Consider the following 107449-nt stretch of genomic DNA (forward strand, 5'->3'; position numbering starts at 1 on the left):
AACTCTAAACTCCTTTATCAGGCAAAAATCTTAGAACTGGGTAAATGGTATTATTTTATGTAGTTTTATGTTTACTTTGAGTGTGACTATAAGCTTATCTGTTCCACCTATCTGGGTTCTCCTTTAGAGGTAATAAAACTTCCTCAACACATCTCAAAAGAGAAAAAATTTCTAAGAAAAAAAGAGCAAAGTGTCAAGAATTATACTTGGACATCAGGCAAAATATCTCATAGAATCCTCATTACTGGAAGCAATCCATATTTCTGAGTTGCTTCCAGTACAGACCATTAAATATAACAACAAATATAAAGTTGCCAAATATCTTACCATATATGGTTTCTGAACATCAGAAAAGCCCAGTGGAATTCTTTCACCTTGAAGCAGCTATTGCAATTAACTGCCCTAAAATATTTAACTATTTGCAATCCTGGCACACTCACAGATCATCACTGAGCAGCTCCAGGAGCTGGACTGGTTTTCATTTGATCCCATCAACACTTGCTTAAGCTATCACCAGCTCATCATTTTGAGTTATTTAACATTTTAAGAGGTTTCATTTAACATCCAGAAAATCCCAAGCCTGCAAATGTGTAAAGTGCTTTCTGGTACTATATTTCCCCGTTTAACAAAGTCACAGTCCAGAAGTATTAATTTGTATATATAGTCCTTGCTTGTACTCAATAAGACTTCAGCACAAGTTTAAAACTTAAATGCTGTCCTAAATAATTAAGGACGTGGGCTCTATTTTAGGTAAGCATTTTGGCATATGGTTAAATACTTCATTTTAGGCACGTGTTAGTCTTCTTGGCCTCACTGGGACTGCTTCTGAGATGAAAGGTAATTGCTAGGGACATCGAGTGTGTGTGCGTGTACCTGCATATGTGTTTGCAAAATTTGGACTCCACTGAAATCAATGGAACTTGTACTGTTGAGTTCAAAGGGGCCCTGATTTTCCTCCAGGCATTTTGCTGCTTTAGCGACCTCTGTCTCCATGTCAGTATTAGCTATGTTAGTGGTATATTTTTTTAGCTGTTTTTGTTTTCTCTTGCAGAAAACTTCATGCAGTCTTAGGAATTCATTTACTTAACTGTATCTCCTTCCTTATTCTTACATACCTCATCTGTGTGCTTCTTCGACTTTCAATCAAGCAGGAAGGGATTAGATTTAAGACTGATATAGCGCTTCATCTCAGTAGAGAATGGGATGATATGTTCAGTTTCTTCCAGCTTTTATTACCTTGTTATACTGATGCATCAAAGCTTAGGGGGGCAGATTCTTAATTGTGAACCGCTCTTTCAACTGTATATGATCAGAAAATTGCTTTCTTAGGATTTGTTCAAATTTTAATGTAGCTGCTAAAATTTTGCTGTCAAGTTTTTTGCAGCTCTTCAGTACTAGTTTTCCGTTCTAGATCAGTAAGAAAGTGATGAATTAAAATGGTAGGTGCACATATATATATATATATATATATATATATATATGTTAGTTCCATAAGTATGGCTACCCTGATAATTTCTGTGTCCTGGCACTTGAGGTGTTTTGGGTGTTTCATATGTCCTCTGTTTTCCCAGGTTTTTGCTTGATTGCCTTACTCTTGTATTGTCCTGAAGAACACATTATTGAAGGCAATGTATCTACTCTGCTTTGTGTCCTGGCATCTTTCCCTCTTGTCATTCATGACAGCACTTTCAAACTCCAGTAGTATTTTTTCAGAGCAACACATGAACTTTTCATTGACTGAAGGTCAAAACTGACTTGGAGAACAGATGGAGCATGGAAAGATGAACTTTTGCCACCCGCTGAGCATTAACACCTGCTTATTTGTTGCATCTGCCCACTGCAGCTTAGAGGCTCCTGAAAATTTTACCCAAGTGATTTAGGACTTGCTACTGGACTGAGTGCTAATGTTTTTTGTGAAAGAGGTGTTGTTATTACCTTTTCACTCAGGCTGAACATTCTGTGGGCCTACGATGACAATTAACTCCACGTGCTTAAACTCTAGACGTGGGACTATGATTTCATTGGGATGCTACTGCAATAAAATGAAAAAAGAAGACCAACATCAAGATGGCACTTGTGTGAATGTTTCAAAAAGACAGATTTAGGACTTCAGTTCATACACCGGTGTGTTTCTTTCCCCATTGAGCTCAATTCACATAGCCAAGTTTTCTTTGGGGGTTCCAGAGAAGGTAGAAAAATCATAGTTTTTCTCCATCCCACCAACTTCAAGTGAAGACAACCACATAATCAACTGGGAAATTCATGATCCTTTCTGATCTGCCTTCTGCTTGTGCTCAGATAGCTGTGTTCTTGTTGTTCTGCAGTAGCTGTCTGAGAGGTGCTTACTGGGGAGGGATGTGATACTGAATCAGGAATTATTGTTGTGTTTTACAAGACTAGCCTCTGGATTTGGTTACTTGTATTTAGAGTATCTACCAACTGTATTTCCCTAGGAAAACTAGACAGTCATTCATTAAACTGCTCTAGATCAGAAAAATGTCATTATATAGCATGAAAAAAGCAGTGAATAAATAGGTGGCTTGCTTGTAATAGGTGAATCTTAGCAGAATATGCAATATATTTAACCTTGTTACTGTCTGTTTAAAATTAGAAGCATGCTTTTAACTTTATGGAACATAGTTTATTGGCCTGATCCAAGGCCTATTGGCATGGGGACTCCTGCTGACTTTCTTTGGCTTGTCTTGTACCATCAAGGATAAAACTCAAGAAGAGTAATTATGAGAACCATTATATTGAGGATATCATTCCTAAATACTGTGTAATGAATTTCTAAATGATTAAAATGGAAAACTGTGTGTTCACAATTTTTTTTTCTAAAGTTAAGTATGTACTGCATATCCTTGTTGAAATGCAGAAAGGCATACAAGTCAGAGGAGAGCTTGTCTGTTGGTCAGATACATGTTTCACATGTATCTTAAATTATTTTAAATGACTGACCCAAATATAAAAAGGTAGCAAGATCTGACCTAATGAGACATTTCTAGCTTTATTTCAGGTTGTGTGAGGTTATGACTCTCTGAGGGTATAACCAAACTTTCTTTCTGGTTTTCTGCAGGTTGAGAAACAGCAATTACAAAACCATGCATCGAAGGCACACAACCCTTCGGGAGAAGGGCCGGAGGCAGGCCATCCGGGGCCCAGCCTACATGTTCAATGAGAAAGGCACCAGCCTGACTGCAGAAGAGGAACGCTTTCTCGATTCTGCAGAATATGGCAACATTCCCGTGGTGCGAAAAATGCTGGAGGAATCCAAAACCTTGAACTTTAATTGTGTCGATTATATGGGACAAAATGCTTTACAGTTAGCTGTAGGGAATGAGCATCTGGAAGTGACGGAGCTCCTTCTCAAAAAGGAGAATCTCGCTCGAGTTGGAGATGCGCTTTTGTTAGCCATCAGCAAGGGATACGTGCGCATTGTAGAAGCAATATTGAACCATCCAGCCTTTGCACAGGGACAGCGTCTCACACTCAGCCCCCTCGAGCAGGAACTGAGAGATGATGATTTTTATGCCTACGATGAAGATGGAACTCGGTTCTCCCATGACATTACCCCTATCATACTTGCTGCCCACTGCCAGGAATATGAAATTGTTCACATCTTACTTCTAAAAGGCGCACGAATTGAAAGGCCACATGACTATTTTTGCAAATGCAATGAATGCATTGAGAAGCAGAGGAAAGATTCCTTTAGTCACTCTCGATCGAGAATGAATGCCTACAAAGGATTAGCCAGTGCTGCTTATTTGTCTCTTTCCAGTGAAGACCCTGTCCTTACCGCTCTAGAGCTAAGCAATGAACTGGCCAGACTAGCCAACATTGAAACTGAATTTAAGGTAATTCACCACTGTGCATTTTCATTGGGCTGAATGTGTTCAGGGTACTGTATTTTTTACATGTTTGATCAAGTCTTGGTTTGCCATTTCAGGGGGTGGGGGAGGAAACACGGGCTACAGAAACTGTCAGATATATTAACTACACGTAGACTCAGACCACTGTGCATTCTCCACTTAATAAATATTTGTAACTAAATATTGTGTATTATAGCAGACCCATCCTTACTCAGAGTTTCTGTGTTGCATACTGTGTTTGCTTAGATCTCTAGTTTGCAGTAGGAATAAAAATCAGATTATTACGAAAATGGGGATTCATTTCTTTTGTAAGAAAGGTAAGTCTTTTTATTTGAGCAATCTATTCCAGAGGCTGAGCTCTAGAGGCTGGTTTAATGACTTAAGAATCCAGTGCTTCTAGGTCTGTTACAGTGATAAAAACTACAAATTGAACAATTTTTGGTTCTCTGTTTAATGATTTAAATTGCATTGCATCTTAATGGTTTAGTACTGCATCTGTATATGATGAATTTCATGAAAAAGGAGATAAATGATCAAGAGATTTTTACAAAGTTCATCATCATGCCAAACAAAATATTGGAACTTGCAGAACTCTCTTACAAGTTATTCAAGATTTCTATTATCACAATGAGTTTGTAAGTGTCCAATGTCATTTGCATTATTTCTCTAAGTCATTCGCATGACATAAATAGCATTGTCTCCCTTTCTAAAATAAATTAGTCATGAAAAAACTCGTTTGCAGTGGCTCAGTTATCAACATAACACTGTTTTCTGACTTATGACTATTGTGCAGCCACAACCATGATCAGTGATTCTAGAGTAATAAAATCTATGTTATAAGTAAACTGGGGTAGGATGCCCACCAGGAATCCATTATTTTTAATTTAGAAAACTATTCAAGTGTTGAAGTATCTGTTTCAGGACTTGTAGCTATACTCTCTCCAATTTAAAAGCGACAAGAAAGCACATTCTCAAGTTGTTGCCTTTGAAACTCTGCAATAAGTCTCTTAACAAGGACAAAAATAGCCAAACCACTGACCACCTTTGGCAATAAATTTAGGGCAAAACCTTGCAAAATCTTTTTACCCATGTGAATCAGAATTGGAAGGACACAACAATTTAAAAGGGAGTTTTTATTTACATGGCATTCAGTCCTATTGAAGCAACCTCATTGGGTTCTATCAATCTCTTGCTCATTTGAGGGTTATTCTAGTGCAAGAGCACTGTGGGCTCACACCTACAATTAACAACATTAATGTCTCATTAATCTCCCAGCTTCTTTTCAGTAGAAAAATATATATTGTGTGCAGCATGAGCTGCCTCAGTATTGCATGCCTGTCAGTTCTGATAAGTGTCTTGCTGCAGAGAAGTGAATCTGTTTCTACCGGAATCCCTTCTTTTGTTCCTAGAGCTGCCAGCATGGTCTAGACTGGCACTGGCATGTACATGAATCCTCCAGGATCAAACAAGCAATCAAATGTTATATAACTTCATGGTGGTTATATCTCCCCAGCATTGGCAAATATATGCGTGTAAATCAATACTGGAAAAAATGTTAGAAACCCTTTGCCAAATAACTGTATTTCCAGGAAGGCTTTCCAATTTCATTGCCTTTTTGGAAGGTTCTGTGCAAATCACATTTACCTGTGTTAGTGAAGTACCTCAAAAGTACACATACCACTAGTTTACTTCAAATTTGTAACATTTGTTATATTAATGCTTGCAGAAATATGAAACATCTCAAGATTATAATGTATTCTTACTGTAGAAAAAAATGAGATGTATGTATAAATGCAAAAATATTTATTTTTATTAACATAATCAGTATGATGTAGAACAGGATATTAGTAAGAATAGGGTTGTTTCACAGAACATGACATTTTGAGAATGTATTTCTAGAAAAGAATGCAGTTGTTGAAAATGTATGTAAGTAATCCACAAATGATGAAAAATTATGAAATCAAACAGGCTTCACAGGACTTTTTTTGCTGACTTCAAATAATACTTTCCCAGACTTTAAAAATTTTTATTGCAAAAGTTCTGTAATTACAATTACTGCTCAACAGATTTACAAAATTATTACTTGGGGTTATATCAAAATAGTTATTTATATACAGTCTTAGCAGTACAGTTTTCAGAAGGTACAAAAGGTCCTTGAAATGGAAGGACACGAGTAATATTTTAATGATGTAGGTGGATGAAGAGTAATTGAGGGTTAGATAACCTACCTCTGAAGAAACTCCTAGCAAGAGCTAATTAAAATATAAATGTAGCGCCTCTCACCTGCTGCTTGCTGCCCTAAAACTTACGCAATAACACTGTTTGGCACCTGTGACTGAGAAGCCAGCACATGCACTATGTTTTTAGAGAATGTGAAAGTTTTTTAGGAGAGTTGCCTCTTTGTACAGATATGAAAGGTGAAACAAAACAGCCACATGAACCACTTTAGAGAAAAGTTGCATTAGCTGTGGTTAGCCATGGTTTGAGAGAGACTCCAATGATGATTAGTAGGTGAAAATAATTTTAGCAATTTTTTTTACAGCTGCAGAAGCTGAATAGATTGTTCTCACCCTAAATTGCTAAAATTCTGTCATACACTGTAGTTCTTATAAAATGCCTTTGCGCAAGCATTGCATGTTGCAATAGTATGCGATTGTTCTTAAGGTGAAGATGGGAGCCTGGACATATGTTTGATCACATTGCTGACCTTCAGCAGCCTTTTTGTTGACTGATCAATAGGTCTTTAATAGCAAGAGTAGATGTTCTGGCTGTCAGCCTTGAGTGGATATACTGCCTGGTTGAACTCCTTTCTTGATGTGTTGATTTTGGCTCAAAAGCAAGGTCAAGATAGTCAGCTAGTATATGGCTTCCCGCATGCTGAAAAGAATAATAACAGGGAGACTTGGAGCTGGAAGAAAGAGGGAAGCTGTCAGAGCCAATCAATGCCGACAGTTTTACTGGAGCAGATACTCCGTCGGGTGCTTTTTCACTAGAGCTTAGATGAGGCCACAGAATATGAGGATCTGTCCCAGTATTCAGAACAGATATATAGTGTGGAACAATGTTGCTGTGCCATGATTTCAAGTAAATGTGAGCTTTTGCAATGCTTATTGAAGAGGAAAAAAAAAAGTAGAATAATGTTACATTCACATAGAAATTATTTCATTTTTTTCACTTAAATTCTCTAGTGTCAACGTCTTGCAAAAAGAGTTTTCTTATTAATGGGAGAAAACAAATTGTTTTAAAAGATGTAGTCCATGAGTCTAGAATTAATCAGTCCTCCTTCCCCAAAATAAGATGAAAAATATTGAACTATTTGTTTCTACTGAAAATACTAGCAATGTGATTGCATTAAATGTTCTGGCAATCAGCCTAGAAATGGAGTGGATAGGAAACCCCTCAGAGGTAGATCTTTGAAATTTCAGAAAAGAAGTAAATGTCAGAGTCACTGTGCATGTTTGCAGGTCTTTATGCAATGATATTGTTCTGTGGTGGGGGCAGCCCAAGTTGAAAAAACAACCATGATTCGGTCCTTTGCTGTTTGAAAAATCAAAATTAAGAACCAGTTTATGACTTTCCTATTCTTTTCAGTTTTCATCTTGTGTTTAGAAAAAAGGGCAACACGGATTAGAGAAAGGGAAGTACAGATTGGGAGCCTAATTTAGTCCACTGGAGTGGCCCCTTGGTCTGTATGACCCTTGGAAAGAGAGGGGAACTCTCCTCCCTGTGTAGGCTAGAGAGATTCTAGTTCTGCTAGGCTGACATTATATGTTTTATTCCTCCAAACAGCTTCATATTTTAGTCACTGGCCTAATACTGTTTTCCACCCTTCATGAAAAACTACAAGGCACACTTACTTTGTCCTATATTTGTTTAAATTTTACTTTGGATTTTTAATAGAAATAAACTCATTTTCCGCAGAAGCATGGTCGCTAATGAAATGCCATCTTGGAATTTAAGGAAATTATAGCTTAATACCTCCCAATCAGTTTGTGTATAGAATCATATTCTGTTAAGATATTTTACAGCTTTTAAGAAGGATTGAGTGCTAAACACAGCTGACTATAGAAGGTGATATTAAGCATATGAAGCTGCTGCCCATGCTGTGCTTTTACTCAAGTTGAAAACATCTGTGTATGCTTCACTTTATTTCAAGGTTGGCAGACCTTGAGCCTGAGTCATAAGGCAAATAATCCTCTCATTTGCCAGTGTATTATGTGTGATTTGCTCATGCAAGTAAGCTTGAATTCACTTCCAGAGTGAATAACATGGGCAGGAATTGTTCACATGAAGAAGTCATCAACCTTGAGCCAGACCAATGAGAGCTGCCCTCCTGCTTTTGAGTGCAGGTGAGCATCATCTCCAGGCTCAGTTTACTGATGGGCCACAACTGGCTATTTGTGGGAAGTGATGGCTTGTGTGGAGATGCCTATAGAGATACGTCTGCTAGGAACTGCTGCTTGTTTCACTGGGGCTGCAGTAATGTAAAGCAGCTGATGCTCAAATCCGTAAATTCTCATGATGCTGAAAGAGTGGCAAAACAACCCTGGAGACTCCACGACTTCTGTTAGGGATGATCTGGCATTTCTGCAGTACAGCTCTTACTCCAGTAAGTCAGCTCCATCTTTTTCCTATTGTTAACTTCAGTTGTTAACTTCACAGGACATGCTTGCCCTAAACTTCTTAAGAGAAATGACCTTGTACATTTTCTCAATATTTCTAGCTTTATCTCTGTAAATAAGAAATTGGGACCAGATCCTACACTTTGAGGATGATGTTGTACTGCTCTTGCAAAGTAACAAGCACTGGCAGATCTGGTTATATCTTGCTGAGAAGCTGAAGCTTTTTAGAGTTTGTGGCTCTGCAGCATTGAAGATGATCTCCTAACCTCTTCATTTCTCAGGCCATCTGCAAACCATGGGTGTTGCTGAGGATAAATACATCAGAGATTCTGAACTGCTTACTTAACTCGTATTGACGGTTAAACTTGGTAAAATTTGATATAATGAATAAAGTATAACACTTTGAATACAAAATAAATGGGAGGAGGTATTTTAAAATATGTAAGAAAATAACAGGCGATGGTAATAAATATAGATGAAGATAGAAAATATATGTGAAGGTCTAAGAAAACTTGGAAAGATGAGACGACTGTGAAAGTTGAACTATCTGGGAAGGGGAAATATTTTGTGAGAATGGAGGAAAGCGGTGAACTTGGAAAGAGAAAACTCTTGAAAACTGTCAGGCTGTACACCAGTAAGGCTGCATTTAAAAACTCTGCTTCCTACTCAAATCGAACAAACTCTAGGACTTGTTTACTCTCAGGGCTGACTGATTGGAGACAGCCCCTGAAACTCTTCTTCCATTAAAAAAATAGTGTTGTGGGAACCTCCTTAATTAGTCTCAAGAACACTCTTGTAAATCAATCACTTAATTTTTCTTCTCTGACCTACTCTTCCTTGAGTGATCCTTTTATCCCTTCATAGTCTCTTGCCTCAACATCCTCTCTGGCAGACTTATTACTTCTGGTATGTATGGGAACACCTTTTATGAGCCATATTTATTATTTCAGCAAGATGCTCTTTGAGACTTCAGTGTTTTTATCTGGCCTTGCTTTAGATTTTCATTTAAATTCACAGATTTTCTGCTCTTTTCTGTTATTTTCTTCCAGACAGGACTTGTGCTTTTTTAAAAAAGTTGTCTTTTTGCTTGTACAACCTCCTTTTATTCTGCTGTTTCACTTTGCTGAATTTTAGGAAGAGAAGTCAGAAGCGAACTTCATAAATCTGGCCTGGTAGCAGAATATATTAGCTCCATTTTACTACTGTTTTTATTTTCTCCTACACATGTACCATCAGTCTTACCTAATTCCACTTCTGAAAACTAAGCCTCAGCATTATAGATACTTTTGAGTATATGGATGGTCACTATTTCCAAGTGATTGTCTCTCGTACCAGGATCTGTCCCCTGTTGTGAAGCAACTGCTTTTCCTTCTCCTGTGAGATTTTTTGACAATCACTGCAAAAAGCACCTGCTTGGGAGTGCAAACCACCTCTTCCCACTGCATCCCTTTCCCCTGCTACCTCCTGTGACCCCCACTGCTGAATTCCTAATAAAGAGAGCAGGCCAGTGGGTTACTCATATTTATTCCAAATCAATGCCTGATGACACTGGGCTTTGATATGGCTGGGCCAGAACATCCCTTTTGGACCTTTATGTGTTGCAGTCTATGTTCTGATTAGCTTATTTGCTTTTTCTCCTGCTGGCTCTATGCTACTCTGGTACATTTGGCTTCTCTAAGGGAAATCTTTGCTGCTTTTGAAGCCATGTTGAAACTCAAAGTCAAAAGAATGACTCACTTTACAATATGTAAAATTACAGATTTAATTAAATATGCATGATGCCTGAGAAAGAACAAAGATGTATACATTGCTAAATGCATTTACACTGTTAGTCCACAGCCAAAAGAGCTGTGCATTTATTTAGAACATGATGAAAACTAATATTTCTAAAAATATACTGTAATTAATAATATTTTTTTTCAGGTTTTTTTTGGATATGAACTTTCCAGGTCAGTCTTTAATGAGAACATTATTTTTTCTAATAGATGGTGTCAGTTATGTGGTTTAAGGTTTTTAGCCATAAAAAAAAGAACGCTTTGTTCTTTTTTTTAGCTCCCTCTTGACTGAATGTCAGTTTTCTCTACTGCCTTGAAAATGTGTGTTTAAAAAGCTTTTTTTTTCCTTTTTCTTTTTTAATTTTCACTTATGTGAAGCAAAGGCACAAGAAGGTACAATCAAATCTCCAACTCATAATACAGGAAAGAGTCAAGTACCAGTAAACCAAGAAAACAAATTTCTTATTATTAAAATTTTTACTTATTGTTGGAACAAATGCTGTGTTAAAATAGGAGAGGAAATTAAAAATTACCATAGAAATATCCTGGGAGAAGGAGAATATATTCAAACCTTGTAGTGAAATTTGTGTTTAGCTGAGTGAGACTCAGTCTGTACATGAGGAACTCATTCCCCATTGTTTTCTTTTTCAGAGACAAATCCACTAATATTAGATGCTACATTGGGTTTGCCTTATGAGTTAAATGAAATGCAGATATGTTTTGCATGGATATGTAGTAGAGACTGAAAAATGGATGTAGAGAACCCTTCCAATCTAAAAATAATCCCAACTTTGTGACTCTCGTATTGTTCTCTCTAATACTTAGAAATTAAGAAATATCCTCTATATTTTGATAGCTATTAATATTATTGCAAGTGCTCTTTCTATGCCTGTTCTGTGATTAAATCATTTTCTGCCTGGCACATTGCTCAAGAAAAATGGTTTTAAAATGTTACACAAGAAGAAAATCTCCAAAGCTTTTTAGAGTGGTTTAGAACTGATGCCAAAGCTGTGATCCCTGCAGCTGTATTGAAAATAATATATTTGTATCTATGAAGGTATGTTAACATCTGTCCATGTTTATTCAGAGTAAAGCAGAGTAGTAGATGCCGTGATTCATAGTGAAGGGTATAACTCAGCCACCTACAACCCACATCTGCACCTGGAAAAAATGAGACCATTATTCATGGAAGTTGTAACTCTAGTGACAGTACCAGCTGCCGAAGAGTCACATAAAACTGGATCCTGGGAACTGCCTACAAGGACATTTAACCTACTTTATGGATGATTGTGTGATATTGTTATTAAAATATCCCAACTAACTTTGGTTAAAAAAGAAAAAGAAAACTTCTTTAAAAGTTGCCTAAATACTTTCTGCAGGAAAATGTTCTCTTTGCTTTCCCAGAGGAACAAGCCCAAGTCTCTCTTTTGAAAGACTGGAGGGAAAAAAGGATTATTTCGACACATCAAAACAGAGACAACATGTCAATATAAGAAAATTTAATATTTTAATCAATGCCTCAATAGTTTTGCTCCCCTCAAAAATTGCTTGGAGGAAACTTTGGCATTTGGCATGGCAAGATAAAAGCAAACCTGGAAATATTTGGATGTCCCAGAGAGTGCAGCTGTGATACTTTTGCCTCCCTTGGTGCTACTGCAAATGAGGCTTTTGGCACTGCCTGTTTGCACACCATCAGTACAAGGTTTATTACCCTTTATAGCTCCTTGGGAAGTACTTTCTAGTCCTAATCAGTTAAGGATGAACAGCATTGCCACTGTGGCATTTACAGCTTGCTGCTTCCAGTTTGATTGCACATAAGAGCCCTAATACTAAAGCAGGATTCCGGTTTAGGAGAGCAACAGATATGATCATAAAAAAAAAAACAAATAACATGGAATCCCCTTAGAATCATTAGTGGGAGACACCAGGTTGACCCAGAATCTGGGAGGGAAAGGGAGAGTGATAGAAATGGTTCACATAACTAAGCAGCACAGCAGCTGCTCACCACTATCCAGCATTTCAGAAGCATTTTTGTGTCATTTTAAGATGAACAACGTGACATTTTAGCCAGGTAGAAAGATAACTGCAAAATCTGGAACCAGTTGGAATTATGTATATTTCAGTTGCTCTAAGGTCACTTTGCTCCTGGGATTTCAGTGTTTCCTTACAAATGAAGGAAGTGCACTCCAACAAGAGTGCATTTCTGTCAATTTGCAAAATGCTTATTAACGGACAGGTTTTTAAGGCACCTAAAGGGCAGGAGTGGTAAGGGTGGTGAGGAGAGTTAATTCCCTTATACATAAATAATCCTGGGAGGAATCTGTGGCAAAAGAGGGAAAACCCAAGTAATATTAATGTGTTTATTCCTCCCCTGCCAGAAACATCTGATATTAAATTTCTGAATCTGAAGATTCAACACTCCAGTAAATGGGTTGCACTTGGGCTGTCAGTCTGCATAAATGGCTGGTGATTCTTATTTTAATTCATCTTGCAGCCTGCTGTAGTGATTATATTAAGTTCAGACTTTTCATGTAGTTCTTAAACCCCAGATATGATGGAGGAATTGAGAAATTATTTTTTGTTATGTAAGGTGACTTTTAGAAATTATTCTGAACTGCCAAAGCCTATTGGCATCTAATATTACCAAGCCATGATTTTCAGGAAATATATGTGTGTGTGACAACTTACATAGAGTATCTTGGATAATATTTAGAAAAAAAAAAAGAGTTTACAATTGAGGGATCTCCTTTTCATCCTTCTTGAACCTCAACTTTTTATAGTGAATATAAGTGGATTTTTTTTTTTTGTCTTATAATTTACCTTTGATGCAAACAGTCTCTGGATATCTTGTAGTCAGGATAAAGCATAATAAAACTTGTAACATGTTAATCAGGAATGTGAGGTATCTTGACTAAGTAGAAGAAAAAACAACTGACATTTTGAGATAATTTGTTGCGTATGGAAGGGATTTGTATGAAAGCAAGGTTAAATACAGGGTTATATTAAGTTCAAGTTACTGTGATGTAAAAGCAAGTGAAATAAGATTACATTTAATTAATATTGTGCTCACATGTGTTGTGGAGTCATATACACCCCATATAGCTGAGAAAATGTCTGTAGTTAGCTGATGTGAAGATTTAAGTGATATTTAACTGCCATTTAACTGGCTTTTGGGAGCTCTTTCAGTGAAAGTGGTGCTGTGATACCTGTTCTTTACCCTGTTTCTGCTTTTAGGAATGAAGATGATTTGCCTGCATTGTGTTAGTCTTTTGTGTGCAAGCACTACTCCTCTACAACAGCTTTTTGAGTACAGATCCTCAGAAGGATGAACCTAACAGAGAGAATGACTGTCACAAACCCACCAGACAACAACAAATGGTTTAGAAATACTTTCAAAATGTAGCTAAACATAAACACTTCAGCTTTCACATTTTGTATTTTCTAGCAGCTTTAACATGGGAGAAAAGCCCCAGCAGACAGCAAAATCATGGCTCACTTGACCATCACATCACCTTCTGATTTGTTGAAACCATGATTTCATCCTCACCCCTTGAAAGAAATATGTACAGTGAAGCTGGTGGACTAACTAGTGGATCTGATCCGAGGCTCATCCCTGCTCATGGGTTCCTCTCTTTATACAAATGAAGGACAACTAATCAGATGTTGGATTAAGAGATCCATCACAGCAAACTAATCCATCAGCAGTTGTGTTGGTAGGCAGGATTTATGCTCTACCACAACCTTTCCCAACATTCTGACCAATCCCACAGAAATGTACCTTTGTCTCTGCAGCATCTAAGCAATAAAGAGGAGACAAACTCCTCTGTGCCACCTCTTGCTGTGCTGCCAATGTCCCAGCCCAGGTGACAGGAGACTTTTGGTGTGTGCGGGCAGACAGAGGCTGCTGCTGCAGAGCTGAACCACCTGGGGCTGGCCTCAGCCATGGTCCTCGCTGCCGCGCCAGAGAGAAGCAGCTCACGTTTCTCTGCCAGGTTTGCCGCCAGCTGCTGGGAGCACTGTGATAAATAGGGGAAGTGATCTGGCCAGTTGCCTGTGTTTAGCTAGCAGTGACAGTTTTCCTTTCTTATTCACTTAGCATGCAAGACAAAATGAGTTCAGGTATTCAGAGTGGTGCACCTCCTCGATGGGAAGGCAGAGAGGGCTCCTGCCACCTGCACCTGGCTGTTTTGGAAGGAAAGATGTGTTGGCCCTTTCCATCCTGGTCACTGGATTCTCTGCAAGTACAGAGCTTGTGTGACATTGAGCTTGCCCTTACTATCACACTCACCTTTCATCTTAGAGAGTTTTCTCAGAGTACTTAGTGATATAAAATTACACGGTAATATAATTATCAAGAGGGGGTATACGCTAGAGCACCAAAGATGAAGACTTTTTTCAGAAAGATGAAATAAAATTATTGGTGAGGAAAACAGATGGAAAATGATGCTATTGCAATATCAGTCAAATACAATATTGGTAAGCTTTGTGTTTAATTAGTAACACTAAGTGCCCAAGCACTCAGCTAATCCCAGCATTGTTTTTTAGGGAATAGTTAGGAGCGAGGCAGTTTATTAGGAGCAAGATGACTGGTTTCCAAAGACTGCTGCTCACTATTCACATTGGGCAAGGATATCTACTGGAACTATAAATGAGCATAATTAGGACTATTGCTCTGAATAGAAAAATAATACTAGATCAGCAGATGGGAGAATGGAATCAGGTACATTTATCCAAGGCACTGTAGGGAATTAATATCATAATAATGAATGTAAATGAAGTAATACATTCTGAGGAGCTCAAGTCCAACATTAAAAAGGATGCAGATGGGAAGTGATTTAGTTTATCCCTCATTGTGTTGTTAATTGTTGTTATTGTAGATAATTATAATGAACCCATCCTCACTGTGTCTAGGCAGACTATACACTGGATTGTGGATAAACAGGAATGAGTATACAAACAATTTTACATTGCCACAAAATGGTGCTAGGTGCTTTAGTGTCTCTAGTTTTTGGCATTTACATGGTAAAAAATGGCAATTTCCTGGAATATAATATGTTGCAGAGAACTTGATGTCAGTGTAGTATTGAAATTGCTCATTGCCAAGTGTGTCATCTCATTGTCAGTATCCAAGCCCCAGGACCTGGACTCATTTCAGAAGAGAGAAATGTAATGATACGGTTTTAATATTCATATTTCTGCTTAAGAAAGTGCTACAGTATCACTTCTAAGTCTGTTCTTAGAGAGAGGACGATGTCCATCTGATCTAGAGTGCTCAGTGCCAGGACTCTGCAAGTGGGATCACATTTTTCTGAAGTGCTCAGTTGCTGCTTGGGTGCTGTGGGGACAGGAATTTCATCACCTCTGGTGCTTGTGACTAGTATTCCAATGAGCTGTTTTTGCTGGACACTGAGAAGCTGGCTGTGGTAGTTGGCTATTTGAGATCTGGAAGATATATGGGCTTTTTCAGTTGTCAATGTAGTTGTATCATGGCTCTCAGTTAAACCAGCAGTCATTCGCAGGTTGGATTTAGAAGGAATCTTTCCTGATATACAGGTGCAGTTTGTAGCCAACAGAGACAGGACTCGTAGCGTCTTTGAACATATAAATGTCTTCCTCAGGCAAGCTGAAAGTGCCCAATTTAGTTCAGCTTTAGAGGGAAAATGTAGCTGTGTTAAGCAAACAATTGCCCTACATTTAAATCCATTATTTTCTCCCTGTTTTTCACATCTGGTTTTCAGGTTTCAAGCAGCTGAGCTGCTGAAAAAATCCACGCAGTTGAAGGACAGTAGTTAATGCATTTAGTGCAAGGAAACTATCTATTCAGCTGCAAATTGTGTAGGAAATGTGGCTCTTTCCCAGTGGAGCTTCTAACAGGTCAGGAGTATAATAAACATGGGAAAATGCCAGAGAAAAAAAAGTATGGATGACATGTAAAATGAAAAACTTGGCCCAGAGATGACTTCTGTGCTTTGATACATCTAGCACATCAGAGCTGCAGATTTGCTGTCCGTTGTCTTGTAAGTGCTCTATTGTAAACAGAATGGGTGACAAACAAAAAGAATTCACCCTAACATTGCATTTGCCTTGTAAAATGCATTTGGGGGTAAAAGAGGAATTCTTTCTGCATGACAGTAAAAGTAAGGTTGAAATAAAGGCTACTCTAATGCAAGGAGCATTTTCATTTTCAACAATAAGAAAAGCAGTTTCTCAGTGTCATGTTCCCACACAAGGAGCAAGCCAATATTTGAAAATAATCAAGAGAGAATTTGAAAATAATCAAGAGCTTTGCACTGCATCCACATGGGCTTGATTTTACTGCTGAAACTAACAGATCCTAAACTCTTCTTCATCAAGAGAATTACCAGAGTATTATTTTGATACGGGTAGTTTGTATTTTATAAAGAGAAGCTGTTGACTAGACACAGGGAGACAGACGTTCTCCTTCACTGAAGGTGTGTTCCCTGCATTTTGCATGCCAAAGCATTTAGTTAATACCTCTGTCCCTGTTAATACCTGTCCTGTTTATGTGACATCCAGGGACTTGACAATTTATCTTCTGAAAACAGGTGTTTCAGCATAAACATTCAAATGAGCTTGGGAAAATCTGCAAGAAGGCAAAAAAACACCTTTTAATTAGTTGAGGAATGAAAAGCATGTGGCTTATTTGTGACATGAGTTTGAAAACCAGCTGAGATTATATGAAAGAGAAGTACCTCAAGTATCAAACACCATCTTATGCTGAAAAGCTGCTATGCCAACCTTGATATTTAAATACCCTATTTTAAAAAACTTACTGTCAAACAACATAATTTCTGTTCTATGTACATTTAGATGACTTCAGAGACTTGGAATAAGGTGATAGTTATACATTGAATAGCACTGGTGTTCCTGCACACACATGTGCTACGCAGATGCTCAGTAATGGTACTTGTCAGGAAGAAGGTGACATTGTGGGAAAGGAGTAGAAGAGATGGAGATGTTCTTACAGCAACTTCTTAGACCCATATTTAGAAAAAGATTGTACTCTGTTCTGGGTGAGAACTTTAAATAAGTCAAGTGATCCGCTAATTTCGGTGTAGAGAGAATTCACATCTACAGGAAACTTTTTCAAAGTTTCAAAAAAAAAAAATCAATATATGTAATAAAATAATTGAGAGTGGACTGATTCTGAAGTTTCTTGTGCTATGGAATCTAAAACTTTGGATAAAGAGTCAGGAATGATGTTAAATCTCAGTCCCTAGCTTTCTCTTAGGATTATGTGAATGGATTCCTGGCTTAACTTCCCCAAATAATCCATCCATTAATTTTAGATCAAAAAAAAAAAACCCATCACATTTTAAAGAATTGTTTCCAGAGGATATCAAAGTGAAGCATTTTGTATTTTTCAAAGTTTTTATTGATGGAAAGTGTTTGCAAAACTTATTCTTTGGTTTTGGTCCCACAGAAGTTGTGTTTATCACAAAACCAAACAATTTCCCAGAAGCAATTATTGGTAGATACGTAACAACTAGAGTGCAAAAGAGTAGAAACAAAACAGGGAGGTGCAAGCCTATCCTTTCTGCTGCTTTTGACAGTTCCCACTTTAAAGCTCTTAGAACATTAGTACTGAAGGTTACACATATGCCTGGGCCTGTGAAGGATGCTATAAAAGTACAGCAACAAATGTTAACGGCTTTTCTAACTCCACCATAGATCATTAACACCATCTTGGCTAGCTTCTTTAATGATTTGATATATCTCCTAGAGAATAGATATAAGATGAGATCCAAAGTCAAGGGTTTGATTGATATCTTGCTGTTCTATCCTCTTGTTGAAGGATATGCTGTCTCAGAGATCAGCTTCTGCAGTGCATATGAATTGCAGCTAGAAAACTCAACCTATTGAACAGAAAAAAGGTACACAGAAAAATTCTTATGGTAAATTAGTCAGTGCAACTGCTATTGAAATCTCTGTAATGAGGCAAGGGATGTTATTTTCAGGGCTCATTGGAAGCCACACAATATTTGTTCTTCAGTCAAAACATATGGCTGTTTTCTGGACTTCTTTGGCCAAAAGTAATGTAAGCACAGGCGGTACTGTCTGCTTTGTCCTTGGGCTCTTTCATTGGATGCATCTCTTGGTGTCTCTGGAGAAAACACCCTTTGCCTGGAGGCATTGCTCCTCTGCACCACCACACTGCAGCCTGGCACTCTTCAGAGAGCAAACACTTGCCATGTTTATCCTGGCTTCATTTAGAAAGGTCCAAATTGCTTGAGAAGCAGGACAGACACACTTCTGAAATGTCAGACTCTTGTATTTTAACAAGTTGCTTATATTATGCTTGCTGGGAGTGAAAAAGTCAAGGTCTGGATCATTGAAAAAATGAACCAGCAGCATCTGTTGTGACCTCCAGACATACTTAGCAACATGCACCTGAGCATGGAAATGTTTTAAATGAGCACTTGGCTTTATTTCAGAGACATGCCCACTGAATATGACACAGTACACCTAGAGTTCCAAAAAAAATCGCTGATGTGCTGCCACTTAAGCAGCAAGAGAACATAAACTGAGTGGATGATGTGCTTTCTGGAAAATTAACTGTACAGGCTTGGCATACTCTATGCACGTAGGCATTTAGTCTGGAAACAATAGAAATGCACTCAGCTGTGTTCAAACTTGTCAGCAGTTATAGGCACAGTTGACAGAGCTCTTTGGAAGGGATGTTCAGTGCACTTCAGATGATAATGTGGTTACAAGACCAGGATCAGTGCAGGGCCCTTTCTCAGCATCTTCTCTCATTGTATTCACTCCCACAGGCCTTGTGTTTTTTGTCATTCCTAAACATATGGCCAGTCACAGACAGTGTAAATACCCAGAAGGAAATCTGTCCTACAACTTCAAAACTGGCTTGTGCAGATTTCATGTGAAATCTAATTGGTAAATATTTATAAGCACTTTGAATATTTGACATGATGGTTTATTTAAAAAATTAATTTCAAATCTAGTATGTAATATCACTGGCTTTCTGCCCCTCTCCTTTCTCTCACCTTTGTTTTCTTCCTACAAACATTTTTATTTGGGGAAGTTTTCATATTTATAAAATTACTTCTCTGTTTTCTTTCTTTTCTGCTGCTTCTCTTCAAATCATAAACTAATCTATGCAATATTTCTCTCCATGATATGGGTATGTGTGATGTAGAGTTGTATACAAAGAGCCAAGACCTTCAAGGAAACATAAAGGGGGGCTCTGTGCAACATGCCTGCAGCTTTCATTTGCACAGCAAATATAATGCTGCCCAGAAAAGCCAGATTTTCTGCTGAATACACAGCTCCTACATTACTCAGAGACAGGAGGTTGGATGCAGCAGATTGTGCTGTGCAGTTTATCTGTGAACGCTCTGAGAGCACACAGAGGCTTTCTGGTGCTGTGATAGCCCCACTCACAGATACAGGACATTCAGGTCCATTAGTTCCAGAAGTCTTGGATTGGTGTGGAAGCCCTCAAATTCCAGTGTAGCAGATTTATAAGACAATATATAATGGACAGAACTACTGAAAAATGGTGGCTTTAATACCTAGTTCAACCATCCCATTTCTGCTTCTCTTTTCCAAAATGTAAGTGTAGTGCTTGCATTTCAGAGCTAGGCTCCCATGGCTGACATTCCATTTAAATTCTTGACTCTGATTGTTTTTTGAATAGTTTCTTGCCTGTTTGGTTGGGTTTTTCTGTTTTCTTTCATTATCTAGCCAAGATAGGTTGCTGGTCTTACTTTTTCTCATTTCACTTCTTACTCAGACTGCATCCCTCTGACCTCAAACAGCTCTTTTCTGAAGAAATCTGGGTGGTTGTGAACAGATGTGGAGACATGACAGAGTTCATTTAGAACATAATCAACAGATAATAATAGGGTACTCAGAGAAATTGCAGTGAATGACAAGTACCATCAGCCTTTTCAAAACAGCAAAATTAGACATTTTTAACTCCATATGTGCAACAGTGTTAGAAGAAGCAGGAAATGGCTAATTTGGAATCCTTTTATTATGTTCTAGTTTTTAAAAAATGATATTGTAACATTCTCAAGCATTATCCTGATCCATCTCTACTTGCTGTCTCTAAAGGAAATAAAATACTGTTCCATGTGTTATTTGAAACAGACTAGCTCTCTTGTGTAATTAGTTGTATCCTTCATCTTCCTCCCTGAGGCCTAATGATGCTCAGCTTGTAAGGATGAGGCCCTGGCAACCCTCATGTATGATTTGCAGTTTTCATTACTGTAAAGATCCATCTGTTTTATGAAACTCATACTCCTCAGACTTGTGTAATGCAGTAGCTGATCAGAGCACTCAGGAACGTGTGGGTTACTGCCTGTGCCTATTCCTGTGACTCTGCTGAGAGGACTGAGCTGGATTTCATGTCTCCAGACATGAGTTTCTGGTGGGAGGCAGGACCTCTGCCTGGCCCACCTGTAGCCCACTGCCTGGCCAGGCTTGCAACCAGGATGGTTCCTCCAGGAACATGCTTAGACTGGGAAGGCCATTAAGTGCTTGGTTTAGAGGTGAAACCCAGCTGGCAAAGGCCATGGGGAATTGGGGCCTGGCCCTTTGCATCTTGATACACAGTGGCCAACTACGCCTGTCAGAGTTACCAGGAGTCTTCAGGGCGCTGATCTTCAAAAACTTTGACGTACCAAAAAATAACTGGAAATGTGTTCTGGCTCTTCACCTCTTCCTCCTGACTCTTCCACCTCTCAGTAACCCTTGCCCTGGGGCTGCAGCCTTCTGTCCTATGCAAGAACAAGCCCCGCCACTGTCACAGCGCTCCTTTCTGCAGGCTCTGCAGGGTCTCAGGTGCTTCAAAATGTGTGAAATCCAGGCAGTTTATACAATATTGGCACGTACACCAATATAGTTTGCATTCCACTTGCAAATCTTGGCTTCCTTGAGTGTTTTACTGTGCGTCATGACTCGCAATTCAGTATTTTACATGCAGGTAGATCATTTCTGCTTGCATCACCAAAGCTACGCGTTGCTAAGCCAGGGTCAGGAGAAGCGTGGCTGTCAGTATCCTGATAATCTCAGGTTTTAGTAAAGATGCTTTCAGTAACTTGTGCTCGCAAAGAGAGAGACACTGACATAAGGACAGTCAATGAGTGGCTGTATTCTCACCATCAGACTGAACACGATTATCTATGCTGAATATGAGCATTAAGTAAGACAGAAAAAAGATGATAAATGCTTTTGTAAAAGGGATCATCAGCAGATACAGCAGGTTCAGTGATCACTGATGCTTGTCTTAACACATGAGCAATATCTCCTGAGAGCAGTAAGTGGCTCTCCTGTCTGGATGAAGACTGGCTGGAACCTATTTTATTTATTTTATTTAATACAGCCTGTGTCTTGGGTAGATTGTGTTGCTCCTTGTGTCTACTTGAAAACTGGAGTAAATAATTTTGAACAGAAAAATCATTAATAGGCTTTGCAAATGTACAGAACCAGTAAAAACATTAGGCTTGAAGATGTGAATAAAGTTGGATCTTGAAGGAGTTTACCAGCTGGGAGCCTGCCATTTACATTTGCTTTAGAAGTACTTTCCGAGTTGCTAACTAAACTGCTTTCTTTGAAGAAAGTTGAAGAGAGAAAGTAGTCGGAGCTAATGTATACTAGTTGTTCAGATGATGTGGAAATGGTGATGAGAATCACCTAAAATGTGCTGGCTAAGAGATAAGCTTTCAAACTCTGCAAACTCTACATAGAGAATGGTATTAAAGCTTAACAGAGTTCTCATCCTTGTTTTTTTTTTGTGTGTGTGTGTGTGTGTTGTTGTTGGCTTTTTGTTGTTTTTTGTTGGTTGTTTTGTTTTGTTTATTTGTTTTTTAAACCTGCTGAGGTAATTAAGTGTCTCCATTACCTGTGGCAGATCAGCATTTCATTCCTAGCCTACATCTTTTTTCAGATCTATCTATATTTGCTTCACAGCTCCTGTAGTTACTTCCAGGCTATTTTTGTTTGGGCATCTATTCTCTCAGTGAACAGACAAGCTTTCTATTTATTGAAATTCTTCTTGGTACAGTGAAGATTGAAGCATAGAATTGATTAAAGAGGAGCACTTTAAACCTGTAAAATACAAACTCTCTTTCATTTACGTTTCAGACTACACTTCACCCCATATTTGATAACATTCACTCTACAAATCCTGTCTCCGCAAAGTACTTAGGTACTAGATTTAGATGCAGACGTATGATCATTTTCTGCCTGAACCTTGAGGACACCTTAAATCTCAGTGCACTAAATTGGCACATTTATAGAAGCTCCAGTTTCTGCAATGAAACTGGTGCCCCACTTTCTGCAATAGGGCATAAAACTGCTCCACCAGAGATAAACACCACTTTGCTATTATATTATATATTTTTATGAAGATTTTAATTTCTTGCTGACCTCTGCTCATGAACACCCCAATTAGAACATGAGGTCTGATTACAGCTCCTGAGGAAGATAAGGGAAACACAGATTTCAAACTTTTTTGGAAGATATAAGAGCGTGTAAACACAGAAACTTCACCTTAGAGAAGGTATCACCACTAAACGCAAGCTATTTTCCAGCTTTCCTCCTCAGCCCCTTCTCATGAACACCTACCAGAAATGGCATCTTCCCATTACTGTGAGAAGAGTCAATCTCAGCCCTGAAGGGCTTTCTGATTCCCTGTGACTATTGAATTTTTCTGTGCTCAGTGAAACAGCTCCTCATAGCTCTCAGCATGCAGGACAACACAGTAAGCAAAGTTGAGACACACACATATTAGAAGTAACCTCAAATCTGTGCCAAAGTCATTAAACCAACTTAATTAAAAAAAAAAAAAAAAGTAATTATCAAGAGCATCTCGGTTCTGAAGGGGAAAAACTGTCCAAAGTAATTCAGCCACCTCTAATACACTGTATTTTATACAGTGCTGTTCTGCCTAATTAATGAATGTTTGCACAATGCTTTGAGATCTTTGCCTAACAAGGAAGGCTAATATGTTGCTATGTGTAAATGTTAGAATTAATAATTTAGAAAATATAGGAGTAGAAAAACAGGTTGCTCTTATCATTTCATCAAAGCCAGGTTTAACCATCATCTTTTTTTGGCTGCTTGCTTAATTAGATAAGCTGCTGAATTTAATTAACTCATCAAACCTAATTTGAAAAGATCTCTCAAGTCAGTAAGAGCTTGTCTTATTATTTCTATTCGTTGCATTGAGTCTTTAATATCACCGTTTTATTAGGATATTAATGGTAGACTTAATTGTGTTCTAATTTACTGCATTTACTCAGTTGGTGGCATTTTCCTCATTTTTTTGTATCTGCATGTGAAAATCAATCAATTTAATTTAGGGCAGTAAAATCGCTCTTCTAGACCTCTATCAAGTCAGGTACATGCTATCTCTTTTCCCATAAGTGTAATTTGAGTTTGCAAGGTGAAATTATTTCATAGGAAATCATGTTGAGTTTCTGAAGTCCCATTTACTGAAAAAGTGTTATGACAAAAATTATCTTCTGGGTGCTCTTTTGGGACTGTTTAACCAAATTGTTAGGTAATAAATTTGAAACTGAAATTGGTATTGCAACTTTATAATTAATTTGAACACATCTGTGTGTGGTGCTCCAAACTGAAATTCCTTGAAAGTTACTAAAGAAGAAATTGCTAGCAAAGACTCTACATTGTAAAATTTGCTGTAAATTCTAAACCATTAGCAGGATCTTTTTTTGGCCATCTTTTCACATTCCTTGAAGATTTGTCATAGAGAGAGAAAAGGTCAAGCAATTGCTTAAAATTAAAATTTATCTGTAAATTATTATTCTTCTGTAAAATATGTTCTACTGTAAAATATGTTCTACTGTAATATTAACTATGTATCTGATAGGAAGATTACTATGAATTCTGGAGGAGTTAATGTCTATTTGTGAAAAGCTAGCTACATCCTTGGTGAAATCAAATGCTTTCTTACTACTTTAGCCGGTAGTTTTGCACCAGTAACCTTGCTCATGATTCTCTCTCTTGCTTTTTTTTTGTCTGTTCGAGATGTGCTTTCAAGTGCATAATTAAATAACTCATATTTCTCTGTTTTCCCTTAGAATGACTATCGGAAGCTATCTATGCAATGCAAGGACTTTGTCGTGGGTGTGCTGGACTTGTGCAGAGACACCGAAGAAGTAGAAGCAATTCTCAATGGAGATGTGAACATCCATCTGTGCCCTGAGCACCACCGGCCAAGTCTGAGCAGGATTAAACTTGCTATTAAATATGAGGTCAAAAAGGTAAGCTATTTTTTTTTGTTTCCTGGTGGATACATCTTCACATCTAAATTATGCTTCCTTGATGTCACCTGGAAAATAATCAACGAGAGATTTCAATGGGACCAGGACTATCGCTAGAATTTTAACATTTCATGGTCTGATTTACATTTTCTCACATACTTCAATGTGGAGAAGGATATTTGCAAAGGACATGTTACAGAAGGTGTGGCATTTATTTTGAAGTTACAGACTTGAATGTACAGATGGCCCAAGGAACTGCCCATAGTGCATGGTGCTTCTTGTGCAGGTCATGACTATGAATCTCTGAAAACTTCAGCAGGGGTGAAAAGTTGTTACTATACCAAACCGAGGGTCTTCCATCTTTCACTTATGATTCACATGAAGTTGAGGGATGAACCTAGCAGATACTGTGGTATCCTTGGCCACAAATTATAAAAGCAGATAATTCAGTCCAGATCTTCAGCATTCCCAGATCATCTGTCTTTCCTTCAAACTTTATTTCTGCTTAGGCTGAGAAAAGAGCTGGGTGCTGCAGCCTAAGCTGAAGTCAGCAGACTGAGTGTCCAGTATTACCTGTGTGCTCTCAAATGCTGCCTGACCACTTAGCTCAGACCACGTCTTGTGTTGGTCTTTGGAAACACTTGCAACCATCAAAAATGTTATATTTTCTGTAATGTTATAGAAATAACATATAAAAAGTAGCAATTCTATTGTAGCCAAGAGCTTTTACTGCAGTGCAATGGAAAGTGGAATTCAAAATTTAAAAAATAAAAAAAATCATTCAGAGTGAGATCAAGACCTCAAAAAATCAACTTCTGATAAACTTGGGATTTTTTTTATAGCATATGTAAACAGAAAAATATTGATAAATATGTTTATCCTACATTCCCATCTTCCAGTCTCCTAAAGCCCCAGATCAATTTTCTAAGAATTCAGATTTCTACCAAATCTATAAAACAGAAGGAATATACATATTTTAAGGAAAAACATGAAGACTGAATTACTTTTTTTCAGCTTTATGGAAGTATGTTCTGTGAATGGAAAATTTGATTCTGGCAAATCCTAGGCCTGGGTGGTCACAATTAATTGTTCCTACAATATGCATTGATGGAAACTGGGCTCATGTTACGAGATTTGAAGAGCGTTCTAAATTTTCAAGCTAACATCTGCTCTCTTTCCCCTCCCAATTCCACCACCTGCTTCAGTTTACCTCTTGACTGTGCTGCTGTGCTGGCCAGAGAAGGTCTTTTCCTGTTATGAAAGCCATTAATTAAATCAAATCTTAAAACTATTATATGAAATGAATTGCTTTCATGCAGCAGCACTTGGTACAGAGCCAAATATTTCCTCCTAGGATATCATGTCTCTGCATTGTTCTGTCACCAAAACTAAGGATAACATCTCAGTTTGCTCTTATTTAGATGCCTTTCAACAAGCTGGATCAAGTTTATTTATTGAAGCTATTTCTTTAGTAACAGGAGGCTGAACTTGCTGTGGTGCTCTTTCAGAAAATGAACTCCTCTAAAAGATACTGACAGCACATAATCAAGGAATAGTCCTCAATGACCCATGGTCTGAGAATTATCTTTAAGTTGGTCAGAACATCCAGCCTTTTTAATGTATGAAGCCTTCTGCACTATTTTGTGTGTTTATTCTTCTACATATTTCTGTCATCCTTTAGATACCAGGACCATTAACCAGAGCTGAATTGTTGTTATTGTGCTTTTTCAAGCTCATTCATCCTAGCTTAGTTGGTTGCAGAGGAAAATTTCCTCCATTTCTTATGTTTTATATATATTACTTCATAATGCATGAATGCTGACCTAAAGCATCTGTGGCAGATCATATACAGTTGATCTTTTTCTGTATAAATATCTTCCTGTGCCCAGAAAAGCTGAGTACCTTATCTGGAGCAATGTGTTGCTCACTGATGGTAACTGTTTAATTACAGAGCATAAACGTGAGCATTTGTCAGCCTCATGTTGACTCTCAGGTTAGCACTTTTCAGAATATTCTTTTCAGTAGACCATATATGTCTATGTGTAAGATGAGGATTTAACTGCTAACTGGAAAGTAAGATAGTTTCATTTGTGGGAGACAGAGATACATTCAGATAAATGGCTTTGGTTATTGGCAGTGACTTATGATAATAGACTGATATTTATCACAGTGGCTGAACAAAGAGATTGTGTTATGGTAACACAGTAATGATTTCCTTAAGAGGCAATAGATCTCAGGTACAAGGTTGTTTTTTTTTTAATCCAGATGAGAGGTGTTTAGGCTTGTTTATACAAACCCTGTGCTTCGAAATCAATGTTCATTTTAATAAAATACTATCATAGAGAGGGGTGAGATGGACGGTGAATTATTTTACATACTTAATAAGTCAATTCTTGGGCAGAATCTGTAAATTTCAAGGCACTTTTTCAAAGCTGGTGCAATGACTTGCAGGCATACACGAGATCACGTGTGGTGCTCCAAGTGTGAAAGGCAGACGAGGCAGGTGCCCAAAGTGACTTCCCACCCATGGCACCCAAAACCCCATCACTTGGTCTGACAGTGCTGTCTGCCCAGGCCAAGTCTGAGTGCTGAGACATGGAGGGCTCTAACTCACCCAGAAGCAGTTCCAATGATGTGGAGACCTTTGCAGCTTTTTAACTGCACTCTAGAACTGGAATAACACAGAAATAGTTGTGTTTGCCACTTCTTTTTGTCCTGGAAGTTTAGTTGGCAGGGTAGGACTAACGAAGGGACTATAGCTATGCCTTCCACCCCTGCTACCAGAACCTCCCCATCTTTATCATTAGCATCAGTGTTCAGATGTTTGATTTTGTATTATTGGCAAGCTCTAGATGAACCAAGAGCTCCTAAAGTATTTTATTCTTGTTCTTCCCCATGAACTGCAAGAAGAATCTTAGACAAGACAGCTTCAGGGACTTCATAATGGTCTGAGAAAAACAAAAACCAAAACAAAAGTGGTGTTAATTTTTATGTCATTTTGTTTTGGCTTTTAATTAAGTTAGTATTCAGATTAAATATTCACATTTGCACCTGATATTTTAGGAAATACTTGATTTTTTTTAAATATCAAGTTATATCATTAGCTGCTTAATACATTCTTCTGTATTAGTACTTTAAGTGCATATGGTAGGCTTTTTTGACAAAAATCTGCAGAGAACAATTTATACTGTGTTCTACACAGTAAATCTGCAACTGGTACCCACAACAGGATTTTTCCCAGACCCTAAATGATCTTTCTCTGCCTTTTTTCATTTGTGCTTCCCATTAGGATTCTCTGTTACCTTGTCCATTCGCTACTCCAAAAAAGCAGTTCAACTGAAAGGCCATTGCTTCGTTGATCGCTACCTTTTTTTCTAATTTACAAAATTTGAGATGAATCTTGGAAATTCATTCAAGAATGCATCCAAAATTGCAGACTTCACTTGCCTGTCTCTTTTTCCTTTTTTTTTTTTTTTTTTTTTTCTGCAAAGTGTGCTACCAGCACATATGAGATGCTGGTGAAAAAGCAAGTTTAAAGCTCTAACATAACTGAAGATTAGAGAAGGTCATAGAGAAGGTCACTGAAGAATTAAGAAACTGTTTGTACATATTTCACAGCAAGGAGAAAGCTAAAATTACAGTAGTTTACAAAGTGGTCTTTAAAAACACCTTATTACTATAATTCTCTATCATTCTTGAAAAAAATAAATAATCACTCTGTACCCTAGGATTCTTGGAAAACGGTACTCAAATGTCCTCCACTCAAGTTTTCCAGAGTAATTTCTCACCTCAAATTAACCATCTTAATGACTCACGTTTCCTCGAAAATTATTATAGTAGGAACAGTTTGTCAAAAGCAAAACAATTTGCAAACGTTTGAGCATTTACAAAGTCCTGGATGCCTTCCAAGAAATGGACTTTTAGCCCTTGTTATGGGATGGTTACAAACTTACTATTGTCTCCTGTGATATTATTTAGCTATGGTTCACACTTGCATATTCGAGTCAGGAACTGATTTCTCTCTTCTCCAGATGTGCAGAGTCTTGAGCAAAGGGAGGAGAAAGGTTGGGTGCAGGAAGAGCATCAGAGCACCCTGCTGATGCTGGAGCAAGGCTGTTCAGGGGGTTTCTTCAGAGACTATAGGAGAGTGCAGGGGAAATTTGCAGAATATTTTTTTTTCTTTTCTTGAAATATTTAAGTAATTTTGTTTTCTATCGGATACTGGAAATACAGGGGTAGTATAAGTTTTCCCTATGTGTGTACTCATTTCTAATTAAGCCAGGATGTGATTTCTAACTGTGACAGGCATAGGCACAGAGTCTGGGACAGCTCTGTCTTGGATTCTTCCTTTGGGCAACCAACAGTGAGAAAATGCAAGTTTTGATGTACCACAACAAAATGATTTACTGGTGTATATTTGCTTTGCATTTTTGTCTATACTGCTATGCTTCTTTATTGTCACTCTTTAATGCTGGCAGGGGATTTATATGTCAACATTAACCTTTAGATCTAAAGCTGTTGCTTCTCTGTGGGAGGTGACATTCATTCTCCTTCTTTCACAATATCAGAATTACAGTTGCTATACTCTTTTAATTGCAAATGTTGAGTGTCCACCTCTGTTTTCTCAGCAGCTCAGTTCATAGAGATCACAAAGGCACCTTTCTCCTTCACGAGTTTTAATTTAATTAACAGTAAAACACACAAATTGGGTTTGAAAAAAAAAAAATTAATAAGAATTAAACAGAACACCAGATGGCTGTGTAAATCCTATTTAATAGAGAGCTGGAACAGGAACTTTTCTCATAACTGTATTATTAATAATTAACATATGGAGGATGCTCCGGACAGAATACTCATGGCTGCATTAGATTAGAATTTTTCACTACATTGGCCACACGACTCAGGCACTCAAGGGCATGAGAAGTCCCAGCTCTCATCAACTGCTGCAACAACCTGTGCTCCCCATTCATTTGCTCAGAGGATGTGGTTTTACCCTGTACAATAGCTCATGCATGAAATGCCTTCCAGAGTGCTTCTCACCATTGAATGGGGCTCCAGCTGCAGCATTTCCACCCCTCACGGGAGCTAGAGAGGTTAGTCCCTGGATGGGCAAAAGCACCAGCCCTGCTCCTGTTGAGGAGACAGCTCTGCCCCTCAAAATGTGCAGTAGCAGACACTGCCCTGAACACAAGCTGGGGCAGAGCTCAGTTAACACACCTCTAGGAAGGCTAAGTGGAAAAGCTTGGTATTTGCAAGAGAAGCGTGAGAAAATAAGCTGGAGAACAGAGGGCAGGAGTAGATGACAAGAAGTTGTGAATTCCTCCCTTCGGAGAGCAAGGTGTATATTTGTGCCACATGCCATGTGGGTAGCTATGGCTCTGCAAGCTCGCCGTGTTCTCAGTTTGCTGGAATTTGCAGAATAACTGCAACGCCATGCCCTATGGAGGTACTGCTGCAGAGGTCTCACTGGGACACACCATCCACCGCCTCACACACAATCTGCACAGGAGCCTTTGCACAAATGGAAAACTGCATTTCAGTAACCCAAATGGAATGTTGGAGCTCCTCGGCTCTCAGAGATACCTAGGTCACAAAAAGTCTCTCTTGCGGCTGTTTGTCCTTCTTTGGAACAAAATTAAGTTTAGGAATTTCCCACAAACACTGACCTTTCTGTATCCCAGTGGTTGTAACATGCACAGATATGGTTTGAAGCAGAACAGGGTCATGTTTCACCATCTAAACACGAGGGCTCAAGGAGGTGAACACCTCAGGAAAAAAGGCTTTCAGGAAGTTGGCTTTTTGGTTTTGTTTCCATAATCCCTGGTTATTTTTTTTTTCTACTCTTTAGCTTCAGGAATATTTAACTGAGTTCTGGTCAAATCATTGATGGCTTGGACTGTGGTGGTGGGAAGAAAAGTGTCTCTTGTGTCCATCACTGGAGACCCAGTTGATACTGTACAAATGTAGCTAAATTTCTGTGTAAACAGTAGAAATTCTGTAGTCATTCTGGACTCTTAAGCTTACCCATGTAATTTTTCTTTTACATTTTTAATTGCATATACAGACATTTCGTCAGAGGTTGGAAAGGAAAGGAATTACTTCTCTTCCTCACAGAAAGTGTTCCTAAGTTTCTAAGTATTTCATTAGCAAGGTTCCTTCCTCCCACTAAAATCTGTGGTTCTGATGATTTCCTTCTGCTCAGATGTTTTAATTTATTTTCCAAGTTGAATCTAATTTTGCTATTTCCTGCCCATACCTCCATCCTCTCAAGACTTGAATGAATCATATCTCCATCCTGAGTGGTGTTTGTAATATTGCCAATTTACTGTAATAGGCAGACTTAATTATTTTCATTTGCAAAGTGCCACAGGGTCTTAGATGTCCATCAAGACACTGACAAGAGAGCACAGGAACATATCAAATCCATTGCATGCATGCCCATCACAGACGAAAGGACCTAAAATTACCTTTATTAATAATAAAATTCTCTTAGAAAGAGCAATTAATATGTCCTGCTATAAAACTGACCTTAGTTGCCTTCAGTTTTGGCTTCAGCCATTTTCCCCATAGGCACTTAACCTGCTAATGTGCAGTTTGGATGGAAAGTCAAATGGGGATTGGTACAATCCTTCAAAAAAAACCATAGTAAGATTCAGTATTTCAAGTTACTGGTGTTCAAATGTGGGTGTCTGCGTGGGTACTGATTCAGGGTGCAGCTCTCCTACATGGGGTTCTTATCAGACACCTGTAGATGTCTGTGTTTGAGTACATTTTTGGGACTCCATACCTCATGGTGAAAGTCTCATCCTATGAGGGAATATTTCTACCCACCAATTCTGCTGGCGGTGAAGCCATCTATAGAAGAGGGCTCTGAGTCTGAGCACCAGCCCAGCCTTTCCTCACCACACAGCCAAAGGGAAAATAGTCTACTGATTCTCCTGGGGGAGGAAGAGGCTATAGCATTTTCAATTTCTCCTCCTCTGTCCACTGTGGTTATTTTTTTATAGATATCAAAGGGAGCTTTCTATATGGTAGCTTTTTTGTGGTATATTTTCAGATGAATAATTAAATAAAAAGGACTTACACATGGTTCTGGTCATGGAATGTTAGAGGCTGGGACTTCCAATTCATTTGCTTTTTGTCAGATAAATAATTGAGTGATAAGATTTATTCATACATGTAAAAAGAGAAGAAGAAAAACATTAGCAACAAATCTCTTCAGAAACCATGCAGCTCACTGGAATATGAAACCGAAGTTTGCTCAAGAGCCAATCACCTCGTTTACTACACTATAGGAGAATGCTGAGCACAAAAAAGAGCCTCTGTCCTTGTCTCAGAGAAGTAAAATTATAAAGAAACTTTAGGCAGAACAAGATTTAAACTGAACCAATTTTAGAATTTGTGTGAACTCTACATTTTCTAATTATACACCTCCAATATATCAGATTTAATTTTACATAACATGAATTGAAAATGTAACAGAGCAACAAAAAAATCCCCATCCATTCCATCTACTACTAAGAGGATTATTAATTTTGTGTTTTTGCTCAGCAGTGGAGAGCATTTCTTCCAATAGGTGAATTGCATTTGAAATGGTCCTGGCAGTTTTATTCATCCCATTACTTTTGTTTTGTATTAGGCTAATTTGTTTTTATTTGGTTTTATTTTGAGCCTGTTCACCATTCTGGTGCCTGATTAAATTGTATTTCCATCCACGCTGCTTATTCTGATGGGACCACACCATCTCCTTACAGAGCTGTACCACACGGGTGGTTTGAGGCAATTACACAGGAATTGGGACACTGGGATGACCTTCACTGCCTTGGTTCTGTCTCCTCATCACTCTGCAAAGTGACACTTTGATCCTGTTAATGTTCTCACAGATTCTGCAGGGAGCAGAAGAACTATCCCAAACACCACACTTGCTTTTATAGGGCAGACTGAGTCACAGGAAAGAGATGTGGTTGTAAATTATAGCTATGATAAGGTTTTAAGTGTTCAAAATTAGATTTTAGATAACTCAGGCCAGCCAGCAAGTGGATCCAGATACTGGATTTCCATAAAATTGGGGAATATGTGAGTATCATTGGATCTGGTGCAAACATTTCCCCACTGCCAAATGGCTCTAATAGTAAGATATTTTAGTTTATAAATATGCACATGAAAGATTCTACTAAAGGTGTAATTTATTATTAAAACCATAATAAATACTTCTGGGTTTGTGCCTTAATAGTAAGTCAGTGACTGAGGTTGCACAATTTTGTTTAGTTTTGTTTTTTCTTCCCCTAATAATTACAGCTAATCTGGGCTCTACCTACAAATACAAACATTTTGCCTTTGCTACCAGGTTTATAAAGGCTGATGTTAGACTCCAGATATCAGGTCTGAATATTCACCATGACTGTCACAAAACTCATCTACAGGATGAGCAAGAACCTCATGAATATGTGTGTGATGCTATTAGACAGTCAAATGAGCCCCAGGGATGGGGAAAATCTGCAGAAATCCCCAGGGCAGGAATGTTTCCTTGATTCATGCTATCTGTGTGTGTCTGCAGCAACACAAATATCACGTAGTGTTTATTTTTATGTAATGGTCAGATAATATTGAAATGAGTCTTGAGCAGTCAAATTTTATTTCATCTAAGTTGAACGAGGTTCCATGAAATTACTTTTTTTTGCCTCTGGATGAAGGAATTTGGACCTGTTGATTTATTCTCCTTTGTAAGGTTACTCTGGTGCAAAATGTTTTAAAAACTGGGCTGTGGCCATGCATAGAATTTAACTATAATATACTGGGTCTATTTTGTGAAAAGGTCAGAGTCTCAAAACATGGATATTTGGATTGGAACTTCACTTATTATTTTTAATTCATAAATAGTAGGGCAAGTAGTTTTCTATTTCTTACTGAGACTTTCTACAGTTTTATGTGCATCCCTTATCAGGCACAACAGCAAACAGTGAGCTATGTTCAAGCTATATTTATTCTCTGACAACCTCATTTGTCATGCTTTAATGGCACAAGAACTTGTGAAAGGCAATTTTTTCCTCACTCCGGATCATGAAATAAATGTATTATATCCCATCTGCTTCTGTTAAGGTCTCTCAGAATAGTTTCTTCAAAAAAAGGGCCCTTTTTTCACTTGAAGGTTCACAGAATAGAGTACAAGGTGAAGATAAGAACAGTCATACGCATATATTGGTCTTTTCTTATACTTTGTATTTCCTAGCAAGCTTCAGTAATTTCCACTGAGCTTTGTCATCTCCTGCTCTGCATCAGGTGAAACAATTCTGTAGGTAGAAGGGTCTTTTATGGGATCAAAAAATTATTCTGATATATTTTTCAATTTTTTCACGTTTTTGTTTTGTTTTTCAAAAAAAAAAAAAAAGGTATGTTTTGGTTCAAGCAAATTATTTTATTTAGATTCTCTGTTTGGGTTTTGAGATTTTAAAATACTTAAAATATCGAAGGAATCTTCAAAAATAAGAAGTGGTTTGAAAGCAAAGTAGTTACGTTTCGGTTTAATATTTTCATTGCCTTTTTCTTCTGTCTTGTTCATGTGGGCATGTTTTTACCCTTTAATTCATCTGAACCTCTTTGGTGAAATGGCAGTATAGCTTTTACTCTTTCGGGGCACAGCAGTAATATCCCGCTTCCACATTTCCCTGCATTTCTTCCACCCCTGTCAATGCTGGCTGGTATTCCCAAAGCATCTTCAGCAACCCACTAAAAAAGGATAATTTCATATCTCCTTTGATGAGGATTTCACTGGCAGAAACACGACACTGGTTTTGCACAAGCGCAGCATCGCTGCTCAGCAAATTCCAGCCCACTTTCCCAGCCAGGGCTGACTTTGGTCCTGCTGGAAACACCCGTACAGAGAGCTCAGCTCTGCCTGTGTTTGTCCGTGAGGTGTGTCATGAAGTCTTCTTAATCATACTTAGGTACTTTAATCTTTTCAGAGGACAAATGTGTGATTCATATGCCACTATGTATGGCTCTTTACAGAAGCGCTGCTCATATGCTGCTTGGAGACATCCTTGGCAAAATGGGAAAAGCCACACATCCAATCCCTTTAACTCCCCACACATTTTCCCATGTAATTCAGCAGCATGGGGTGACAATTGACTCAAAAGTGTCATTAAAACAGTTTCAGCTTTTTCACTAGGATCTCCAGCATTTAAGGCATTATGCACCCAACCAGGGGTTCCTGTGAACAGGTGCTGCATCTTATTAATAGAATATGTTAATCAATATAGGCTTGCAGAAGCAATGAGCTACATCAAAAGACAAATGTTTAATAATGAACCCAGAAAGGATGTTCAAAGGGCACGAACACAGCTACATGATGGAAAGAAAGATGGCTCATCCCTGCCCCACCAGTGTGTCTTGACATTATCAATGTTTTCCTGAAAATTTATTTATGTAGCTCCTTTTCTAGCTCTCACTCACTGATTAAACACACTGCTGCTCATCTGAATTGCAGCTTTTGTTTGCTGAGGTTTGACAGTGTTATAAGGATTACAGTGAAGGGACAGGCTGGAAAGGACCCAATGGGAGTATCTCTGTGAAAGCAGGGAAGTTAAAGTCACAAGTTTGTGTTGTTAGTTCTGACATGCAAGTTTTCAAAGCGTTTTTCACTGGTTTACCGCTAAGTTTTTCCTTCCTACCTCAGCCTCTGGTTATTTTGTGTAGGTTGCATTAGCAAAGCAAGATGATCCTATCTGAGTGATTCTTTGCCTTGATGGTAGATTTCTGCACTCACAAGAGAATTAGAATTATTTCAGTAATAAAAAGCATACTGCTTTTTTCTGCATGATTAATTCCAGCCCTCCGAGGCTGACTTCGGCCTTTTACCTGTCTTGCAGTCAGTTTTCTTATTACTGCTGAGACCATTTTTCTGTCCAAGATAGATTTTTTTTTCTTTAATTTTTTTTCCTGCTTGATATCTTTGCACCATCTGATACTCTAAGGAATTTTCTGGATTTTTTGACCTGGCTATAGCTTATCTTTTATGTGCCACAGGATAAGAGAGATGCCCTTCAAATAGGGACCATGGGGTGTTTTGCACAGGGGATTTAAACAATGTTTTACTGCTGACAACTTAGGCAACCACAGTGCTAATGCTGAACAGCACTAGTAACCAGGTGCTCATCACAGACTCTTTCTCTGTCCAATATAACAAAAACTAAATAATGAAAGTCTCTCTATTAGTGTTTTCTATCAGAAGTAACTTCCTATACAGTTATAGAGCTATAAATGTACTTTATTGTATGTATAGCGATACTCATGCATTTTTGAACAAGTATACTAAGGAAAAAATCTCACTCTGTCATGAGAGCTGTAAAGTGCTTTCCCACAATGCGTATACATGATAAGCTACAAGGAAGAGCTGTCATACATCAAATTAGATAGCAGTGTGGAAAAGTTATTGTTCAATGTGGTATCCACAGTAGTCTTTAAAACATTCTCTTTATTTCTATGTGTAAAACAACTCACTTGGGCCCTTTGAATTACGACTGAAGGCTTTGAAAGATTTTTTCCATATTCTGGGGAAATATTCACCTCATTTACTTAATTCTCTGTAGCACAGAACAGTGGCTTTTGGAGGTGTTAATGCTTTCCTGTGTCTTTTGGTGGCTCTCAAAAATGCCACTTTGGCAGCTTCTTTATTTGACCTGGCTCTTCAGATTGATGTCTGATTTCATTCTTTTTTTTTTTTTTTTTTTTTTTAGACTTTTTTAACTTATTAAAAAAATGTGTAACTGATAGGCTGAAAGTGCAATTTTCTTCCTAAATCACAGAGGTATATGCATGGTATAAGGAAAACCCACAGCCATTTATTGGAGTCCCTGTGCCATCACAAAGCATTTTGCGTGAGCTCCCAGATTCTGATATATTTACCTTTATCAGCTTGGAAAGGGGTCACTGTGAATGAGATAAAGCACTTAATGCTTTTAAATTGCTCTTTTTGGACCCACACCACCCCCTCCACTGCCAGTACTTCCATTTCAATTAGTGATATCTTGCCCTTCTGCACAGCCCCAGCCACACCGATCTTGTAACGCTGCCTTTCTCTTCTGGGATGCAGCACAGGAGCAGCCACATTTGCCCATAAAAGCCTCCCAGCCTCTTTTTCCAGCACTGTAGAAAAGGGAAATAACATCTAATCGGAACTTTGAGAACACATTGCAACGTTTAGGCCTCTGAAATTCAATATGCCACACCACCATTTTTCATTACACTTTGAAGTATTCTGCCTTGAAGCTTTTATCTCAAACTCTCTTCTCTTCAGCGTCTACAACACTAAGCAAAACATTAGTGTAATCTTTAACTTGATGTCGGTGCCCATTCCCAGAGAAGAGAGAAAGTTAAGTGGTTCTGTAACATCTCTGATGAGATCTAAGACTGATTACTGAAATATTGGTGGAGAGAGGGTTGGCGTTGTCCAAGGGTCACTGTGTATTTCATTAATATCTCATGGAGCAAACATAATGATGAACTGTGCTGCTTGCTGTAAGCAAATAACAGATCAAAACTCATTCATGCTCTTAATTTTCTTATCCTGATCTTATTTTCCCCTGATTTTTGTAATAATCAGAGTAAGACGAACACCATCAAGGCTCTATGGCATGCTGCCAATCTTTATTGCCTTAAACAAAATAAATTGTTCCAATGAACTGGGTTTTATGGCAATTCCTTCTCAATTTTCCTATATTTGTATTTTTATTGTAACTGTTTCCAGACCGAGTGAAACAATGAACAGATTAAAATGTCTGATGAATTCTCTGAAATGCCAACCAGCAAAAGTCTTTGTCAGTCTCATTGCCAAGGACAACTGAATTTCTTTGTCTTAACCAATTCCCATAATGCAGTGAACAATTACAAGAGCAGGAGGAGGCCTGGCTGTTGCTTTCGCCCTTCATCTCAGAAGTCTGCATATCTACCAGTGTAATTTTCCTTTCCAATAATTGCTACAATTGCTGTTGAATTCATATCTGAAAGTAAAATTTACAAAGGGAATCAATTCTCTGTCTAGCTTCCTTCCAGTTCATCCTTCTCTTTGCCACAAAGATAATAAGCCCTGGTAACATTAACACAAACATAAACACTGAGCATTAGGAAATGCCTCCTTGCAATACTGCTGTCATCACCTTAACCCTAAACTTCAAATGCTCAGAATAACTAGGACTGACAATTTATAGATTATCGTTTTTGAAAGCAATGTAAAAGAAAGATTATTAAAATGTTAATATTTCCAGGAAGAAAAAAAAAAAACCTATATAGACAAAAGAGGTTAAAAGTACTAATCAAAGTTCTTCACTGTGATTGATTTATTCAGTGGAAGGGGTAAAGTCTTATTTTCTACTTTTCCTTTTTGAGAAATGCAGTCCCCAAAGCCTAATTCATCTGAAGAAACACAGTTTAAATAGCTGCTAATGTGCTGTTAAAGAAGAAAATGCACTATTCCACAGTAATCCTAATTACTGTGCAACTGTATTTCATTCTGCCCTAGCAATAAACTGATCATTGAAACTCACAGTAACGGCTTTGTTATTATGCAAACATCTAGAAAAGAGTCCATTAAATTCCCAATTTGACCATCGCTTCATAGACAGTGAAGACGAAAGAAGAGTTTGAGTTTTCTCTACTTTTCAGTCCCAGTAAAACTCCAGATGACAGCTGGAATTCCCCCAGCTGCTGAAGCTGAAGCAGGGATATGGGGCAGCTGCCAGATGTGGTCCATGTCCACCCTGCCAGGCCACCAAAACCCCCAGTACACTCTGCTTTCCTCCTCTTCACCTTCTCCATCCTCCCCCTCGCCTCCAGAAAGTTCTGCTTTTTGTAATAGTGGAGGGTTTTACATTTCCCTCCTAAGAATATTTATTCAGCCACAGAACTAATAAATGAAACACTCAGTTCTGCTAATGCAATCAGCTACATTAGCAACGTATTTATTTTTCATCTTTTCTTTCAGTTATTTTACCTATTAATTATCTTCCTTTGTGATTAAAGATAGTCACATGCTAAATTCAATCACCCTGAAGAACAATATGAAATAAAGAAGTTTGAGCTTTTATTATAAATCTCTTCTGTGGGATCCAGTGGTGCTGTAATTTTACCATTAAGAAATTGCCCTTTTCAGTTGTCTGCTGCTCACCTTTTTTTTTCCTTCTGAACAATAAACTGCAGAAGACTCAGTTACAGGATACAAAACATGTACTTTCTGTACCAGAGAACCAGAGCTTTTCCTACTGCTTTTAGATTTGTCTTTTTGTCCGATCAGTAAAGAATGAGCTGTCATTTTTGAAAGGTACTCTGAGATAAAGCATTCAAAGTAGCAAAATACCAGCCAGACCTCTTCTAGTTTACAGGAGGAGAACCATGAAGAATGGTTCACTTTGGCTCCATATGCAGTGAATAGAGCGATATAATACTAGTGCTGTGGTGAGCTACCATTTCAATGGCCTGTGTCTTTAGGAAGTTATCAGAGCTTTGGGGGTTTTTTTCAGCTTGATGTCAAAGTGTCTCTCTGCTTCTTTTCTGAATCTCAGTGTAGATTGTCTTACCTTAGGAGGTAACTTGCCCACAGAGGCTCTTTGTCAGTGCTGGCCACTGATGGATGTTGGGTTTGGCCTGGATGGTCTGCTGTCTAACAAAACTTCTTTCTAGAGAAGACGAGAAGCAGAACACATTCTGCCAGTACCTGGGGATTTGAGGTGACTAGGTTGTAGTTTTCTGTTTGTGACACCATAAGCTACATTGGACAACAAAGACGAGCTCTGTCTTGTTTCACTGGCAAATTCAACAGGTTATTCACTGAAATCTCATCCTCATCAGAAAATGCTACTGATACTTCTATTTCTTTTTCTCTTGCAGTTTGTTGCTCACCCCAACTGCCAGCAGCAATTGCTCACCATGTGGTATGAAAACCTCTCAGGCTTACGGCAGCAATCTATAGCTGTGAAGTTCTTGGCTGTCTTCGGCGTCTCCATTGGCCTGCCCTTCCTTGCCATAGCCTACTGGATTGCTCCCTGCAGCAAGGTACAAACTCATGAAGGTTTTTATGGTCATTTTTATCCAGGGCCTGGAACGAAGTCACAGGTTTTTCTGTAATGCTGTTGGGAAGTGATTCATGCTTTCCTCTAAGATTGCCCCAGAGGATAGCAAGCTTGAGGTGTTGCTTGATATACACAAACGGAGTTATTAGGCATGATTTGAGATTCATCTTTACAAGTAAAAAAGGAAGGGAGGCAGAAGAGGGTGAGACAGTGGGTGACAAGAAAATAATAGGAACAGGAAATGGATTGGAAGTAACAACATGGGAGTGGGGTGAAGAAAGAAGGATGAGCAAAACGGGAAATAACCAAAGGAAATTATCTTTGTTGCCCTTTTAGTTAACTCTGATGTTTAAACTCTCATTCAATTTAGGTAGATTTTGTTGCAGATCTCTCCCTTCTTCAGGGCTCCTTTCTTCCTTTTCCTTCTTCTTTTTGATATTGTATTTTTAGTCAATGGAGCATTATTATTGCACATGTGCCTGAAACTCTGGCAAACCCCAGCTTAGTGCTGCAGAGAAGACTAGACTTAATCATACAATCTTTATAGTTTTGAGGGAAAAGATTATGAACCTTGGAAAAAGGCCACGTACCTGAATACGGCTGTGTTGTGTCTCACAGCCTCAGATAGAGCAGGAGAGTTTTTACGAGACCTAGAAGTCAAAGGACCAGAGCCAACCATTAGCTTAGGTAAATGCTTGAATTCTCTGTGGTATGAAATCTGTGGTGAGGTTTCCGTCCTGAAAGAGTCTGCTCAATCAAGTGGAAATAAATAGGTGTGTGGCTGAGTGATAAATAGCTTTTTCACTACTCTTGCCACAGAAGAAAAGGGTGGCAGGGGAGGAGATCATTTCACATTCAGCAATAGCCAGCAACATCATCCATTACATGGTAGAGATCTTCAGCAAGAGGCTTCTTAGAGGTACTTAAATTTGATAAAAATGACCCCTGGCACTGGTAACATATTCAGTCTTGAAAGCATCTTCTCCCGCTTTCTTTAAAAGCCAGTGAGGAATCCTTTCTAAATTTGTCAAGTCCAGGAAATTATAGATCCATGGATGGGTATTAAGGAAAGACTATAATTTGAAAATATTTATGTTAGTGCAATCAGACAAACCATTTGAAAACAGTCTTCCAGATCATCTGAGATAATAAAACATGTTTAATGCTTGATGTTCTCCAAAATATCTCTGAGAAAAGTACTTTCTCTTGGAGCAATTGAGAATGTAACTTCATTTTCTCAAGGTTCACACCAACACAAAAACCCAGAGATTTTATGAATCCTGGACAGGACTCTGGAGTTCCACACAGAGGAGTCCATGTGAAAAATGGGCTGTGTTGTGGATGGTTTTACTTAGGTCATAGTGGGAATTCATGTGTGGAATTACCATGTTGACTGTGTTATGTCAGACTTCAGCCTAGCAGGAATTTATGAAGCTGTTTAATTTCCTTGACCTCTGTTGAATGTATGGGGAGTTGGCACATCAGCCAACAGCAATATTTGTGGGGTATTCTCAGATTTACAGAGGTTGCATTTGAATATAGCCCTAGGTGGGGAAAACAATTAGATGAGAAATAAGTGGAGAAACTGAGAAGCCCCCAAATTAAGGGGAAGAAAACTGAGACAAAAAAAAAATCAAAATAAATCTGTTTTAAAGCAGAAATTAGAAATTATTGAGAAAATTATTTGGTTTTAATTTCATTTAAAAAATGGAGGGAAGGCGACTTGGCTTTTCATGGACTGTGATTTCATACCCTAAACCTTTCAGGCATTCTCATTTTTCAATGTCCCTTTCTTTCCATCCCACTTTAGACTGTGAAAAACCACATATAACCTTCTATCACAAAGTCAAATGGAAAGTTATTTCAGACAGGGATTGTCTTTTAATGCATGAGTTTGCATTGATCAGAACAATGTAGTCTTGATTTTTGATTGGGGCCTGCGACAGAAATAACCGAATCATGAATGCATTTTTCATCCATAAATTGGTACCTCACCCAAAATCATCATTATTAGGTTCAAGGGCTGAGGGCTGATGCATGTATCCTCTCATAGTGTTACTGCAGACAGTTTTACACAGGCAGCAGGATGGTGATGTTAACAGAAGACTTGTGTGTGATGCTCTGAGCAGCCCAGGTTTGTTCTGGTCAATTTTACAAGTGTTTTGTTTGGGTTTAAGTCACAGAAACAATCTTGATGCTACACAACTGGCTAATGAAGTAATTTTACTGTAGTAATAATCAGCTAAGATATTTAACTTAAATCAAATCAGGCCTTACCTAAAAGACACACGAGTGTCCAGGCATCAACTGGGGACTCATTTCTGGGCTAAGACAGTGGGAAAAATGAAGGAAATCTCTGTAATGTGGAATACTGCTTATAGGAGTTGTTCTGGCCAATAGTATTATGTATCACATTCTTAAGATGTGTTGGTCAAATTTTCCAGTTTCACAAAGGGTAATAGAGTAATTCATATCTCAAAATAATTCCATCATTTAGCCTTTGTTTCCTAACAATCAAGCTCTGTGGGGTTAGAATGTACCATACCAAATACCATCATTGAAAATTTGGTAAATATTATAACTAGTGTTTACAACTGAATACTTAAGTCTTCTCTTGCATTCAGTTGCACAGAGCCATCTTTATTAAACACAGTTTTGGTGTCAGTCGTTCATTCACCTCTTGATGCACAAACTGTCGATAAGACCCATGGAGTGTAAGCCCATCCTGTTCTGAAATATCTCTGTTGACTCATCCATCTCATGGAGGATGAGAGTCTGAAATGAAATATTGGTGCCCAAAATTATTTTGTCAGTGATCAAAAGAGAAGATACGAGATAGAATGGAAGAACTGCATAGTCTGCTGCCCAAAAATATAATGGCAGGAGCAAGCAGGACTGTTTGGACTGTCTGCAGAACTCCTAAAAGTAATTTCTTTCTTCTCTGGGAGGCTGAAGTGCACATTCAAATGCTACATCACTAACAGAGATCATTTATACCTAACTCTCATCGCCTGGGTTGTTCTCTGGCTTTCCTGTAGCCATGCTGGGGATTTATGGACCATAGCTCCCACTGGGACTGAGCCAGCATCATTTAAGCACTGGAACTTTGATGGTTCGCTCCACCTAAAGCTGCACCTGTACCTTTTTACTCTGGGTATTTTCCTCCCTATTTAAGCTACATACAATTTCTACAACAATATTTTTCATGCTTTCTACCATGAGCATTGTACTGAAAATAGTAGTTTATATTTCTAAATTCATTTGTTCCTACCTCTTACGGTTGAGATTAATCTGCATTTAGAAACTTTCACTATCACATTTTATATATTTTCTTTTTGACATGTCTGTATGCTTCATTAAGTTCCTATAATACAGATAAGATACTAAGTCATGCAATGAGCTATTGTCTTAAGAATAAACCTTTATGTTCACACTCTATAAAGGTTTCTGTTTTAACAGGGACAGTCAGACACTTCCCTGTAATCCTGGTTTGATGAAACACAATATTTTGATTTGAAAAAGTAATTGAGAAATTGATACATCCAAGTAGTTACACATGTTGAGTTTAACTGTACCATGTTGCATGAAAAAATATATCTTATTTTCATAAAGCATTAGGGTGGTTGGAGGAACTGAGGCTTTATTAATTTTTTACAGAATGTTCTTGTCAACACTTTCACCTCCTGTAGCTCTTAGCTAAAAATCCATTTTCTGAGAAGATATGAAAAGTATCAGCTCAAGAAGGTTTTCCACAGTAATCAAAAGGATAAAATACTGATGTAACACTGACTAAATACAGATTTTTGTTAAATCAGTAGAGAGTTAAGTGAAATTACCCACAGAACTTATTTGGTTCTGTAATGCATGGGATAACCAAGGCTGTGCTACTTTAATCTCAGATCTCTTTTAATTTCTGTAGACAAGAGAAAAGGTCTAATTATTTGGAGAGAATTCATGGTTCAATAAAAAGTACTTTTTCTCTTTTAGTGAATTCAGGTTAGAAATTAGTATTGTACAGACTGCAAATGCACTTTCTTAAAACTTTGTTGTTAAGGTCCCATATGGCAATAGTTTTTGTTATCATTTGCTCTTGCTCTTTGAGCTCCCTTAGGTCAAATGAGAAAAATATCTGAGATTATTCCTGTTTGGGATATTGTTCAAACATATTCCATTGCCTCATCAGCTCTGTACTGGAAATATAAGTTCTGCTACAAAATGTAAATCTACCCAACACCAACCATAAAAAGCTGTTGAGAACTAACACTACACCAAGGTTTGCAGCAAAGGAGTGAACCAGCATCCCAAGTGTTGAGATTGATTCACTCCTTTGTTAGACCTAAAGACCCCTGCTTTTAAAATATTTCCTGCCCTACAATAACCAGAGACCTGGGCTCCTTTGAACAAAGCTGCTATTTGAGATAAGCAAGAAAACAGAAGATTTCCTTTTTCAGTCCCTTTTCATAATTCTTATGAAGCTTTATGACCAAGTAGGTTGATATTAAGACAATTTTGAGGATACCTTGTCATCAAGGTAAGTTAATCAGTGAGTAATATGCTGCAAAAAAAACCCAAAATACCAATTACGGGGTTTCAGGAAGGGCACAAGCAAGATGCTCTTTCATTGCTGTCTGTTGTATCCAATGCAAGTGGCATTGGTCCTTGCACTCCTAAAAATACTTCTACTCTGAGACCTTTCTGTACTAATGTTTTCTTAAATCACAGAAAATGTAAAAGGAAAATAGTGTTATTTTAACTAATTAACAAACAGAGATATCAAGAAGAATGGAACAAATATTAGCTCTAATGAAGAGACCTGCTGCTCTGATTCTTGGCTTAATGTATTGAAATAAATCTTTGTGTTCTAGAGAGTGAATCTCCAGCTTTTGTAGTAATTATGAGAGAAGACTATCATACTAGAGCACATTAAAAGCATTACTAAAGAAACTTTAAACAGCCTGTTTCCTACACAGCGTTAATGAACCAAGAATGCAACATTAATAAAATATTCTAATATATAATAATGGTGTAAGGAAGAGAAGTAAGCCCATCTTCAGTATTTGTATTGACACACATGAGTACATTCATAAAATACATACACACACACAAACATGTCTCTTATATAAATGTCCTGTCTCTTCATTTTCCACTTACCATATGGCCAGAACAATTAGATATTATATGTGGCTAGAAAGGAGAAATATAAGATACTGTCATGCATAGAAAATTATCCAAAGGGCATAATTTGAACTGTAAAGCATAATGTCTAGTAAATAGCAAAAAACAACTTTAACAAATCCAAGCCCCATTTATTTCATGATCTAGAATTCATTTCTGAATCCTTTCACCTTGGCAAATGATTCGAACTTTTATAGGAAAAAAATATCCAGGAGATGAATGAGGGGAAAAATCCTTACTTCTCGTGTATGTTCTGTTGCAGTTGGGACGGACCCTTCGAAGTCCTTTCATGAAGTTTGTGGCACACGCAGTTTCTTTCACGATCTTCCTTGGACTGCTAGTAGTGAATGCTTCAGATCGGTTTGAAGGAGTAAAAAATCTTCCCAATGAGACCATCACGGATCATCCAAAACAAATATTTCGAGTCAAAACAACTCAGTTCTCATGGACAGAATTGCTGATCATGAAGTGGGTATTGGGTAAGCAAAAATGAATTGTCTACAAGTCCTCCAGGGAAATTCAACATGACTAGGAATAATATGACAGGCCGTTACAAGACAAATTAAAAAACAAACAAACAAACACAATAAATCCCAAATGAGGCACAAACAAAACCCACCATGAAGCCAAATCAGAAGTTGATGGAAGTAGTTTGATTAAAACAGGATCAAAGAAGACTTTGATCTTTGTCACTGCTTTTGAAAATATGAAATGATGCTTAGCACATTCTCACTTTCCTGATTTTCCACTTTCCATGAATGTTATAGACTTTGTCTGTTTGCCTCTGTTTGTTTAATCATTGCATCTTAAAGAAGCAAATATAATCATAGAAACTTAGAGCTTCATTAGAGGACATTGCTCCATCTAATGTAAGCAGAAAGAAGTGTGTTCCTTGGGATATGAGTGAACTGTATTATTATCTTGCCATAAGATCGTATTGTAATTCACTGAAACTCAGTTTCTTCAGATGCCAAAAGACTATATTGTTATTTGCTTTTTTTTTAAGCATTCTAAGATCTAGTGATGAAAACTGCTAGATAACTACAAATTGGATTCTATTAAATTTATAGTATGAATTTATACTGGTGAGAGAATAGCACAGCAATCAAATCTTTTAAAAGGAATGAAGCTATCCAACAATTATAAAGTAGGGATTCCTGTGGATGAACACTTCAAGTTGAAAAGTATATTACATGTACAAGAGTTTTAGGCAAATTCAGATGTATTATTTTTCTTATAGGCACAATTTATTCCTGTCAGGTCAGCTACCTTGAACCACTAATCTCAACAAGCTCAGAAGGATTTAATGGGAAATGGAGCTTATCAGTTCTTCAGAATCTTTGTCTACCTCTTCTGTATCTATTTTTACTCACCACCATGATTTCGATTCTTTTCTTGCAGTGAATAATTTCACTGTTCCATAAGAACGGATGGCATTAAACCGCCCTGAAAATAGAATAGGGCTGCTCTATCTGATGACTTCCTGGCCACCATTTCTTTGTTCCCTGTCCCTTTAATAATCAGGATCCCATACAGGATATTAGGCTAGAAAATACTGAATAAATGCCAGACTGGATAGAGTAAGTCTGTAAGATATATTTTTAAAATTATATTAAAGCAGTTGGACAAGATTATTAGATTTTAGACCAGGTATTATTTTCTTATAGGCAGTAGGTATCTGTCTGCCTGGTGAGTTCCTGAGAGATGAAGAAAACACTCCATTTAAAGCGAAGGTTTTAACGTTTCTGGGAGAAGAAAGGTGATTCATTATGCAGACTTCTGAATATAATGAGATTTTCTAATGACTGCCTACATCAGCACTGACAATCTTCTCTGGCCATTTTACCTGTCTGCCTACATAAAGTTTCGCACAATGTTTCGGCAATGCTAAGGTGAAAGTTTGGTGCACGTGGCCTGCAGACAGCTGGCAATTTCCTGAGCCCCACATGTGACCCTGAACTTTAAAGACTCTAACGGGACTAAGGGTGGTGGTCTGCTCAGCCTTTTGGTGCAAAAATCTTATAAGTATTATAAATATGTATACATAAGTAGAAACATAATTACATAAAAGTAAATGCTATAGACAAATATCACAGGTAAAGTTGCTAAGACATGCTTTTCCAAAGAGGTAAATGTAAGTAGACGGTAAGTGTATGTTGAAGGATAATAAATCTAGCTCTCGTGTACTAAATATACATAACTATGTTTAATCCTACTTGGCAATACCTGCAGTTGCTGTCTTCAGACTCAACAGTGTAGGTGTGCTACCTACATTTCTATTCGTAGTACAATCAAAAAGTGTTATTCTATTTATTCTCAGCTTGTAAACCCATTCCTTCTCTTTCTGTTCTTTCTCCTTTCTCCTTCATACCATGGCAGTAATGATGGATGCTGATGACACATTACTTGTTCCAACCATAGCACATCATTTTTGAGAAATTAGTTTACAGGTCCTTGATCTTAGTTCTTTTTTGGGGGAGAAAATTGGCTGTCTGAGTTATCTGGCTGTCAACCATAAAATTATGACGCATATTCAGAATAGCATTATTTGAGGATAATGTGCTCCATTAGCATAGCATAGTGAAGCAATGAGTGAGCACAACCTGTAATAGCACTCTCTGCAATTAATCTTGCTGGAGATATGAAAATTGACCCACCTTTATATGTTTTTATGAGAAAACTACCAGCAGGAGAATTTCAGACTGGAATTGTGCAAAAAAATGCCATTGTCATCTCCTGCTCTCAACTGTTTGTAATGCATGCAGGTAATGGAGTTAACCAAGCAGAGGTAATGACCTTCATCCAGGCAAGCACTTCATTCTGCTGCAAGAATCCATATCAGATGCTTTATTCTCCATTGGTCTGCACCTCTGGAAAGGCTGTAGACCATCTCTGTATCAGCCAGGTAGAGCTGATAGCCCATTTAACAACCCCATGAACAGCCAGATAAATGTTAGCATTTTAGATGGGAGAATGACTCTTTGCTATGAATGAGCATCCAAGGGCTGCAGATGATAAATCTGTCAGCAGGGAAAAATACTGCAATGCTCTGAAAGGAAAACTTGCCCCTTTTACATGGGGCATGGCGATTTTGGCTCATGCATCTCTGGCTCATTGTATGCCTTGGGTACCTCTCTCCCTGCAGTAGGGTCGTCCCACCTCTTGCCTTCAAATGGGGAAGGCTGGGATTCTCCTGATGAGCAATATGGACAGAAGTGTGCACTGGAAGCAAGGAGGTTTTATTTAGAAAGGCAAAATCCCCACTGAAAAACCAGATGAGGTAGCAGTTAAGCCCTGGGTAGATGCAATCTGAGCACAACCCTCACTCTTAATCCAACAGCCTTTGGTGGATCAGGAAAGGTTCAAAGGCAGATCTTCAGCATCAGGTGCTCATGATTTATGTACTGTGCCAGTGGATATTAACATCTGACAAACTGTTCCTTTTTGTGCACAGGTGGTGAACAGCACTTCTTGCACACTTCCATTTTTCTTCCAGGTGGGCTGTGCCTGTAGTTTGATTCTCCTTCCTCTGCTGAAACCAGAAATGCCCATCAGGGTGACATTTCTAATGATCCTTGCTGTGAGACAACAGGCACAAGAGACCTGCAGAAGCTTGAGAGTAGAAGCTGCTCATGTCCCACCTCTCTCTGTGTGTCAAACTCAGGAAAACAATCACTCTCAGAGCTGTCAGGGGCCTCAGAAACATAATGAAATGCGGTCACATCCTGGCAAATCTGCTTTGCCTATTTCTCTTCCCTTATTTCTGTTCTTACACCTCGTCTTATGTCCCATCCTCTGAATTTAGCTGCTTTTTTTCTTCTCAGTATTTTTACCTAAGGAGAATCTTTGAATTACTGCCTCACAATGCATATACAATTACCCAACAGTACTGTCCAAATAACTACCCTGACTTTTCTGCTTGTCCTGAATAGACATTTTTCCATATGTATGGATAAAAAATTATTGCCACACAGTTGGCACAAAGAATGATGTAAATTATAGGCCAACAGTGGGATACTTTCACAGAGCTATTCTAATTTTAGTCAGTCTACTCAGTTTTAGACACCCCTTACTTCATTAATCTGTGACTTAGGTATATTAAGTGACCAAGATTAGAAATAAAATTGGATAGGACAGTTAATATTTAAACCAGAAAAGACATTTCTGGGTGTCAGTGAACAAGTACTCTGGTCGGCAGTGTTACCACGCATGTGATATTTCTTGAAGTGCTTTAGTACCTTCATATGACACACACACACAAGGAGTACAGCTAATGTCTCCTATCTATCACTTCTGGGATACCTTTTTTTTTAGCTAGAAATGTTTCTTTAATATTTCATCCTCTCTCTGGGACAGTTCCTGAGAAACTAATTCTTCTACTTTCTGCCTTAGACAATTTATTATTAAATCTCACTCATGGTGAATGACAGCTTGGGATGAAGTTCCTGCTTTTACTCCGCCAAGCACCCAGAGTCAAGGAGAAAAGCTGGGAGTGCTGAGCACTCAGCAGACTTCAGGCTCCCTCTCAAGTCAGATCTAAATGGGGCAGAACCTATGTCAGGGTACAGCTTCAAGGACCTTCCAGAAGATTCCAGGGATGGGGAGGTCACAGGCCAGCGGTGCCTCAGCCGCCAGTGGTATCGATAACTTAGCTTTCCTTTTTCTATCAAATCCTTCCCAGTGCACAAGGACTGGCAGCAGCAGCTCCTCATTCCTCCAGCCTCTGGCTAAATTCACACTGACTTGTTTCCTTCCCTATAACCCAGCCTTTGACTGCACGTCTTGGGATACCATGAGCTTCCAGGAATATCTGGAGCAGCTGAGCAAATGCGTTTACATGTCACACCAAGAGAGCTTCCAGCAAAGAGGATAGAGAAGTCACAGAAAGGACAAGGTTGTAGGAGGCCACAAGGAAATCAGCAAGCACTGCTCCTCTTTGATTAACTGTGAAGTTTGCTGCTGCTATGGAGACAGGACTGGGTAGAGCAGGAAATATTCATCAGTGGGTTAAATATTCCAATATTTTAGCTATTCAGAAGCAAGATTTTGGCCCTGGAGCCCTGCTGTGATTGAAAGTTGAGCAAGTTGGTGAATCTGACTTGTGCTCTTTGCTCCAGTTTGCCTGTTGAATTCACCTGTCCTCTCCAGCACTCCCCAGTAGAACATGGATGTAAAAACATTTGAATTTGCTGGGCATGGCATTTAGGTTTATCTGTAAGTCTGTTGTCAGAAAGATCCTAAATTCAGACTAAACTCAGGGTTTTCAAAGTGGTAAATCAGACCTTAATGTGTGGAAATACATTATTATTAAATGTAAGGGCAGAACTGTCTTACTTTTTCTCTGATCGTACTATATTTACTCGTGGGTCAGATTTTCTCTTGCAGAGATCTGCTTCTGTTCTCAAAATGGACCCGCACATTGGTTTAGGGAAGGAGGAAAACATAAGTAAAGCAAGTGGTACCATTTTCAGTGGCACAGTTTAGCAAAGAGATTTTGAGGACAAGGGAGGAAATCTACATACTTTCCAAACAGATCAGCAGTAGCATTTTCTAATGGCTTCAGTATTTCTGAACCATGCTTTCTCTGACATCACCAGAAATCTACTTTATCCTTGATTCATGTAGTGAAATTTTGGAATTTCTACCTCCTATGCACAAAAGGACACATAAGCTTCAAGTTTTTAATATTTTTTTTAAGATTACATGAAACATCTTCAAGAAATTCAGCTTAGTTGAAGATTCATTTGCTTTAGTCTTAGAAGCTACTATAGGTCAGGGAAAGGGTCCGTCTGAATACAAAAACACCTTCTGTGTTTGACGGTGAAACATGCTCTGACCTTTCTGCAGGCATGATATGGTCAGAGTGCAAGGAGATCTGGGAAGAGGGGCCACGCGAATACGTGCTACATCTCTGGAACCTGCTGGACTTTGGGATGCTGTCCATCTTCGTGGCATCATTCACCGCCAGGTTCATGGCTTTTCTCAAAGCGACTGAAGCACAACAGTACGTAGATCAGTACGTTCAAGATGATGACCTCAATAATGTCACCCTTCCCCCTGAAGTTGCTTACTTTACTTATGGTAAGATGCTTTTTGCTTTCTAATGCTTCCTGTTCTTTTAAGCTAATGTGTGGCATGCTGAAAGCAGCTTGCTTTTTGTGATATTAATTACGTTTTTTTTCTAATTAAACTAATGTATTCTTCTCAAATATACCCATTCCAGCCATCTTCCTAAACAGTCAGAAAGGAATTAAGATCTGAGGCTCACTCAGTCTCTGATCTTGTACTAAGGCTACATTCAGGTCAATCACATCCTGACAAAATAGCTTGAGCAACAAATAATCAGGAACTAGCAGTGAACAGAATATAATTTAAATTACAGATGAATGAAGCTGTGTGAACAAATATAGGATCATGAGCTGCATTTCTAACTGGTGGTGTGTTCTGCACGTCTATTACATCCAACACCTGTATAATGGGAATACAAACACCAATTACACACATGCGCTGCTGCTCCTCCACAAGGAAAACCTTTATTTGTCATTTCTAAATGATAACATTTTGAAATGCAAGCAGCAGCATAGCCTTGACAACATTATTTTTGATGGCTGAAATGGTTTTTCTTTGATATTCACAAATTAATAGAGTTTTGCACCCCAGTATGGGGACTGGATTCATTGCATATCTCTTCAAACTTTAGATGTAACCCTGAGCAAAATCCATGGGGATCACGTGCCCTGACCCACACCAGGATGCACAACCACAGGCTCACTGGTGGGTCCATAAGCTGGTCACACCGGCTCAGCCTCTTGCTTGGTGTGTCCCCTCTGAAAGGGATGGGAAGCTCTTCCCATCCCTCCCCAGGCAAGCAAGAGGCTGCTGAGATGAATTTGTGGTTTTCATCTCTGGTTTGCTGCTGACCCATTTAAAGTGAGTTCATGATACAAAGGGGTAAAGGGTCCAGAACAGAATGTCACAACCAGATCCTGTGAATTCCTTCATCTGCTGCTTTTCCTTTGGTTGAGATTACTGCAAATAATATCTAAGTTTACTGCTGTGTCCTTAAAGATGTCATGTTTTAGCTTTGAGTCACAACATTTTAACCAAGAAGCTCAGTTGATGCTCTGACACTTATAAGCTATATTAATATAAATGTTCAAATTTTTGGTATATTAGATAAATGAGGCATATCTAATATCAAGAAGAAGCTTTTTTAAAGTAAAAATATTAGAGTGACTAGACTGTAATAATTAGTCTTAATTTAAAGATAACATTAATATGATACACTTGATTTTTTTATCTGCTTTATCAAAAAAATCCTAACTTTCTTGTCTAATGGTAAGGATAGAGATCTCAGTCTCTTTAATGCTTCCTTTCCAAATATTGACATGGTGTCATATATTCAAATCTATAGCCAAACTCCACTGCCTTGTAGTTTTTATTCTTCGTCTCGAGGATTTCAGATGGAAAAGGCACAGCACAGTTGATGTTCAACTAGGAAACAGAACATATCAAATTTGTTTAAAGCCATGCAATTTATTTGCAGGGTGACTTTGGTAAATCCCAGTGTCTTGTTCTTTTCTCATCTTTGCCATGTGAAAAATACAACTAGTTCTTCTCACCCCTATTTGTACAGTATGCTGACAACTTCCATGACGAGTTGTTCCAAACCTTCTTTTTCCTTTAACTCCTGGCCAAAACCAAGATTCAGTCTCAAAAAAGGGTCATTTATCATCATAACTTCCATCTAACACTTTTCATTACTAATACCTAATGTACATGTATTGTTTTAGCCAGGAACAAGTGGCTTCCCTCGGATCCTCAGATCATTTCAGAAGGCCTGTATGCAATAGCTGTGGTACTCAGCTTCTCCCGCATTGCTTACATTCTTCCAGCCAACGAAAGCTTCGGCCCCCTGCAGATCTCTTTGGGGAGGACTGTGAAGGATATCTTCAAGTTCATGGTCATCTTCATCATGGTGTTCCTGGCCTTCATGATTGGAATGTTCAACCTTTACTCTTACTACCTTGGTGCAAAATACAACCCTGCGTTTACAACGTAAGTACCTAAGGTAAAGCGGCTGCTCTTGCAGGGCTCTATCCATTCTGCTTCATCACTGCTGCAAGTTCTGCTCAGATAGTTTCTACTCCAGCTGTGTGGGGAAGCAACATCCAGATTTTGTCAGGGAAACTTGTACCACAGGCTCCAGCCCTGGCAGACAGCCCAAGGACTGAGCATAGGAAGGTAAAAATGGTTATTATTTCTGGAAATGAAAATGACAGATCAGGAAAATGCTTTGTGATGTTGAGTTTAATGAGTCAAGAGAAGCAGTGGAGGAGCGGTTAGACCTAAGATTATTGTTCTTAAAACTGCAAGCCAAAATGTATGTAAGAGAAAAGAAGATTTTGTTTATGTGAAGTCTGTTTTAGGATACCACCCGAGCAGAGCTGTGGTTATAAGGTACACATCTGCAAAGCCAGCTGCTAGTCATGATGCAAAACAAACCAGGATGTCTTGGCTGTGTTTCTTAAATCCTGGCTAGGAACTTTTCAGCAGAGGCCATGTGAAATCTGCACAGGGCATCATGCCAGGTGACTGACCAGGCAGACCAGTGGTTCTGCTTGGGTCAGGCTTACCCACCAGAGCCCCTATGGAGGGTGGCCATGCTGGATGTCCTGCCTTCCCCTTGACAAGGATGTTGGGAAAAGAAAGAAGTTTGCAAATGCTTCTGGAAAGAGGTTCAAACTGAGGCTGCTTTTGAAAAGGGAAAGTCTACAACCCTGTGGAGGTAGCACCTTTGTTCTCTTGGAGCACAGGAACCCAAGCCCCTACCCTGTGGGGGACAAGTGGAGTCCTGAAGAAGCTTTCATAGGAGGGGACATCATAGTGCCCTGCTGTGTCTGAGGGACATGTCCCATGTAGCCGCAGGAAAGCCCCTTCCCTTACAATGCGATGTGGCACCAACATAGCATCCTGGCAGTCAGGTTTGTGTCTCACAAAATCACCATGACTTACCTTAGGGACACAGTGGGGACTTTTGTTCCCATACACCCATCTGTGAGGGAAAAGGAAAGCCTGGCAGAATGTTTTCCCCTTGCTGTGATCTGACTTCCAGGCAGACACACTTGTAATCTCTGAGCCGACAGCGTTTGCCAGATGCAGAGCAGAGAGCAGCTGGCATTTGATGTGTCATTTCTCTGATGTGTCACAAGGTGAGCTGGGGGCTTAGCTCTTAGCTCCTCTAGGAGAAATGACCTTTTCAGTATCATTTTTGTCCTGTGAGTAGCTGTTTCCTTCCAAATGCACAGGCTGGTTTTACCACACCAGCCTCTTGTGAGACATGTATCTTGTAACATAATGTTTATTTTCTCTAATTGAGGGAAATATGCCTTCTAGACCTCTCCTCTAACCTCGGGATGTATTTTAATGGAAGGATTTATGAGGACAGATGCAATTACATTTATCTGTGCTTGGTAGCAAGGTAGAAGAAAATTGAGTGTGTGAGATGTGAGTTGTTTCTTATTTGAAGAGGAGGAGATGCCCTTGAAGCATAAGACAATGAGAAGTTGAGTCAATACCCTCCTGATTGCCTGGTGGCACAGTAACCCTCAGTTATGGTATCCCCCAGACACATAGCTAGAGCATATCACTGACAAATTCCAGTCTCTGATGCAATGCCATGTGGTAACTCTCTCATTAGTGCTCATTATCTAAGTGGATCTTCCAGTATTTACTATCTTTTGATAGAAATAATGAGCAAGCATTGATTAAAATGATGACTGCTCACTGGAGTAAATATTGCCTAAATGCCAAAGGGATGTCTGGACTGAGGAGAGCCTTGCCAAAATCTTTCTCCTAAACTTCAGCCTGGTGACTACTTATCCCACAGAGACTTCATGTTGCTATGAAGTAAATTTTCCATGAGCATAAGTTTTCCTTTTAAGAATTCAAAAGAGGTTTAAAATAGACTTACTTTCTTCTGATTATTTAAACACATAGGAGTATCAAATGTTGATCTGTGAAAATGAGCCCTTTCATCAGATGAAACAAAGAGAATAGATTAACATTCATCCCCAAAACTCTTCTCAGATGTCTCATTCAACAAGCTAGAAACCCCAAGGTACACAGTTTCAAACAATTTTAATAAGCTAATGACAAGGTTATATTGGCAGATGGGCAGCTACCAATTCTAGCAATGTTTCCTTCTTTAGTTTTTGTGTGCTGCCTGTGGGCCTTACTGAAGTTGATGGGCTCCTGCTGCCCTTAGCTTATTCATGAAAATTCAGTGGAGCAAAGAATAGCACTTACTTCGGTGTCCTCATAACCATTCTGTGACTTAAATGACTTCACTGAAAGCATTTCCTTCTAATGAGGATGGGTCGAATTTTACAGAAAATGAATTTTATGTTCAGAATTGTGACTATTTGACTATGGGACCTGATTCTCACGGATCATTTGGCTGGTCAGGACAGAAAAAAGCCCCACTGGATTTGTGCACTGTTTGGTTGTGGCCAGGTTCAAAAGGCTCACTGGATAGTCCCAGTGAGAAACCTCACAGTCAAAGACCTAGTCACTGACATAACCTTGAATTACACGTTTAAGAAAACCATGGCTTCCTGGGATAGTACGTAGGCAGAAAAAGGAGTGTACAGTTGTCCAGATAACAGTGGGAGGGAACTGCTTGCTTAGTTGTAATGATAATGAGTGAATGTTTGGTGTAACTTGCCTTTCACCTTCCCTTGCTATCATACTTTTGAAATCCTGCACTCCATTTTGCTTGTGTTGCCATTGACAGAGCAAGCAAGTAGCACCCCAGTGGCCTCTGAACCAAGTTAGCATGCAAAGTTTCTGTCATTTCTTTCATTTTAATGTTCTGGATGCAAATGAAATAAAAAAGCAGTGAACTTTACATGACACTGTTAAATACAGAAATAATTTAGCTAACCATGGTAGCTTTCAATTTTTTTTTTAGGTTCTTGAATGCTGAAAAGTAGATCATTTTCAGGACTGCTGCAACCGACCTCAGCTATGTTTATTTGTTTATTGTATGCTGTGTACAGAACACAGCTCTTGAAACAGCCTGTAATTAAGAACATGCTATGCAAACAAAATCAAAATGGAGGCAAGATTGATTGCGTTCATCTTGCTCTCCGCATCACAAATCAGGCTGCAGGCTACAACGTGAGGTTTGCTGTCTCCCTCTCCCCAAAGGGAAATGTGACTCACTGTTTAGTGCCAGTGTTGCTTCAAGGCTTGAAGGCTTTTTTCTTCTCATTTTGCTTTGCCAAAATGTGATATTTTTGTAGATTATATTGACTGCACTGCTTTTTTGGCAGTGTTAAGCCTCAACCAATCAATTTAAGGAAATAATGCAGTCTGAAAGGATGCCTTAAGCTTTCTTAAAGAGGAGGACACAAGATTGACACGAAATCATAGCCTCGCCATGATCTTTTTTTGAGGAAGAACACACTGTTTACAAAAGCGAGGAAAATCTGCCATGACATGATTGCCCCTGGTCTGTTTTCTTCCTTGATGCAAAATCTTCATTTAACTTTCACAGGACTGTGTCTATTGAAACAAACAAACCAACTCTCTGCTCTCTTCCCACCGCAACAGTCAGTTTTTCCACAGTGGAGAAAGAGAGCTCAGTGCAACCATCTCCACTAGGAGCACTGGTCAATCTGCCACTGCCAGATCCTCCTGCTGCCAGGGGCTGTCAGTCTAGACAGGACTCCTGACTTTCTTCATTCCCTCATTTGTCTGCCTTTGAGAAGGATAAAACACCTGCTGACCTCGCAGGAAGGGAGTAAATTGCTTAGCTGGCAATGATGAGACACATCAGCATCTTGGAATCTCTGAGAGCTTGGCTCCAAACACCTTTGGTTTGTGTTTTAGTGAGTTGTTCTCAAAAAAAAAAGAAAAGACAACTGATGTTCCCTGTGACCTGTGCCAAATCTCGTACAGTTTGGCAGTAATTGAAATGGGAAAGAGAAAGAACAGTTCAGTGTTTTTGGAGGGTAGGTCTAGACCAGTAGGTCTCCTTAAAAGTTTCCTCTGTGAGAGGGAGATCCGTGTCTGCCTGGAGGCATTGCTAAGCACAGTTTTGAGGTGCTAGAGTTCAGGTCCACCTCTCATACCACCCTCCCAGTCCCACCAGCACAGCAACTGGTCCCTCACCTGAGGCTGGGAATAAGGACTATGGACATTTTTGCTGGAGCACAGTGCCCTGTCCCTCGCCTGTCTCCTCTGCAGTGCTCAGGGCAGTCAGGGCCACTTGCAGTCCTTAATTAACTTTTTAAGGAGAATCTGTCACCACCGCAGATCAAAGGTTAATGCTTAAGCTGTGGAAAAGAAGCAGAGTTGACATGTTGTATTAAAATCTGCCAGCAGGGTGGAAAACTAAGGGAACCTTTCCAAATTAAAGAAGGAAGGTTAATAGCAGGGTGCAGCTGGGATCGAGGCTGGGGGATTATTGTTTGTATTAGTTTGATAAGTGACTTAGGTGGTTAGTTTCAAAACCAGAGACTTTTGGTGTTATATGTGATCTTTAACTAGAAAGCACAACCTTGAACAGAATAAGTACATGACTCAGGGTTAATCCCCACCAGTCAATTCAGTTATACTGACTGAGACTGATACCTAAATATTTACCTCAGTCTTACAACTACTTGTAAATGGAATATGGACTACCGTAAGTTATGATGGGAGATAAATACCAGTTTGCTGTGGCAGAAAGGAATTGCCCAGTCCTCTGTAACAGCCTTTCAAAGGGTTGAAATTAGTTTCTCTTGCTTTTATGCATGGTGTTATTGACACTGGAGTTGATATAAAGCTTATCATTCCCTTAGGATATGTTGCAGTTTGTTTTTATAAACAGATTTAGCAGGATTAGGCTGCCACCCTTGTAAAAACCATTTCATCAAAATAGTTTATAAATGGCATTGTTTTCTTAGAAGGCAGGGGGAGGGAGAGGTAATTAACTGTAAGAGTGCTAAGGATTGTTCAGTGAAGGCACAATTGCTCTTAAATTAAAAATTAAGCAAATTGCTTCCAAAAGGTAGGTAGGTTGGCTGGTTGGTTCTTTCCTTCAGCTGTTCCACTTCTGCCTGTTATGGCTTTAACTGCTCTGCATCAGACTCTCCCTTTGACCTGTTGGTCCAGTCGCATCCTTTCCAGCCCCATTTCTCTTTGCCGTTGGCTTAGTGCCCTGTTTTTTCCTATCTTTTAAGCTTTTTATAGTCCTCTGGTTCCTTTTATTTTCAATCATTCCATTAAAAAGTCTTTCTGCAACAACTTCTGCCACTCTTAAATTTCAAACTTTTGCTGCAAATCCTGGGGTGTCTGACTTGTTTACAGTCCCAGAAAAGAATGGGAGGAAAAATCAGACTATGGACTTGACTAAATCTGCACTGTATGCTCTTTTTATATTAATGCCACAAATCAGAACCTTTCAGTTACTTCTCCTGGGTAAAAAGTAATGTTTTTCTTCAGCTCTGGAAACAACATATAAGATCAAACTAAGTTCCTTCTTCCCTTTCCCTGATAACCTCTATCAGTCCTTTCTGGATGAGAAAAGGTTGAGTGAGTACAAATAAAAAGCCCTACACAAAAAGTTTCAAACTGCACATTGCCCATGGAGAAGTGCTGACCCGGGACACAAAATCCCAGTGAGAAATAATACAACAGATGGAGCAAATAAGGGGACACTGTAACTTTATAGGATTAATCAGAAATCGTATTTCTTTATCAAATCAGGAAATACGTTTGGGCACATCCCTGGGTGATGGATAATGGCTTACAAAGCCTGTGCCAAGGCATCATGTTTAGTTTGGTGGATTGTCACTTTTATTATTAGCATTTGACCTGGCTAACCTGATGTCAACTCTATAAAGTGATTGTTTGCTTTATTTTTAGGGTAGAAGAAAGTTTTAAAACCTTATTCTGGTCAATATTTGGCTTATCTGAAGTGATATCTGTGGTGCTGAAGTATGATCACAAATTCATTGAGAATATTGGATATGTACTCTATGGAGTATATAATGTGACTATGGTGGTGGTGCTGCTTAATATGCTAATAGCCATGATCAACAACTCCTATCAGGAAATTGAGGTAAGATAAGAGATTAGATTACAAACTCAGTGTACTTAATCATCACTGATAAAGAAAATGTTAAAAAAATAAGGAAGCTGTAATTTATTCCATATGCAAGATTAGTGCTGTTGAAACACAGATCTTACACTGAGTAAGACTTAAGGCTGTGTCTGTCCCCAAATTGCAATTTAATTAATAATTAAAATGAATCATTTCTAGAACAACTTCAACTTCCTTGTTTTTAATGACCATCTGTGAGTAAATCAAATTTTCTTTACATATATTTAATGACAGTAATTTGTGATATTTTTACTCCTTGTCTTGGTTATGATGATTTATTCATGTGTGTTACCTTAGCTGTGTTGTTTGCTTATAACAGACCAAGTAATATTTCATCTGGCTTTTTGCCTTGTTCTCTACTGGTTAAACATCCAACCCAATCTAGGTCTGAAACTCATGTATTCATATTTTAAAATTCCTTATTTTCCAACTAACAGGTATATAACCTTGCTATATATATTTTTGAGGAGTGTCTAGGTCTGCAAAACATGATTGCATGAACATTCACAAAAGCAACTTTTAAAGGATATGAACACAGCCCTCAAGGGATATGAATAGGTTTGTGCAAAAAAGCATTTGCAGCATTTACCCAACTTTGTTCAGTAGTATTGCTATTAATATTGTCAGACTGGATTTCCTAATGTTTTGGACATAAACAACTCTCTTCTAATGTAAATAAAAGCGGAAAAAAACCCACAAATATTTGGATAACATTAGGGCTGAGTCATCTCTTCTGATTTGTTAAATGTCACGTTTCTGTAAGTGGGTTTGTATTAATTATTTGTTCTAATCTCCCCTCAGAACCTGATACTGCAAAAGGCCAGAACCAAAAATGTTTTCTTACTGTAATGTCTGATTAATCCATGTACTGTAGTGCAAATATAGCTCTATCGTGTGTGTGGTGTAACTAAATGTCAGAGAGACCTTACATGTGTTCTCTGCCCCAGTAGCTTTCCTGCATGCAGAAGGCAGAGTCATTGTCCCAAAAGTTAAGATCAAGCATCTTCCTGAATCCTCTTCTACTGAAACAAGATTGACTTCTGAAGGGGTCTCAGCCTCATGCTGCCTTTTCTAGTTATTGTAGGAGGCGGAAATGCTCTTGAAAGTTTCTGAAGAAAAATCTCTAAAAATACTTGAATAGGTGGCCTATATTACAATAACTTTCTAGTTTAAACTTTGTGATGATCATTTTCCTGGAAAAAAGCTTTATCATCCTTCCTGATGGCATAGAAATTTCCAAAACTACTTGTAACTATCAGCAAATTAAACAAGTGTGAGCAATTTGGCCCAGATCCTTCTACTTGAGGACTAGGAAAAAACTAGTAAATCCCATACTAATTAATTCCTTTCAATCCTCAGTAGTAAGGAGATTAAAGACAGTCATCCTACTGAGTGAAGAGAAAGTCCAGGCTTCTGTGAGGTACAACCCCAATGAGAAGACCAAATGGCAGAAGTGAATGCTGCTCCATTGGCGGAGACACGTTGCTGTAACTGCAACAGAATTAAGCTCTGTTGTGTTTTGCCAGTTTTTGACTGGGTTTCAGAGGTATGGGGTGATCAGAGGTTATTAATTTCAGCAGAACACAGATGTACATGAGTACAGGGTGTTGGCAGATCCACGCTTCTGTTGATGCTGCTGGCCTCTATATAAACTGCTATGAAACAGCTGCAGAGCAGCTGTGGTTCATCCTAGTTTTTGCCTGATAAATGGTCCTGATAAACAGCCCTGACCATCCTTCTGTAAAAATGCCAAGCATATCCATAAAGTGTGTGCTAGCCTTACCCTTGTATTTGGAAGTGATCCTTGCCCACCTTGATAGTTCAGAAAGGAGATTCACAGGCACTGAGTGATGGATTTCTCTCCACCCTCATCAGTGGCAGGAGGTGAATAGTAAGAGAGTTAAGGTGTGTTGTCCTAGAGATATGTGACGGTGAATGCAAATAGGAATTCAGCTAATGACAGAAGAAATCAGTGACCTGGCCTCTTCTATGGGGGGTTCCTGGCCAATGCAGTGCAAACAGTTAGCTGGCAGTTAGATAGCGTTGCAGTTAATCAGAGACAGTCTTTGTTGTTGTCACACACATAACAATTTATTCTGCTTTCCATTACTCTGTACGTGTACTGACACAAGCACTTGATTTTTACTGAAAGACAACACCTTTGCCATCCCAGGAAACATAAAATAGTCTAGTATTTGGAGGACTTATATTCTCCATTATATTCATTGCTTTGTTCAATTTTTTCTTATTTTAAGATCACTACAGAGAAGTCTACAAATACATGATGTGTGCAGAGGTCTTGGTTTTGCAAACAGAAATCTGATTCTAATCAAATCCTACCTGTATATTTGTCTTTAGCAATGATAAATTCCTTCCTATTTATTATGTATTTGGGTGTCGTATTTTTTTCTTTCTTCCCTTTCCAAGGAGGATGCGGATGTGGAATGGAAGTTTGCACGAGCCAAGCTCTGGCTATCCTACTTTGACGAAGGAAGGACTTTACCTGCTCCTTTTAATCTAGTGCCAAGCCCTAAATCATTTTATTATCTCATACTGAGAATAAAAATGTGCCTCATAAAACTCTGCAAATCTAAGGCCAAAAACTGTGAGAATGATCTTGAGATGGGGATGCTGAATTCCAAACAGCGGGTATGTTGTATCTTCACTTTTCAACTTCTTTGTAGAAAGGATTCATGTCAAGGACTTTCTGGAGGGTGCTGCATGATACACAGGTAGATCAGAGACATGACAGCCTCTTGTTTAGCCTCATTGGTGTGTATTAGTTGTATTACATTGCACCTAGAGGGTCCTCCCAGACTTGAGACCTCATTATATTAGGCACTGTCTGGACAAAAGGGAAAAAGCAATTTTATAAAAGCAGGCAATCTTATAAGGGAGTTTCCCAAGGCCAAAGACCAGGGGCAGAAGCAGAGGCACAAATAGGATCCCAGCTTGTCTGGCTCCGCATCTACCCAGCACGCCTTTATGCCTCGTCAAAACGTCCACCTTCCTTTAAGTGATTTCCAAATTAATTTTACTGGCATTACAACACTTACTGCCATTCCAGGTTTGGGAACAAGTTTCTAAGCAGAGCTTAATAACACCTCCTAAATAACTAAAGGTAAAATTAACAACCTCTGTACTTACATCTGCCTAGTGATGTGTAGCCACCAATGGGTACATCCCTCCTCAGACGCTGTCCTTTTGGTCATTTGAAATAGAAATTTGCTTTGGAAATACTGGCTGCACAGCATCACACTTTCCTCAGCACAGTGAGTGTCTGCATGGCAAAGCGGGAGAAATGCAATAATATGGTTAGTGCCAAACCCTTCCAACAGAAGTAACTTTGCTCCCCTTGGGAAAATGCCAGAGAAATCAGAGAAAATGATGTTGCCTATGGAAATTATTATCTGCAACACAGTGCAGAGCATCACTGGGATGAAGTGTTCTTAGGACATAAACTTGTAACAACCACAATCCCACTCACATGGTAAATCCACCTGCTTTACCTTGGAGAAGAAAACACCCAAAACATTCACAGGAACTCAACCAAAGCTACTCAGCTTCTGTCATCAAATGCAGTAGAGTCAAAGATGCAAGGATTCAGCTTTGATTAAAAGATTCCTGGCCTTTATTTAATTTTCTCAGCTCAGGCTGGTTTTGAAACAAGAGAACAACACTGGGAACCCATTCCTGGGGAAAATAAAAGCCCTCTAAAATGTGTTGTCTCTTATGACTTACAGTCACTACATGTGAGAGACTGGTGCGGCTCCTTGGCAGGCTGACCAGCTTTTCTAGGGCACGTACTCTTCCCTCAGCCTGCTCTCAGACATATCCATCCAGGCTTTAAAACCACAGCTGGACAGGAGAGGGAAAAACTGGGTGACACTGAGACTCTCCAGCTGAGATATGGGCAGCCAACCCCCAGTTTGAGGCTTGCAAAAGAGAAGAGTTGTAATACGAGAGACCAAGGAGAAGGAAAGCAAGGTTGGAGGAGGCTTTGCAGAGTTTGCCTTTGTAAAGCACAGCCTGCTTTGGGGCTTTGTCTGGATCTCTTGGTTCTCCTTGAAGGAGCAAACAGCTGAGCAATACAACTGATGGTGATTCATCTGGCTCCAGGCGAAGCCCATGGCTTTGAAAGAGATCATGCTCCCATGAATTTAAGAGAACTGCTCAGGTCTGATGTTCATTCAGTCTCTGCTGGCACCTAAATGGAAGGGAGAAGTATGTCCATGGACTCTTCTCCATGTTATAACATAATTTAACTATCCAACATAGTGAGCATTGCCAAAATAAACAAGCATTTGGAGGAATTTTAGTCTATAAATTCATTTAACACTGCTATTGATTACTGAAAGACCCACTAGAACAGTGGAGTCCTCAATTAAAATAAACACTTGTCCTTTAGCGAACTCAAATAATGATTTTAAAAGATAATATTTTTAAAATATTATTTGAATCTAACTACAGAAAACTCACTTTGTCTGAAATTTACTTTCTGCTTCAAAGCATAAACCAAAGTAATACAATTTTCTCTAAGCCTCTCTTTCCCCAAGCCACATGAGTGAAAGTGTCTGGATTACCCTTTTTCATGAAACTCATGCAATATTCATAGTTTCCATGGCTTTAACATAAACAATTAAGAGTATCAATCATTTCTTGCTTACCTGTTGATTTTACTTACAGATCATCCTCAAACTGTCTCTGTAAGACCATGGCACACCTGATGTGTAAAAAAGAAATTTAAAAAAACACATTATGATTTGAGACTTTAAAAGCAATCATTATCAGCATCCTGATTAAAAAATATATAAAAATAATAAAAAATAAATCAACTATTTCTCATCATCTTTTGTCCAGCCAGGGAAGAAAATCCCTTAGTCAGGGCCTTCCCTGTAATACACTTGCATAGAGGTGCAGAAGTCTATGATATTAATTGGCTCCTCTGGTTCTATTGTATGAATTAATTTCTTTCAGTAACTGATTTTTTTTTTGTTATAATTTGGACCAAAAGTTCAGACGTAGATAATAGAGTCAAGGCAAACTCTTACAAATATTGTGTGTAGTCTCCAGAAAATTCTCCTTGGAAGCTTCTAGAGTAATAAATAGGAGATGTGAAGTCCTCTGATTTAAAACAAAAACAAAAAACCACAAACAACTCTTCTATTTTTTAAAAGTGCATATTTTGTTGAGCTACAAATGTAGAAAATGGTACTGCTGTTTTAAAAGGACCAGTGAAAATCAATTGTTTCAGAATTTGTTTTTGTACCACATTGATTTGTTCTCTCTAAACATAACTTTGTTTTTCTTCCTTTCTTAAACTGTGTTCTAAATTGATAATCATCAATTTAACACCTTCTTGTCTAACACTTGTGTGAGAATAGCATTTTTCCTAGATAATTTAGAATCCATTTTTTTCCAGTAATTTGGGGGTTTTGTTACCTTTTCCCATCTTTCAAAAGTTTACTTTTTAGGTCTAAATGTGCTGGCTTTTATTCTGTTCATACAGCAAACCATTTCCTACTGTTTTTATAAAGCTCTGCTTAGTTTGGGCTGTCTGGGTATGAGAAGCTGTCATTGATTTAACTATATCACGGTGTTTTATAATTTCAGAAAGTTCGTTTTCACTCTAGCACTCGAAATACAGAAAATTTTTCTGTGAAGAATGCTTATAACAAGCCCACAAGATATCAGGTAATCACAGCACGAAAGCAAGAGCCAGGGGTCATGTTTGCCTCTTCCAGTCGATGCCATCCTGGGACTTGCCAGGCTGGGGTTTGGCACGGGACTGGCCTGGGACACTTCACCAAGACAAACGCAGCCTGTCACTCATGGTGTTAGCATTTGTCATACTAATTAATTCCACTCTAGGATTTTTAATATAATACAAGAAACATCATTCAAGCTTTAATCTTCCAATGTTGCATTGACAGCGCTTCATTTGTCATGACACAGCATCATCTCTCCAGCCTTTGCGTTAACATTTGCATGTGCTTTCTCTGGCAGTGACTTGTCCTACTGAGCAAACCCTGCAATGTGGTGTGGTTCAAAAATACCTGTGGCTGCAGCAGTGGCATGGGGTCCCCCCACCATCATGACAACACAGACAGCTGTCTCAGATGGAGTGTTTGTGCCAGCAGATGTATTATTTATTGTGCAAATATATGCAGTAGGGTCACATAATAAGCAAAATGTGCCCCACAGGACTGTTAACATATTTTTTAACATAAAAGAAACCTAATTGTAAGTGATATCTCTGAAGGAGCCAACATAGAAGAGAGTTGAGGAAAGTAAAATTAGGTTGGATGCAATGGTGATTCTAGAATTGGTTCTGTCCTGTGTTGGTAAAGTATCCAGCACAATGGACTATTAGGCTGTACAGCATACCAGTAATAAATTTCCACTGGTTTTAAAAGTAGTCCAGACTTCTGTGTGAGGATAGAAGATGTGTCTGAAAGTCTGCTTTTGAGATGGGATATGTTCACTCTGGCATCTGGTGTTAATTGGCTTGATACCATCAAAGGCAAAGGGAAGAGATGATTCTGTCCCACTCAAAATGACATTTCAGCATTTCTGACATTTTCTTGCCCATTCAAACCCCCCGGTAATGAAAAGATGTGTCAGCCTCTGCTGGACTCATTCTCTTCCTGTAGCTATTATTTCTAAATGAGATTGTCTAATGTAAATTATACCCTTATTTCCAAGGTTGAAAAGCCAAAGACAGCTGTGAAAAATAGATAGAAAATGATAACTACCCGTTATTTTGCTTTAATAATGCACTTACCAGGCTTGTCTTCAAATGATCTTAGAAAGTTTTAGTTGCTGTAGGAAGAAACTCCCCAAATAATAAAAGGAGACTGTAACAGTTTTCATTATCTAAAGATAAAGAAGAACAAAGAGTTAGATAGTCTGGGCAGCAAGGTTTCTTCTACAACTGGGAAAACCTTTGAAGCTGTAGCTTCTTGCTGAACTGTTTTTTTTAGTTGCATTTCTCAAGTGATGTATCTGCAGCCTGTGTACTTGAAGCGTTATGGACATACAGACAGCGCTCTTGAGGGATAATAAACGTATGCATAATCTAAACATGCAATAATTTTAAAAGTAGGAGGAACAAGTCGTCACACAGCTGTCATGATCTGAGAATAAGCTAGTCTAGGCAAAACTATGCCTTTATCAAATCCTCTTGAGCTGAGACTTTAAGAGGGAGAATTGCTAGAATGTTGTGCTAGGCTTACAGGTTTTTCCCACTTTCATCACTGCAGACTGTCATACTATCAACAACATGTTCATCTACAAAACTCAGGAAAGGATTTGTCAAGAAAAAAACCCGAAGCAATAGTTTGTACTGTTAAAGGCTCAGAAGTATATTTCTTTGCTGTTTGGAGAGACAAAATAGCAAAGAGGTGAGAAATGAGCAAATTACTTTGCTCACTTCACTCTTGAACTCTTCTGCTGTCTAACTGATAACATTTGCATTTGAGACCACCAGGTGTGAGATCTGATGCCCCAGTGCGTGGTTGTCCCCTCTGATCACTGCTGACTTGCATCTCATTTTGACCAGGAACATGAAGGTGCAAAGAAATTCCTCCCATTAGTGCTGCCCCGGGACCTCCCACACTCATGCCAAACAACATCTGCAGTGTCCACAGATGTGCAGCATCCGGAAGAAACCTGTCAGTAAATAGCAGTACTAATGCCTACAACAATGTCATCTTCAAAGGCACATATAAATGAAGTCCAGAATAAAATGCTATAAATAGTGAAGTGTAAAGAAAACATGGCCTCCAAATTAAAGACAAGGAACTAGCAGTATTTATCAGACCCAAAAAGCCAGTGGTTGAACCAGATATTGAGCTCCAAATCTCACAAGTCCCAATTCAGTGCATTGGCCACAGATCTGTCCTTTTCTTCTCATTTCCCTCTGTGCCAGAAGTTATGGAAGGTGTTCAGATAGCTGATGGCAAATGCAGAGCTTGAAGTTTGTGCCAATGAATACATTAAAAATATTGAATTCAGTGAAGAGTTATAATTTACAAATGCCTGACCTGTTCCTAGAACCTATTGTCTTAGGACTATTTTAAGACCAACATTCAGTAACTAAGTGGTGCATGGTATGAAAGATCTCTAAGACCTGAAGAATTTCAATTAAATTTTAGAGAATGAGGGAACAGTATTTTATAGAAATCAGATGTAATTTAATTGTTTCAAGTTTAGCATTCATTACAAAGAGGCTGTCTGTAAATTTTGTTTAGCATTTCCCTGCAGTAACAAGGATTATTTTGCCAAGAGGCTTTTTCATTCATTGTAGCTAAAAGGAGCAGTACTGGGGAGAAGGGGTGAAGCAAGGCTTAGAAGGCACAGAGCAATATGGAGACAAAAAATAATCACTTTCCTAAAGCTATTGGCAGAAATATCTACTAAATGGCTAGGCAGACTCATTAAAAGTGGTCATTTTTTAATATTTCGTTTCTGTAGACAAATCTGACTACAACATGCACTTGATAGACAAGGCAGCCTTAAGCTTGCAACTTCTGTCACACATACTGCATAATGTAGGATGGCATTTGAGTATTGTCCATCAAAAATACAAGCTGTATGGGAACTAGAGAAGATAGATGTTATTGTATTTTCCAGGTAATAAGAGCATTCATAGTGTGCTGATTCTTTGTTTAAGTCTAAATTCCCTCTGTCATCCATTCTGGAAAAAAGAATTTTTTGGGGATCCAGGATTTCCCTACTTCCCCCAAACATTACTTCATTTATGTTTTCTCAGGTGACAACCCTACCTCCCTCTGGATTCTACTACCTTGGCCATCTTCAACACACCGTAGGTGCATTGTACCTCATCTCTGTTGCCTTAGTGACCCACACGGTTAGCCAGATGACTCTTTGTTACAAGGACAGTCTTAAACATCCCATACTCCATGACTGCATGACCTATACAAATTACTGGATCTTTCTTTGATGTTCACATGCCTTTTGCACTGCTATAATCTGTATTTGGATACTGAGGAAAAAAAAGAGCAGGTGTACTGATTTCTTAATTCATATTTCACACTCTTTGCAGCATTTTTCAGTGGTGTTCAGAGACATGTGATTGCTACAGAGCAATAATGTAAGTGATCCCATGCTGGCAGAGGCTTTTCTCTCAACACTGGCCATCTGGTCAATGAAAGACATTTGTATATCTGTTCTTAAATGCTCATTGAGCTCTCCTCTGTTTGCAGAGGATGCACCTAATTCATTGTTTCTGATAGAGCAACCCTTTTTTATGTTTATCATGGCTGAGATTTATTTTTACCCATTGACGAGTGCCTTTTCTGCAGGGAAGAACTGGCAATGACACAGGCCTTCAGTTGTAACCCAGTGTGTAGCCCAAGACTGACAATCTTACTTTCCTACTAGATAAATGTAACTTATGTATTTTTGGAACAATATCACATTGCAAGCTCATATCCATAACCATCTTCTGCTGTTTCCATATATGCTGTTCCTTACTAACAATCTTCTCCCATTTTATAATTCTACATGGCTCTTTTTTGCCCTGTTCCTCAAAATCTGCCATTTCCCTAAGAAACTTCTCTCACTTAAGCCAAATTCTCCACATCTGTTCAAACTCTCTTTTCTCTGTCCTTCACTAAATTGATTTTTTTCTTCTAAAACCACAATTGCAAGGCAGAGTCTTTCCATTAACCTCAGGTCAGATGTTTAATTCACCATCATGAGTGAATTTGCTGTCATTAATTAACCACTTATTTCTTCCTGTAAAGTATTTTTTAATTGATACATTAAACATCAACATGCTAAAAGAAGCCTCTGGATCCCATTTCTTAGCTTGCTATTGGATCATCTGTGTCTTCTTTCTGTCTGTGGGACATACTCTGTATTCATGTGCATCCCACAACATACCCCAAAGGGCCTTGTATGGGGGCTCATTATGGAATGGCTGTCAATCAACTATTGTAGTACGGAGTTCAATAAAAAATATCTTTGCATCCTCTGAAGCCAAGTTTCATCCATAGTGAAACTGGGTATTTGAATTGCTCATAATAAGTCAAGAATTAAGGCAATGAGGATAAGCTCATGTTAAGTTAAGTGTTTCTGTTCTCTTTTTAGAAAATAATGAAACGTCTGATTAAGCGGTATGTACTGAAGGCTCAGGTTGACCGAGAAAATGATGAGGTCAATGAAGGCAAGTGGATTTTTATAATTGACACAGATTAGAGCATATAATATTATTGCTATTGATATGGCCAGTAAGAGGGCTGAGCTTAGATAACATCCTCTGTAGACACAGAGGATGCTTGTGCTCACACTATGGTGAGCAGTGGTGACTCCGAGTCACACTTATGTGCTTGAAATCCTGGGTCCTTAATTTTCCTTAGCAGGGCACATATACCATAGGATCTGTCTTCACATAATCCTGATCTGCCCTATAGTTCTATCTTTTCTTGCTTTACAGCATCCATTATATTGCAAGCACATAATCTTGTCTTGGGTTTTAAGCAAAGTAATTTATTATTGTCCTGCCTACCCCAAGAACTTTTTTTGAATTGGACCAAGATTTGTATGGCCATGGTATATTATATGCAGATGGAAAAGAACCTCCTTCTAGCACCTCTTAACTACTACTCTCCTGCAAATGTCCTGTGTAGGTGGAGATCAATACATGGAGAGAGAACAGGCTTGAGAAAAAAATATTAACTTTCCATACATACTTGCTGTTGCTGTCAGTACCACTACTGCAAGTATAGGTTATTTCTTATAAGTCAGTCAAATATTAAGTGCACAAATACAGGGACACTATATGGAGCTCCACAAACAGTTATGACCAAGGACACTGGAATTAATTCTTTCTCAGGTCTTAAAATTAAAGAGTTTAATTATTTGGTTCAATATTGCTAACAAAAAAATTTTCCTCCTTTTAGGAGAACTTAAAGAGATTAAGCAAGATATTTCCAGCCTTCGCTATGAACTCTTAGAGGAAAAGTCTCAAGCTACTGGTGAGCTGGCAAGACTAATACAGCAGCTGAGCGATAAATTTGGGAAGAACTTAAATAAGGACATTTGATGGTGAACACAGAGAAAGGCATCGTGTTTTCTAAACATTATTCAGTCTCAACCAGCATCTTAGGAGGGCAAAAACCAGCCAAAGGATGGGTACTGCACACTTAGCTTCTACTAACTAGCAAGTATTGATAGGAGCACTTTGCATTACTCCTGTGCTTGGTGAGTTACCAGTTAAATATTTATGATGCAAAAGTGATTTACTGGTAAAGATACATGCCCTTTGACATCAGAAATAGATGTACCATAGGGAAGGCACCTTCTAGTTAAAGGCAAAAGAAAGACAGATCTTCATCCGTCTGACTCTATTGACGACAATGCAACTGTACTCATTTATACCAATGGAGACTGATCTGATCAGAATTGGCTGAAGTCTGAAGAAACAAATGTGCCAAGCATATTCCTTAAAAAATTCAAGAGATTCCTATCCTTGGGTATGTATTCTCCTTTTATGTTTACACGGGCATCCACGAAGACAACTTTGAACAGCACTGTGGTTAATAAGTAAATGAGAAATCATCTACTGAGATGATCAAGGCAAAGCGTGGCATGTAAAGGTCATCTACCTTCTAGACTGGATGACAACGCTGGAAAAAATGGACCAAGCTTGTTGGGTAGAGCATCCTTTCACCGCTTTGCTAGAACTGGATGAAGAGATTCACAGCTAAAAAACTCTCCACTTTTTCTAGCTATATTAGCTAGTCCACTAATGGATACAGTCTCTTTGTACACACCTGGCCTCTCTTTTATCCTTAGATGATCCCAGCTTCAACAACAGTGTACTGAAATATTCATAATGATGTGGAACTCACTTCCCAGGATTACTCAGAAACAATTTATACTGTGCTAATGTGTTCAGTTCAAGGAACAACATTAATCCAGCGACAGAGATGCAACTGAGCTCAGCTTCTGGATTCCAGAGGTGTCATAGAGCAAGCCATAGGGTAGAGATAAATTTTTGAAGCTACTGGGCTAAGTTCCTCATGATTTAAATCAATATGAAAAGGCTTCAATTCCACTGAGAACATTCTGTCAAAAAAAAAAAAAAAAAAAAAGGAAAAACCCTTGTAGAAATTATTATGTGTTTGGCTCTTTCAGAGGATGTAGAAGGGATTAAAACTGTTTGAAAATGATGAGTCTGCTCAATACAACTGCAAACTTGGACTGTTTGGGTTTTTACATTTAGCTACGTGATTTCAACTCTTAAAGCACACCTTATTACTTGGGAACCACTGAACTGCACTGTTTGTTTACAAGAGACACCTATAAGACGAACATTACATTTAGGTGTCAGATGAGAAAAACAAGCAGAACCAGAAGGTGACCTGTGATCAGTTCTTAAGTGCCAGATGAGAACACAGATAGCCTAATAGAATAACAGTTATATTTATTAAAAAAAAATAAAAAATTTAAAAAAAGTGTACTGTATGTAGATCTGTTTAGAGAAAAATACTGTATTTTTACCTTTAATAATATTATCTTGTATACTGTAATATTTTTATCAAAAAATGGGGAAAAAATAAAATTACCTCATAATATTTTGTTGTACATTGAGTGAAATATTTGCCTGATGTTTTGATTAACCAATACATGGATTTTTTTTTTTCTTTTCTGTGACATGTGAACAATGAAATCATTATATGAAGCAATTTTGTCATCGGAATTCTGAAGCCTAAAATAGTAAAAAAGCAAAACTTAAACTAAAATATATTTTAAAGAACAAAACTAAGGTTCTGTGTCTGAGTATAGTCTGCACAAATTGCTCCTACAAAGAGCATAATTTTTCTAGGACTTCAAAAATAGACTAAAAGATGTATTAAAAAAATACTGTTAAAACAACCTGCTTCCACCCCTTTGCATTTACATTCCAGGATCTATCAAGGCACAGGGATTTCTTGTATAAATATTAATGACAAGCAAAATCCCACTTATCAGAGTGCTTTTCTCCTCTAGCCCCAAGAACACACACAAGAAAGCTGTGCACTATGTATTAATGTACTATCACCAGAAACTATGTTATATTCATGGCTTATTTTCCAAACTGTTTAGAATAAATTAAAATTAAGAAACCTTACTAAAGGAATCCTGAGATAACTTAGAGAGTTTGAAGAGGAAAAAACAAAGTCAGTGGGTCCCAGATTGGATTAGACCTGAGACATGCAGGTCGCTGTCCCACCTCCCATCACTGGTGGCACCTCACCGCAGGCCAGTGTCACACCAACCCACCTGTTGGGTTATTTAGATTTGATCCAGTCTGCAGCAGCTCTTTTGGCTTTGAAATATAGGATTTAATATTCCTTGGACAAATTCATGCTATAAAGGAATGGAACTTCGCCCAACCTCTTTGTAGATATAGAATTATATATTTTTATGGGAAATATGTTAGAGAGAGGTCAGACAAAGATGAAGCTAAACTGAAGTCATCCCCACAAGGGTGAATATGCTCCAAGAGATTGTCCTAATCCTGCAAATCCTGCAGACTAATCAAACTAGAATTTAAATAGACACCCTGAGGAAGATCAGAACAAAGCCATCAACCAGCCAATATTGATTTATTGACTGGCCAAGTCTTCAGATAATTGTTCCACCCCTTGCAAAGACCAAACCACTCAGCTCCTTCTAATAGAAAGGCAGCAAACAGCAGAAAGCATTAATGTGACCTGAAACAGCTGAACCGAGGTGCAAATCCTCAAATAAAGGAGCTGCCTAAGGGCATCTGGCATCATGCCACTGCTTTCAGCAGCATGGGATGGGATTTGCAGCCCACAGGGCAGAGGTGATGTTTCATACGCAGCTTTGTTCTCACAGCTGGACTAATTCTGCCTGCAACTTTACAGGGAACAACTAACAACTGCTATCCCCAGGTCCCACAAAGCCAGGTTTAAAAGCAAATAAGAAGCAAGAACAGTGTCATGAAAAATGGCTTAGAAGACTGCCTGCATCCAGAGCAGAGCTCAAAGCAGATTAAATTGTCAGAGCTAGGCTTTATTTTTAATTAATCTACATAAGAAAAGCATTTCCAGCAAGTCAAAAGAAATTACCCTAATTAAAAGATGTAAGAGATTAAGGATCACTCAACAAGGACAAGCCAGGACACAGTCCATCACCAGCAACATAGGAGACCTGAGCAGTGTGGACAGGGTTTCAAACACATCTCCAGCAGATCTTTGTTGTCCCAGACCCAGGTCTGTGCTGCAGCCTCGGGCTGTGTGTGGGGCAGGAGGAGGCAGCATCAGTCCCACATCGTGTGGCACAGCACCTCTGCTGCCTCTCACATCCCAAGGTTTGCAGGAACCTGGCAAACATGTCTTTTCATTCCTCAGTTGGTTTGTATTTGCCCCTCTAACCAATCAACAGCCAGGGAAATGACAGCCCTGACTTCATAGCCAAGGCTCCCAGGACTGTCCTGCAAGATGGTTTTCAGGCGGGGAGGGTAGACATTTCCTCTATCCAGACATTATATACACTTCTCTTTTGACCCGGCCTGACCCCCAAAAGTAGATCTGCCCTTGCTTTGGCCACGAGTTTCTCACCACTACAGAGTTAGAGATGCTACAATCAGTAGGTCTCATTGCTCCAGTCTTCACACACTTGGTTCACGGCCATGGTTTTACCTGGCAGTGACCAGCTTGTAAACCCTGCAGGTGGGAGATCTGATGCTGGACATGGGCTGCACAAACTACTGCTTATAAGAACTTACATTTTTAGTAAAAAAAGGATAGAGAGGGCACAGGAGAAATAGCCCTAGCTTCCAGTGAGGGAACGGAGGTGCAGAGAAATTCAGGGACTGGCCCTAATGAGCTGGAAGTCAGGGACCAAAAAAGGATCTCTGATTTTCTGAATCTTATTTGGGGCTACACATACCCATTAGCTTCAACTTCTCTTGATCCCTGTGCTGCATCTTGGTAGGCCACATACCCTGATGTGAGGGATAAAATCTCCCAATGCCCAGTGCAAGCAGCACATGAGCAACAGTAGGAAAAAAGAATCACTGCCTCAGTTATCATCTATCATTTTGAGAAGTGATTCCCTTAATCTCTGGGAGGTTTTAATGGCTCCATATCAATAATGAGATAAGTCTTCACTAGAGTTTAATTTAAATAAGCCCAAATAGAAAGGGAGATAATAACCTAAGGGGCAAAATAACTAAACTGGTTCTGTAATCTATAATAGCTTTAATAGTAAGGAAAAGGGCACTTGCTTAAGGTCATTTCAGACAGATATTTAACACAAACCTGCAGTGTGATAAAGGGGGCTTGGAAGGGCTTAAAAGGTTAATGAATAGCAAGCAAGCTTGTTCATAGATAACTAATGTTTACTATAATACAGACTAATATTTAATTCCCTTACTAATGATTAATTATTCTGCTGCAAGGGCTTAATTAGGGCTTACGCAGCAGGAGCACAGAGGGATCTGGTGCTGAGATGAATTTCCACACCTCAGTCGCTGGCCCTGACTCTGGGATCTGCTCCAGCAGCTGCCCCTGCGATGGGCACAGCTTTTGATGGCACAGGGTACATGGGTGTCGAGGAAGCAGGAGACCGAGAGTGAAGATGAAGCTTAGGATGAAGGTCATTCTCCTGTACATCCAAATGAGTGGCACATGGACTCCATAGCAAGTTTCTTTTGAAAACAAGCAAACAAATCTCAAAGGAAATCTCTGCCTGTACCCAGGGGCTGACAGCATCGTGCACTACAGCCATGCCCTCCTCTCTCAGCAGGTCTCCCAGTCTTCTTATATTGGTACCCAGCATCACTTCTGATCGCAAATACTGTGGAACTGGTATTGTGATAACTCATTCCAAGGTTTTTATCTGAAAATGAGAGCTTCTACCAAAATAAAAAGCTGATTTTATGCAGAAGTGTTTTCTGTATGAAAACATGCTCCAGGCCAAATTTGCATGATGATTCCCAAACACAAATAACAGAAGTGCATTCATCCTACAAAGAAAGTTGTTGGGCACATGCAGCCTGTTGAAGTAACACTTAGGCAAAGCTTTACCTAAAAAGTCGTCAACAATTTCATTCAAGGGGCAGTCACTAAGCACATCTAAGGGCAGCTCTCCAGCTCATGGCTTTCTGGTAGTATCTGATTTCTTAATAACAAAGCAGTGTTATTGAGATTAAAACATGACAATGAACAAGCAACAAATACCTCATCAGAAACAATACTCACTTCTGAGTAAAAAGACACAACCTGAGGGAGACTTTTGTACTTATTAAACGCTCTTAACCATGTGCTGTGTACCTAATAACACCCAGCTTGGTCCCTGCTACTATCTAGCCATTACACCAGAACACATTTTTCATGATAGTCACAGCCACCTTTTCTGCTCTGATAGGTATTGCCATGGGAAATCCTGTGCAGGTGACAGCAGAGGTAGCTCATCCCAGGCACACGAGCTGCAGAGAGGAATGTGGTAGTGGTAGCAAACCAGCTACCACTCTCCTAAAGGGGAGGATGGAGGAGATGATGTTGTGGACCTGAACCACAAACTTTTAGCAGGTTTTGCTTTCAGGGTAGGAGCAGAAGTCTGCAGGCACAAAGCCAGGGGAGTGAGGGCAGGAGATGTGCACCCACAACAGGTGAGCTGTAGGATGGAGACTGCGGTGTCCATCACCTGGCTGTGCCTCATCACCCTTTTGCAGAAAACACAGTCTGTGCATTCTGGGTTTTGGTGATTTGGGTTTGGTTTTTTTTAACCCCTTAGAAAATATTTGTGTGGTTCATGTTCTGCAGCCTCTCAAAGGAGAAAACAATGAGGAGGAAAAGGTATAACTAAAACTACAATGAAATTAGAGGAAAAAGTGTCACAGGTGGGTGTCCAGCAGGCAAAATTTAAAAAATAACCCTTCCTTGACTGAAGTTACAGTCGCACAGAATGAACAGCTGTCCCTAAACATCTTTTTGCGCAAGCTGTGCAGACATACTAGCTGGCTCAGAGATAACTCAGGGGTTTAAAGGTGGCATAGACATACCTATATAGTCTGCTAAAAGCCAACCCTGAGCCTAAATGCTGGGTATGGCCCAGAGGTAGCATCATCAGGTAATAGGGATAATTGTGCCTGGTAATTTCAAGTGATGCTACAGCCTGCAATAACCTCACAAACCCTATTACACCCAGGCAGTCTGAGAGGGGAGCAACTAGTTATTTTCCCTTAATTAAGGAGGTTTTTTTCTGGTTTTTGAACTGTAAAAGCTCAAATCTCTTGTCCCTGCAGAAATCTGCAAGGTGTTTTCCTGTATATTCTCCATGCTTTGGGATAAAGGCTGTGGGTGTCTCACAGATATTTTAGCGGACATGTCCATTCCTCGGGGAAAAACACAAACCATAGGCTTCCCACACTGGGAACGAAGGACCCGTCGTTGCTGGTTGCAGTCGGAGCCAGCAGGCTGTGCTCATGAACAAGTAATCCACAGCTCTGCCTCTGGGATGCTCGGAAGCCAAAGCTACAGGAGGAAAAATAAAATCCTCTTTCTGCCGCGTTTTTCTTGAGCTCATTACAGCAACCTGCCTACATGCTTTAACAACGCATAAAGCCGCAAGAATCTGGCTCTTATTAAGCTGTATTATTACAACAAAGAAATGTTGAAATGCTGCTTTCTTGTTAGAAGGAAAGACAATACTTTTTCAGCTGACTGATGCACTCAGATAAGCTTTCTTTGTACTGCCTTACTCTTGGTAAGGTAACTATTGGTAAATATTTACCTAGCTCTGAGGGGACCTCATCTTTCCATCTCTCACACTCATTCATACCTGCACAAAATAAAGACAGAAATCTCGATAAGCAATTTCTTAAGCTGAATTTTGTGTTTAAGATCAACTGTGGCCAAATCACCATCTGCTTTTACCCCAAACTGGAGATTCAGCTATTTATATTTATTTTAAAAATATGAAGATTAGGTTCTCCTCCAATCTGTACCAAAATCTGTAAGCCAAAACCAAACTGCTTTAAACTTGAAAACAAAGTAACATTTCTGCTATCACCTAGCATTAATAATCAGAGTTTTCTTCATCCATGCTTCAAATTTTAGTAGTATTTCTAACAAAATGTGGAAAATGCCTATATCTGAGGTACCAAGGCACTTGTGATAGCAAAGTGACAGTTCTTTTCAAATTCTGATAGGGAATCCCTTCAGCAAGAATCTTTCTTGGAGCTGGGACTCAGCCTTTAGCCTTTACTCTTTCTAGGCATAAAGTCTGTCCTTGATTAAAGACAGCACTTTGGTCATAACCTAAACTTCCATAAGTACAGGAGATTATTTCTTGCTATTCTTCGTGCAGTGGTGAGTCAGAAATCTTTGTATTGTGACAGCTTAAACCAACAAACTTGTTGCTCCCAAATGCAACTGAGAGACAGGCAAAAGCTCAAGAGCCAAGCGCACCTCTCCTGTGCCAAAGCCAATGTAACCTCCTTCCTGACATTTAGGTCTCTAGTGACACCAAGATGCACTGTCAGCAACTCCTCTGAGGGCTGAGTGAGAGACAGGAGTGACACAGAATTACTAGGATGACACACCCACCACGCTTTTCAGCATTAATTGGGATTTCACAGTAAAAAAGCTGACTCGTCCCAGATACGAAAGTTCAACTGCTTCTTGAAAAAACAATAAAGCAAAGACACGTAGAAAGCATGCTGTAAGTGAATTAGTGAATATCAGAAAAATATAAACTGATCTATCAACAGCTCTGTGTGTCAGTCCCATTGCTTCACACTCTCCCCACAGCCCTTCTGCTCTGCCAGGATTGCCAGGACCTGCAACCACCCCCATGACACGGGCACGACCATGTATCGGTGACATACACAGCATAAACCACAGCCTGCATCTTGTTCAGGCAGAGAACTGCAGTTCAGAAACACATTGTTATCATCTAAGCCAACCAATTCCAGCAACTCGCTTTGAAAATACCACCCACATTCTATAAAAAAATCAGATTTGAGATGCAGCCCACAGAGATTAATGAGAGTTTCAAGTTATGCCTCAAGAGCTTCTAATGGTTTTATTTTTCTGCTATACCGCTATAATCTTCCTATACCTGAGGGTTGTTCAAATATTTCCAGCTAGAAAAAGGGCTTGATTTCACAGTTAATAAAAATAGCATTCAGAAAAATAAATAAATAAATAAATAAATAAATAAAGCCATTTCTTTTACTCAGACTGTATTTTAACACAAAGTTTAGTAAAGTAAATTGGCATGTAGCGGACAAACTGAGTTCCAGGAGGTGTTTTTCCTCAGTTAAAGCTCCTGCGATGTGCAGGTGGGCTCAGTGTGAGGCAGACGCAGGGCAGCATAGATGTGCATCCCCCCCAAGCTGTCCTGGCACCTATGGGGGAGCGTTCCTTACTGAAACATTTTTGCTTGAGGTTTGAGGATAGAAGTCTGGAGACATAAAGTAGCAGCCAACAAGACCCTTTCAGCATTGCTCAGCTGCACAGACCTTGTGACGATTCCTCACCACTCAGGCAGTAAATACTGCTGAAAGCCACCCCACTGAGTGTGCCGGTTAAAAGCAATCAAGCACAGCTCTGTGCTTACCAGGCACTTCAGCATGAGAACTAAACAAGCACGTTAGTTTGGGCAGAGCAAGCTGGAAAACATCTCTGTGACGGTATATTTTACTCTATTGCATTATGGACACAGGCAGGCCAAGCAGAGCACCTGGGTTTCACCTTCCTCTCATAGTGTCACTTTTCAGATTTCATTTTTTCCAAGTTTGAATTAGACATGCTAGGGGAAAGAAGGGGATAGAACACCATGTATTGCCTGAAAAAGCCAAATAACCTTGTTCTCCCAGACTATAAGAAAATCACTCTGTCCTTTCCACCTCCTCTCAAAAAGAGGGAACATTTATCTTCACTTAGCACTGAGTATGTCCTGTTATGTATCATATTTCTGAGTGATTCCAGTACCTATAAAGCTGTAGGAGAAAAAATGATATTCTTCCTCTCTGTACTTTACATTAGACACCCTTAAATACTAATACCTCTCAAGACTGTTCCGTAGACCAGGACCAGAATGACAGTGTGAACCACCCCTGTCTGAGGCATGCGATATTCCTACTTCTGCATGTGCAGCTGTTTGTGTTGCATTGTGCATAATTCAGCACAATTGTACACATTTCTTGGTTAATGTACTCAAAATAAGCATTACTCAGCTTGATGACTAGGTCTTCGCTTACAGCCATCTGGATGGTTTTTTTTAGAAAGTGATTTGGAAGAACAGCGCTTTATTCATAATTATTACGAGGGCTCTGTGGGAACACAAGGGCTGCAGGGATCCAGCTCCAGAACATGTTTTGCCTTTCATTAACCTTCAGGTTTACCTTAGTAGTTCCTACATCTTTTGAAGGAGGAAGATAACATTTATCATTAACCACAACACGCTCTTATCATTAACCTTTGAACACCAACACCATAAAGGCCACCTGGCTCCGGAAATGACTCACCATACACCCTTACACACCACCAGCATGTGTCAACCTGCACTGGGCTGAAGCCAGATAACAGAACTGTGCTTAACATTAACGCCAATTAATATTCAAATGACTCACTCACACCTTTTCTGGACCTGTCTTCTTTTGGTGTAACACTTGCTGCGGCTGGAGCTGTGCCCAGCAATGGCAGGAGGAAAAAGTGCAGCTGATGATAAATGAAGATAAATATCTTCCTGCATTTGAAGGCAGCTTCTGAGACCCTGCACTAGCAGCTCAGGACGCAAGATGGCTGGCAGACATCACTTGACACTGAAAACATTGTTGCTAATGAATGCACCTGAGATACTTCAGTAAATTACCTCGATTCAGCTGAGCTCAAAGGATGTCAGGTGGAGCATTGAGAAGGGTGGTGCTGCCTTACCCTGGTTAGGAAAGGTGATTAGATGCCACTGACATAGGTCTGAGTGGCTGCAAACCTCCTACAACACAAAAAAGGAGAGATACTGCAAAATTAGAAGGGGTTCTTATGTATTTCAACCAAGCCTCATAGCACCTAAATGATTTACTGTACATTTGTTGCATTAATTATTGTGTCCCTTTTACCTACACACGAAAGAAATATGCATCATCCTAAATCCAATGTTTTCTTCCAATTTTCTTCCAAAAGATCACGTTATTTTCAAGGCGTATATGTTTTCCCTTGGATGAAGAAGTCCCCTTGGGTGAAAAGGTCCTAATCAGCCTCTGGAGAGGCAAGAACATGCCTAGAAACCATAGCAGAATGAGCTGAAATTATCACAAAATGTCAGTGAGAGAGTCATTATTATAAACTTTGATCACTGTGGATAAGCAGCTGTCTTGCAAGCCACAGGGTATTTACATGCCCCAGAGCTTGCTGCTGGACCCTCCTGCAGGTTCTTTCTCCTTGGAATAGCCTGTAGTGATTTTGGAGCATTTCTGCTCTCTGAACCAACAAGGTCTTTGGGACTGGCTCTGCTTTCCTACGCTGGCTCCTGTCACGTGGGGCAAAGCTTCTGCTTGTTTCCCCTCAGCCAACACTACTGTTTAGAAAACGTTTCCCATCTGTAATTACTGCACAACGGGACAAAGTGAAGGTGCTTCAATCACATATTCATTATATCACCCCTGCTTTGAAGATAACTCTGCAGAGTGACAGCATCTGTTTTAATCCCCAGGCAGTGCAAATGAATACAGGAACTAGTAGTTTAACACAACACTATCTGTGGTCTCATATTCCTTTAATAGCTAATAATAGAACAAAACTACAAATACAGCGATGATCCCACAGCTGCAAACTACCCATTAAACCAACGCAAGACGTGTAAAGGATCGCTGTTAGCACCCTCAAAGCCAATGAATCACCTAATGCCCTCCCATCTGCACAAAGGATCGCAGATTTCATTTATTTCTCCAATACCTACCAGAGCAGAAAAACGTAGCACATTTTAAAATATTATCAAATATCGTCACTGTCAGGACCAGGATGGAACCTCTTAAACTGTTAGATTTCACTGCAGAGACTGCATGACATTTCTGCAGGTCTTTCCTAATCCTGCCATATCAGAAAGTTTTAGGGCTGCTTGCAATTCTAAAGGAATCATTAGGTGAGAAAAATAACCAAGGCCACTCATTATATTTCATAAAGAACAAAACAAAACAAAAAATAACAAGATAGAGGATAGATTTGGCTTGCTAAAACAGATGGTTAATCCCTCAACTACATTGCAAGCATCAGGAAGGCACATCAATTTCTTTCCCACTGTGGATTTCTAAAAAAGAAACAGAAGCAAATAAGAAGCACTGATACCATGAGTCTGCAAAGGTGTCTGTAATCTCAAGCGCGACATTTTTACCTGTAGTTCTCACTGTGTGGTCTCTAGGGATCCATTCTTAGCTGGCATTAGTAGGCACGGAAAATCAATCGAGCCATGTGTATAAACCAGGGTTGTTGCCTGGGTCTCTCTTTTCCTTCCTCTTCTCTTGCATAGAGGTGTTGTAGACTGACAAATTGCTTCTTGGGAGGATATGTGCTAACTCTATGGTCCCTCCAGTAAAATCTCTTTTTGTTAATCCTCTCTGGTGCAAAGGTTTATGAAGGCACTTGTGATTCCTGGATCTCTGCCTTTGGCTGCACCTGTGATTATTACCATTCCCTCAGGCATACAGACTTAGGATTTTAAGAATAAGGTGGGAGAAAACTTGAATTTGTCAGACCCCAGAAGTCTAAAGTATTTTCAGTGCCACATCTTTCCTATGTGCCATGAGATTATCCTCATGGATAATGCATTATTTTATCCAGACTTTACATTTCAAATAACAATCTTTTAGGGGTCCCTTATATCAATTTTTTGTTAAACATGGAGAAACACACTCACACTTTTTCACTGCTCTTTCTCTTGATGCTCCACCCTTTTTTGACTGTATGCTCCTCCTTATTTTTCTCTTATTTAAACCTGGATACTTTATTTTTCTTTTTTATTTCTATTCATTTTTTCACTTATTTATTTCTGTTCTTTGCAATTCTCTGGTGCTGGTGAAAGCATCCCAAAGAGGACAAGTCCTCTCTTGCAGGACATGCAGTACTCTTCCTTGTTCTTTATTAGACATCCATTAAAGGTTGAAATGTGACTTCAAACATACTGATGTGTAACACACACATTCAAAAAACCCCTGGAGGAGTAAGGCTGGTAGGAAACATAGGCAGAGGAACATCAAGTCAGCAAGTCCCAGTGTGGCTCAGCCAAGGGCCAGACACCCATTGGCTCACTCTGTCCCTGCCATGGGCTCGACAGCAGCGAGTATCACTCCTTTCTTTGGAAACCTGAGGAGTGCAATGAGCACTGGGTTAGAATATTCCATGCAGAAATCATTTTACTGTCTGTACTCTGCAGGACTTTGTGTGCTGAGAACTGACTATTACCACTGCAGGATGAAAAGCAAGGAAGACAACTTTCACGAACAAATAGACACTCAGCAGCAGACATCAGATAAATTTCCTAGAAGGCACTTTACATGGATCCCAGCAAATCCACAGCACAAATCAGAATTGTAGCCATTGTGTACATAGTTAAGAAAGAGCTAACCTGACATTTGTCTTCTCTCCCAGTGGTGTCTTCTCCAGTCCAGCATGAGACAGATTTGCTTGACAGTAGCAGAAACAGATAGGAATCTACAGCTCAGATTAACAATATAAACAGTGAAACAATAAAATCATTACATGGATTGTAACGCAATGTGCCCAGGTAGCCAAGAAGGCCACCAGCATCCTGGCTTGTACTAACACTAGTGTGGCCAGCAGGACCAGGGTAGTGACAATTCCCTGGACTGGGCACCAGTTAAGCCAGACCTTGAATCTTGGGGTCAGATTTGAGTCCCTCACAACATGAACGACCTTGAGGTGCTGGAGCAATTTCAGAGAAGGGCAATGGAGCTGGTGAAGGGGCTGGAGCACAAGTGTGATGGCAGCGGCCGAGGGACCTGGGGAGTTCAGCCTGGAGAACAGGAGCTGAGGGGAGACCTTTTGATCTCTGAACTGCCTGAAAGGAGCTTGGAGCATGGAGGGTGTTGGTCTCCTCTTCCAAGTAACAAGCAATAGGACAAGAAGAAATGGCCTCAAGCTGCACCAGGAGAGGTTTAAATAGGATATTAGGAACAATTGCTTCACCAAAAAGGTTGTCAGGCATTGGAATAGGCTTCTCAGGGAAGTGGTGAATTAACCATCCCTGGAGGTATTTAAAAGATGTGTAGATGTGGCGCTTGGGATCACAGTTTAGTGGTGGACTTTGCAGTGTTTGGTTAATTGTTAGACTTGATCTTAAAGGTCCTTTCCAACCTAAATGATTCTATGATTCTGTGATAGCACTTACCAGGGTAAGTGCAGTAAGAGCAGTAGCAGTGGTGTAGCCAGGATGGTGCAACTCCACAAGCAAGAGTTTGTAAGTGTCCCAAGGAAGGGACTTCCTACCCAAAACCTTGTGTTTTCCTAGAATTATCATCTGGTCTAGTGAACGGCTCCACCTTTCCCTACAGATTTGGCATCAGTCATGGATGACACTTGATGCTGGCCTAAGCAAGCGCTAATCCCCAACTCTTGCCACATGAAGAGGTGTCCTGGTTGGACGCTGCTGCAGGCATGAGGCAGAGGAGGAACACATCCAGCCTTGGCTCTTTGGCACTGCAAAACAAAATGAACCTGACTTCATGACACTATCCAAAAAAGAAAATGCTTGTATGTCTGAGGATTTAAATTATTCTATCAGATGTTGCTCCTGGCATGAACTGTTGGCATGGAGACTGATGCGAAATGTAATACCACATAAATAAAATATTAATGACATAGGGGAAACCAGTAGCGATTTAAAGAGATACTGAGCTGCCAACAAAGCTACAGTTTGGAGCTCTTCGTACAAAGAGCAAGGAAAACTATGATTAAAGCTATAAAGGTCAGTAGGGAACAGTCCCATTCTGCATAAGTCTTCTGGCCATCAAAAACACTCAGAAAAGTCTGTTTTGGCAGAGGGATGAAGTGAAAAAATTCCTAAAACTGTTTTTCCTTTTTTCAAAACAGAATTGAAGGGAAGGCTTGTGCATCACAAGCAGCAGGGCCAGGCCAGCAGGCTGTGGGACCTAGTGTAGAAGTGCACCAGGCACATCACACTGAGATCAGTAAAATGCTGTCACAGCTCTTGCCTCACAGCCCTGGGTTGTCTTTGCAAGAAAATCGATACCCAGAGGGGAGGAGAAAGGACTCTGCTGAGGTGGGGTGCTCAGAGCCAGGTTGCTGGTTTATTAGCATGGATATAGACTGGGAGATTCAGGATCATGTCCCTACTCCAGTAAGACAATTGTTCCAACAGGTTCAGCTGAGTGAGAAACTAACCCCAGACTAGCAAAAGCAGAGTTGGAGTGTTCACTGGCAGGAGGAAAAAGCAGCATAAAAAATGTATCCCAGTCTCCCACATCCTGAGAAATCACCTTTCCTAGTACATATGTTGCTAGTGGTGCACTCCCAGGTTGAGAAAATGACATTTTTCTTCTGCAAAGTTATTTTGTTTAAAAATTCCCAACAATCCCCGATTCCGAATTCTTACATGAAATTGTATTTGAACACACACTTCCAAAACATGCAAAGATAATGAGCATGATGGAAAATACTAAGCAAAATCTGATCCTTATATAAGCTTTTCACAGGCTCAATTGCAAAGCTGTTAATAAACTGTCAGCAGAGGGGCAGAAATTATCAGAACAGTTCCTGAGCTGGTGCAAGCACAAAATATCTCATAGCCAGACCAACTTTATTGAAATAGTTGGTTTAGGTGGATTTCCATCATTGGACATGGAGGCAGAAATTAATTCCAAATCAGCAAATTTCATATTTAATAATGTCTAAAATAATGGGACTTAAGTCTTCTCTACTTACATCCCTTTTCTCTTTGCAAGACATCGTGATCCACATCTCCTGTTCCAGATCCTCTTACCGGTTGTCGGTAAACAATATTAAAAAATAAATACATTTTCTGAAACTTGATAACTTGCCATTTACATAAATCATAAAAATTTCTCTTGCATGAATTGGAAGAGAAAGAGTGAGTGATTTGGGAATAACTTAAGTCTATCTGAACTAAATATCTGAGAGCGAGCTGGAGATGAAAGACTCACAGACTCAGTGCAAAGAATTAGTCATGATTTAAAAACCCTGTCTCCAGGAGATAAAATTTTCCCAAGTAACTAATATAAATGCTGAATTTGTGATACAGAACTTACAGCATTTCTTATTGAATGTTCTGTGCATCACAGAGCAACATCACAAATACCACTGGCAGAGGACACTATGTTGGGTGACAATGGAATCCAAAGCATAATCACTGGCAATTTGCGTATGGTCATCAAACTGCTATTCAAAATGTAATGGAGACAACTGAGAGAAACACACCCTCCAGAGCCACAGGGAACAAATTCAATAGCATTTTTGTGTTTGTAGGTACAAACAAATCAACTGTGTATCTGTATATGTGCAAAACCGGTCACAGTGCCTTTTGCACAAACTTGTATAATTGTATCTAAAATATTTAAAGCACAATCTTATTGTAGCAAGATTACACAGGCAAAAAAAAAAATACTAGGAACATTATATTGAGACAGCATACATGGAACAAAAAAAGTTCATTTTTCTATCAGTTATTCAGTGAATGAGAGGTAATGTTTGGGCTGGTCCACAGCTGTATCAGTTTATTACGCACTATCTAGAATGATGCATGAGGTGCTTATTGACTCATGAGGATGTGGGGAAATGCAGGAGAATGGTGTGGAAGTGCTCCTTAAAGTGTTTAGCACATGCACCCATTGTGCTTGTTTTCCTTCTATTGTCTCTTGGGCAAGCCAGGAGGCTGGGCCGTTCTCGGAGAGAGGATGTCTGAAGTCAACATCAGAAATATTTTCCTGGGAAGTGGATGCTGAGTCTATAAACAAAAGAACTCTCAGCCAGCCTGGTTAACATCACCTTCCATGGTCCCTCTGAAATCACCCCACAGAGAATAAGCCTCCTGCCTCAGCTGTTGTGGATGGGCATCTGCAAAGGGCTGTGCTTTGCAGTAATGATGCTGACTAGCTGTTCCTCTGCACCTTCTCCATACAAATGCCTGCTAAGGACTCTACATTTTAGACTGAAACTGTCTTTATTCAGAAGTATCTACTGTGTTATTCTCATGTTATCACAGAAGAAAAAGACAAAGAAAACCACCAGAATGTCATATTCAAAGCACCTGTCACTGTTAAAAAAACAAAGGAAAAAAAAAAAAGGAATATAGAAAACCTATCCAGTGGAAACAAATACCCACTTATGGTTTCTTTCTGACTGTGCCCGTGACCCTTAGTCTGACTCTAAAATGGGTCCCTATCTCCTTGTGCCTTGCATTCTTCTCTTTTCTACAATGCTCCTACAATCTTCCTTTTCCTACACTCTTTCCAGCAGCTCCTTGCACTGCAAACTCCTCTCTGTCCTACCTGCCCACCTACGGTTGGGCTCGTGAGACACTAATCCCCCCAGATCAGTCTTGCTGGTGTTGTTATCACACTATCACGTTGCATTGCATTTCCATCACTATAGCTTCAGATGTTACCTTATTCCCATTAAGTGCTAGCAAGCTCATTTGTGAAGGCACTTGCAATTAGGTAAATAATTATAAACACATTTATAATAATCCACCTAAGACGAACAGCATGAGGCTGCTGAGGAAAAGCTCCTTTCCAGGCAGGTGGGTCTCAACAGCACTAGGTGCATTCTCACTGCAGAAGGTGAGGGTGGTTAGAGATGGATACATGGGAGGAATGATCCCAGCTCTACTCCCAGCCTGACCCATTTTCCTGCAACCTCATTGAACACTGAAAACGGTCAGCACAGAGGGCAGCCCCTCCACCGCTGACCCTGGGGACTTGTACATCCCCGTGATGTATTTTTCTGGAGCAGGGCCCCACAGGAGTGTATTTTCCTAGCTACCATCTGCTCTATTGGGCAGAGCATCAACAGCATCCATTGTGGGGGCTGTTGATTAAAATAAGGTACATGGCAGCACTAAGACATAAACACTGGAAGAGAAAACCAGCAAATATTCAGTTGTGAATAGCAAGAGCAAAGCAAGAGTGTATAAGAAGTGCAAATTAACAGTCTCAGCAGCATTTCCTATTTTTCTTAACTGCTTTGTAACACCATATAAAAGCAAGATCTTTCAACAAACAGAAACTATTCCTTAAGCTGCCTGCTGAGCAAACCAGAGGCACTCACCAGTGCCAGGAAACCCACAGTTCTCTGCAGTCAGCTTCCTAAACAGCATCTCTACTGATTTCTTCAGGCATTGCAGTAGTGTGCCATTTTTAAACAGTGGTTCAAACACCTTACAAGCACCCATGTTTTGTCAGACATCTCCAAAGGAGACTTGCCTGGAGGAATTTAAGAAGTTATTTGCATACATTCCTCCCACTCCAGCCCTAGCACTGTTTGCTGTCACTTGAAGATGGGGACAACACCAGCACACCTCCCTCACCCTCCGTGCTAGCTCAGCTCACAGGGTATCAGTCACTAACTGTACTAATGAAGGTTGTTAGAATAAGCTGGCTGATTCTGTGCAGAAATAGTAGCCCTTACGTAGACAACTTCGGCTATGACAGCAGTTACATCAGCCAAGGAGTCATAACAAGCACCAAGTGAAGACGGTTTCTGCAGCTGTTTCAGCAAGATCACAGGACACCTCCTGGCTATGCCCTTTAAATGTTCCTCTTATTGAACATTCAAAAGCTGAGGAGGGCTCAGACATTCTTTACCCCTCAGCTGACCCAATAACACACTAAGAGAGCTGTTCTGCTTTTTGCATGCCAAATTTTGCAACTGTGGCAACATGCAAACGTGTTTCATTTCCCCTTTCTCAAGGAAACAAACTGAAATACAAAACCACAAGAAGAAAAGTTTGCATGTCCAGTGAATCTGGTCATGAGGAAGCAATATCAGCTGGGGAGGACTCATCAGAAGTGCCTAACACAAATTCGCTGTAAAGGATTGACAGCTTTGAAGATTTATACATGTTAATCTGTTTAGCTGAATTGCTATAAGCTTGGCTCAGCTTTTGAGACTTGCTATAAGCTACCAAACAACACTGCCTGATTAGTTTTAGTCATTCCAGCACAACTTTCTGAGTCAGAAGAATTTAGTCTTTGTACTGCAGAAAATGATGGTTCCACTTCATAGGACTAACGCTCGTACACAAGGAAAAGTCAGAACCTGAGATGGACCTCAATGTATTCTAACCTCATGCACCTTCTGAGATACACAGGTTTGTTTTCTTTAATGATCAGACACCAATACTGTAATAGATACAAGCTTTATCACAGCAGAAGAAAATGTTCACCTCTTGAACTAATTATACTTGTATAGTCTATGTTCATTTCATTGGGGATTCCTGTCCCAATCTTTTCACACACCATTTCCCTGGGTGATTGCAACCCATTTTCCAAAGGAAATGTAAAAATTTCCTTGAGTCATGCAACAAAATTCCTCCAGGTAAATAGGAAAAAACTTTCTGGACTGCTGTGTGGTTGCTCTCCAGTGAAAGCCATACCTCTCCTTTCTGCTGCTCTGCTTGCATTGCAGACAAAGCACAGAGCTTCTGCTGAAGCTGCTCTTGTTCTGCAGCATTTCACCCTCCCACATCCAGCCTCTCCTCAGTGTGTATGTCCTTGCTCCAGACTCAGCCGACATGCGGGTACCTGCGAAGGCAGAGCAGACACCGCGCTTCATCCCCCAGCTCACTGGAGCGAATGAGCAGTTTGGCTTCAGATCCATTCCAACCCGCCTGCAAACTTTAGGCCTGGCACTTTTGACAGTGGAAGGTAAGGACAGCGACTCTACATTTACCGCTTTAGTCACCGTGGCATAAATCATTTCTGTGTCTGTGTACCTACTGGGAATAGCTACAGGAACATACTGGCAGCATCCTGTCATTTCTGAAAGAGAACTGCTCCACAAGAGCTTTCCCATGTTATCTCACTCCTTTGCTATCCAAATTGTCCATCTGTCCTTGCTGGCTGCAAGACGTATTCTGGACATATAGAAGGGCCCTGGACTTTCCTGGAAGCAGCCCCCAAACTTGCAAAAACACACAAAAAAACCATAATTCAATAATGAAGAGCTTAAATGCACTAACACACACTTAAATGCAGAAGCTGTGTTGCTAATAGAAACAGATGCTCCATTTCTAAAGAGCAAGGTCCTCTGGTAGCTGATGCCAACACAGCCTCATCCTGCGTGGTGCTGACTGCTCAATGGGAGAACAGAAGCACTTAGGGGGTCCTGAGTGCCTTTCCACAAACACTCTATTAAAAATAGGCAGTATCTGTTTTGAAAGCAGATTTTGATTTGCCTATAGTGTGAAATGGTTATAGGAGGGAGGAAAACATTCCCCCATCAACAGGGCATGTGTGCGTATTCTCTGATGTGAGAACAGTCACTAGTTTGCAGCACACAAACAATGTCACACCTTCAGTCTCACATCTAAATATATCACAGTGACTCTTTGGCACTGTTGTCCATTAGCTTCAACATCAAAGAGCAGAAACCCCATGGGAGTCAAATAATATTAAGGAATTTATGTAAGCCTTTATCAAACGGCATGTAAGCCGCACAGCTCAGGCTGTCCCTGTGTCTGTACTCACCTGGGAATCCCAAGGGATCCCTGAGGGCTTTTCTGCAGTGCTGGAAAATTATGGAAACTCATTCTGATGTGACATGGAAAGCTGCTATTCCTATTCGCAAGCTCCTGGATGCTGAAAAGTTATCCTAATTTTCTAGTAATACCAGATCATCTGAAAAAAAAAAAAGATTTTATCTCTTCCTACAGGCCTTGTAGTGCCTGAATATGGTTTAGTCTTGATGACACTTGACAGGTTATTGGAAAATATAAAATCCAAAATGATGATATCAGCACTAAGTCTGGTTTGAATGAATGGTAGATTCTCATCTGGTTTCTACAGGTGTAGCAACAAGCAACAAGAAAAAGTCTGATTTTACTGAGTTGGTTTTGCTTTGTTTGTGTATTTGTTTTTCTCTCTATAGAGATGGTGTGAAGAGCTACTACATTTTTCTTCCTCTGCCCTTAGATCTGCCTGACACCTCTCATAAAATAACATTTGCTCTTTATTCTGCTGGGAACTAAACAGAGAACAGAAGCCAAGGCTAAATGCAGGCTCGCCTTCTCTGTAGCTATGGAATAAGACACAAGGTCCCTGCAGGACAAAAAGCCACCACGGAAGCTCATCTGCTTGGCCAGGGAAGACCCTGAGGGCTGTGGGTTTGGGTCAGAGCACTCCTCTGATGTCCCCACCACACTGATGCTTTATGGACAGCTGTTTTACTGTGAATTGTATTCACCATGGAGTTACTGAGGAGTTCCTCCCAGTTGCCAGAGGAAAGATGTGTTTACCTTTTGTTTGTCACGGAACAAACACAGTGGGACAAGGGCAATGTGCACATGTCCTCAGGACATACCTGCTGCTGGTGGCCAGTTTGCTGGCAGGGCAGAATTCTCCAAGCCCGCACCTCAGCTGGCCACCTCCTGTGATGACTGGTAAGAAACATGCGAGGAGATCTTACCTTTGAGCTCCTTCTGGGGTGAAGGCAGATGTGGGACACAGGCAGACAAAGGACACAGGACACCTGACCACAACCAGAACTGGACCAGATCTCCAGGGTCATCTCCCCCATCTCCACCCCCAAAAAGCAACAACCACACCAATGTCACTCACGGCAAATGCTTATCCAGCCTACCCTTAGAGATCCCAGTGACAATCTCTACAGACTCACCCCCACCAGTCACTCAGCTGTCTTTTGCCACCCTCCTTCCCAATCAATCATGTTTTGTCTGTCTTCTTTGGTTTTGTTCCACTTCTTTTTCTGTTCCCTCCCTGCCTGTTGTTTCTCTAATTCCTGACACTGATTTGTTTCACTTCCAGCTTTGAGACTCATCTGAGCTTTTCAACATCTTTTGTTCCTCCTCATCCTCCTCTTCCCCCTCTCAGATCGTTCTCGCATCAGTCTCAAGCACAGATCAGGCTGTGGAAGGCAATCAGCTCTGAAACCCTTTCCAAACTGTATTTTCCTTCTTGGAAAGAATCCCAAAACCAAATAAAAAAATGTTTATTTTAATTAGTAAGAGTCCACTGGCCTAGTATTAAAATCACCTTCTGCTGACAGGATGTACTTAACTGACTGGTGATTTGCTCAGTCAATCGGGCTGCTGGATTCTTTCATTAAGTCCAGCCAAGAAAAGAAGTCCCACAACAGACTTGACTCTGCACATAAGCAGTGCCTGTAATTATGGCAGCAAAACTGTAGTTAAGGTTAAGGTTAAGCCAGTTTGCTTCTGCAAGTCGTGATTTTCCAGGCTTCTAACCTGGCAAAAATGGGACCTGGTGGTGCAGGAATGCACTCTAAAGCCAAATGAATTGGCAATTAAGGTAAGATCCCACCTATTGTGTTAGTCTTCCTTTTAGATAACTGCCATGAAGCAAGGAGCTTGACTCCCCCAGTGGGGTGTGCAGATACATCACTGGGACTGCTGGAAGTCCTTCTCCAATCTCTGGGCAACATGTCCACCTCAGACTTCCTTAATGGACAAAAATTAACTATGACCCAACCTGTAGTTTTTCTGACTCCCTGAAGCAGGATAATTCACTTGTTTAACCTTCACAAGAATCTTCTGTTAGTATCAGTAATTCCTTAGCTTCCCTATAAAAGTTTTTAGATTGTTTGGAAGCTGTTTTTCTTCTTTTTTTTTTTTTTTTGGTTAAAGATGGAAGCAATCTCTTACAATGAGAATTCAGTTAACATCTGTAAATGTCAGCACATTGCATTTCCCCACTGGCTGGACAAATACACCAATACAATCTCCCAGTGGCTGATAAGTAGTTGGGGTGTCTCAGTTTTACCATCATCATGTAGCATACCCACTGGTGACCTTTATCATGTCACAGTACTTGTGTCTTTGTGTCCTCCAAGCATTGGGTAGGCTTCCAGGAGAAGTTCCATGTGTTCATCAGGAGATATCCATCCAGCCCTCTGATGCATCTGTCTCTGAGCGGATAGGGGAAACAGTATTCATTGCCTGCATCTGATCCAAGAGGAGACACAGCCCTAAGCTTGGGAAAGCAGACAGACTTGTTTCACTGCAAGGCACCATGTGGTGCAGCTGCCAAAATCCCCCAGGCAAGTTGGTCCCTGGGGACTTACCTTCAAGCCTGGCACATCCCAGACCCGGGGAGGTGCTAGAGGGAGGGCTGGTGACAGGGCCAAACCCCCCAAGCAGTGGAGGCTCATCTCTTCCTTGCAGTCGCCTCTGTGATGAACCCAGCAAATGAGATGAGTTGCTTTGTGATTTGTCTTTAAATCTGCACCGTGTTGCCCCAGGTGGTCATCCTGGCCAAAGCACCTCCAAATGATACCCCTCAGAACAGTTTTTCCAGACAGTGTTTGCAATACACCCACTCATAAAACAGGTGATGCTGCTTTTGGTGGAACTGCTGCAAGTTTGCATCATGCACCATCAAATCTGCTCAAAGGTAGAAAAGTTTCTAACCTGTCTACTAAATTGTTGGTGGCAGACTTAAACAAATACCTCTTGTTTTTTTTTCCTTTTAAAAGTTTATTTTAAAGCTTCTGGATTCAACATTAATGTTTATCCTTGTTTAAGAAAAGAAGCCTGGATCTGAGACATCACTCAGCCTTTCGCTGACTGACACATCCCTATGGACTGAGATAGACTCACTTGCTAAAGTCCTACTGCCACACAACAGCAAATATGGTTTTGTTGTTCAAAAGTTATATCTGAGTAACAAGGCTACAGAAAGCAAGCAAGAGCCTTTAGTAGAATAATTATTGTAAAATGTGTGCAGGTTTGTCACAATGGACTGTTCTCAAAATCAGCATGATGGCAAATTTCTTTTAAAAATTAATCCTTTAAAACAAACCCGAATAATGTCCCATCTATTTGCCAGCCAGGGCATCAATAATCACACACTCAAAAGAAACAGCCACTCTGTCACTCTGAAGCATCAACGGAGAAAAGTTTGTAGCCACTTTGCTACACGCGCCCACAATAAGGAGGAGGATTTCCAAGGGCTGCGTTTGCAGCTTGCTTTTCTCCCAGCGAGGCACCAGGTACCATCTCGGAGCCAGCAACCATCAAGCTGAAACTCCTGTTTCTGACAAGCTGCTCAGTAAAGGTCAGCCACTTAGGAATGAAGCCACATATATCACCGACACAAAGAGAATACAAATGACAGGCAGTTCTGGGACACAGCAGTTCCTGCGCTGCACATGCCACAGGATCTGTCAGCAACAGCCCCATTTTTAATTTGCCTTGTGTCCTCAGTGAAGAGAAAAAGAATAAATCAGGGAGTCAGGATGGGAGGTCATCCGTCCACATTTCTTCTGCTCCATATCAGATCAGAAGCATATCTGAGGCTTTCTAGGAAAAGGTTCAGACAGGAATTCACTTGTTTCATGTGTCATATTGAACACTGAGCATGCAGCCTCATGTGCAGCTAATGCCACTCTGACACTGCACAGGCTGAGCTGCCACCTGGCCCTGGAAACAGGGACACGCATCCAGGGCTGTCCCCTTCCCTTTCCACACTGGTGTCTCTGATGTCCAATTTCAGTCACTTTTTGTCTGTCACTTGTCAGGAAGAAAGCATCTCTTCATTTCTTATGAGCCAGAGGAAATTCTCTTAGAAGCAAATGCCGTGATGACACATTCCCAAAGATGTCACACACTGTCCCATAGGGATGGTGCCATGTGTAACCTTGCAGTGGGTACAGCTGTGATGACTCTCCACGGCTCTGATGGAGCTGTGAAGTTCGTAACTGGGTCAAGCATCACTCCATCAATTATCTTTCTCCTGATACACACACATATATGCATACACACAGAGATATGTATACACACACAGATATGCATACACACATTATACAAAAATACATATATATTGTAAAAAACAAATGACATTATTGGACCTGAGGATGCATTACTGATTACCTGGAATAATGAAAGAAGGTAGCAATTTATTTTTTCCTACAGGACAAGGGTATTTAACAAAATAACAATTTAAACATTATTTATAGGGTAACTTTGTCTCCAAAACCTCTTACAGCAGAAATAAATTAAGGCTCATCCATCACGAGCGAATGCTGCTGTTCCAGTCTCCTCTGGCACAGTTTTGTACCAGACTAGGCAATTTCCCAGGATTTCAACCAGCACCTGGAGCTGATCCGATCTCAGCTGCCTTCGGCCATGCTCGGCTGCCTGGTTAATGCACCTTTCCTGCACAAGCGGTGCAGATGAAATCAGCACAACATTAAGGTAATCTGGAGCTGCCTGACTCAGATAATCAAAGTCAGATCCCCAGGGCTTGTCTCCACTTAGAAGTCAGTGCAAAACATCCAGGATGTGAATTGTCAGTGCCACAAGCATTTGCATTAAGTCCTCCTGCTCCCCACTAAAATTAATTTCTCCCTGTTCAGCCTAACCCAGTTCCTGAACTGAACTGAATTCAGCAACACAAAGGTAATTTTGGAGAGCAGCGAAAGTGTTGTGGTGGAAATCACTGCAAAAAGCTGCAACTCACCAGTACTGGCTCTACCTGCTCTCTCAGACATTCCAGATGGGTCTTTGGACATATTTCTATTTGAAGCTAGGAGAGTCATCTTCCCTCACTTCCTACCCACTGTCGTATTTTAAGTAATGAATCACAGGTTTTAATTTTTTATCTTTTTTCCTTACAAAGGTGAAAATGGAGACCAAGTTTTTCTAGTCCATCAAAGCTCCAGACTTCTGCAATGTCAGCAGCAAATAACCTCCTCTGCTATGAAACATTATTTTACCAAGTGTCATTTGTCATAGAAAAATGACACTTTTCTGATTTCTTAAAATGATCCCCATGGTGATAGACCTTGTTTTTTTCCCTAATCAGCAAATTCCTTTCTGACATTCAGAAATAAGGGAAATATTCCACTCTGAAATTTCAGGATTAACTAGAGGTCATATCCAGGATGTCTGTGAACCTGCTGTACCATGAAGGAGGTGAGAAGACCATTCATTGTGTTGGTGTTGGGTCAGAGAAAGATGATTTTATATACATTTATCAAACAACATGAGACCTTGTAAATTATTTCTGTTTCAAAAATGACAGAGAAAAGCAAAGTAGCAAACAGAACTGCCCCAGAGCTGATGGCATGTCACCAGTGCAGCATGCACCATGTCCTTCAGTTGACAGCAGTTCCATTAGCAGCCAAGTGTGTTATATTTGCTCCAAGGTGCCCAGAACACGCCAGACTGACAGCTCTTCAATTGCTTTATTGGTCCTGTTAGAGTTAGTAGCAGGGAATCAACTAGCAGTCAGAATATTTAAGTGATTTGTAACCATGTGGACAAACACCCCAAAGCAACTCTCAGCCCCTGCAGAGCCTCCACCCGTGTTTTATCACTCCAAGGCTGGAAGCGTTTTAAGCGAGGAGTCAGAGACAACAACAAATAAGGACAATTTGGGCAACTTGTGTGAGAAGTTGCCCTGTCTTGTAGATGGAGCCATTAAATCTCATCTGTCCAGATGAGGGATTTGCTGTGGGGCAGCTTGACCCTCAGCCAGCCACGTTACCCCCCAAATTTCACACTTTTTGAAGTTCTCACCTCATGTGAAAAACCTTTCTGGACTTGGGAGGAGAGAGATTTCTGGGTGAATCCTGTCAGTCAAGGGCCTTTTACAGGCAGCAAATTAATTTCCAACATAAAAGCAGAAAATATGAAAAGCCAAGAGGACACAGAAGGTAGGAAACCCAGGAAATAATCGCCCACTTGGCCAGATTGCTGGCAGCAGGTTGCTTTGCGAGCTTATTCAGACTGTACATGGTTATTCAAGACTTTTCTCTTGTAACTGATAAAATAATCAATACCTACCCACTTGTGAAGTTTCCTGAAAAGGATGAACTGGCAAATATTTATAGCAAAAGCCATGGCACATTAGGTATTCCAAAGGACTTCTCTAAGTGCCACTTCCTTTAATGTAGCTTTAGAGGAAACACTTTAAGAAGCTTTATCAGCATAAAACATATTCTGAAATGCATGAAAATGAATAATTGGCATAGCAAAGTCAAAGCCATCTGAATAGAATGACTTAACCCTGCTGGACAGTATTTTTCACTAACTATAATGGTTAATCTGTCAGTTGAGAGAGGCAAATTCTCTTCTATTGTCAAGTGCAATGAAACAAAGGAGGAAACTTCTCCAGCTGTTGGGGACTTAGTGAAAATAAAAGAAATATGGCAAGTTTTATGGAATAAAGCCCATTCTTCAAAATAAAATTAATTAGCCCCAACTAAGCTGAGGAAACTGAGTCAGAACAGTTTCCTTGTGACCGAACTAAGTGCTGGGTTTTAGTCTGGCCTCAGCCTCCATCTCCTGAGTGGGTATTTTCTTTGGACCAGGCCCTATGGGACTGGCATGAATTTCCCATCAAAGTCCTTCACTATGAAACATTCGCACTGTTTTCATGCTCATTCAGTGGATGACTCCAACATATATTTTTAGCATACAAATGGCAGAGCCGAAGGCGTGGATTTTCTTCCAGTGGTCCCTGCAGGGGCCAGGACAGCAGAGTCCCACCCTGCTCTGCATTCCTGAATTTGCTCAATTAAACGTGTGAATTAAACACACATTTATGTATGGAGATGTGTGACAAGGCTTTGTGCAATTTAATTTATACCCTAAAGTCTGTTTAGGTTCATATCTTACACTGCCATTATTGCAAAGAGTAGCCAAACCCCACTTACCACAATAGATTAATTTAGAAGAAACTCCCTCTCTCTTGGGTCTTCAGGATAATTTTGTGCTTTAAAGAGTTGTTTGGGGTAGTTAAGGGCACCTCAGGCTTGGGATGCATCCCTCTGTAGCTACAAGCCAGCTCCTGGTAGCAATCATTCCTTCATGGAGAATTCACTTTCCTGCTATCATCAAACACAACTCTATTAGTAACCAGCAAATTATTCCCCCTGCCAGCCAAACCAAACAATTTTTGCTTGAAAACAACTACGTCTTCAAGTTTTCTCCTACCAAGGGCTGCAAACAAAAGTCTCTTATCTATCCTAAATTGGGTTAACTTCTCTGTGGCCAGTTTCTTATATATTCTCTAATATTTGCTGAGACCAGGGACATCAGCTGTTTATCCTGTTACATAAAATGGGTCTTTCTCAGTTCCCAGTTTAGAGGAATCTACAAGTGCCACTGGTGGATACCCCTGGGCTGACCATAGGCTTCCCCCAGCCACCGCTTCTTGCTGACTTCTGCTCCTCCCTTATCTCCCTTATCTCTGTCATTGTATCATATAGACTTCCCAGAGCTCATTTTGGATCACAAGACTTTACCTGAATCCTTTTGTTTTGTTTTGTTTTGTTTTGTTTTGCTTTGCTTTGTTTTCTGGCATTTATCACCTGCTGAATTTTGGGGCTCTACGTCATAAGAAACCACAATGTCAAAGCAAAAGTGGTTGCCAAGGCTTTTTGAGTTTCAAATGAAAGCCACAAAGACAAACAAACAATGCAGGATTTGACTCTTCTGAGTTAGAACAGGTGAAGATTTGTAGCCTACTAAAATCTAAGATTAAATGAAACCTCCAGCCTTTTTACACGAGAACGAATCCTTCCCCTTCAATAGATTGAAACCACTATAACTCCCGAATTCTCTTTGTAATCTACTTAGCCATCAGTCATTTCTACTTTATAGATACAATTTGCTTTCATTACAAAACTGAACTCTGAGAAACATGGTGTCCACCTGTCACTGTCTTCCACACCCTCCAACACAGAACTGATGATGTAATTTTTCATAGAAATATTCCTTACTATCCGTCATGAACTCCTTGAGGCAAGGAATGACTTTTTTCTCTTTTTGTGTGTTGCGCCTGACACACCAGGGGCCAGATTTGCATTAAGAAGCATCTAATAGGATCTACAGCATAATGCAATATAATAAGTGATAACAAGCAGAGTGGTAAACGCTGTCATTTAGTGCATACTATCCTTGTAGTACCCTGCCATCAGCTTTTTATCGAACAGGCTTGTCCTCACAGTTTCTTGCAGATCTAAAAGTTTATATCTATCATTATGCCCATCTGGGTGTCTATTTAATGCTTTTCTTCTGCAATTCCTCTTCTCCTGTCCATCTTTCTCAGCCTGTTCCAGGCAGCTGGGAACTACATTCCTGTTTATCCTTTATTTTTCTTCTTCTTTCCTTTGTTTGATATTTACTTTGCTGCTTCACTTCCCAACTTGTTAAGCAACATGGACAGCCAAGTGCTTCTGAAGGCCAACACACAATATGCAATGGCAGAGAGGCAGATTGCCCCCCAAACCAGAAATGATGCTCACAAAAACTGTTCTGCTTCCTGCACTGTTTAAGTATCTAAAACCAAACACTTTTCAGAGCATGTCACTGCCAACTCTTCCTCAGCTCTCATCAGCATCTAGTCAGGCCCCATCTGCAATTCTCCTTCTGCGCCAAAACACACAAAATGAGAAAGCAGCTTTGCTCTGACCTGCACCCTCCTGTTAATGTCTCTCCCATAGACCTGCCTCCCACCAGGCCTGACAGTGAAGGGGCTGAGGACTTTCACATCCCAAGATTGTCATCTCAAGTTTTAGTTCACATCACTCTTGGTCCTCTTCCCATCTGTGCTACATCCTGCCATTTCCATCTTCAGTCCACACATTTCAAAACACACAGCAGGAGCTAATATAAGGCTGCTCGCCTGTATTTCTATTAATCATCTTCCCCTCGTCCCATCTGCCACCTCTCTTCTTCAACCTGGCCCACCCAGCTCCCAAATTTGTAGTACTCACAATGCAGAAGAGTTAATCAAATCCAATCTCTCAGCAAAATCTCCAGCATCTGCTGTTCCGTATTTGTTTCCCAGCACGGGCTGCTCAGTCCCAGCCTCATCTCTGTCGTTTGTACCACAGTTCCCATTAGACCAAATGAAGAGCGTAATTAATTAATTGGCACCCAAACTTGAGAGTTCCACATGCATCATTAGAAATAATCAAAATAGCTCTGCTATATGTGTAAATATCTTTTGACTATGTCTTCCCATTACAGTTATTATTTGCCTGGCAGCAGCAGCACGGAGCCCCAGCTCACCCCAGGATCTCATCACTGTAGGTCAGGAATAGGTAAGAGCTGCAGGCAAGTAAATGGAAGGAAGAGAGAGCAAAATAGGGAAAACCAGGCAAATTTATCCTTGATCTGTACCATGTATACACATGTAACATGCATATGAGTGTTGTTTTTCTAAAAGAAGATATTAAAATTCAATACATTAATAAATCAGAAGCAGCGTGGTCACCTTTACCAGTCTTACCTATTTTTTTTTTTTTTTTTAAACAGAATTTTTCAACAGTTACTAGATTTCAAAGAAGATATTTTAAAAAGTATGACCACAATGTCTGGTCTATCACTGATACTGGGGCCAGAGTTTTCTGGCATGAAAACCAGGGCCAGGGCTGAGGCCAGGCAGCTCTGGGCACTGTAAGATGCAGAGAGCAAAGACTCAACAGCCCAAAAGTGCCTTTTTATACCACATCCAGTTGTGTTTCCTGAGTTTCTTCCAAGTGTCCCCGCTTAGGGAATACCTTGTCCTGCATGGCATCTGTTTGCGTTTACCACCCTGGATTTCAGCGGGTATCGGTGCACAGAGACGCATCAGCCCTTTTTGTACCAACGTCACTGCTCTGCCAACAGCAGCTCAGTGAAGCACCGAGCCTGGGGACACTAATGGAAAACCAATTACCCACGGATCCCACTGCTGCTTCCTTTTGGAGGATGGTACCTCAGGTGTCTACTTATTTGACATTCATTATTTTTTTTGGAGCCCAGCTGCTTTAGCTCTGCCCGTCATTTCTTTCCCTTGCAGCGCAAATCAGTCAGATGTGTGTGTAGCTCTGGAACAAAGCAGCCATCTCTTCCTGTGCAGCAAAGCCTTGTGCCTCCTGCTGAAGATAATTCATGTGCCTACTGTTCTCAGCAGCTGGGATGTAAAGGGAGAGGGTTGGGGTATGTTTAATCAAAATACGTCTTATACTGTTTACTGACCAAAGAGTTGTTCAGCAGATGCTTTATCCTTAGCTATGTTTGAATTATTCCCTAAGCAAACAATACAAACTGCACACTTCATCTTACCCAATACAAAAAATAAACAAAACATGCAAAATATATGATCCTGGTGTAAGATCCCATACAAAGAACACTGATTTCTCTGTTGCTTAAATATTTTCTGCCCAATGTTTGCTTAGTAATTCATTCTTCCACTGGCTACAACAAATTAAATGTCAAAATCTGTTTATCATATTATGAATTTTCAAGAGTAATAGTGAGGCTTCTATTTTAGCTTAAGGAATGTTGTAACGTTGTTGGTGAGATACCTCTTGATGGATTGTATAATTCAAGCCAAATACAGAGATTTTAAGGAAAAAAAAAAAAAAAAAAGAAAGAAAGAAAGAAAGAGCTGCTTTTTTTCCCCTTTTTTTCTTGATTTACCAAAGAGGCATGTGAATACTATCAGCACTATTGTCCCTAAAATCACAGCAGTGCAGATGCTGCCATAAAGGCCAATAAAAATCACTTTTCGCCTTAACCTTTGAAACCCAGAGCTATGTCAGACATATCAGAGAGCAGACCAGGAGATCAGGGAGCAGGAGCCAACATATCTGAGGAAGGATCAGACCCATTGCCCACCACGGTCCTTCATCACATATCAGCCCAAGCTGGGCTCTCCACAGCTGCCACAGAGCCTGCAATGAGATGCTACCCTGTTTCCCCGAAAACAAGAGCTACCACGAAAATAAGGCCTAGCACGATTTTGCAGGATTTTTGAGGATGCTCGAAATATAAGCCCTACTCCAAAAATAAGCCCTAGTTACAGTTCATTAAAAAGTCAATTTAAATAGTGTCCAGGCAGCTATACATGTGAAAAAGTAATATGTTTTGGAGCAAAAATTAATATAAGATCCTGTCTTATTTTGGGGGAAACAGGATAGCTAACAGTCTTCATGTGTACTTAGTATAAGTGTTTCCCACTAATTAAATGATTTGCTCACAAGCTGTAAATGGACTAAGCTTGGCAAAGGCCTTTCATATCTCCATAGCCACCTTATGTTAATTCACAAACAAATTATACCAACTTATTTCTCATGAGACTTAAAAGGCAGAGGAAGGAAGAATCAATTTAGAAACATCCTGGCACGGCTGCCAGGAGCTTCCTATCATTTTCACTGCAGAAGCAGAAGTTGAGCTGTTCTCTTGCTTTCTTGAAGCTCAAAAACAAGCAACACTTAATGTCACCCTCCAAAGCCCGAGAGCCACCATCCCCTGCTGCCAGCAGTATCAGCTGATTGCTGCATGCTTGCAGCTCACCCGGGACAAAACCATGAATTTTTGTATTGAGACTTTTGTAACAGGTCCAGTGACAAGTTCCTGCCTTGCTTTCACCCCTGACAGACTTAAAATCAGCAGCAGCAATGAACAGAGAGGCCAACAGGAGCCTGTTTCCTAGTGTGTGTGACTCACGTGCTGCACCAGGGCTTGAGTTGGAGAAGCTTCGATATTGACATTTTGGATCTGTCTCACCATGTCACTTCCCACTAAATATATTTAAAGAGAAGTTGAACAAAAGAATAAAACATGAGGGAGGTAATGAGGCTGATTCATGGTAGTGTTTCTCCAAATTTAGGTAATTCCTCTCAAAACTCCACTGCAGAAAATGCAGAAAAACTGAATGCAGAGATCAGCAGCAGAGCAATTTCTGTGAATAGTGATTCAGGAACAGCCATGCAGCCCTTGAGGGAAGAAAGGAGATGACCTCAATTTATCAATTACTAATTCAATGAACAAATTAGCAAAACGGGGAGGGCCGAGGGGTAAATAAATAATGCACTGGTTGCTGCTTAGCTCTGTTGTTCTTGCTGGAGGAGCTGAGCTGAGCACTGCAGGTTGGGCTGGATTTTCAGCAAGGGGTGCAGGTGGGTCTATGGCATGAGATAGGTGAAGAATAAGAGATGCCCTTGAGGAGAGATCGAAAGTGCAGCCATTCAGATAACTGGGCTGTTTCTCTGGCTCTTGGCATATACAAACCAGTGTGGAGAGGGCGGATCAGTCATAGAGACTGTAGCATATAGACTTTTATGTTTAACAAGCTTTCTGCCTGAAGATAAAAATACATCTTTGAACAGTAAAAATAGCTGGCAGGATCCAGGTCAGCATTTCATGAACCTTATGATAAATGTTTCTAAGAAGAGTTAGAAGGAGCCTGTGTTCAACATCACACAGAGTTTACCTGACAGGGGAGCTGGGAGGGGACAGGAGTGATGGGAGATCCTGGAGGGTCCATGTTTGACACTGGTCAGGAGAGCTCACATGCGCTTCGTGCCACTAGAAACGTGGGGAAAAGCATTTGACTGTAAAAACACCAAACCAAAGCATAAAAATCATGAGTGTGTTACCTGAACTGACTCCTCAGAAGTGTCTTTGATAAGAGCTTTGCAGCAAAGCAGCCCTCAGTTTCTTATGAAGCTGAAGATAAGGAATTCAGCATGAATACATGGTAAATAGAAAACAGTAACCTGCTTGGAGTTAAGTTCTTCAACCACAATCCAAATAACAACACTGAAATTAAGGTAAGAAAAGCAGGACAGTTCCCACATGACCTCTGGGAGTTGCAAGCATAAAAGGGTTCCTTCATTTAAATAAAAGTTTTACCAAAGTTTATTTCTTAGCAGCAATGCTAAGAGGGAGGGAGTGAGCATCTCCCGTAGCTTCTTCTCACTAAGAAAATGCCAAACTCAAGAGAAAATACCTGTAACTGAGAGAAAGAGGATTTACTGCCATTTTCTTTGCATCCATGTACGTAGCTGAGCCTCATCCTGATGAATTATGAGAGATCACTCAGTCTGGGGTCTCTTTACAGTCTTCTGGAATTAGCTCCATTAAAAAGTCATGGAAATATTCCATTTCATTCATTTCCCTGTTCCTGTGATTTGCTCAAATCACGAGGAATTACTTTGAACCTGCTTTCCAATGACCTACAGCAGCTACGTGATTTCACCTGCCAAATGCTGCTGGGGAGTTTATTGTCGATGAAACAGTCACATACTGAGCTGGTCCGTTAGGATTCATGAGCTGGAAAATGCTTTCAAAATGCTATGAATAGAAATATAGATTACGAGAAGAAATACATTGTGAAATGCCTCTTTAAACATGACTGTCAACTAAGCCCGTAGTACAAATACTTTTATGGTACGTTTGCTTGTGAAAGAGACTGTGAAAGTCATTTTTCTGTGAATACTGGTATATTTTTTCTGCAAGATAGTACTGCATCAATACAGACCCCAAAGTAGGAGCAACCCCCCTTATCTTGAATATCAAAATGTACAATCATGCATTGCCTGCAAAGGAAATAAGGATAACTTGGTATTGCATAACTATCACCTCATTATCAGCATGACTCACTTATTATTTTTACTGCATAGCTTTTTCCCGTGTCAGACCCACAGTTATCTCTACATAAGAGGTTTATATTCCCCTTCTTGTAAATCAAACTCAGAAGAAGGAAAATTTTGCAAAATACGTTTAGCTGACCTTTTGCTGTTGCTTTCGTGTCAGTCTGTCCCAGCCAAGTCCTTGTGTGTACCCTTGGAGAGTTAAACTCCTTCCACCAAAATTACACACTGACTTTGCAGGCCCCTTGTTTTTCACTATTCCATTAAAGCATAGAAACAACAGCATAAGGTTTATCTAAACAGTGACCCCAAAACATGAGAAACTTGCAACCTCTGTCTGCACAGACAGTCTATGAACTGAAGAAGGGCTCAGTTACTTGGCTAACAGAAATATTTACCCAGCTCTAGGGAAAAAACTCAGCCACAGATTTTTATCTAACAACCTCTCTGGTGACAGTTTAATATGGAATTTGGATCCCAAAGGGTAATAGAAATTCAGCAAGCTTTTCCTACAAAGAATACTGAAATTGCACTTTCTCCTATCTGATGGATAATTTCATTGTTTATGGTGTAATACTCTTTTAGCATATGGGAGGTTACTTGTATTTTATGGATTTACAGACACAGGTCCAAACGCATACACAGGTATTGTGTGTAGTGCTGAGATGTTGTAAAGAAAAAAATGCTGAGATTTTCACATCTTGGGAGAGGTTCTAACCAGCTCCGAAATGTCACATGGCAGTTAAAATGGAACTATACTCATGTTTTTATTCAAATAACTACTCTAAAATTACAAAAGATAAGTACCACCTTTCAGCATGAATAAACTTGAATACATACTAAAAATAATCCTACATTAACTCCTGAAGTTACTGCCTTCTGAAAGGTATAAGTGGATAGAGTTTGCTATTCGATGTTTTACATAATCATATGTCAAAGAATTCAATAGAATGGAAATTGTGTAATCAAAAAGTGAATCTGCAGCATTTTGAAAGGTAGTTTCACCTAACATAAATAAATAAATAACTAGAAACAAAAACACCACGACAAGTCTTTTACCTAAGCAAAAGATTTTTAACACAATTTACTTTTTCACTCTGATCAGACAGTATCAAAATTTTACGGGACGGACGAAGAGGTCTGAAACACAGCTTAGGGATCAGGGCAACTTGGACAGGCCAGTCAGCTCTTGCTGGTTGTTTTTCTGTTAGATGGACAAGGTGGATCTCCCATGAAAGTGTACACAGGTTGTATAGCATCACCTCCCAAACTTTTTGCTAAACGGCCCAGATCAAGCTCTGAGACATTTTTCCGGATTACAAAACATTTCTATAGCTTTTGACTATAATGATTTTTCATGACATTAAAATCTAATAATCTGCACCAAATAAACCTCATGATTGTCCCGGTGAGAGTGGTAATGGTATGTCTATGTGCTGTGATCAGAACCTTGGCTGTGAGCTGCAAATGCAAAATATGATGGGCTTAACTAAAAGAAGAATTTGAATATGTATTTGAATATGTGATTTTCAAGACAGATCAGCAAATGTCAGGTTCTTTAAAAAGATATTCTAACCAAAATTCTGACAGTGGAAAATATGGTGGGTTTTCTGCAGATTCATCCCATTTCATGTACTTTATTGTAGCAGTCCAACTTGATGTCCATTATTGGTGGGACAGAATGTCTTTCTTTTTTTTTTTCACTAAAAGATTTATTCTGCATGTAACTTTACAGATCTCCTTGCTGTAAGTTTGCTTTACTCTGATGACTTCACCTCTCTGGAAGTGTAAGTGCCTGCCTCATTTGGACATAAAATACCACACACTGAGAGGGGGAGGATTCTTGAAAGTCCACAGCTTACCCTTCTGTCTTCTGACATGCATCAGAAATTTTCCTCTGACTCCAATAGGAGCAGAGTGGGACTAGCACAGGCTTCCTTTTACAGCCAGTCCCTTCAGTCACTCATTTGTAAATAATTCTTAGCTGCGGATATTTATGCTGCAAACATCTCATCTTTTATCAGCAAACACCTTTCAAAGCCAAGCCTTCACTACATCACAAGCTTGAATTCAAGAAGCAGATTTTAGGCATTTGTTGAAGAGCCAAAAAAAAGAATGTACAGTTAAAGATTTTTGTCTTTGGAAACAGTCATTTGCCATCATTTTCTTTACTTACATCTTTCAGCAGAGCTGAACAATTTTATGTCTTACATAATGTAGACTGGATAATTACCAAATGTCCCACGTGTTGTAGGTCTTTCCCACGGCTGTTGACACTTAATCCCTTGTCTGTTCTTTCTCCATAAGCAGGCATCCTACCAAGTTCTGATGCACATAATATATTAGGTAGAGGAAAAGGAGAAAAGGATTCCTTTTCAGTAACAAAAAAAAAGGAAAGTAAGGAAAAAGAAAAAAAAATAGAGATAAATGTTTCGAACTAGCAGAACAAAACATTTTAATTGAGGAGAGAAAAAAATCAGTCCAAAAAAGTATCAAAATCTCTCACAAGATGGCAAAATTTCTCTGGCTCTCAATTTGAGGGGTGGATGCTGAGGGCAGTCTGGAATCTGGAATAGAGACAAGGAATTACACAAACAGCAACGGCAGGAGTAGAGGGGGTATTTATGTGAGACTGATTTACAAGGAAACCATTTGGGGCCGTTCGCTAGTGATTGACACTTCGGATCCCAAGGTGAAGAATTCATGAGACTCCGACAGTCTCATGTTTGGGGGAAGGTAATGAGAGCGTTTTGTGAGCAAAGTAGGTCACAGCTCAGCAGGAGAGGCACGTTGTCACATTAAACTATCAAGATGCAGAGCTTCCAAGAGGCTTTCTGTTTTTTTTTCTCTGCAGTTATTTCGTTTAGCCAAGTATAATCTGTATTTTAAGCAAAACAAGATGGTAGTAATTTATGGGTCACTACATTGTTCTTGACACAGCTTTGTGGAAAAGGAAAGCGATTGCACTGTCTCACTACAAAAGATGGTGATTTGAGTAAGTAAGCTCAATTGTCTGAATAATATTCTGCAAATGAGCGTAAAAAATTATATCAGAGAACAAAGCATGAGTCACACAGAACTACTCAATAAGAAACAGCAAATCGACTTTCATAGGATTTGGGTAATGTGGATATCTCCTGAAGTTACGCTTAGATGCAGCTGCAGTCATGGTGGAGATGAGACACACACAGCAATAAAAAACCCAGTCATTTCAAGAGTAATAAGTTGAAAAACTGAGGTGACAAAAAACAACCTAAAATCAAAACTTAGCCATGTCGTATTTCTGATAGCTTGCATAAGCTCTTCAAAGTGAGCCCAGAAATTATGCACAGAGACCTGAGGAATGTGATGTTTTGCCCGCTCTCCCATCAGGAGCAAGAGACTCACGACAGGAATGATTGAGGCTGGATTTTGACACTTGAGAGTACATAGAGTAGGTGTAGAAAAGATTACAGTTATGCACACAGATGGAAGAAGTAGATCACTGGAGAACAGAAGAGTGACAGTATTAAGACAGATAAAGTAATTTATTTTATAGGAAACTGTTATACACTGAGAATCATGGGTCTTTTTTCTTTTTTTCCATCAGAGTGAAAAGGAGAGAATATCTGCTTTTCTTCCACATGATCCACAAGATGTGTCATGTTCTTCTGATGGTGTCAAAGAGAAAGAAAACGGTTTAGAGAGTAGGCGACCATTTGGATTTCTACCTGATTGACAATGTGCAAGTCAGGGAATTGGCCCAGAATCAATGAGTATCTAATTAATTTTGGCAGTAAATACCACCAACACTGCAGAAAAATGGCCATGTAATAGGTTCAGAATCAATAACATGTCCTATATTTAAAGAGCCACCACTGAATGAATAATAATGTTATTAATTGCCTGTCCCAGACTTCCATTGTAGAAGCT

At 39.7% G+C, this 107449-nt stretch overlaps 1 protein-coding gene across 2 annotated transcripts; it reads left to right on the forward strand.

Annotated features, from left to right (window-relative positions):
- Positions 1-3101: 3101 nt before the first annotated feature.
- Positions 3102-69999, forward strand: TRPC7 (transient receptor potential cation channel subfamily C member 7; the record flags this gene model as incomplete). Of its 2 annotated transcripts, XM_080353127.1 has the most annotated exons (12): positions 3102-3854; positions 24357-24539; positions 39420-39584; positions 45039-45255; positions 50624-50857; positions 52570-52834; positions 58691-58886; positions 61356-61577; positions 64542-64622; positions 67702-67755; positions 69045-69120; positions 69857-69999. In XM_080353127.1, the coding sequence occupies 12 exons, from the start codon at positions 3102-3104 to the stop codon at positions 69997-69999; spliced, it is 2589 nt and encodes an 862-aa protein (XP_080209253.1). The 2 variants fall into 2 exon arrangements, with proteins under 2 accessions (XP_080209253.1, XP_080209254.1); XM_080353128.1 differs by lacking the exon at positions 67702-67755.
- Between the last annotated feature and the right edge of the window lie 37450 nt (positions 70000-107449).

Source organism: Nesoenas mayeri (genome assembly GCF_963082525.1).
Source record: "Nesoenas mayeri genome assembly, chromosome: 14".
Classification (NCBI taxonomy): domain Eukaryota; kingdom Metazoa; phylum Chordata; class Aves; order Columbiformes; family Columbidae; genus Nesoenas; species Nesoenas mayeri.